General features: G+C 37.7%; 16 protein-coding genes across 23 annotated transcripts in view; 7 read left to right on the top strand and 9 right to left on the bottom strand.

The window, feature by feature from the left end:
• The window catches only part of LOC140892078 (pentatricopeptide repeat-containing protein At1g62350), a 2,398-nt gene extending 1,802 nt beyond the window's left edge, over positions 1–596 (bottom strand). Inside the window, exon 1 of the mRNA XM_073300823.1 lies at positions 453–596. The gene's annotated coding sequence lies outside the window, so the exon portion shown is untranslated. The remainder of the gene's footprint in view (positions 1–452) is intronic.
• A 21,613-nt stretch (positions 597–22,209) lies between these two features.
• LOC140892737 (splicing factor 3B subunit 6-like protein) lies at positions 22,210–23,024 on the top strand. The gene has a single exon (XM_073301710.1). It carries the CDS (start codon positions 22,278–22,280, stop codon positions 22,659–22,661), a length of 384 nt encoding a protein of 127 aa, XP_073157811.1. The 5' UTR covers positions 22,210–22,277; the 3' UTR covers positions 22,662–23,024.
• Positions 23,025–26,662: 3,638 nt separating this feature from the next.
• Positions 26,663–28,256, top strand: LOC140892253 (rust resistance kinase Lr10-like). Its single transcript, XM_073301090.1, has 2 exons — positions 26,663–27,183; positions 27,264–28,256. The coding sequence occupies exons 1-2, from the start codon at positions 26,697–26,699 to the stop codon at positions 28,022–28,024; spliced, it is 1,248 nt and encodes a 415-aa protein (XP_073157191.1). The 5' UTR covers positions 26,663–26,696; the 3' UTR covers positions 28,025–28,256.
• A 1,707-nt stretch (positions 28,257–29,963) lies between these two features.
• On the bottom strand, positions 29,964–43,275 carry LOC140887222 (uncharacterized). 3 transcript variants are annotated; one of them, XM_073294331.1, is made up of 19 exons: positions 42,836–43,275; positions 42,329–42,460; positions 41,849–41,920; positions 40,464–40,534; positions 40,250–40,349; positions 40,081–40,176; positions 38,788–38,914; positions 37,839–37,972; positions 37,696–37,755; positions 37,305–37,540; positions 36,112–36,541; positions 33,932–34,255; positions 33,252–33,830; positions 33,002–33,175; positions 32,421–32,651; positions 32,055–32,338; positions 31,189–31,464; positions 30,427–30,549; positions 29,964–30,208 (listed from the first exon to the last, which is right to left on the bottom strand). In XM_073294331.1, exons 1-19 carry the CDS (start codon positions 42,983–42,985, stop codon positions 30,076–30,078), a joined length of 3,732 nt encoding a protein of 1,243 aa, XP_073150432.1. In that variant the 5' UTR covers positions 42,986–43,275; the 3' UTR covers positions 29,964–30,075. The 3 variants fall into 3 exon arrangements, 2 of the variants coding, with proteins under 2 accessions (XP_073150432.1, XP_073150433.1); XR_012151766.1 differs by having other exon boundaries at positions 29,979–30,208; positions 30,427–30,541; XM_073294332.1 differs by lacking the exons at positions 29,964–30,208; positions 30,427–30,549 and having other exon boundaries at positions 31,237–31,429.
• Positions 43,276–61,615: 18,340 nt separating this feature from the next.
• Positions 61,616–67,006, top strand: LOC140886848 (protein transport protein SEC23 A). 2 transcript variants are annotated; one of them, XM_073293730.1, is made up of 6 exons: positions 61,618–61,835; positions 62,101–62,755; positions 63,095–64,915; positions 66,058–66,174; positions 66,245–66,316; positions 66,459–67,006. In XM_073293730.1, exons 2-6 carry the CDS (start codon positions 62,270–62,272, stop codon positions 66,594–66,596), a joined length of 2,634 nt encoding a protein of 877 aa, XP_073149831.1. In that variant the 5' UTR covers positions 61,618–61,835; positions 62,101–62,269; the 3' UTR covers positions 66,597–67,006. The 2 variants fall into 2 exon arrangements, 1 of the variants encoding a protein (XP_073149831.1); XR_012151712.1 differs by lacking the exon at positions 66,459–67,006 and having other exon boundaries at positions 61,616–61,835; positions 63,095–64,911.
• A 1,329-nt stretch (positions 67,007–68,335) lies between these two features.
• LOC140893634 (protein translocase subunit SecA, chloroplastic) lies at positions 68,336–77,478 on the top strand. The gene is made up of 20 exons (XM_073302719.1): positions 68,336–68,882; positions 69,137–69,209; positions 69,443–69,649; positions 70,222–70,325; positions 70,438–70,617; positions 70,834–71,052; positions 72,339–72,452; positions 72,565–72,678; positions 72,946–73,113; positions 73,206–73,381; positions 73,783–73,849; positions 73,922–74,068; positions 74,202–74,297; positions 75,145–75,213; positions 75,330–75,431; positions 75,508–75,759; positions 75,846–75,913; positions 76,213–76,330; positions 76,497–76,736; positions 76,874–77,478. The coding sequence occupies exons 1-20, from the start codon at positions 68,463–68,465 to the stop codon at positions 76,985–76,987; spliced, it is 3,048 nt and encodes a 1,015-aa protein (XP_073158820.1). The 5' UTR covers positions 68,336–68,462; the 3' UTR covers positions 76,988–77,478.
• Positions 77,217–80,231, bottom strand: LOC140893635 (protein S-acyltransferase 18). The gene is made up of 9 exons (XM_073302720.1): positions 80,102–80,231; positions 79,808–79,921; positions 79,375–79,710; positions 79,225–79,293; positions 79,079–79,150; positions 78,863–78,991; positions 78,705–78,785; positions 78,387–78,563; positions 77,217–78,301 (listed from the first exon to the last, which is right to left on the bottom strand). Exons 1-9 carry the CDS (start codon positions 80,165–80,167, stop codon positions 77,774–77,776), a joined length of 1,572 nt encoding a protein of 523 aa, XP_073158821.1. The 5' UTR covers positions 80,168–80,231; the 3' UTR covers positions 77,217–77,773.
• A 1,177-nt stretch (positions 80,232–81,408) lies between these two features.
• Positions 81,409–85,110, top strand: LOC140890399 (L-cysteine desulfhydrase-like). The gene is made up of 2 exons (XM_073298162.1): positions 81,409–82,896; positions 84,792–85,110. The coding sequence occupies exon 1, from the start codon at positions 81,500–81,502 to the stop codon at positions 82,838–82,840; it is 1,341 nt and encodes a 446-aa protein (XP_073154263.1). The 5' UTR covers positions 81,409–81,499; the 3' UTR covers positions 82,841–82,896; positions 84,792–85,110.
• A 915-nt stretch (positions 85,111–86,025) lies between these two features.
• Positions 86,026–90,437, bottom strand: LOC140887285 (uncharacterized). The gene is made up of 7 exons (XM_073294445.1): positions 90,069–90,437; positions 89,496–89,798; positions 88,608–88,816; positions 88,471–88,519; positions 88,277–88,366; positions 88,115–88,177; positions 86,026–87,918 (listed from the first exon to the last, which is right to left on the bottom strand). Exons 1-7 carry the CDS (start codon positions 90,234–90,236, stop codon positions 86,290–86,292), a joined length of 2,511 nt encoding a protein of 836 aa, XP_073150546.1. The 5' UTR covers positions 90,237–90,437; the 3' UTR covers positions 86,026–86,289.
• An 8,862-nt stretch (positions 90,438–99,299) lies between these two features.
• On the top strand, positions 99,300–99,887 carry LOC140888842 (uncharacterized). Its single transcript, XM_073296547.1, has one exon. It carries the CDS (start codon positions 99,300–99,302, stop codon positions 99,885–99,887), a length of 588 nt encoding a protein of 195 aa, XP_073152648.1.
• Positions 99,888–99,955: 68 nt separating this feature from the next.
• LOC140887349 (uncharacterized) lies at positions 99,956–103,005 on the bottom strand. Of its 2 annotated transcripts, none has more exons than XM_073294554.1 (9): positions 102,571–103,005; positions 102,064–102,097; positions 101,715–101,942; positions 101,093–101,182; positions 100,900–100,965; positions 100,670–100,761; positions 100,545–100,592; positions 100,291–100,456; positions 99,956–100,195 (listed from the first exon to the last, which is right to left on the bottom strand). In XM_073294554.1, the coding sequence occupies exons 1-8, from the start codon at positions 102,870–102,872 to the stop codon at positions 100,339–100,341; spliced, it is 978 nt and encodes a 325-aa protein (XP_073150655.1). In that variant the 5' UTR covers positions 102,873–103,005; the 3' UTR covers positions 99,956–100,195; positions 100,291–100,338. The 2 variants fall into 2 exon arrangements, with proteins under 2 accessions (XP_073150655.1, XP_073150653.1); XM_073294552.1 differs by having other exon boundaries at positions 100,349–100,456.
• Positions 103,006–104,817: 1,812 nt separating this feature from the next.
• On the bottom strand, positions 104,818–107,314 carry LOC140887350 (short-chain dehydrogenase reductase 3b-like). Its single transcript, XM_073294555.1, has 3 exons — positions 107,217–107,314; positions 105,903–105,942; positions 104,818–105,816 (listed from the first exon to the last, which is right to left on the bottom strand). Exons 2-3 carry the CDS (start codon positions 105,914–105,916, stop codon positions 105,051–105,053), a joined length of 780 nt encoding a protein of 259 aa, XP_073150656.1. The 5' UTR covers positions 105,917–105,942; positions 107,217–107,314; the 3' UTR covers positions 104,818–105,050.
• On the bottom strand, positions 105,696–110,861 carry LOC140887351 (peptidyl-prolyl cis-trans isomerase FKBP16-3, chloroplastic). Of its 4 annotated transcripts, XR_012151805.1 has the most exons (9): positions 110,759–110,861; positions 109,647–109,695; positions 109,326–109,576; positions 108,568–108,651; positions 107,878–107,927; positions 107,706–107,754; positions 107,497–107,571; positions 107,217–107,408; positions 105,696–105,816 (listed from the first exon to the last, which is right to left on the bottom strand). XR_012151805.1 is itself a non-coding variant. In XM_073294556.1 (8 exons), the coding sequence occupies exons 2-8, from the start codon at positions 109,675–109,677 to the stop codon at positions 107,292–107,294; spliced, it is 657 nt and encodes a 218-aa protein (XP_073150657.1). In that variant the 5' UTR covers positions 109,678–109,695; positions 110,759–110,861; the 3' UTR covers positions 105,951–107,291. The 4 variants fall into 4 exon arrangements, 3 of the variants coding, with proteins under 3 accessions (XP_073150657.1, XP_073150658.1, XP_073150659.1); XM_073294556.1 differs by lacking the exon at positions 105,696–105,816 and having other exon boundaries at positions 105,951–107,408; XM_073294557.1 differs by lacking the exon at positions 105,696–105,816 and having other exon boundaries at positions 105,951–107,408; positions 109,647–109,722; positions 110,759–110,843.
• Positions 110,862–112,269: 1,408 nt separating this feature from the next.
• Positions 112,270–115,005, top strand: LOC140886738 (uncharacterized). The gene is made up of 7 exons (XM_073293503.1): positions 112,270–112,583; positions 112,656–112,755; positions 112,850–112,945; positions 113,048–113,100; positions 113,671–113,719; positions 114,075–114,122; positions 114,656–115,005. Exons 1-7 carry the CDS (start codon positions 112,366–112,368, stop codon positions 114,737–114,739), a joined length of 648 nt encoding a protein of 215 aa, XP_073149604.1. The 5' UTR covers positions 112,270–112,365; the 3' UTR covers positions 114,740–115,005.
• A 104-nt stretch (positions 115,006–115,109) lies between these two features.
• On the bottom strand, positions 115,110–117,652 carry LOC140886737 (26S proteasome non-ATPase regulatory subunit 11 homolog). Its single transcript, XM_073293502.1, has 2 exons — positions 117,519–117,652; positions 115,110–116,666 (listed from the first exon to the last, which is right to left on the bottom strand). Exon 2 carries the CDS (start codon positions 116,638–116,640, stop codon positions 115,372–115,374), a length of 1,269 nt encoding a protein of 422 aa, XP_073149603.1. The 5' UTR covers positions 116,641–116,666; positions 117,519–117,652; the 3' UTR covers positions 115,110–115,371.
• Positions 117,653–118,640: 988 nt separating this feature from the next.
• Positions 118,641–122,617, bottom strand: LOC140886085 (boron transporter 1-like). The gene is made up of 12 exons (XM_073292587.1): positions 122,286–122,617; positions 122,120–122,202; positions 121,743–121,935; positions 121,519–121,657; positions 121,267–121,432; positions 120,990–121,156; positions 120,723–120,896; positions 120,523–120,618; positions 120,279–120,416; positions 119,870–120,189; positions 119,499–119,766; positions 118,641–119,418 (listed from the first exon to the last, which is right to left on the bottom strand). The coding sequence occupies exons 1-12, from the start codon at positions 122,387–122,389 to the stop codon at positions 119,092–119,094; spliced, it is 2,175 nt and encodes a 724-aa protein (XP_073148688.1). The 5' UTR covers positions 122,390–122,617; the 3' UTR covers positions 118,641–119,091.
• Positions 122,618–140,947: the final 18,330 nt, after the last annotated feature.

Below are 140,947 nucleotides of genomic sequence, written 5' to 3'. Positions count from 1 at the left end.
TCTCATATTGTTTCCATTTCAAAAATTAATAACTTTAAATTTAAATGAACCAAAGAACAACTTTTAAGCGTTTAACTGCGAAACTCTTACTTTAGTACTAATCCACTAAACACTCGCATGATACACCATATTCCCACATTCCATAATCAAAATTTAGTAATCCCAGAATATACTTGCCCTCAAATCATCCTTTCAAAAAGCTCAATCATTTCGTCCACTCTAAAACACAACTTCAAGAAATCAGTAACGATTCTTGAAGTATTTCAGAAATTTGTAATCTCCAATAAAAACTTAAATACTATTCTGTATTAATTAGTTTACAAAACAAATGTTTGACTTAAACAAATTAACACCTAGGATACAAAATACAAACCCTAAATATTCACAAACATCATACCGATTATTAAAAAGATGAAAACCATACAAGCCACAACTGAGGATTTGCAACTTACTTGTGATTTGCAAGAGTGGAATCACAATCAATTGTTGTAGATCAAGATGAGCCAGAATGGGGAACTGCAATTTTGGAGTGAAAATGCCGAAATGGAGAAAAGAATTTAGAGAAGGGAGGGAAATTAGAGACGACGTTTTGGCAAAGGTCCTGTTTACGTATTGTTCAATTATCTTTTATTTACGAAATTTTAATATAAACGAGGAAAAATCGTGCGTTGCACGTGACTAATACACATTAGTATGTGAGCTTTTTTTAAAAAATTATTGGGCTTAGCCGCCTTACATAAATTTTTGCCATTAGTCTTTTGAATTTGTTTAGCCCACTAAAACATGTCATGCTCGTAAAATTTTTCAAATCGATATCTCTCATCTCCCACGCTAAAAATTTGTCGCTGCTTATTTCCGATGAAACGCCACTCAGCCATCAAATCTCATAATTTATTTATGGTTTTTGTTTTCCACCTTCATTTGATCTTATTTTAATATTTTTTGTTGTTACTTCAACAACTGAATGATCATTCTCTGTAATGAAACTACTTAAAACTTATATTCGAAATAAGATGAAAGAAGAGTTCTTGGCAAATTCTATGATTATGTATATTGAAAGAGAATTTACTACAAAGATAAACACTGATTCAATTGATAAATTATATTCTATGAAAAATCGCAGGACACATCTTCAGTAGTTTTATCTCGTTCAATGTTACAATGCAATATTTTGTAGTTATTAACATTAAATGTGTAAATGTTTATTATATTTTGATTTTTAAGTATTTAAGTCAGCCCAATGTCAATTAAATTTATGGTTGTGTCCCTGAATGCACAAAGCAAACTGACGAAAATAAGTAAATTTTTCGGAAAGGATCATTCATATAACACTACTAATGTCAAAATAAACAAGTATTTTTGGAAAGAAATAATGTTTTATTATGTGTTTTTTTCCATCAAACCCGTGAAGTATTATGTACCTATCATATGAAATATTAGGATTATTTTCCTCAATCCAAGTAACAACAACTTAATTGGTCTGTTGTAGGATTATTGTAGCTTCACTGATCTACTCTAGTATTCTTGCATATTTAAAGTGTTGCATCTTCAATTGAGAAAAAAATCATGCATTCGATGCAACAATTCAGCATATGGATTTTTTTCATGAAACCCATCAATATATTCATAATATCTTCACAAATATCAGCATTGTCAAATACGATCATCCTATTAGCCAATTCATTGTTTAAATCCCAAAAATACTATTGAAAATTAGACGTTTTTCCTTCATAATACTCTAAATGTATAAATTCCACGTTTTGAAGAAGCAAGATTTGTATCCATTTTAACACCAAAATAAGTGAATGAAAATATGATGTTAAATACTTTGATTCTTTTCCAAAAATCACCAGCTTGTTCAGATTGTTGGGCAGTAAATAGGACAAATAATTCATGTGGAATGGTTGTGGCTGCCAACCTGATTTCACCATTATCAAAAGAGAACGTGGGGCTCTCAAACTCAAACTTTTTTGCCCCGCAGTGATGACATATGATGATTGAATTTATTTCACGTAATGATATTGTTCTTACATGTTATGTGCAATGGGGAAAATATAATTATATGCTAATTCCAGAAAGCAAAAAAATGTATAAAAATATTTCGTAGGAAATTTATGAGGACATAAATGACTAATAATTATTTCTTTGACCTTGATATTTTACAATTATGAGTGACATGACATTATCTTGCTCTTTTCCTTTTTTTTTTCTTTGCTGTAATGCATCCTTAATCTGTTGAGGGCGTGATTGGATAAGCGGATTTGAATGTTTGGACACTGGCTTGTCCTTTTCTTAAGTATTTGCTGTAAATATTTTCTATAAATAATTATCATAGTTAGTAGCATGCATGAAATTTAAAACACGGTGTAATTGGTAAGTCTACGACATATGAAACTTATCTTAAAAATATACCTTGGGGCATTTTTTTTCTATGCATGTAATCAACAGGCACATGCTCAGGCGTAGAGGTACCATCATCGGACAATACTTTTTTGATAAAATAAATAAAAAAACGAGCTGCATGTTAGGCATATATTGTAGCATATAACATTTATAATAAAAAAAAATAAAGAGATATTAGACGTTTTCCGGCACATTACAAATTAAACATGCACAACCAAAATGGAACTGTATAGAAATGTTAGAACGAGTGTAACTAATTTTTTTCCCTGAAATATTTTTTAGGAGCTAAAGTATAAAATGATAATAAGAAAATTAAGATAAGTGATTTATCATTTATATTTACAATATAACATCTATGACAATGGAGTGCAATGATGAAACGAAATTTGTAGAACCTGTTTGAGTTCGGACCTTTTGTTTTCTCAGAAGTGTCGTCAGTCCATTTTTTGCATTTAGAGGCACTTTCTGCAAATTTTTCTAATATTAAAACAGTTGATGACATCAATTAAAAAATCCGAGGTAATTAATTATTTGTCGAGCTGTGAGATTCATAATAGTTTACAATGAGAAATATACCTTGGGAGGTAATATTTGATGGCATATTATCGATAGATTTGGAATGACCACCTTTGAATAACAATCTGTTGGTAAAAAATAACTTTAAAATATTATATCGTATCAGAATACCGACGATAATAAAACAAGAGGAAATTGATACCCTTTTGATAGATAAATAAAGGAAAATGAAATGCATGTTAACATATATTAACAATAACAATAGTGAAAAATGATGAGGTGATAGATGTTTCTAGCCATTATAAACTTGCACGGGGAAACTGGAACTTTATAGAAAAGTTAAAAGGGTTGTAACCAAATTTATTTATTTGTTCATGAAATGATTTTGAGAAGTTAAAGTACAAAATGATATATAAGAAATAAGGAGATAAATCTTAGCAAATATCATTTTTTTTAACAACATTACAATTGATGACAATAGACAGCACAATGATGAAATGAAATTTGAAAAATTTGCTTGAGTTGGAACCTCTTTCTTTTCTTGCTTGACTCAGATGCGTTCTCATACCATTTTTTGACTTTTTAGGCACTTGTTGTGGGTGTCTCTAATATTAAGACAGTGGACAACATCAAATAGGAAGTGTGAGGCAACTAATAATTTATTTAAGCGAGGTTCATAATAGGTTGTGAAGAAAAATATACCTTTCGAGGTAGAATCTGATGACATATTTTTGACAGCTTTACAACTACTACTTTCAAATAACAGTCTGTTGATTAGAAAAATAAATCAAAATTTTGTATCGTATTAAAATAACGACTGTCATAAATAACAGGAAATTGATATATTTGAACCCATTAGGAACTTTGTTATACGATTGAGTATAGAAATGCAAAATGCTACAATGAGAAATGATAATCGGAATCTGTAAGGCCCGAGATTATTTAATTTTAATCCGAGAATATTTAATTTGGGAATATTTAGAGTTTAGAATTAAATTCTAATATTCTTAAATGACTAAGGATTGAAATTGAATTAAATCACTTTTCCGGAGACTGAATTGCAAATAGCTAAAAGTTCAGGGACTAAACTGCAATTTAGCCATATATATCTTAATTTCCACTTGATTTATATCTTATTACACGTGAAAGCCATCAAAATTAAAGGGAATAGGCAGAAGACTCGGCTGAACCATCTTCAACACCATTTTTGATCCGAAAAAGCTTCGATAACTCGCGCTCCGGTTGTCAGAAATTCCAGATAAATATATATCTGCGATCACAGCTCCGAGACCTTCGATTTGGTACATGTTTTATTCACATATCTCAGATTTTATTTTTATGTGAAAGATGGAAAATTATGATTTTATCATATATGCGTATATCAGCTGTACCGATCGTGTATTCGCAGACGGTTCGGAAAAAGACTGTCGTTCGGATTTTATATGAATTTGGGAAGAATAATTCGAACACTACCATGTTTGATTGATACTGATTTTTATGGTAATGAGATGATATGTTAGAGATTATAAGTTATCTGGATTGTTGGATTGATTTGGATATTGTTTGGATTGCCGGTTTTAGCCGTTATGCCGTCGATTTGCAAAATATCAAGACTTTGATATTGTTGATTGAACGAAGCATGGTTTGAATGGCATCTGATCTTGTTAGTTATTCGATATGTAATTTATCAGCTTTCTATCGAAGTTGCCGAACTCGAGATCTCCGAGTCAAACCGAGAAGGATTTGAAGCAAGATTTGAAGTACTTTCAGACGTGACATAGAAAGGTATAAATGACAGCAAATCCAGATGGGATAGAACGCTTGAAATAGCTTTCATTTCAAGTATTCTCATGTCAATCACATACTTGTTTCTTTATATTTCTTATGTGATTATTTGTTTGTACTGCTTTGTTTGCTTATATGCTTAGTTGTTCAAGATGTGTTTTATAGCTTTTAATGCATACAGCTTATATTGCATTCATCTTGAACTCCAGCCTTAATAGCACAGAGGGCAACCATCGCCTAGAGTGCAGATGACGTTTGGAGAGCTGTAGTGAGTGGCATGGACTGTAAATTTATTTCTAGAGTCAGCTTGACTCATGGCACAGAATATGGATTTATGTTCAGAGCCAGAAGACTCACTATAGTTGTATCAAAGTCAGAGGACTAAAATACTTGATGCCGCCTCGAATGGGAGTATCGGTGGTTTGATAGTTATTTTATTTCTCGGGATCCCAAAGAACTAAGTTTTATTGATATCAGCTTGATAGCCTTCCTTTGCCATTTGCATTGCATTCACGTTTATTATCTCGCGTTTAAAGTTGTTTATACTGGAATTTTATTCTCACCGGAGTTATCCGACTATTGCTTTGTTTTGTATGTGTGCATGGCAATAGGTGGGGCAGGAGCTAGTCAAAAAAGACAATGATAGCTCGAGATTGAGGCATAGCAAGTGAGGACACGGGCTTAAGTAGCACGACTTGTACTTTATGTTGTTGAACCATGCTAGAAGTGATACAAGAACTTTGTATATTATGGCTTGAATACATGCTAGTTTATGTTTATTATGTTTAGAAGCTTGTAAGACGTTATAAGATAGCATGTATTTGATTTTGTAGCATGTATAAAAGATTATGACTTGTTTATCCATTCTTTGGCAGCAGATTTTTGATAGCATATTCCCCGATCGAGCGAGACCCTGCCTTTAAAAAAAATTTTTTTTTTTAGCTCTTGTTTCTTTAATTCTTTTAAGTACTTGTTTAATTGTTAATTACAATAAATTTCCCTAAGATAAGATTAGCAACCCGGGTCCCCACAAAATCTGAGATAATTCAAACACTAAATGCGAGTTTGTAAAATGTTGTGTCATATCTTTTGAGTGAGACTATTGTGGTTGTTTGGCCCATGATGAATTTGGATTTTCATTCAATTTGATGGGAAAATAGGGTTTATGAAGCTTGAGAACCTGAACAATATAGCATGATATTTTTCAATCGAAGGAAAAATGATTGCATCTCATATCTATCATTTATTAAGAGATATTATCTTAACTATGTCGTTCTAATTTCTAATACTAATTACTACTAATATTAAATATTATAACTTAATATATGTTTTGATTTTTAAAAACAATTTATTTAAAATATATATCTTTCATAATAATATATATTTATTTAAAATATATATCATTCATAATATATTTTGTTTATTTAAAATATATATATAATTAATAATATATTTTATTCATAATAAGATATTTATTTAAAATATATATCATTCATAATATATTTTATTCATTTAAAATATATAATTAATAATATATTTTATTCATTTAATTATTTATTAATTATTGATAATTAATAATAAATTGAGATAAGATATATCATCTTAATTAACTATTTCGTTGTTAATATTATCAAATAATTAATTTATTCATGTATCAATTATAATATATTCTATTTTATTTATTGAGTGAATTAGAAGAACACAACCGATTATAGAGAAACTTAGCTTTTAATAAGCCTAAACTACCTTAATTCATTATATATAAAAACGAACGAACTCTGAGATAATTATTCGAATTATATTTATTTGCAATTTGGTAATTTATAATGGTGGGATGAGAAGTGTGATTAAGGTGGTTAGTTTTAATTTGGACCAATCCGTGAATTTTGGTGAGGGAATGAAATGGAAATGTATCCCTGTGTGAATGAGAGCAACAATGACAAACATTGTTTATGCGAATTGATTAAATGTGGAGACGGTACCTGTATGCCGTAGGAGTAAGGAGTAGGAATTCGGTTATCTTCAATCTTCATGTGGGGGGTGCTTGTATTTTTTGTGGGAGGAAATAGTAGAAGTGAATGTGTTTGTCTGTGAGTTTGTTTTTGAAGAAAATATATTAAGGGTGAAAATGTAAATTAACAATTGTGAAATGTGAAATTTATTCACACATTTAAATAGAATAGAAGATAGATTAAATTTGAACTTTTTTTTTAAAACTAAATTTTAACTTAAGAACCGCATAAAGTGGGGCAATTTCTAAATATATCCCTGTATCTTTTCCATTTTCCGTATTATATCTCTTTCACCTTTCATGTTCCAAATATATCTCTGATTCATTAAATAGTTTCTTGAATTTATCCTTAAAACTAAATAATGTCCATTCTACCCTTTATTTTCCTATGTAAAATTTAAAGGTTTAATCTCATCATGCTTCCGTCAGTAAATTAAAGCAGAATACCTCTTTGACCACACTGTTGCCGGGTTATGTCCACCGGGTTTTACAGGTTGTTCCTCACAACCAAACCACGCGATCGCAACCGATGGTTCCTGACACTGACTCCTTCAGCATCAGCTAGCACATCCCTATTTCGTTTCCTACCTTATGGCGTATAATAAAAGCTTAATTTTTTAAATAAAATAACATGATAGAGAAGAGCTTCGAAAACTTATTCAGACAACATGTTATTACTTAAATTAACCTCCTTTGAAGAGGATGAGATAACTTGTTTAGCTATCCATAGTAGCCTTGTTCTTGAAATACATAAAAGTAAAAACTTAATACAATAGAAAGAGAAATATTACAATGTTTTATTTGTAAGAAAACTGAAGGAAATGATCGATGTCTTCAGCTTACTTAAAATCTTGTATTTATAGCCAAAGTTCCACTCGTTTCACCGAGAAACTTTAGGGAATCTTACAGCTGTCTTAAATTTTTTATGCCATTATTGATGACATCTTTTGCTAGTGGGAGTCATATGCCCGATGACATCTTCTACTAGTGGAGGAGTCACATGCTTAACTTTTTCTTTTGGATTTATTTTCCTCACATGCCTTCTTTATTGTTGTCGGGGCATCTTTTGCTTTTGCAGTGGCCCCCTGGGAAAACGTGGTTTTGGTGGTCCCTGTCCACCTTTGCTTGTCTCGGAAAAATCTTTTCGATCCGTTCGGGGTTTGAAGGTTTTTCCGAATTCTGGCTCCTTCTGGTTTGGACATTCTGGGCAGATATTCTCTGACCATCTTCCGATATGAGTCATGTTACAAAATTTTCGGCGAGTTTCTTTACTCCCCGGCAGCTTGTTGTTCCATAAAAAGTTCTTCTTCTTTTCGAAAAGTTCTTCCGCAAAAGCGGTAGTTTTTCCTGTCATTGTGTTTAACAGGAATGATCCGTTCACAGAATTTTGATAAAATTTGAACGGAAACTTGACCTTATCCATCTCGGTGAGACAAACCCAAATACCCCATGCCCTTCTGGTTGAAATTTCATTTTCTCCAAAGGTGGACACCAATGGTATTTCTTCAGATATAGGATCCTTGATAAATATTTGATTATTCATATCAGGTCTCCTTAGCTTGATGAAATGAAAGGGCTCGTGTGATCCTTTCCCTGTTTGTTCTGGAGCTGTACTAAAGAAGTATAACTCAAGCACATCTCCTCTGGACAAATGATCATTATTTGCCCATGTTTCTTGGACTGCTTCCTGAATCCATTTTGGTAGTTGTGATATTTCCTGGAAGCCTGGTGAAGTTGTATAAACTGAGGCTAGAGCCCCAAATTCATACCATAGCTTTACATCCTTAGGATTGACATTGTTTTTTAGCCAAACCCTTGGATATATTCCTGCAACATCAACCCTGCAAGTGATCGGGTTGATTTCACTTCTTGTACTTAATTTCTCCCATCTTTGTTGATAAACCTGAAATGGAGAAATTATAGTTGGGTTAGTATCAATCTTAGATTTGCCCTTGTCAGTGTGGGGTCTAAGATTGATCTCTTCCTCTTTTACCTCAGAGGCGGAGGGTTGACTTGATGAGTTATCCTCATCAATTGTTGCTTTATCTAGATCATCAAAAGCTGATGATAGATTAGCTCTTGTTTCTTGAGTATTAGAATCCTCAACATATTGTTTTACAACCGGTGGCTGTATTTCTTGTTTTTGAGAAACCAGTGGTTTTTCTATGGCATGCATAATTGGCCTTTGAATAGCAGCTCATAGTTGAGTTTGAGCTTGCATACATCCTGTGATTCGATTGGATACTTTGATCCGATCAGCTTGTTGTAACCTGCCGCCATATCGGCACTTATGACAAGCTGGTTGAACTCGGTTTGAAGCAACCCAAGGTGTTCCCTGAGATGCCTCTGCATTTTCATGATGGAATCTACGTCACTGCCTTCCATCTGTTGTTAAGAAATCTGCAAGAATATTTTCATGAGATTTAATAATAATAATATCAAAAATATAATTTTGACATAAAGCTTGTCATCTTAATAACCTAGCCTTCTCAGGTTTAGATTCAATCTTATTCCTTAGGAAAGCTTTTACCTGAGTGTTATCAACCTTCAAAGTGAATTTTTTAGCAAGTAAAAATAATGGCCATTTTTCGAAAGCCCTTTTAACTGCATAAAATTCTTTTTCGTTGATATGCCATCTGATAGCCTCAGATTCTGAAAAAAAGACCGCTACAGTATCTGCATGGTATTTCTCCATCCGGAGTGATCTTAGTAAGAACTGTTGCCCACCATTCGTCACTGGCATATGTAAATAACACCAGATCATCTTCATCCACGGGTATAGCCATTTTTGGGAGATTCTTACATATCTCCTTTAATTGGTTCACCCCTTTAGTATGTTCATCGGTCCATATAAACCTTGCATCCTTTTTTAACAAAGGACTAAACACCTTTCTATACATTGCCAGATTGTTTATGAATATCCCTGCAAAATTAACTACTCCTAGAAAACTTTGGAGTTATTTTACATCTTTGAGTTTATCTGAAAAATTCTTTACCTTTTCCACAATATGGGGTTGTAGAATTATTCCAGTTTCATCAATCTCAATTCCAAGGAATTCAATTTTTCTTGTTGCTATGACTGCTTTTTTTTCAGATAAAACCAGTCCTTCTTGTGTACAAATTTTAGAGAAAATCTCTAAATGTTTAATATGTTCATCTATGTTTTTTGATGCTATAAGAATATCATCAATATAAACAAACATGAAGTTGAAATAATCTTTAAAAAGATTATCCATCTTTCTTTGAAATATTTGGGGTGCATTAGCCAATCCCATAGGCATAACTTCCCAGATATAATGTCCTTGTGGTGTAGAGAAGGCTGTGAATTTCTTACTGCCTTCTTCCATTCGAATCTGGTAAAATCCAGACTTACAATCAAATTTTGAGAACACTCTAGCATTTCGTACACAGCTAATTAGATGTTCTCTACTGGGTATGAAATACTCATCAAACTCCAGGATTTTATTAATACCTTGGTAGTTAATAACTAACCTGGGTTTTCCTCTTTTTATTTCACCATGATTTCTGACCAGAAAACCTGGGCTGCTATATGGTGAAACTCCTTATTTGATTAGACCAAGGTCCAAATGTTCTTTGATAATCATTCTCATATCCCTTTGATTTGTTATGTTCATTGGGATAGGCTTATATCTGACGAATTCATACTCTTTGTCTTCCTTTAGAGTAAGACTGGCTTTGAGTTGATTTTTATCCCACCATGCCAAAGGATGCTCGTTGTAACTTTCTTTGAGCCTCTTTTTGACATCTTCAAGGGATACCTTATTTTCTAACTCTATATCTCTGTGATTTAGAGTTACTTTGAGAAACTCTATATCCTCTGTTTGGAGTTCTTGTTCTGTTGTTATTTTCAACATGGTTTCTCCAAACCTTCTTGGATCTTTCATTTTTGGGTGAAAAAGTTGTCCTTTATCACCACGCTGGCTGCAAAATATTATCGGTATTTGTCGATAAAAAGCAACCTTGAGTCGTTGAATGATAATTTTATGATCACAAATTATAGTGAACATAAGTCTTCTTGACTCATTGTCTTGTGTGTACTTCTTAAACATTTGTAAGAAATTATTTCCTAACATGATATCAGCTCCTGTATCATGAAAATAAATTGGTGGTGTCTTTACCTTGTACCAAGGTGTTTGACCTGCTCCTCCTATAAGGATCTCTGCTTGTTTTATTCCTTTGCAAAGAATTAAAATTCTTCGAGAGAAATCTCGTCCAGCAATTTTTGGCAATTCTTCTTCACATTCTTCAGGGAAGACTCCTCTTTTTGTTGTACAAATTCCTGCTCCCGAGTCAATATAAGCTGCAAAGTATTCAACCTTATATTGTTCATACAACATCCCTATTGGAATGTATATGGATAAAGGACTTGTCATTTTTTAAAGGGATTACTAAATGGCCCCGCCATTTTTAACAGACTGTGTTGTAACTCAGTAATCCGATTAAGACTATTCACCTTTAGTTTTCCTAATGCCTCAGAAGGTAGAGTGTAGCGACCCTACCCGGATCCACTACCTAATCAGAGTGATTAGCGCAAGCAACAATAATTAAAGCGTTAAATATCGGATAATTCCAAAGTACAACAAATCCAATTGGCAGAATACAACTGACGATAGAAACATTGTATAATTCTTTATACAACCAAATCGAAATTAGGGTATCAGAATCCCTAACAAACTACCTCTGTACGGTAGCAACCTCAACCCTGCTGGGAACCACCGGGACCGTCCAGCCTCAGATCTGACTCGCCACAAGGTGTCCCAAAACACGAAACATAAAGGGCGTGAGCGACTACGCTCAATACGAAAGCAATGATATAAATACAAATATGAGCATGCACATGACTTTAAAAATCAGGGTTAAATCACTTTACTCATGGCGCCTGGAATACACAGTACCGGGCAAGAGAGCGACTCCGCGTGGTACTCGTATATTCCCAAGACACGAATCCTCAGGAAGAATCGCCTCGACTGATGGAAACTGTCATGACTCACATCATACCCGATGCAGTCTCCGTAAAAACATATGCATGTGCTAAAAACAGTAAAACATAGCCAATACAGCACATACATCATGCATCACACACATATGTATAAATATCATGCCGGCTATCTCGGTCAGTACTTACGTACCTCTAACACTGCAGGTCAACTCCTAGCACACCCGTCTAGGTCCAAAGCCTACCAGTCTGCTCTACTGCGTCTACACATGCAAAAGTCCATGCATCACTATAAATGCTCTAAAAGCCTTAACTAAGCTATTTCATACTCCTAAATATTTTTAGGAAGCCAAATTATACATTCGTCCTTCGTCAGCCCGCTGGTGTAGAATCGCCTCAAAACTTAGGCACACCTCCGCTACGACGCCGGGATCGCTAGGCAACTTCCGGATTCCCAATAGGGTGCCTAGAACTCCGTAGATCTAAGTAAGAAGGTTCGAAAACCAGAGGAAAGGAGGGGAAATCGGTGCACAGAATTAGGGCTCGGACCCCTTATTTATAGACGGCGATCGAAACGTCCGATCCCTCATCGGAACGTCCGATCATGAATGGAGCGTCCGATCGCGAACGGAACGTCCGATGTCACCTCACGTGCGTAAGCAGTGACGTCATCTTGCTGACGTCGGTGATGACTCCAGCCCTATCCAGATCGGAACGTCCGATCCTCCAACGGAACGTCCGATCCCGATCGGAGCTTTCGATCTGTGCTTCGGAGCTTCCGATCCACTTCGGATAATTTTAGGCAAAATTTAGTAATTAATTTCTTTAATTACCTTGATTAATTGCGGGTCACTACATTCTCCCCCACTTAAGAAATTTCGTCCTCGAAATTACATTTTAAGGAAAACATAGTACGCAAAAAATCAATGCTCTTATTATAACTGAACAATATACATTCGATACAACAGAGTACAAAATCTTAAAACAACTCGGGGTGCTCGGCTAACATCCGACTCTCCAACTCCCAAGTAGCTTCCTCTGTACCTCTGCGTTGCCACTGTACCATAACCAATGGTATTCACTTGTTACGAAGTACCTTGTCCTTCCTGTCAAGAATCCGCAGGAGTTTCTCCACTTACGATAGATCCCAATCTACCTTTACCTCGGTCGGATGCAAAATATGCGACTCGTCCGCCACATACTGCCTCAACAAGGACACGTGGAACACATCGTGGATCTCCGAAAGATTTGGTGGCAAGGCTAAACGATAAGCCACGTCTCCAACTTTCTCGAGAATCTCGAAAGGACCAATAAATCTTGGTGACAACTTACCCTTGAGACCGAACCTCATCACCTTCCGGAAAGGTGATACACGCAAGAATACATACTCTCCTTCTTCAAAATGAAGTGGCATGCGGTGAGTGTTCGCATAGCTAGCCTATCGATCCTGGGATGCCTTAATCCTGCGTCGGATCAATTCTACTGCATCAGTCATCTGCTGAATCATCTGAGGACCCTCCACCTGCCGCTCACCAACCTCGTCCCAAAACAAAGGTGTACGACAACGACGTCCATAAAGAGCCTCAAATGGTGCCATGCCAATGCTGCTATGGTAGCTATTGTTATAAGCGAACTCCACCAATGGCAAATGATCGTGCCATGCTGGGCCAAAATCCATTACGGTAGCTCGAAGCATGTCCTCGAGAGTACGGATAGTCCTCTTCGATTGTCCATCAGTCTCTGGATGATACGCTGTGCTCAAACTCAAAGTGGTACCAAGAGCATGCTGAAAACTCCCCCAAAATCTTGAGGTAAAATGAGGATCTCTGTAGCTCACAATACTCAGTGGAATACCATGCAAACGGACAATTTCTTGCACATACAGCCGTGCCATCCTGTCGAAGGTGAAATCCCAATTATATGGTAAGAAATGCGCGGATTTCGACAATCGGTCAACAACAACCCAAATCGCGTCGCAATTCCTGGAAGACATAGGCAAGTGGGTGACAAAGTCCATCGTCACATGCTCCCACTTTCACTCAGGAATATCGAGATTGTGAAGTAGACCTCCGGGTTGACGATACTCTGCCTTGACCTGCTGACACACAAGGCATCGGGACACAAACTGATAAACGCTGCGCTTCATTCCTTTCCACCAAAATCGAGTACGTAGATCCTTGTACATCTTCATGCTGCCAGGATGTACTGAGAACCTACTATGATGAGCTTGCGATAAGATCTCGTCTCTAAGTGTGGAATCATCAGGCACAACCACACGGCCAGAAAGACACAACAAACCATCTGCCTGAAAATGAAAACCAGCTGAATTTTCACCCTTAGTGAATCGGGCTAATCTCTGCATCTTGGGATCAACACCCTGTGCCTAACGAATACGTCTATACAAGGCTGGCTCGGCAAGCACAGACGCAACACGAACTCCCTGTGGTTCCTTCTTATGACGGAAAGTGAAACCCAAGGAACAACACTCTTCGACCATTCGAGACACTGCACTGGTACGAAGGGAACTCAAATAAATCTTCTGACTAAGCACATCAGCAATCGGATTAGAAGATCCTGAATGGTAATTGATTTCGCAATCATAGTCTTTCAGCAAGTCCATTCAATAGCGTTGTCGCATGTTCAACTCTGCCTGAGTGAATAGGTACTTCAAACTCTTATGATCAGTAAAAATCTGGAATCGTTCACCGTACAAATAATGACGCCATATCTTCAGAGCAAAGACAATGGCTGCAAGCTCTAGATCATGTACGGGATAATTCCCCTCGTGAGTCTTTAGTTGCCTGGAGGCATAGGCAATCACATGCCCATTTTGAGTCAACACACACCCCAAACCTTGAAGAGAAGCATCGGTGTGGACTACGAAACCACCAGATCCAGTCGGCAAGGATAGTACTGGAGCAGTCGTCAATCGACGTCTCAACTCACGAAAACTGTCTTCGCACGCGGAAGACCACTCAAAAGAAACATCCTTTCGCGTCAACTGTGTCAAAGGCCTGGCTATCTGAGAGAAATTCTCCACGAATCGACGGTAGTATCCGGCCAAACCCAAGAAACTACGAATCTCAGATGCTGTCGTCGGGCGCGACCAATTAAGAATAGCCTCTGTCTTGCTAGGATTCACTGATACTCCATCTCTAGAAATGACATGACCAAGGAACACAACTCGGTCAATCCGGAAGTCACACTTGCTGAGCTTAGCATACAACTGATGCTCTCGCAAGGTCTGTAAAACAGTATGAAGATGAAAGACATGCTCATCCATGCTACGAGAATACACAAGGATGTCATCGATAAACACTACAACGAACTTATCCAAGAGCTCTCGAAAAACCCTGTTCATCAAATCCATGAAAACAGCTGGAGCATTCGTCAGACCAAATGGCATCACTAAGAACTCATAGTGCCCATATCGAGTACGAAATGTTGTCTTCGAAACATCCTCGTCTCTAACTCGCAACTGATGATACCCAGAACGCAAGTCGATCTTTGAATAGACAGAAGTACCCTGCAATTGATCAAACAGATCGTCAATCCGCGGGAGAGGATACTTGTTCTTTACTGTCACTTTGTTCAACTGACGATAGTCAATGCACAAACGCATCGAACCATCCTTCTTATTGACGAATAGAATCGGGGCTCCCCAAGGTGAAACACTGGGTCGAATGTAGCCCTTATCAAGAAGATCCTGCAACTGCTGCTGCAACTCTCGCATCTCAGATGGAGCTAATCGGTACGGTGCTCGAGAAATCGGCGCTGTCCCTGGCAACAAGTCAATGCCAAACTCGATCTCTCGCACAGGTGGTAACCCTGGAATCTCGTCGGGAAACACATCCGGGAACTCACTGACTACTGGTATCTCCTCCATGTCCGGACCCTCTAAGGATGCATCAATCGCATAGATCAGGTAGCCTTCCCTGCCAGACTCTAAAGCACGTCGGGCTTTCAGAGCAGAAACCACTGGCATCGGGGGTCGCGCTCCCTCACCATAGATATACCAAGCATCCTCAGCCTCGGGGCGAAACTGGACAATTCTTTGGTAGCAATCCACTACCTCTTGATACGAAGTCAGAAGATCAATCCCGATGATACCATCAAAGTCATCCATCGCTAAAACCATCAGGTTAGAGCTCAACAGATGTCCCTCAAATCCCAAAATACAACCCAAAACAAGACGCTTAGCTAAGACTTCCTGACCCATCGGAGTCAAAACCGCTAACAAGACGTCTAAGAAAACAAAAGGTAATCTATGCCTCTTAACAAACCGAGCTGATATGAATGAATGCGTAGCACCGGTATCGATCAAAAGATAAGCAGGAAAACCGCACAAACTAAAAGTACCTGCAATCATGTTCTCACTGTCTGCCTGAGTCTGCTCCTGGTTCAGCGCAAACACCTGCCCCTGAGCACGCGGGTGCGATGATTGTCCTCTCGAAGAAGACTGAGAATGATGTCGCTGCGATGGCTGCGACTGCTGACGCTGACGCTGCTGCGGCGAAGGCTGCTGCGGATACTGCGGTGACTGATAGATAGTGGTCTGAGAACCACCAGCACTCCCCGAACCACTCACTGTACCGGTCAAAGTGGGACAATCTCTCTTCATGTGACCCTCCTGGCCGCACTGAAAACAAACACCAGTAATATGAGGACACGGTCCTGGGTGATGCTTCCGTTTGCACTGACGACAACGTCGTGAATCACCAAAACGATGAACACCGCCAGATCCGGAAGAAGAAGAAGAAGTACCACCCTGTCTCTTAAAAGACTGGGCCCTTAGACCCAAAGAGCTAGATGGTTTGGATGCAGAAGATCCGAAAGTCCTGTTCCTCTGCAGACTGTCCTCTGCCTGGTGACAATTGTTCACCAAATTCTCGAAGTTCCTCTCTCTGCCCACGACAACCAACTGATGAATGTCAGGGTTAAGGCCTTGAAGAAATAGATCGTGCATCGTCTCTGAGCTACACGCAATATGGGGACTGAAAGAAAAAAGCTCAAAGAATTTCTGCTGGTACTCATCAATGGTCATAGTACCCTGTCGCAAACTCAGCAACTCGCTCGCCTTCGTCTGACGCAAAGCTGGAGGAAAGTAATGCTTCTCGAAGGAAGACTTAAACTCAGCCTAAGTAGCGGTACCCCTGGCGGCAATAAACGGAGTAGAAGTAGCTCTCCACCACCTCTTCGCATTTCCCTCTAGAACAAAAGCTAAAGTCTCCATCTTCTGGGCTTCAGTACACTGTTACTCCCGAAAAAAACTCTCCATACGCTCCAACCAGTCCTCAGCAACTGCAGGAGCCTCGCCACCTACCAATGGCTTAGGAGCCATCTGAAGAAAACGGTTCATACTAAAATGCCTATGATCTTCATGATGATGTCTATGGTGATGTCTCCTTGGTGGATCACCCCAACGACCACCGCTAGCCTGAATCTCGTAATCATCATCTGCCATCTGTCAATAACAACAGACAACTCTTAAAATCCGCTTTACTAATTCCCAGTTGCAATGCGCTCTGATACCAATAAATGTAGCGACCCTACCCGGATCCACTACCTAATCAGAGTGATTAGCGCAAGCAATAATAATTAAAGCGTTAAATAGCGGATAATTCCAAAGTACAACAAATCCAATCGGCAGAATACAACCGACGATAGAAACATTGTATAATTCTTTATACAACCAAATCGAAATTAGGGTATCAGAATCCCTAACAAACTACCTCTGTACGGTAGCAACCTTAACCCTGCTGGGAACCACCGGGACCGTCCAGCCTCAGACCTGACTCGCCACAAGGTGTCCCAAAACACGAAACATTAAGGGCGTGAGCGACTACGCTCAATACGGAAGCAATGATATAAATACAAATATGCGCATGCACATGACTTTAAAAATCAGGGTTAAATCACTTTACTCATGGCGCCTGGAATACACAGTACCGGGCAAGAGAGCGACTCCGCGTGGTACTCGTATATTCCCAAGACACGAATCCTCAGGAAGAATCGCCTCGACTGATGAAAACTGTCATGACTCACATCATACCCGATGCAGTCTTCGTAAAAACATATGCATGTGCTAAAAACAGTAAAACATAGCCAATACAGCACATACATCATGCATCACACACATATGTATAAATATCATGTCGGCTATCTCGGTCAGTACTTACGTACCTCTAACACTGCAGGTCAACTCCTAGCACACCCGTCTAGGTCCAAAGCCTACCAGTCTGCTCTACTGCGTCTACACATGCAAAAGTCCATGCATCACTATAAACGCTCTAAAAGCCTTAACTAAGCTATTTCATACTCCTAAATATTTTTAGGAAGCCAAATTATACCTTCGTCCGTCGTCAGCCCGCTGGTGTAGAATTGCCTCAAAACTTAGGCACACCTCCGCTACGACGCCGGGATCGCTAGGCAACTTCCGGATTCCCAATAAGATGCTTAGAACTCCGTAGATCTAAGTAAGAAGGTTCGAAAACCAGAGGAAAGGAGGGAAAATCGGTGCACAGAATGAGGGCTCGGACCCTTTATTTATAGACGGTGATCGGAACGTCCGATCCCTCATCGGAACGTCTGATCGCGAACGGAGCGTCCGATCGTGACATCAAAAAGTCCGATGTCACCTCACGTGCGTAAGCAGTGACGTCATCTTGCTGACGTCGGTGATGACGCCAGCCCTATCCAGATCGGAACGTCCGATCCTCCAACGGAACGTCCGATCCTGATCGGAGCTTCCGATATGTGCTTCGGAGCTTCCGATCCACTTCGGATAATTTTAGGCAAAATTTAGTAATTAATTTCCTTAATTACCTTGATTAATTGCGGGTCACTACATAGAGTATGGTTACTCATTTCCACTTTTTCAATGCGTTCTAGTAAATCATGTTCATGACTTACTAATTTCAACAATTGTTTCTTCCTCTGTTTGTAAACAGAGTTTTCGAATCTGATTAAGGGATTGTTCCTTATCCAATTCTCTTGATTTTTCATCTCGTAGAATTCTTATTGAATCCTCCAAGTCTTTTCTTTTGCCATAAACTCTATTCCTTTTTCAAGGCGTTTTCATGGTTTATGGTCCTCCAGAAACTCTAGGCCAAGAATGAACTAACCCACTTCTTTTCCTGGAATTCCACAGATTTGAACTTCCAATTCTCCAATATTTATTAATCTTTGGTAAGTTCCTGTTACCTGCTGCTCTAAATAGTAAATCGAGTTACAAGGAAATTGGTTCCTGTGACTTGTAATTTCGTTGACTTCTTTCCATCCTTCTAGAGATCTAAGTTTTCCTATTATTGAAAACTCCTTTTCTTCTGGTGGAATTTTCTGAATAGGAGATTTTTTCCACCTTCGACTTGTCATTCGGTCACCTTGGAAAGATAACCTTTGGGGTTCTATTTTTAGATCTCTGTATAGAACCGGTTTATCTTATATTTGAATGTCTGTTTCCTAAATTAAAGAAAACTCGATTCTTTCCGAGTATATTGCTTGAGCAACTTTTCCAAAGATTTCTGGAATTTCAATAAACTCATTTCTAATAAATAATTCAGAATGGTGCGTATTATCTCTGTCAGCTAAATTGTAGGCTATTCTTGGATAAATAACTCCTACAATTTTTCCTGCACATAGATTTCCTGAGATCGTACCCAGAACAGCATCTTGGATATTCCCCATTCTTTTATCACATATCACGATATCTATGGGTGAATCTATTCCTTCTTTAAAAGTTGTCTTGATCATTATTTGGATTGCTCCAATATGAATCCAAGACATCGTTTTTGCTACCTCACTTTTCAGCTTTTGCAATTCCTCTCTTACTTCTTCAAAAGGAATTAACTGCATCTCTATTTGATTACTTGTTAACTCCATCGGGATTGCTATTTTCCTTCTGGATAATTTGTAAATCAAATGATGTCTTCTTTGTCTTAGCCCTAGGTTGCCTAAGACTCTCTCTACTTGTCTTGCCGAAAATCCTTGGTACTTCTGTAATGTTGGATTTTCTCTAATAATCCTTTGGACCATATTATGAGATATCGTGGTTTGACTAAAAAATCCAGCCAAACTCTCATGTGTTTCGTGTCGAAACACTTCTTTTTTATTCTGATTCTGATTCTGATTCATCTTCAGATTCATCTTGGCTAAACAATATCTCTTCTTCGTATATACTTTCATATGAGGGGATATCTTCAAATTGATATACTTGGACTAGATCTTGAAAGAATACCGCATCATCCATATCTGGTGTTGCTTCAAAGAGTTTTAACTCCCTTTTTCTCGTTTTCTGGACAGTTTGTAGATGATAGGGTATATATGTCCTCTTGCTCCACATGTCCAGCAGTTGCAATCCTTGAAACTTTCACTTGCTCTCGTATGAGTTCTTCTGAAAGTTCTTCTAGATGGTGTTTTTCCCCTGCCTTGTGATGAGTTTGTTGCTGGGGATGTTCTTGTAGGTCCACTTCTTCTACCTGATCTATAAGATCTGGCCTTTTTTTTGGACCAAAATATTCTTGGTTTCCAAGAACTTTTCATTCTTTTATTGTAGGGATTATTTCTGAATTTCTTCCTTTTAAATCCCTGTGATTTATTCCCTATAACCGTAGGGAGATCATTTTCTCTACAACATAGAGGAGTATGCTTGTTAATACCCCTTGTTTTCTTGTAATTCTTCTGTAAAGCTGTCATATGACACCATTCCGCCAATTTTCTTTTCAAAAAAGAGGCGCGTCTTGCCAAGTATCAAGATTATCTGGAACGTATTCTTTTATCAGCATTTCTCTCCAAGTGCTTGACATTTTTGCGAAAAATAGCTGAATGACTACATTTTCTTCAACTCCCGAATTTCATCTGTATTTGGTGAATAATATAATATATTCATCAACTAAACAGATATCATGTAACTCGAGGCTATACAGAGCTTGAGTATATCTTCTCTTTTTCTCTGTATCTTGATTATTGAAATAGTCTACCCCTATGAATTGTGCTTTAAAAAGGGTGGCCATTCTTCCTCCAATCTCGCTAAGTGATTCTCCTGCTAAGATTGATTCCTTGGTTTCTGGCATGGTCATTTCCCAAGCTATCTTGACAGATCCCATTAGACTCATTTCCAGAAGTTTGATAAATCCTTCTTTATTGAGATCTAAAGTTTCTGCTGTTATTCTCATGGCTGATGTCTAATCATCTATGAGATATTCTCTGTTTTTGAAGTCCAGAACATCCAGGTTTAACATAACCCCATAAGGATGTATCGGGTCTAAAACGGTTTTTCCATAAGGAGTTTGATGTATTGGTATATTACTCCTTCTTGATCTGGTTCCTGCTGGATGTGAATTTTCTCCAACATGGAACTCACTATGTGGTTCTTCTGTTTTAACCACATATCTCGGGGGATTCCCTATGGGTTGTTCACCCTTAGAAGAATTCATTTTTAGATCTAATACTTTAAGATTCGAAAAATAATCCGTAAGATCTTGTAGATCCTCGATCTTTCTAAAGTAGTCATCAGATAGTGTTTTTCTCTGATACTGTATTTATAAGATTAATCATCAATTCATCATCAGTTAAAGGTTTTTGAACCATTTTGGTTTTACCTTTCTGATGTAACAGAGGTTCGGTACCAAACGAGAGTGGTAACCTTCCTCCTATATTTCCCTTTCTAGAACCAGAAATATGTTCAAGATTTATAATTTTAGTTTGAAAATCCTTTAGAGTTACAAGAATTTCTTCTTTTTTTTTAAGGATTTCTCCAATCTGCCGAGGTATTTCATACAACTGATTACTGTAATATTGTACCGTCTTTTGAATTTCTCTAAGATCTCCGGAGAGTTTAGAGGAATCTGGTGTGATCTCTAGAAATTGAGAATTAGAAATCATATTTCTTAATCTCTTCAGAGAGTATAAAAGACCTAAGTTTCTTTAAGTTATGTTGTAAAGAATCTATTTTAAATAGATTCACTTGTTTATAAATGAAATCCTTCTGGTTCAAACTCTCGTTTGAATCCATGGTTTGTTGAAAATCTCTTCCTAAAAAAAAAAAGTATGATTTAATGAATAATATAAAGTCTGAATAAAACTACCTAGGCTCTGATACCATTTTTCTAAGCCTAGAGGAAATATTAATTATAATTGTTAGAATAAGAGTATTATAGACAATTTTTAGTTTGAGGGATATATTAAGGAAATTATTTGTTAAATAAGGGACATAATTAGGAACGAATAAAATGTTAGTATATTTTTGGAAATATTAATAAGCTTTAAAGACGTATTTGAGTTTTATCCCGCATAAAGTCGCATTGCTGCTCTATATGAAATGAGATGTCTAATTGTTAATTGTAATCGAGTGGAAAATTTATAATTTTTTTGGTAATTCCCACAAAATCTGATTACTGATTATTATTTTTTAAAAAAAATTACATTTTGCAAAGGTTACAAAAAAAGTAAAAAAAAAAAACTGTGTCTTCAGGGAGTTTTTAGTAATTTCACATATAAATTGCAAACGTATTAATAAATCGCCGCCTCGAGTGCCGTAGCAGTAAAAATCCCCTCCCAAAAATCCCCAAATTGAAGGCGGAGCCCTATTCCTCCAATCAAAGGCGAATGGCAGCAATTAGCCTCCGGAAGGGCAACACGCGCCTCCCGCCGGAAGTGAACCGTGTTCTCTACGTACGCAATTTACCCTTCAACATAACGAGCGAGGAGATGTACGACATCTTTGGGAAGTACGGCGCCATAAGGCAAATCCGCGTCGGGACCAACAAGGATACTCGCGGCACTGCTTTTGTGGTTTACGAGGATATCTACGATGCAAAAACCGCCGTCGACCACTTGTCGGGGTTCAACGTGGCGAACAGGTATTTGATTGTGTTGTACTACCAGCAGGCGAAGATGGGCAAGAAGTTTGACCAGAAGAAGAAGGAGGAAGAGATTCAGAAGCTGCAGGAAAAGTACGGTATCGGCACTCCTGCTTCCAAAGATAAGTAGTTTGTTGAGGCGGAGCTGATTTTGAATTTGGTGTATTTGTCTCTTTGGCAAGAAAAAGGAGGTTGTTGAAATGGGATTTCCTTTTATGGTACGGATTTCTGTCGCGTAGAAATATGAATTTAATGTATTTTTGAAGCAGAAATGTGGACATGTTTTTTTTTCCTAGTTAAATATTGTCTGCTTATCCTTATCCTTATGATTGAAGTGGAACAAGTAGTTTGGGTCGTAGAAATGGTGTGGCTGCGTGAAATTTTTGAACCAGGATAGAAAGATTGTCAAAGTATTTTCCTTTTGATCAAGGGAAATATCTGATACTATTATCAGATAAAGATGAATAAAACTGCCAAGATTTGCTACTATTGAAAAATATGATAAGAAAAGGATGAGTGTATATACCAAGATTTGTGTTGTTCCCTTGTTATTATAGTTGGTACTCGGTAGGCAATTCTTCTTTCTGCTAGAAGTTAAACTTGGAGCTTTTTTTTTTACGTTTTATATCAATAATCTAATCCTAGATCTATGTTAGCCTTCGTTAATCTGGTGAATCTACTGACCCACAGAGGCTCTGGAACCTAACAACTCAAAAACCTATCTATTTTCTACTCGCTTCCGAAATTGTTTATACATGTAGTTGAGTAAATTTGCTGGTGCCATTATGCTACGGACTGAACTTGGGATTTACCCACGTGCTGTACTACTAGAGCAGAAAATAATACTTGTATGGAGTTTTCATTTTCTTTTCTATTCTCATAGTTGTCACTTAGGCAGGTAAGTGCCAGAGGAATTGTGTGATGGGTTGACATGTTTTCACTTTGCTTATGAAACGCAATTAGTAGTCCAATTTTTATTATAAGAGAGAGGGAACTCTATGACCATAATTTTCAGAAACTGTAGTAATCGTTAATGTTTAACAAGAATTTAGTCATATATAGGCCTTGATATGTAGGAAGTATCTTTAGGCATTTACCTCCAAATTCTAGAAGCTAAAAGATATCAGTATCAACAATTAAGATTTATTCCTTGGAGTCGTGTCTAGAGCGGATTAATTGTGCTTTACCATCTTGGTTTTCTGCTACTGTAGCCCGTGTTTGATGAGTTGCTTCTAAATTTCTAATAGATGGATTTAATATATAAAAAAGAAGAAGATAAATTCACTAAAAAAACAATTAAGATAAAGCCTAGTAAACTAACATAGTGCTAGTATCCGCATTCAAGTTGTGCCATTTCGTCCTACAAAGAAGTCATTGTAAATACACTAAACATAGCTAATATCTTTTTTCATGTTTTTCCCTTTACTGCTACAAAGAAGTTATTGTAACTTGTGTAAGTACAGAATGACAATCACCTCTTTGTTTCGGAGCGAAATCATTCAGTGAAGAGACCATCTCTTTGTTCCTTAGGATTTGCTCCTGCATTTGGGTTGTGTATGGATGCACATCTCGATGTTCATATGCTTAAAATATGAAAAGCACAGTTGTGGGTGGAATCATGATCTCAAAATTATTGAGAGGAAAATTAGAAAGATTATATTATACGTTAGGTAAATTTTGGGTTTTGTTGACACGACGGTTGATGTTGTAGGCTTGTCGTTGGATATTGTTGAGTGCTGACACGGTGTTGAGCATTGTTGATGTGTCCGCTATTAGTAGGGGTGGATCTAGGATATCAAGTTCGGGGAAGGTGGGGACGACGGACGAAACTACCAATTTTCAGTAGGGGCCGCCAATTTTGTTCTTTAAACTTGTGGTCATTTAATTGTTTTAAAAAAACACTTTTTATGTCGAATTTAAAGTTTTTTTTCAAACATAAAAAATTATAGCTTAAAAAACATTTTTTAAAAAATGTTTATGAAATCAAAACGTACTTAATGTAAGTTTGAGCAACTTGCGTCCTGTTTTTTTCCAGTTTATTTTTATTGTTGGAAAAAATGGTTCCTTATCCATCTCGAAATCGATAAATTGCGTGAACGACATTGGATATGATCAGGCAAAGAGATTCACAATTTCAGATAAAATAATTGCTAGTGATATGTCGTGTGGTAGTGCAAAAACCATGTAGAATTTCATTTTTTGTAGACCGAATTAAAATTATTGGAATCAGCCCGCTTTATTTCATTTTTTTTTTTCATTTTTATCATAGAAAAACTACAAATTTTATTAGAAAAAAATATACGGATAAAATTGTATATACTATTCATGAAAATTATGATATTGTTGAAAACTTTCTAAAATTAATTCGTTGTGTTTTCAAATTTTGAACGCACGTGTCACTGAAAACATATACGGATAAAAAGTTTTGTGCTCAAAATTTGGAAACACAAGAATTTATTTATGTTCAAGATTCAATAACACAAGGAGTTAATAATTTTTTTTTTCACAAATGACTTTTAACATTGTCTATATGTCACGAATATATGATTATCCCTATCCCTAGAATATATCCAAGATACCGTTTGGAAGATATTTCCTTGTCGTGGAATACGCGACAATGACTTTAGCGGCAATGACTTTAACTTAGACAAGTCCAAACGAATGAACGATTTGGAGACAGGAAGCTGGTTGGAATTTAAGGAGATCCCCATTTGACATATTCAATTTAACAAGCGGAATATCCAAGTTGATAGAGTTGAAGTAGGTGAATTTTTGATCAGAGGTCAGAAGTTTGATTTCATCTATCAATATTTTTTTGGATTAGTTTGTCACACAGAACTTGCCTAGTGTAGATTTCCTGGTTAACATAGTTTGCACTCGGTTATTCAGTGCACGTCAAAAGTAGCGAACGTTGATTCTCACGTCATAAAAAAAAAAAAAAACTTACAATTGAATATCGAACCTAAAGTTTCACATCAAATTTAAAAATATAAGATGAGTATTTTAATATCATTAGCTTCTGACTATAACAATATTGAATTTTCTTTTAATAAAAAATCATAGTTTAAATTTCCAATGAAATTCAGGAGATCGCCATTTGATATATTCAAATAAACAACTTACAATTGAATATCGAACCTACGCCACGTTATTTTTAAAATGCAAATAATTTTTTACATTAAAAATATAAAAAAAAAAACCCTGAACTTTAGTATGCCCCCTCGTGCACAGAAAAGATTTCGATTGAATTTATGAATTTTGTTCTGTTATTACTAGAACATATATAGAATAAAAGGATATTTTAAAAAAGTATTATTGAATGGAGTTTAAGAATAATATCGACTTATATATTCTTGAATTCAAATTCGAACCCATTTTTTCGGGATCGTTTGGAACTTAATTTCTATTAAAGTCTAAAGTTGCAAATGACATATTTTATTGTGTCACATATACAACGAAATTTGTAAAACATATTTTACAACACAAAAAATTCAATACAAGAATTTAATTTATCAAAATCTCACAATATATTAAATACAAAATATCACGATAAAATAACAAAATCTCAAAAATATTATTATTATTATAAATATAATATTATACACGAACATTTTTTAATTTCATTCTGCAACTATATTTATTTTTTTTGACAATTATATATATTCATATTTACATTCCTTAATTTAAATACTGTGGAAGTCACTTGCTTCATTTCCATAATAAGGCCCATTTCATTCGTGAAATAAAAATAATGACAAATATGTACATTATTTATTTTCAAGCTGTAACTTTCTCTCGCTTTGACATTTCCTTTAAATTCTTTTCACAAGTTATCTACAAACATTTTTAAATTTATTGTATTATAATTTTTTTTTAAAAATATTGTATTATAAATTTTGAATTTTTTTAATGACGTAGATTCTAAATAATTTAAGCAAGTATACGTACATAACGCGTATGAGAAATATATTAAATGAAACGATCGAAAATTCAAAGTCCACCGTAACTGTCTCACGTGCACGGGTCTCGACTATTGTCACGTGATTGATTGCCAATGTGTGTGTATTTAGATACGCAGCCGCACAAAAAAAATGCGTCTCTTATTATTCTTTCTTTAACTATTGTATCATCCGTGTCTTCGCACAATATTGAGATACTATCCGTCATGTATTCACCACCATTTTATTACACCGAAATAACATCATATATGTTTTCACCACCACCATCAGATAATTCTGGGGAAGTAAAAGCTGTAGGTGTTGTTGTGACCTTTATGGTTCTGGCAGTGATAGTGGCAATCTCCTTGTATTGCGCCAAGAAAATGAAGAGAGGAATAGTATCAGAAATACAAGCAGCCATCGTCCCACCTCCGCCTATAAATCACGTGATCCAAGTTTGGGAGGTGGATGCACCAACAATGGAGAAGTTTTTCCGAGAATTGGCGGAGGAGAAACCGGTTCGTTTCACGGCTCAGCAACTCTGTAGCTTCACAAGCAACTATTCCATAGTTTTGGGGAGTGGTGGTTTTGGAAAAGTGTATAAAGGAGAGTTCCCTAATGGAGTAAAGATTGCAGTCAAAGTCCTCAACAGCGGTGGCCCCAACAAGAGCATCGAGCGTTGGGACTATTGGGAAGACTCATCACATACACTTGGTGAGGCTGTACGGTTTCTGCTACGATCAGTTTATGAGTGCCCTTGTGTATGAATTCATGGAGAATGGATCTTTGGACAGGCATTTGTTTGGCAACAATCAAGAATTGGAATGGGGGAAGCTGCAAGAAATCGCAGTTGGAACGGCTAAAGGGATCGCGTATTTACACGAAGAATGTCAGCAGAGGATCATTCATTATGACATCAAGCCTGGAAACGTGCTTCTTGATGGGAATTTCTCCCAAGGTTGCAGATTTTGGGCTGGCAAAGCTTTGTAACAGAGAAGATACTCACGTTACTATCACGGGATACAGGGGAACTCCGGGGTACTTAGCACCCGAGTTTATGCTCAAGAATTTCCCTATAACGTATAAATGTGATGTTTATAGCTTCGGAATCCTGCCTTTCGAGATAGTTGGGAGGAGAAAAAACACCAGAGTGGGGGATTCAGGGGAAAGAATGGATTGGTTCCCGAAGCATGTGTGGGAGGAATATGAGAAAGGTGAACTGCTTGCACTGTTAGAAAAGAGCGGAATCCAAGAGAAGGACATGACCAGAGCTGAGAAAACGGCTATGGTGGCGCTGTGGTGCGTTCAAGATTCGCCAGAGGTGAGGCCGCCGATGAGTGGTGTGGTGAAAATGTTGGAAGGTGGAGTGGAAATTATGCCACCACCTAAACCATTTCATTACCTATTCTCAGTCGGGAGTACTAATGTTCTCAAGCCACCGATGGATTCTGGAAGTGGTTCGGGTTTCACATCGAGTGAAGGAACTAATTCTTATTGGTACAAGGACACCACTCCAATTATGGCAAAATATGAGATAACATTTGCCTCATCTTGAATTGTAGAACTAAGAAGTAGAAAGCTCGGCAATTGTAGACACCAGTAATTGAAATCCTATTTTGTGGTGTATAATATAAATGTACATTTTGATTGAGAAAATTTGTGTACAAAGGATGTAAAGAGTGATCATAATTCATACACCTCTTGTTTTCCCAGTTTTCTACCTTATTGTTGTTGTTGTTATTAGATTGGACAACTATAGAAATGAAATAACTGTATTTTTACCCTTTTTTTTTTTGAACTCCTCTTTCCTCTAATTCTTACACAATATAAAACAAGAGTTCTTCAATTGAAGGCATAGAAAAGGTGAGCAGTTTCTTCCCTGTACTTCTCAGGTTGCGTCTATGTTAATTTTGCGGTCATTCATCCTCAACTTAGATTATGGCTATTTGGAGAACATGTATCAACTTCATAACATAAAATGTCATCTGGATGGATATGGGTTTTTCAGATACCGGGTCGATACTAGATTGGAACATTATCATTTTTAAACTTTGTTTTGGCTGCATAACAGACAAGTTTTTCACAAGCATGTAAACAAGTTGGTCTGCTCGAATGTTTTTTTCGAGTGCATACATATGAACAACTAGTTCATGTGATTGATGATATAAAACCCCCCCAAGTATTATTTCTTAATTCAATTTTGCAAATGACTTGCAAGATTATTAAATGGTCAAATGAACTTCATATTCATAAAAGTTGTTTTAAAATAACCCGACTAATTCCTATCGGAATTTGAACTTCTGTTGTAATATTTTTTTATTTGTCATTACAATATTTGTGCTATTGGTTCACTCAAAACAATTAAATGATAGTGGGAACTCTCTGTGGATATCTCATGTTCGCATGATGAAGCATGCTTTGCAGCTAACTGTGCATCTTTACCTGAGGGTAACTAAATTACAGAAATTTAAAATCTAGTTTTATGCATCATTATGAACAGTGGCCTTATGAAGCAGCGGCAGTAGCTTTTGAGGCTATTCCAATAACTTTGGCTCAGAACTGTGGTGTCAATGTGATTAGGACTATGACTGCCTTACAAGGAAAGGTGAAATTTCCTTTAATTATATCCTGCATTCTCGAATCTGGGAAGAAGATATTTGTATGTCGTGTTACTTATTTGTTTTTATCCTTTTAGCATGCAAATGGGTGAGAATGCGTGGATTGGAATAGATGGAAATACTGGTGATGTTGCTGACATGAAAGAGCGGAAGGTGTGAATTTTGAGAATAACCTTCCCTTGATGTTCATCTTATCAAATATTTTCCAATTATAAATTCATTTTGATGGTATACTGTATGTTCTCAGAAATGGGATTCCTACACTGTGAAGGCACAAGCATTTAAGACAGCCATTGAAGCCGCTTGCATGCTTTTCAGAATCGACGACATGGTTAGTGGGATCAAGAAGAAGCAGGTTCCAGGAGCTGGCCAGGCTCCATCAAAGCCGAAAATCGAGGAAGAGGGTGGATGCGGACAATGAGCAGATGATTCCTGAGTAAGAGTAAATGCCAGCTTAGCATTGTAGGATTCTGTGTTTTGTTATTAACTGGTGTTGTTGCAAGTGGATTTTCTTTCGGCCCTTTAATCAAGTTTTTTTTTTTATTTGAATCCAAAAGATTTTGGGGGGCTTTATTCCATTTCTGGATGGAATTTTGACCAGTCTATCGGTCCTTTTTCCGTTGGAATTTTAGAGGGTCAAGAATTTGGAGGGTTAAAGCCCCAATGATATTGGTACAAACGCATCTGACCTCTGAAACAATAGATGCATCCAAAGAACGTTTAAGTATGTTTATGAACGAACAGCCTTAACAATAAAGAGCATGCCCTTAGTTCTTACACACTCGTAAAAAGCAACTTTATTTAATTCTTGGGATCCGACGACACAAAATAATAAGCAAATGTATACAATTTTACTCAAACAACGATGCATCAAAATTCCTAAAAATAAAATATTCATAAATATTATTTATTTTTAGTAAGATTGAAGTTTACATTAAACTAGACTAGCCGTCTTTTCTATTACGAATAACTTATGAACACTTTATAATCATCTGTCGATCCTAAGGTTATTACAAAGATGCCCGAGTTCAGGCCTTGAATCCATCCAAGCAGTGAATCCCGTATCTCTTGTAGATGTGCTGTGGATATAGGATCTAAACGCGATCAAGAAGAAGTATCGCCTATAAAACAATCAGAGAGAGTTTGTCAGACTAGTTCGGGATCCAATCACAATTTACAGTCGATTCAGCTTCAAGCATATGATATCGAGATTTTAAAAACCAATGCAAGTGTAAGACATAATACGAGATCAAGCAGTGAAAAACATCTCCGGGAGCTGATTAAATATCATATGAACTTTTGAACTACGGGCAATGATAATCTGGAAAATGAGACCAACCTTAGGGCCTTAACACCCATATCCATGAGGTGTGCTCGTTGTTCATCACTATCAATCGAAAGTTTTTCAAGTTCCTTGCAGTAGTACAATATATCGTCTCTCAAATGTCCTGCCCCTGCACACCTTTAAAGGGAGGAAAGAACTTAAACCAAAAGAGGAATATATATATATATATATATATATATATATATATATATTTTATATGTAGGAAACAAGAAACCACAAGAAGAATAATAACAATGATGAATCTGTAAATTTGTAGGATAGCTACCGAAACTAAATATCATGGTTGTACTTGTTCACCTCCAACAAAATGTTGACCTCTTTTCTAGGCGACCATAAGTGTCTCCTACACTTAAGAAATTTTCAATTTGGCAATGACTTGGCTAATCAACCAACATTCACTACCTTCTACCCACCCTTCCCATTTAGCATCCACACCTATGGAGATTTGCATACTGTGGTAATTCCTAATCGGTATCTATATTTTCAACAAAAATAAATGCCAATATACACACCAACAGGATTCAAAAATGATAATCTAGCTGCTATAGTTTGCAAATATGTCATTACATCTCCATCAGAATGCCAACCCATCTTCTGTACACCATCTTCTAGGATAGTAAATGAGGTTGTAGAAAGGGAGGATGCATCACATATTGATTAAACATATGTTACTACCAGTAGCGTTGCAAGCATAAAATCATCTTCTCAACACACCTAATAATTACATCTCTTGTATATGCAATAACGATCACGTACCTATCTATAACCGAGTCGACATCAGCCTTGCTCTCAGGGCCACGAACAAGAACCCTAATTAGGCTGAGGATGTCCCTATAGTCGCCCATTTTCCGTGCTGCATCATCAGAACTCACATTTTCTTCAACTGAAGTCTGGGGGTATGAACTTTCGATCAATGAACGCGGTACAAGTGATGTTGACATCGCTGCTTCGAGTCTAATACAAATGATGGCCATGGCATACGCAACCCCTCCAAACCCTGTGTGTGAAATGAAAAGATAAGACCCTGCAGTGCTGTTAAGGAAAACAAAAAGGAACAGTTAAAATTGGCTTTAGTGTCCCCGATTATTATCTAGAACAAAAAGGAACAGTTAGCTTTAGTGTCCCAGATTATTATCAAGATGTCAGTGTCAGATGAAAGAAGGGATGTCTGTCGTGTGCAAATTTCAGAACCAGTTGGTCATTTTAACAAATTTTGTGTACATGAACTATGAAGAATTTCAGACGTAGCTAAAATGAAAATAGTTTATGCAACATCAAAAGCTGTTGAAATATAATAGGTGGTTAACGAGAGCAAAATAGTATAGAGGCTTGGGTACAAAACAAATAACCAACTTTTAACATGATTTTCCCAATTTCGAATCATTAAGTAGCTATATCATTGAAGTAACGCTTGGCCATAATTTTACCAATCTGAATATCTTAAACATCAACGAAAATGAAAGTTTCACCTGGCAAAAAATTAATTGACAACTGTCTATAAAATGCCTAAAGTTAGTATAGATATGGATAAAAAAAATCCAGAACACAACCAAGTGCATCTAACAAAAAGAATTATTTGACAGTAAAAAAAGAGTACATGTTAGTCTAGATTTATGACTTACTCATCCATACAATATTGAATAGAGTCCACCTCTGAAGCTAGAGCTTCTCTCTCTCTAGTTAACGGGATCCTCCTATACGAGATATTGTACCTTTCATGCGCCAGAGCTGCATATACCTCAGCAGGAGTCTTCACATCACCAACAAAAATATTCTCCCAATACCCTATGACACTGGCCTGTTCTAATGCAGGGTTATATTCTTCACGGTGTAAAAGCATCCGACCACCAGAACGTCTAATCTCAGATATGATATCCTCTTTCAAGCGTGCCTCTAGGTGTTCCACCTGTGAAATAAGACAGTATTTAGTATGTGTAACTTCATCAACCATTTTATATTTTGAACGATACTTTGAATTGATGGCATACCACTGAACCTGTAATTCCTATGTGTTTGAGAGTATCGAGAGGCTTATCTAATTCCCTAAGTACAAAAGGAGTATTGTTCATATAAACCACAGCTTCTTCCCGTAAATCAATCAAAATCACTTTCTGAGGAGCAGTTCCTTCCGCTGCGGGCTTTGCGCTTAAATAGACTAACATCTCTTTTGCACCTGTAATCGTTGGGGTTGCCATGCTGTACACAGGAAATCCTTCAACCTTAAAAAATACAGAAGTCTGGATTCAGATATCCTTCTCATGTTAAGTTGTTGATGCAGAAAATCATCTCATGGTTGATAGCGACTGGCCTACATATTGCTAAATTTGGAATGAAAAAGGTTATACGCAGCATTCACTTCATTGGTTTATCAATCTTCCAAATAAAGTATTTACTTGTTTGGCAATTCTAACATCCCTATGACCTAAATATTTTTTTATCCAAGGCCATCCCAGCACACAAACCTATTGTGCACATGCTGCACGATCACCTGAACCTGGTATAAATAAGATGGCTCACTCTATGTGTTATAAGACTTCCGGTTCATTGTGTAAAAGAAACATCTAGGTACCTTGTGGACATGTCGTGATCCACGGATTTGTATGTGGCTCGATGTCCTTTGTCCAGGAAAGAAATACATTTTAAGAATAGAACCTTTCCCCAAAACAGAACCATTTCGATCCTTCACAATTGCTTCCATGACAGCATCTCCATGTTGAGATTCATAAGGAGCTCTCAACTCCTCCTACATTCAAAAGTAACATATATCGGAAGGTAGAGAAAAACATAAAACATTCAGATAATTCGGGTGAAAAGATTACAGGAACAGAAAAGAACCGCCCAGGCCTCAGTCTGATTGACCATTTCATTGCTTGAACCTCTGGTCTTTGATGTAACCAACTCTTAAAGGTTATTCTTGGCTTTCCATCTTCGCAAAATCCATCAAATGCTTCACTTCCTATGTATGCTGAAAATGCAATTAACCGAAAATAACGCTCCAAGTACTCAGCACCGCGATTTAGTGCCACCTTTCTTTCTCTTGGTTCCACATGTTGCTGATTAAATAACTTTCTGTATTGTAAGACGGCTTGCCGTATGTTCTGCAAAACCGAACACTGATCGATTATAACATCTAAAGCTTTTCGGCATTCCACCCCATTATCAAATAATCTTGTGATCTTCCACAAAAATAGGATGTCATTTATCCCAAATGCGGAAGTTGAATCTTCCATTGTATGAGTTCCTGCAGAAAGGCAATTCTGACTTCCATCATCACAGTGATAGCTCAACTCCCTGTTTGATGGTTCATCAACTGATACCCTCATTGGCCTTCCATTACTGATCCGGAGTTTCAGAAGGCAAGCAATTACGGTGCCTGTTGTCGTCCTTCCAATCCCCATCTGTAGAAACTCACTCCATAAGAAGGGTAAATTGTACAAGTGGATAAAAAATTTATTTACAAGCCAAATGAAAAATCAAAGACCAGTCCATGATGTTGAACCTGACAGTTAAATACGAAAGCAGTATCATTGGAAGCAGATAGGATATTCCTGGTCAAGGTGTCAAAGTCGGAACTTTTTGGAGCTTTTCCATCAGTTATGGGAACACGAGCATATTTCACAGGGAAACCAGCGTCTTCAAGGCACCTAAATACCTCCCGTGGGGTCTGAACAACATGCAAGCTCACATATTCCCAAGAATCAAATATTTGTCCATCATCCGTTTCGTGGATAACCATTATCGTGCCTTGGTACCTTTCAGCTTCTCGTAAAATATCATCTTTTAGACGAGCTTCCATTCTTTCTACTCTTTCACAATCTATCCCCTGGATACAAGTATAATAGCACGTTTATTTCTCGAAAATATAATTGATAATATTGATTCAAATGATAGTTGAAGCATATAGAGTACTATTGTTCCATACCATGGAGGTGAAAAATTAGAAGAAACATTGCAGAAAAAATTTTAATTGAAGATGGAGAGTTTTTTTTGCTCAGATTCATCATTCATTGAGGCAAAAATGGCTCCCATAGACTTTTAAGATTATCGATAAAGAATATTTTTCCCATTAAAGCAGTTGTGAGATCCAGGATTCTCTCGCAACAAAACTCAAAACCAAAAGATCAAGAGATTTTCTTTAGTGAGCCTCAAATTTTATTTTATTTTTTATATAATTACAATAGGCGGACAAGTGATCCGCTAACAACAAAAGTCTAATCATGACTTTACTCATATCAACGATTGACAAAAGCCCAATAAATTTGAGATTAATACATTCTCAAACTCTACATGAGACCAATCCAAGTAGAAATTCAAATTTTGAACTTTTTCCAGCACTCGTCAATCGGACTCTTCAATGTTGTCGAAAATTCTTCTATTCCTCACTGTTGATAAATTAGGCACTTATTTTGTATAATCCCGTTTTAATGATTATACAAAATAAGTGCCTAATTTATCTACAATCTCCTACCACACAGACCAACATATGCCATGAAGGACTACCATCCAGTGAGCCTCAAACTCAAAAAAACATGAACCTTAATGATCAGCCCATCAATCGCCCCATAATGGGATCCATTACTTGGGATCATAATAATGCTAGTGTTAGTAGATGCCTGGTGTAACAGCCACTAGACCAGATCTAATGTTTGCTCCAAGGTTTAGACAAGCTTAAGTCAGTTGAATTTTGAAGCCCAAAAAAAAAGTGTCCTTGGATACTTGAAGGGACAAGAATCTTCATACTCGGTTTAACCCACAACAAAATGGAAAAATGATTGGATTTGTGGATACTGAACAGGGACCTCGGAGCACTTTTTCGTTCACTTCTGGAGTTTTTCTTAGAATTCTATTAAGTAAAATATTGCTCAGTAAACAGCTGAGATAGACTACATTTCTGGAACAGCAGCAGTGAATCAAGCAATTTGGATCAGGAAGTTGCTTGTTGAGGTGGAACAAAAACAATTGGAGCCTACAGTGATCCGTTGTGATAATAAGTCTCCGATTTTTATTGCTAATAATCCTATTCTGCATGGAAAAACGAAGCCTTTCAACATTAAGTACCATTTTGTTGGAGAAGCAGAAAATAATGGTCAAGGTAGCATGATTCATTGCATGTCAGAGGAACAAATCATGGACATTTCTTCGAAGAATTGCCAAAGCCAAGTTTGAAGATTCAAGATCTTAGGTCAGTGCTAGCAGTTTCACACTAAAATCTCGAGGAGTGTTGGAGTTTGCGAGTTTTTGCTCATATCCATTGAGTCACAAAATGACCCCCATAGATTTTAGCAACCACAAAATCCATCAATAAATTGTTTATGTAGGTAAAAAAATGTCTCTTATTTTATCATCAGGTCTTTCAAAAGCTTTCTAGGTTATATTTTCAGTAGATTATTTTCTTTGTCAAAACTTGCATGTTGAAATTTTTCAATGAAGTATCTCAACTTTTCAGGAAAATATTTTTTTCCCTTCAGCAAGACCCTTGTTTCAAGAATCACATAATTTGTTTTTCACAAACTTGAATACATATATCAAGTATTCAGCTATAACACCTTCTCAGATCATCTTTGACAACCAAAAAAGGAAGATCAAATTTCAAGTTGAATGTCGAGTTACTAGATTGGGCTGACATGCATGGGCATCATAAAACTTGATAATCAAAAGTCATAGAGCATGATGGCATACCGTGTACTCCAGCATATTTTTATATGGCCTCTCAACTTCACGAAGTACAAATGGTTTTCCATTAATGTATATAACAGGCTCTTCCCTCATATTGTGCCAAAATACTGGACGGCCACCTTTTGCACTTCCAACTTTTTGAATCACTGATCTAATTCCGTCCACAGTCGGATTAGCGACGCCATAAACTGGAAATCCAGGAATTCCTCTATAATTGGGAGCACCGTCCACTCTTTCTGGTAAACAAGGATGTTGACAGCCAGGACAGTGGTCACTTTTAAGAACAGTTTGACTTCCAAGAACCTCTCCATTTCTTAAAGCAGCCACGTGGCTCATGTCAAGCTGTTGGCCACTGACATGTTCTGTATTCTTTGCTGGCGATGGTTTCACATTAGCATAACCAAGTGCCCCCATTGGATCTCTCCTCAACAATCTGAAGATGGCATCGCGTGGTTTGTTGTTAACAAGAATCATATTGTGGTTTACACTCGCATTGTCAGCACAACATGACGCGACGGTGGCATTTACATAAAAAAAGGAATTAAAGTTATGTGATGACAATGAAATAGATATGCATGCAGAAACTTGGATATTCGCCAAATAAACAAATATATAAACTATCATCAACTCAGGTCAGGTGGCTCAACAAAGCTTATCCCATACTCATTTAGAATTGGCTAGAGGAAACATCATTGTAAATAATTTTTGATTCATTTCACTAATTTTATAGCGGTCGAGAAGAGAAGAATTGGTTTGACTGGAGAGTGTTAGGTTATCTCCCCTCTAGAGAAGATACACTCCATAAAAAATTAAATGGGTGAGTAGTTATCCAAGCCCACAACCCACTAATAGATATAATCTAAATGTATTTGCTAACAATTCATTAGGCAAATACAAATCAAAGTTTCATACTGGCATCGACAACATAGTCCAGGTGACAGAATAATTTGTTTTTAACAACACATCAAATGGTCAAAATGATATGAAGTACATCTGTTCAGAAGAGAAAATTATAACAGATTAAGAATTTGCCTGTCTCTCATATTGCCGTCAACTTTGTCTTAATGCTGTATCATTTCAAACTAGCATGATTACTTCATAAATGGAAATTGATGAGTACCACCACCACAGCCTCTCAAGTTTACATGATGGAACGAGTTTTGACATATTGTTATTCAAAAGAACTTTGTAATTACCTGCGAAGTACACTATAAAGTTCTGGTCTAGCTCTCATCCACATAGAGAAACTACATCGACCTGGGGAAGAAGGATGGAGAGCCTCTCTTTCTGTATGGAGATAAACAGCAAAACAAATAAGGAAATAATATCTCTCCAAGTACTCCACAAAAAATGAAAGGGATGCTTCCCTCTTCATTTCATCATCTTGATGCAAAATGCTATTTCGGTACCCAGCAATAGCTTCCCGCAAATTCTGTAACAAGAACCAAGATACGCAAATTCCAATAGAAACGTTGATTGCAAAGGAAAATAATTAAAATTAATCTAAAGAGGCATTAAATGATCTCAAATATTATTAATAACACAAATGGAAACAATTCTCATACAAAAAACATCAATACCTCATACCTGCATAGAAGCACATTTATCTATGACTTTATCGACTTGTCTTTTACCTTCAACGCCGCCCTTAAAAAAATTAAGTAATCAATATAAATTGACACATATTATTCTTTAGAACTATGGGGGTTGGAACATGATTCTCTCTGTACCTCTAAAACCCTTATGAGGCTTCTAATAACCGCATATTCTCCTCGACGGATTGACTCCGCTGAATTTGGTAAATCATCAGTGATTCTAGAAGAGCAATCAGAAATTTTTCCCATGGAAAGGGTTCTCTGAATACCTATTGTATGAATATACATCAAGACATACCGTTAACATTAAATAAGAAAAACAGACAGATAAAAGATTCGATTGTCCAGTAAAGAAGGTATTAATAGACAACAAGGGTTTTAAGTCAAGAAGTCTCCAGTAGATGAAGCAGGAATTCCAAGACAAGACCCGAGACAACAAAAAAATCATAGGAATTAACATTGAGAGAATTCAACAAGTCATACAAGTTGTGGGAGATCAAGTGCACTCTGTGTTCACATGTTAGTAGCCAAATGAATTCCATATTGAGGAACAAAGTAGTATGTTATGACATTACCGATATTAGTAAGGCCAGGAATTTTTTTCCATATCGAGGATAGTCAAATTAAGCAAGGGTTTGGTTCCTACATAAGTACATTTATGGGGATCTCAATTTTGTTACCAGAGTGGACCATTTAGTTCTTTCAGTTTGTCAGGAAGCAAAGAAAACTTTCTAAATGAGTAACCTATTTACTCCAGATTTTTAGTTATCACGCCTTGAGAAGGCACTACGCAACTTACTTTATCCAGATGCTGTACGTCAAGTAACAGGTAGGATAGCTGTCACAGAAATAAATTCATGGAAGGGAGCAAATGGGCGAAGATTTGTAGAATGCATAAAAAAAACAAAAAACAAAAAAATCAAGAAGCTAACTGAACTAAGCAAAAGTAGCATTGACAAGAACAAATAGAATTAAAATATAATTTTCATTCCTTTCTATATGTACCTCGGTGACAAGAAAAGGAAAACTGGAAACATATGGGAACATAAATTAAAACAAACCAGGCCATGTTAGAAAAATGAACCTGAAGCTCCAATTCGATTAATATAAATTAGCGTAGCAATCACCATCCCAGTGGTCGTCCGTCCACGGCCCATCTGGCAATTAAATACAACCTCCGTCCTTACATTAGCTTGAGAAATTTTGTGCACCTAAAAAGGTAAAGAATGTAAGGACAGCACGATATTGACATCCAATTGCTGGTTATGGCACCAAATTCATCACCACATTTAGAAATAGAATGAACCGTCTAAAAAAACACGACCTAAAATACCTTGGAAGTTCAACACATTTCAATCTATCAAAATCCACATCTTTAAGAACAGCATAACCATCCAATAAATGAGGGGTGATCGTTACTGGTTGTTGCTCTACATGGTAGGGGTACAACATATCAACTGTTTGGTGCAAATCTCATAACAAACGGCATCAACTTCACATAAACCACACTATATGATATCTAACCCTGTTTTATGACTTTATCAGTTGCCTGATGGTAGAAATCAAGAGGTAAGCAGACACGGGATCTAAATTCCGTTTGATGAAGTTGACTCCCATAACTTTTTTAGAATCTCCTATCAAATAGTGACACTATGCTTCAGGTGTCTAAGTCTTAAAATTGGCATGCAAACTATCCCAAATTGGCAAATTTGATATATGTGAATGCGTGAATAGATATTATAAACGCTTTCATGGGATCGCAATTTTCGATAAATTAAAGTGACTTTACTGTTGCTTCTTTATGAAATCAGATTCTCAAACAATTTGCTTTGTGATCTTCTAAAAGATTAAACACACGAGTACATACATCCAACAAACCAGAAAAATATAATGGAGCAAAGAGTATGTGTCTTAAGAGAGAAGACTGAATCTTCTTCATGTGGATTAAGAATGCTGTCAGAAATCTCATGACAGTGGATCTTAATGTCTTTATGTCCCTCAATTTTCATGAAATACATTAGACTACCATCACGTAATAGATAGTGGAGCTAAGACCCACAATTTTCATGAAATACATGCCATTCGAGTGTACGGTCAAGTGCTCAGGTATGAACATTTGATCCACTTTTTTGGACTTGATTTTTATCTGATTTCAGTTGCATTTGTGTTGGTTCAAGGCCAAATCACACTGATGGTTCACTTGCCTCATATATGACATATGACTGGATAAAAGAAGTCAACACGGCAGTTAATAAAGATCCAATGATGTCAACATACGGATAGAGCATACTGAACTGTATATATTATTCAAAGGGTGCAATTGATTATCTGAATACACGACGAAAACAATTACTATAACTAAAATATGAAGACTAACCAGCATATCAAAATCCTGCTCTTTAGGTGATTTTTCATCCGTTACAGGAACACGTTCATAGAAAACAAGGTACTGGTGTGTCAATTCCTCGTACACCTAGCTTAGAGAATAATAGTAGCATAAGCAAATACTTTATAGTTCTTGATATTTTATGAGCTAGAATGCAGACCTCAAGTGGTGTTTTGACTGAATCATGTGAAACTGGCTCCCACTGGTCCACCATCTGACCATCTGGTAGCTCATCAGTTACAAGGATCTTATTTCCATATCTGTTGATTCACGTGAAAATAAAGTCATAAAAGCACGGGTGGTGACCATAAGAAAGGTAAAAAGATTAATGTGATGTCAATCTAGAAGTGTCATCGAAAAGGTTGATGGAATACCTGGTGGCTTCTATGAAAACATCTTCTTTCAAACGATCTTCCATTTGCTCAACCCTGAGCCTGTTAATACCCTACTTTTATATAAAAAAGATAGTGACGAACAGCCTAGACTATGGGAATTGAATCAACTTGGATAACTAAAGAAAACATTGATAAAAGCCAAGAATTTACCAACAACCACTTAAGCTTAGAAACAGAGAGTCGTGTGGGAACGGGAACACGTAAGAATGGAAATAGAAACTTTGTCAGTTCACAATTGCTACAAAACCACAATGAAGTATAGGCCACGTGTTTAATTCCCATTAATTGCAACTTCATGCAACTATTTGGATGATGATTTTTTAGAAACAATAATTACCCCCACCGATATAATGATCAACACATAGTCCTTAGCCTATTGTTAAGTTTAAAGCATCTGAGTTACACTACAGCTGCAATTTATAATTTTGGTGGAGCGGCGAGAACCAAGTCCTACAATTTAGGCAGGGGTGGTGTGGCATATGGCTGATTGAATGAGCTGGTGTAGGGGTAGGATTCACATAATCATCAAGGCAAACAGGATATACAGGGAAAATTCAGGAAGGCAAATAAATTGACGCTTTGACTGAATTTACAGCTGGCAAAATTACAAATAAGTATTAGATGAAGTGATACCAAAGTAGATTCCAGCTTTAAGAGTGTAAAACAATTCCCCTAAAAGATTTTTTATATCATAATAATAAATGCTACACTCTATGTAAATTTTGTCACTAAATAGCGAATGCATCTTTTTTTAAACTGATTTCACCATAAGAGCTGCTAATGCCTTCTCTATATTTAGTTAAAACTTAGTTGATGCCTCCCTCTTGAGAGGCTAGAGATACACCTAAAGACTATCAAGCACATGATGGGAAGCTTCAGATGAGTACCAGAAGTCAGAACAGATAAGAAGAATCAAACAAAAAGATCCAAGGCAGGATACGTAGAATATCATCACAAAAGCATAAGGCGAAAATTACATCCTACTGTGTAAGGTCAACTGTAGGAAACAAGTAGATAGAGATCTTAAGATTCTTAACCACAGCCACATCCCTGTGAACCAAAAAATATCCCATCAAAACCCTAAACAAAATAAATCATACCCAAATAGACATTTACATAGAAAGATCCGATCCCGTCCTCAGTTCCTTCTTGCTAATGATAACATAAAATTACATTAGCATGGAAAGTAAAAAATTGTGGTTTCCATTTGAAGAAGTTTTAGGTCCTAAAATCCTTCTTCCATTTCCAGAAGAAAAAAGGCAAGGAAAAAAAATGACCAATCCATTATAGCTAGTAAAAACAGCAAAATTTCAGAATATAAATTCCCGCAAGGGTCAGGTAATTATTTCAGTTGCATTACCCACCGTATACTCAAGATTTGAAAAGGGCTGCTCCACGTCGCGCAGAACAAAAGGCCGACTGTTAACGTAAATCACCTGTTCCGTTACACCAGAAAATGAGGTGGTAAGGTCCATGCAAATCTTTCAGAAAATTCCAACAAAAAGATTAATTTTACGACTTTATTACTACTAACAAAAGGAAGATAAATGAAAAACGAAACCAAGGGCATGGAGACAACGGCTTAGCACTTATAATTTATGTTAAATGTTCCCGAAACAAAGACAGATATTGTTTCTATATGTCCCAGAAGGTGGTTTTGGGGTAGACGTCGTTCCTATGAAAAAATGTTTGATGTGGCAATGAATCACGTCGAAGTGATCACAAACTAATGTAGCTGGGAGAAAAGTTACACAGGCATGAATCATGATTCATGTTCTGTTGAATCAATTACACACTGACACAAATATATAATTACAGCTGATTGATTAGATCTGAAACTTTACCGGTTCCTCACGAAGGTTTATCCAAAGTACACTACATTGGTCTCCATTCATTTGGGCTCCAATGTGAGTGAGAACATTGCGGATGCCGTCAATTGTAGGAATAGCAACTCCATGAACAGGTAATGAGCTTGCCTACGACAAGGTTGAGGCACGAGGAATTGAGTCAAGAAACTTGTGTCAGAAATCTCTATAATGTTCGGATAATATCATGTTGAACTTGAAGAATCCAAACACCCACAAAACAAGAGTAGAGAAAGATACAACAGAGCTAAATGAAAGGCAAGACAGAGAAATCATTCAAAAAGGGATAGGAGATTGCCAAGAAGTAGGAGATTGGTAGCTTGTAAACCCGATGAAAAAAACTCAATCTTCAACTCACAAACACACGGAATCATCTAAAGAAATGAAGGGACAAGTACAAAACCAAGAACAACATTGCGCCCTTTTTTGTAGGAGAAGCAAAGAACAAGAATTTAGGTAGGTAAACATTGTCACGGAAACACAAACCTTTCGGTAATTGGGTGCACCGTCGATATGGGGAAACAATCTCTTGTTGTGGCAGCCAGGAAAATGATCGCTCTTGAGAATGGTCTTCTTACCCAGCACCGATCCATCCCTCTGTTTGATGACCTGCTCCGGCTCCTTGGGAATCGACATTTCCTCGACCTCCAAGAAGCAACACGAAATCCAGCAGCAAAATTCCCACTATGCGCGATCTCCAGGGACAGAAGAGCGAAGAAGCGAATCTAGGAAGAAGCAAAATTGGGGATTGGTGGCTGCTGCAGATGCCGTGAGCAGCATTGCGAGTGTGCCCCGTGGAGATAGCTCTCGTCTACCTGTCGTGCTGGAACACTGCCACAGAATCTCAATTCGTACCGTATATGCCTTTTTCTATTCATTCATTCCTCGGATGACCAGTCTGCCCGCCGGCATTTCCATTTCATTTCCCCTCCACTCACAGCTTCCCTTCTTAATAAAACCAATTTCCTGTTCAATTTCCTTCCAAAAAAAAAACAATTTCTTTTTTTCTTTTTTCTTTTTTTTAATAAAAACCAGCTTATAACTTTATTTCGGATCAATGTGGTTTTTTTTTCCAACCCATATTATGAAAAAATCGATTTTATTAGTATTTGGAAGAATTTCCAAAAAGCAACTCTCGGTTTCTACTTAACAAAATTTCATAAATTTTCAAAATTTCATTAAAAAAAAGCAATCTCATAAATTTTTAAAATTTTATTTAAAAAAAAAAAAAGCAATCGCATTTTATGACAAAATATTTCAAAATCCCAATTAAGCAAATATATACGAATCCAAAAATACAAATTTTTCTCGGGTTCAGGGACAATTTTATTTTATCATTTTTTTTTAGAATTGAGGACAAACCACGTAGCAAAAAGTTTGAAATAAAATTTGTTTTAAAAAAACAAAAGAAGTCGGGAGAACAAAATTCATATTACATCTCTTTCTATTTTATTAAGCATGAGACTCTTTTAAAATGGTACGTTGGTATGTCAAAAACAAAATTTCAAAATTTAAACTCATACAAACTGCTTTATTAACTTATCCCACATTTTCCTTACTTTTTCACGTATTATTCAACCGCTTTGAATGCAATTTTCTTTCCCCCATATTCCCAGTTCCCACCTCACCTTTCACCGGTCTCTCAAATGCTTCTTCCAAAAGAGCGCTTCCCCATATGGTTTCAGAATCTCAATTGCTCTCACTTCCAACACTAATTACCTCTAAAGCATAGTTCCACAATTAATGCAAATTTTATGCAGCCAGCGCCATAATCAGTGAAAACAATAGACTGAATAATGGCACCAATGGATTCTACTGGAACGGAACAAGGTATGTGATCTATTTTTAAGTAGTATATTTTTTAGTTGTTGATTTGTGATTTGAATTCTGAAATTTAAATCTCTTTTCTCAAGTATTAATTTTGAAAACCGCTATGGTGTGTCGAGGTGTTAAAACGAAGACGTTCAATATGATTGATTGTCTTTCTGTCAGAGATGGAGTTTTGGGCTTCACCATCACATCATTTTTTACGAAGAACATGAGGTACAAATTTTCATCCGAATCAGAGACGAAGCTTGTCATTACTTATTTATGGTCTTAGTTTACCTCATCATAGTATGCTTGATTAGTTACATCCTACATTTCACATTTTTTTTTGGTTTTCCAATGAGTAACGATGATTAATGACTTCTGAATCTATGACATTTCGTGCACTCAAATTCATTTCTTACAAAGAGATCCTATTGGATTTTATGAATGTGTCTTATTTGTTTTCAAAAAAAAATTCCATGAAAATTTTATTTTCACAACTAAAAATATATATTTTTTTACTTTTCTGGTGCATGAAGACAAACATCGAGATCGAAGGTTGTGGCCAAATGTATCGAATGTTGTATGATATGCTCTCGATAATTATTTTTTATGTATAATTAAACATATGGAACAATTAGACAACATTGTTTTTTTATATACTCTTTCATTTAATGTTATTTTTTTTATGAACGTTTCATTTTTTAGTTCTCACATTTTTATGTATGATATACTCAAACGTTACTTTTTATGTTTTACACATTCATAAATATTTATTATCATGTGAAATAATTTTATTTCATATAGGATTTTGACATTTATGATTTTTGCTTTCGATTTCTGTTTATACATGGAAGTTATTTAACTTCTACCTTCATTCTTTTTAGTTTTGATTGATGTCACAAAGTCGAATTGTTTAGAAAAATATTATATATTAATTTCAATTGCATGTTAATAGTCTTTATTTTCGATGTATTTGTTTTAAGCTTAAATGGTTTTAATCCAAACTTTTATCATCATTTTTATCATCATTATTGTCAGGACACTAGAGAATGAAATTTAATGGACGACATCATCATCTGCATGTTTGGGACCTTGAATGATTTTCTTGAAGAAGATTGCCAAATCCCATAATTTGCTACCTGGATTTGAGGTAATCTTTATCGAAATTTTAAAATCAAGATTCAAAATGTTGCATTTTTATGTTTCAAAGGTTGAAGCTGCAAACGTTTTTGTTGTAAAATGTATAATATATATATATATATATACAAAAAGTAATTGGCATACATTTTACATCAAATTGTTGCTTGTTATGTTTGTCATTTACAAACTAATTGTTCGATATAATATGTTAATAGGAAACCAAATTTATATTTTCAATGATTTTCGAGATTAAATAATCTATTACATTGTTTTACAGTTAGAAAAATTATTGTATACACCTCTTTTAGTAGGATAGAAAAAAAAATTCATTTACATCTCATTCATTTTATATATATAATATTATTATAATTAAAGAAAGTAATTTATTAAAATAAAACATATATGCACGACAACATATCATATCTATATATAATATATTACACACGCAACGCGTGTGCGTTTTTTGCTAGTACTATTTATAAAGGTTCAACCTCTCTTATTAACCAATTGATACGTATAAACACACCACTGTGAAAATGTAAAAAACACAACTGTTTTCTCAAAACCTCTGAAAGTTTTCTCCACATAAACTTCTCCTCTCTCACTCTTCCATTATTGACTGAAATTTCACAATATTCTTATTCTTTAAAAAGATGATTTGATAATTATAATATCAACATTATACACGCATCGCATGTGCTCTTTTGCTAGTTTTTTATAATTACTAAATACCTGTTTGTCTCAATTTTTAGGTTTATTAGTTGTTTCATCAATATCCCAAAGATAAGCTCCATTACGTAGTCATGCAAATAATAAGTTCATCAATCACTCTTAAAAAAAATAAATAAACAAAATAAAGAATAATAATAATAATAATAATAATAATAATAATATTTACAAGTTTCACTGATAAAAAAAATTAATAACAATAATAATAACTAGCAAAAAACGTAAACGCGTTGCGTGTGTAATATATTATATATAGATATTATATGTTGTCGTGTATATATGTTTTATTTTAATAAATTACTTTCTTTAGTTATTGATGTCCCGGTAAGCCAGGGGGCCCGGGACACGAATGACCCAGACTGGTAGGGCTGTATTAAGGTAGCCCAGTAGCCTCAGGAGCCCAGAAAACCAGGTTTGCAGGACTTATTTAAGGCCCGTGTTTTAGGGGCATGATCCCCACGATTATCACCAACCCTAGCTTTTCGGGTTCATCGTACGTGACAGGCAAACATGGGCAACTACCACACCCACGATCCAGATCGTGGCCACTACCCTGGAATTGCGGGGTGACACTCTCACTCCAAGGCCTTTAAATATCTGGTCACAGATATTGGTAGAGGTATGTTCACTTAAAGTTCAAAAGCACTATATTCATTTTTCCTAAAAAGCCCACTCTATTTTTAAGTCTAACTTAAGCATCGGAGTGGCCCCGCCGGAACTTCCTCCGGCGTCCCACTAACGTGCTTTTTATCCCCTTATTTGGTGTGCAGTTCATCTCGATTAAGGAAGGGCAGTCCATATATCACTTTCATTAGCCCGGTTTCCACATCAGGCCCACAACACTACCCTGATAGCCCGGGCCCTGGTTTTACCGACCATCATCATTGGCGCCGTCTGTGGGAAGCTTGTTCTATAGACGTAGATATGGCTTCTCATGATCAAACATTACCTGGAGACCATCAGCCAGGACGGAATATTACCATTCCCTTGGAGCAGTTAGAATCATTTGTCCAAGATGTGGTACGGAAGTCGTTGATAGCTGCAAAGCAACCACAATCAAAGGACATAACGGTGGAGGAAGAAGGAAATCAGGGTAATCCAAACCCTATTGCCCAGGTTCAAGAAGGAGAAGAAGAAAAAAGCTCTTGGATGCATTCAATACAGCCGTCCATGGCAGATGAGTTGCATGAGCTCAAGAGAAAGGTACAGAAATTGGAGGAGGGGGGGTTCCCAAATGGCTTGCCCCATCAAAATTCTGGGTTGCCCTTTTTCACAGGAGGTGATAGAGGAACCCTTGCCACTAAATTACAAGTCGGCTAAAATCCGGGAATACGATGGGAGTACAGACCCAGAGGAGCACCTGGCTCGGTTTGAAAATGTAGCCATGCTACATTGCTATGGAGATAAGATCAAATGCAAAGTCTTCCTAACCACTTTGGTGGATTCTGCCCAAAGATGGTTTGAGAAGTTGGAGCCCCAGAGTGTTCAATCATTTGCCAAGTTCAAGCAAGTGTTTTTGCAGCACTTTGGCAGTAGCAAGAGGTATAGGAAAACTGCCTATAGCCTTTTTGAAGCAAAGCAGTCAGGAGAGGAGTCTTTACGAACCTACATCAAAAGGTTTAACAAAATTGCTTTGGAGGTCCCGACTTGTGCCCAGGAGACCAAGATCACGGCTTTCACTCAAGGTCTTCGAGAGGGGGAATTTTTCAAATCACTGGTGAAAAAAGCACCCCGGACCTTCGAAGATTTGCTGGCTCGGGCTGAAAAATACATTAACATGGAGGAAGCTCAGAGGCAGAAAAAGAAAGTGGCCCGGCGGGAGGGAGGCCGGGAACAAGGGAGAAGTAGGGACAACCATGATCCCATGGGGCGATTGTCCCGGTATGCTCCGTACCGAGGAACCCGAGATAAGGCTGTTCATATGTGTGAAGAAAGGGTCGACACGCAGACCCCTGTTTCTAAGGAGAAGCTCTGGAAGTACTGTGCACTTCATCAAGAGTGCACTCATGACACCAGTGAGTGTCGAACTCTGCAGCAAAGACACCAACTGCCTATGCTAGAGATGGTAGGCCGGTCCCAAAAAAGCCTCGAAGCGTGCCTTGGTTTCGGGGGTCACAGGCGTCGATTCCTCCCCGGGATGCCACCAGCTCTCGGGAAAAAGGAAAACAAGAAATGGATCATGCAAAAAAAGACAAAACATCGGGAGATGGGCCGGCCAAAGGTATCATTAACATGATATCGGGAGGATCTACGGATGGAGATTCCAACCGGGCTAGGAAGGCCTGGAGTCGGAGGGAAAGCTTAGAGGTGGAGGAAGGAAGGCAGGGGGCGGGGCCAATCATTACATTTGGACCCCAAGACCTGGAGGGAGTAAACTTACCCCATAATGACGCCTTGCTTATACAAGCTCGGATCGCCAATTATGATGTTCGAAGGGTGTTCGTTGACTCGGGAAGCTCAGTGAATGTCCTTTTTCAAGAAGCATTCGAGCAGATGGATTTGCAGGGGTATGAGTTGAGCCCGGTAAAAACCGCCTTATATGGTTTTGCCGGGCACACTGTCCAACCCCAAGGGGAAATGTTGCTGCCTATCACCTTGGGATCAGGAGATGAGAAGAGGACGGTCATGACAAGATTCACATTAGTGGAAGCACCTTCTTCCTATAATGTCATCTTGGGTAGGCCGGCTATGAACTCTTTCAAAGCCGTAGCCTCAGCTTACCATCAAAAGATCAAGTTCCCAGTAGGAGATAAAGTCGGAGAAGTTCGAGGAGATCAGCCTTCCTCCCGAAAATGCTATGCTGAGACAGTGAAGATAGATTACAAGAGGGCAAAACAGAATGGAAAGGTAGGAGCCTTGGGGGGAAGAGAAGTCTGTTCGGTGGAGGAATCTAAAAGCAAGTATGAAGAGGTAGAGATGGAACCCGGGCAAACAGGGAAGTCTGTTAAGATAGCTCGGGATGTAGATGCATGGTTGATGGAAGCATTGAGAGGCTGCCTCATCCAGAATAAAGATGTGTTCGCCTGGGCTCAGGGTGATTTGGTGGGAGTTTCATCCCGGGTGGCGGAACACAAATTAAACATCAGCCCAGGTTCCCGACCTGTTATACAAAAGAAGAGGCATTTTGGGGCCGAGAAGGATAAGGTGATAGCGGAGCAGGTTCAAGAGCTACTGCGGGCCGGGCACATTAAGGAAATACAATTTCCTACTTGGTTGTCCAACGTAGTGCTAGTACCAAAGGCCACGGGGAAGTGGAGAATGTGTGTGGATTTCCGGGATTTAAATAAAGCTTGTCCCAAAGATTGTTACCCTCTGCCCCGAATTGACCAGTTGGTGGACTCTACATCCGGGTGTGAGTTGCTGAGCTTCATGGATGCATACCAGGGCTATCATCAAATTCCTTTAGCCCTGGAAGATCAAGACAAAGTCAGCTTTGTTACCTCGGGAGGTACTTTCTGCTACGTAGTGATGCCATTTGGTTTGAAGAATGCAGGAGCTACGTATCAGCGGATGATGGACAGAGTGTTCCGGGAACAGGTGGGCCAAAATGTGGAGGTATATGTGGATGATATATTGGTGAAGTCTAGTACCCGGGATAGTTTCTTACCCGACTTGGAGGAAACTTTTGCGACAGTTCGGCGATATGGGATCAAATTGAACCCGGCTAAGTGTATGTTTGGGGTGAAAAGTGGCAAGTTTCTGGGGTTCATGGTCACTGAACGGGGGATAGAAGTCAACTCTGAAAAAGTGAAGCTGTTGCGGGAAATGCCTTCACCAACATCTATTAAAGAGGTACAGCGATTAACCGGCCGGATTACAGCCCTGGCCCGGTTTATAGCTCGATCAGCTCATCGCAGCTATCATTTTTTCCAAGTGTTGCGAAAAGCCCAGAGGTTCGGCTGGACTGAGCAATGCGAGCAGGCCTTTCAGGAGTTGAAGGAGCATCTGTCTAGCTTGCCTATCTTGGTTAAACCGGAACCAGGGGAACGATTGTGGATATATCTATCCACTATAGAAAAGGCGGTCAACACTGTCTTGATAAAAGAGGAAAAGGGAGATCAGAGGCCTGTGTACTACGTCAGCCATGCTTTGAAGGGGGCGGAAGTTAGATATACGGAAATTGAGAAGATGGCCTTGGCTCTAGTAATAACGGTCCGGAAATTGAGACCTTATTTCTTGTCTCACCCGGTAACTGTTCTTACTAATAGCCTCCTGGGGCGTATTATGACTCATCCAGATGCCTCGGGTCGGTGAAATTAGGAGAATATGATATTGAGTACCAGCCACGTAAGGCCATCAAAGCCCAGGCTTTGTCAGATTTTTTGACAGAGGTGGCCGTTTTTGGCCGAGAAAAAGTGTGGAGGGTTTTTGTAGATGGAGCAAGTGGTGCTGGAGGCAGTGGTGTGGGGATCATCCTGATCTCACCGGCCCAAGAGAAGATTGAGATAGCCGTGAAGCTAGACTTCCAGGCCTCCAACAACGAAGCTGAATACGAGGCTGTGATAGCGGGGATGCAACGAGCCCGGGATGTCGGGGTAAGTCATATCATAATTTATTCTGACTCTCAGTTGGTTGTTCAACAAGTAAACAAAGCCTTCTGTACTCGAGAGGAGAAATTGATAAAATATTGTAAGATGATTGAAGAGCTCGGGGCCAGTTTCGACACTTGGAGTATAGAGCAGATACCCCGGGAAAGAAATATGGAAGCAGACGCCTTGGCTAAGAAAGCGGCCGCGGGGGAAGGTGATTGTAGTGAATCCCTTCTGCAAAGGGAAACGGTGGCTGCCATAGAAGCCGGGGAACCGGTCCTCCAAGTAAACACATGGAAAGCTCCGATTGTCAAGTACCTAACTCAGGGGAGCCTCCCGGAGGACAAAGGACGAGCCTGGATCATACGAAGACAAGCAGCCAGGTTTGCTATCTTGGGAGGAAGCCTGTATAGGCGTTCCTACCAGGGCCCTTTGCTCAAATGTTTGGAGGAAGGAGAAACCGAATATGTCTTGCGGGAAGTGCACGAGGGATGTTGTGGAAACCATGGAGGGTCTATGAGTCTGGTCCGAAGGGTGTTGCTGTCAGGATATTGGTGGCCAACTATGCAGGCAGACGCATATAAGATTTCCCGGTCTTGTGAAGGATGTCAGAGGTTTGAAATTATACAACATAGCCCGGCAAGCAACTTGACTCCGATATGGGCATACTGCCCCTTTGATCAATGGGGTCTGGACATAGTGGGCCCTTTTCCACTAGCCCGGGCACAGAAGAAGTTCTTGTTGGTAGCTGTGGATTATTTTTCCAAGTGGGTGGAGGCAGAGCCTTTGGCGAAAATTACAGAGGCCAAGGTGATGAAGTTTTTATGGAAAAGTATAGTATGTCGATTTGGGCTACCAAGAAAGCTGGTCTCGGATAATGGCAGGCAATTTCAGGGCCAAAAATTGGCAGACTGGTGTGCTGAGATGGGCATCAAGCAGGTTTTCACCTCGGTCGCTTATCCTCAAGCTAATGGCCAAACAGAGGTAACCAATCGTACTATTATTCGGTCTTTACAGGCGCGATTGCATGGAATGGGGAAAGATTGGGTTGAAGATATCCCGAGTGTGTTATGGGCCTATCGCACCACTCCACACACTGCAACACAAGAATCACCTTTTAGCCTGGTATATGGGTCGGAGGCTATTTTGCCTGTAGAGATTGGACAGCCTTCAGCTCGGATTAAAGCATATGAGGACACAGACGAAGGAGCCCGGGCACAAGAATTGGATCTCATTGAAGAGCGAAGAGAGAAGGAGGCTCGTAGAATGGAGGCCTACAGAGCTCGGGTGATGAGAGCCTATAATCAGAAGGTCCGGCCTCGGGAATTCCAAGAGGGAGAATTTGTGTTGAAAAGAGTTAATCCAGCAGGGGAAGTAGGGAAGCTAGATGCCCGATGGGAGGGACCATATAAGCTGATCAGAAAAGTCGGTGCCAATACTTGGTACCTACAAGATGGCCAGGGACGCCCCCTCAAGCGACCGTGGAATGCTTTACATTTGAAGAAGTATTTTGTGTAATGCTTTGTATTTAATGTTTTATTAATGAAGAAGTTTTATCATGAAAGAAGGCTTGGCATTATATAAGCCCGGGAGGTTCCAGGCCCCGGCACCCATCATAAGCCCAAGGCATATATAAGCCCTTGGCATTATATAAGCCCGGGAGGTTCCAGGCCCCGGCACCCATCATAAGCCCAAGACATATATAAGCCCTTGACATTATATAAGCCCGGGAGGTTCCAGGCCCCGGCACCCATCATAAGCCCAAGGCATATATAAGCCCTTGGCATTATATAAGCCCGGGAGGTTCCAGGCCCCGGCACCCATCATAAGCCCAAGGCATATATAAGCCCTTGGCATTATATAAGCCCGGGAGGTTCCAGGCCCCGGCACCCATCATAAGCCCAAGGCATATATAAGCCCTTGGCATTATATAAGCCCGGGAGGTTCCAGCCCCGGCACCCATCATAAGCCCAAGGCATATATAGGCCCTTGGCAATATATAAGCCCGGGAGGTTCCAGGCCCCGGCACCCATCGTAAGCCCAAGGCATATATAAGCCCTTGGCATTACCTACTCTTTTATTTATATATATCAGGCATTACATAATGAATGACAAGAATAGAGGAGTTCCATTGACAACAGAATATAAGAGGAGGGGCTCTTGCGGCCCAATTACAAATAATAATTCAAAGGGCGGGGCTATTAGAGGGACCGGCATCGGCAGTTGTCTGACTCGGGGCAGCCCTCGCATTTTCAGCTCCTTGGGTGGCGGGGAGGGAGTCGATGGCCTTATCCAAGTCGGGAAAATCTCTCTTGTCAGCAGACCATAGGCCAGCTTCCTCGAATTGATCTCGGCATTTGTAAAATCCGACCTGGAAAAAGGTGTACGATCTGTCCACCACTGCCTCTTGAAACTCAGCAGAAGATAGGAAGGTTGCTTTGAGCTCTTCCTCTGACTTCAGGCGAGTTTCCAGAGCTGACACTGCTTTCTCCGCTTTATCCCTTGCGCTAGCTGCTTCCACTTGAGCCTCTGCAGCCCGGTTTTCTGCTGCCCTCAACTCACCCGTAGTGGTGGCTAGAGCATCTCGAGCCTGCCCTAGATCAGCTTCAGAGCGGGCACGATCCAGCTGAGCAGAGTGAAGATTTTGCTCGGTCGCCTCCAGGGCTGAATGGAGACTAGACGCCACTTGATCATGACTTTGTTGTGCCATCATCAAGTCTTGTTCCAGCTTTTTGATCAACTCCGCGGCAGCCCGAGATTTCTCAGCCTCTACGTGTGCCCGATCAGTCTCAACCCGACCAAATTTGGTCGCATCTTCATAGCTGTCCACCAGCATATGCAATCCCTGAAAGCAGAGGTGTTAGAAATAGAAAACATGACACGTTCAAGACTAGGAGAAGTCAACTTACGGATATAACCCGGTTGGTGCCCTCGAAATACTTCACGGTTGGGTTTTGGTTGTAGAGGTGGAGATGCTCCGCCGAAGTCAAGAGGTCCTTCAGCATCCGCACTCCCCGGCCAGAGGCCCCGGCTTGGAATATATTTTCCCTTGCACCAAAGGGACTAGATCCCTGGGCAGCCTGGTAAAAGGGGGCCAATGGGGGGAAGGAGGGAGAGGAAGGAGCCACCTCTTCTGGGTCACTGAGAATGACCATTTCTGGCTCCTCCAGGGTTTTCCTCTTCCGCGTCAAAGGTGAGGAAGGACCGGCAGCAGCAGGAGCCGGCTCATTCGTCCACCCTGCCTCCACAGATGGAAGTGGCAGGGGTATGGCAGAAGGTGAAGGAGCGACGACCTCGGAGATGACAACTGCAGTGGCAGCTTCCTCACCTAGGCCTTGTTGAGCCCTGCGTTCCTCCGCTAGCTGAAGAACTCGGGCTTTTCTCGCTGCCTCTGCAGCCCTGGCTTCTTCCTTTTCCCGGGCAGCTGCCTTCTCGGCTGCCCGTTTCTGAGCAAAGGCCTGCTTCATCAGTCGAGATTTTTTCTTCTTAGGCGGGGCGGGGGATGCTGCGCAAAAATGATAAAAATCGGTACATTACAAACAGCATATAAGAGACGCAAATATATGGTAACAGTAAAGCATACCAGCGACTGGGGCCGACTTATCATATGCATCAATAATCCGGTCAACCGGATCAGTTACCCGGGCACCCAGCCCGTAATCATTCAAACTTTTTTTTCTCCAGGAGAGGGGCTGAAGGAAACTTCTGGTTTTCCACTAGCTCTTGGGTTCGGAGGTAGGGTTCCTCCAACTTATAATTTTTAGGGAGCTCGGGTTGAGGAGGAAGGGTCGTCAAGAATTGGGTAGGTCTGGTTCGGGCACCAGGGAGTTGAATATAAAAGAATCTCTCTTTCCATCCCTTCCACGAGGACGGGGTATCCTCTAGAAACCGGGCATTCTGCCGGGCATTCAAAGAGAAAGTCATCTCCGTGAAACGGCAGGCATAATAGTAGTGAAAGATGAGAGGGGTGATGACTAAGTTGTTCGCTTTAAAAAGAACATAAGTGGCAGCCATCATGCGGAAGGCATTGGGATGAAATTGGTTCAAGGGAACCTTGTAAAAAGAAGCAATTTTATAATAAAAGGGATGAATAGGGAAACGAAGCCCGTTCCTGAGCTGTTCCCTGAAGAAGATATAGAACCCCTCGGGCGGCTGGTCAGCCCGACCTAGGGGCCCCGGAATTTTAATCGAGTACGCCGGGGGAATGTTACCCATAAGCTTAAGCTCCTCTATGGATTCTGGGCGGAGGGTACTGGTAACGTGGGAGAACCAGGGACCTTCGGGGTTTGGTTTGGGCAAAGGAAGGAGAGGCCCAGACTCGGATACTTTAGCCTTACCCTTGTCCTTAGAAGGCCCGATTTTAGCCTTTTTCGGACGAGAGGAGGAGGGAGCTACTGTGGATCGAACATGGGAGGTGACAGGAGGGGGAGAATCGTGGCGTAAGGCCTCGGATTCTATATCAGAGGAGCCACGAACGTGGCCACCAGAAGTTGAAGATGTGGAATTCGACATGTTCAAAGGACAAGGAAACTTTACGGTAAGATAGATAGAAAACTTACAGAAGAAGGCAAGCTTGTTACGCGGAGTCGCCGGAGCTGGAGAAGTTTGGTAGCAGGGAGGGAATACGCGAATAGGGGAGGTAAAGAAGCAGTGGAGAAAGGGGGTTTTATAGGCGAAGAGCTTTAATGCTGGCCGTCGATGAAACGATGATCGAAGGGTACGGATGATCTTGGGAAGTTGAACCGGGCAGCGTAATGATGACGCGGGCAGTCGAAAGGACAGGTAACGGCTTCTGACACCTGCCCGTCTTTTCAAAATTCTAGGGTTAACGTCAGCCCTACAATTTTTGGACATTACTGGACGATACACCTACAAGGCCGGGGTATCAAACCTTTGAACAGCCAGGGGCAGAACTGTAAGTCGGGACAGCGAGTAAGACTCTAGCCCCACTATTTTTTGGGCTGAGTAGTGATGTCCCGGCAAGACAGGGGACCAGGGCCGCATATGCCCTGGGAAACGGGGGCATAAACAGTCAGGGATTACAGGGTTGTATTAAAGCAAGGGTGGCGGAACCGTAAGTCGGGACAGCGATTAAGAATCTAGCCCGACTATTTTTGGGCTGAGTAGTGATGTCCCGGCAAGACAGGGGAGCAGGGCCGCATATGCCCTGGGAAACAGGGGCATAAACAGTCAGGGATTATAGGGTTGTATTAAAGCAAGGGTGGCGGAACCGTAAGTCGGGACAGCGATTAAGACTCTAGCCCGACTATTTTTGGGATGAGTAGTGATGTCCTGGTAAGCCAGGGGGCCCGGGACACGAATGACCCAGACTGGTAGGGCTGTATTAAGGTAGCCCAGTAGCCTCAGGAGCCCGGAAAATCAGGTTTGCAGGACTTATTTAAGGCCCGTGTTTTAGGGGCATGATCCCCACGATTATCACCAACCCTAGCTTTTCGGGTTCATCGTACGTGACAGGCAAACATGGGCAACTACCACACCCACGATCCAGATCGTGGCCACTACCCTGGAATTGCGGGGTGACACTCTCACTCCAAGGCCTTTAAATATCTGGTCACAGATATTGGTAGAGGTATGTTCACTTAAAGTTCAAAAGCACTATATTCATTTTTCCTAAAAAGCCTACTCTATTTCTAAGTCTAACTTAAGCATCGGAGTGGCCCTGCCGGAACTTCCTCCGGCGTCCCACTAACGTGCTTTTTATCCCCTTCTTTGGTGTGCAGTTCATCTCGATTAAGGAAGGGCAGTCCATATATCACTTTCATTAGCCCGGTTTCCACATCAGGCCCACAACACTACCCTGATAGCCCGGGCCCTGGTTTTACCGACCATCATCAGTTATAATTATATTATATATATAAAATGAATGAGATGTAAATGAAATTTTTTTCTATCCTACTAAAAGAGGTGTATACAATAATTTTTCTAACTGTAAAACAATGTAATAGATTATTTAATCTCGAAAATCATTGAACATATAAATTTGATTTTCCTATTAACATATTATATCGAACAATTAGTTTGTAAATGACAAACATAACAAACAACAATTTGATGTAAAATGTATGCCAAGTACTTTTTGTATATATATATATTTTATACAGTTAACAACAAAAACGTCTGCAGCTTCAACCTTTGAAACATAAAAATGCAACATTTTGAATCTTGATTTTAAAATTTTGATAAAGATAACCTCAAATCCAGGTAGCAAATTATGGGATTTGACAATCTTCTTCAAGAAAATCGTTCAAGGTCCCATACATGCATATGATGATGTCGTCCGTTAAATTTCATTCTCTGGTGTCCTGACAATAATGATGATAAAAATGATGATAAAAGTTTCGATTAAAACCATTTAAGCTTAAAACAAATACATCGAAAATAAAGACTATTAACATGCAATTGAAATTAATATATAATCTTCTTCTAAACAATTCGACTTTGTGACATCAAAACTAAAAAGAATGAAGGTAGAAGTTAAATAACTTCCATATATAAACAGAAATCGAAAGCAAAAATCATAAATGTCAAAATCCTATATGAAATAAAATTATTTCACATGATAATAAATATTTATGAATGTGTAAAACATAAAAAGTAACGTTTGAGTATATCATACATAAAAATGTGAGAACTAAAAAATGAAACGTTCATAAAAAAAATAACATTACATGAAAGAGTATATAAGAAAACATTGTTGTCTAATTGTTCCATATGTTTAATTATACATAAAAAGTAACCATCGAGCATATCATACAACATTCGATACATTTTGCCACAACCTTCGATCTCGATGTTTGTCTTCATGCACCAGAAAAGTAAAAAATATATTTGTTTAGTTGTGAAAAAAAAAAATTCATCTGAAAACAAAAAAGACACGTTCATAAAATCCAATAAGATCTCTTTGTAAGAAATGAATTTGAGTGCACGAAATGTCATAGATTCAAAAGTCATTAATCATCGTTACTCCTTGGAAAACCAAAAAAAATGTGAAAAATGTAGGATGTAACTAATCAAACATACTATGATGAGGCAAACTAAGACCATAAATAAGTAATGGCAAGCTTCGTCTCCGATTCGGATGAAAATTTGTAACTCATGTCTTCGTAAAAAATGATGTGATGGTGAAGCCCAAAACTCCATCTTTGACAAAAAGACAATCAATCATATTGAACGTTTTCGTTTTAACACCTCAACACACCATAGCGGTTTCCAAAATTAATACTTGAGAAAAAAAATTTAAATTTCAGAATTCAAATCACAAATCAACAACTAAAAAATATGCTACTTAAAAATAGATCACATACCTTGTTCCGTTCCAGTAGAATCCATTGGTGCTATTATTCAGTCTATTGTTTTCACTGATTATGGCGCTTGATGCATAAAATTTGCATTAATTGTGGAACTATGCTTTAGAGGTAATTAGTGTTGGAAGTGAGAGCAATTGAGATTCTGAAACCAGATGGGGAAGCGCTCTTTCGGAAGAGGCATTTGAGAGACCGATGAAAGGTGAGGTGGGAACTGGGAAGATGTGGGAAAGAAAACTGCATTCAAAGCGGTTGAATAATACATGAAGAAGTAAGAAAAATGTGGATAAGTTGATAAAGCAGTTTGTATGAGTTTAAATTTTGAAATTTTGTTTTTGACATACCAACGTACCATTTTAAAAGAGTCTCATGCTTAATAGAATAGAAAAAGATAGAAAGAGATTTATAAAAAATTAATTTGAATTGATCGTGTGTTTTAAATAATTTATTTTTTAAATGATCCTTTTGGATATTGTAAAGAAGTTTTCGTTTGGGTGAAGCAAAAAATCAGGTATTTTTATAATAAACGAATGTAAGTTAATAAGAGTTAAATTTTGAATGTTTAAATAAAAATTGATTTTAAACTTAATTTTTTATTAAAAAAATGACAGTGATATTATTCACATATCTGAATTTGGGTGCTGACACCATCGACCATGTGTTTATATAATTATTATTTATTTTTAATATATTTTATAATTTATATAATTATAATAGTAACGTTTGAACATTTGTATGAGATTGATATTAAAAAAAAATGCAATCTTTGGTACAAATGTACGAAATATGTTTTTTTTAATGTATAGACACGCAAATGAAAAAAAAAATATATTGAACAAAAATTGAAAAATAAATCCTTGTAATAAAAAATTTATAGTCTTGAATCGATTAGGATAATCGGAAGTGGTTTAGGTGTGTCTCCATTATCATAACACCAAGTGTATATTTAAATAGTGTTTGCAACCTCTAAAAATAAGTGATTTAGATAGTGTTTGTAACTTTTAAAAATAAGAGATTGGTAATCTCTAGTTTTGGACGAATTTGGGACCAATTATAGCAACCTCAACTCATTTTTAAGTTGTGTTTGCAACCTCCAAAAATAAGTGGTTAGTTAATCACTTATTAATCATTTATTTTTAGAGGTTGCAAATACAACCTAAAAATGAGATGAGGTTGCTATAATTGGTTTCCAAATTCGTCTAAAACTAGAGACTTTAGTATGACAAAGTGCAAATTAGCGATGATTTTTTCAATATTACCATTAATTTGATGGAAAATTTCATTTTATTGGGGAACATTGCTAAGAGCATGCACATCTGGTGAGGAGGATGTGCAATGCTCGCTCGTGTAATTTTATCGTCCCTCTCGCACACAGATGTTATTGTGTGCAATGACATGGATGTGGATCCATGCAGAGAGTCTCCGCATGGTGAAGCCAACTTTTTATTAAAAAAATTGAGCTATCATATTTTTTTGTCATTATTGAAAATATATACATATATGAATGGATATGATGATCGGGCAGTTGCTCTAGATCGACCACAATCTTTAAAAATAGTATACCAAATAATTTTAAATAAAAAATTAATGAAATAGAAAAATATATCATCTATTTTAATATGAAATTTATCAACGGTCATATTTTTAAAATCCAAGCATACTCCTCGAATCTTTTTTACGTAATAACAACATTTTCAAATTTAATTCAAGAAAAAAAAAACTCTATATTTCTTCATCTTCTATTTCATTGTAAATCCAATCTTGAAATTGAGTCCATTGACACATATTAATCTTAATACCTCTTCATCCCCCTTTTTTTTTTCTTTCTACTTTCACTTTATGTGCAAATGTTGAGCTTTGTTTTCAACCAAACTCAATTATTCCACATTATCATACAAGTATTTTCCTACTTTTGAAACCAAGTCTCCTTAACCCATAAATAAATCAAAGCGATGACAGAGGTGAAAGCATCACAAACAAATATAAAAGCATCACAAAGGCATGGTGCATTACCTCCATCAATCAGATATTTGATAGTGATAATAGTTTATGGGGATTGGTTAGAATAAATTATTAAACACAACGATCGAGTTACCAAAGCATGAGACAATATGCAATAACATTTCACAAATATTACGAGACGAGTGTTCGTTGTCCAAAACAAAACAAGTATACTTGAAACACTGAGCCAAACCATAACATCATCTGAAATCAAGGTATTCATTTTAAAATATCTTATTTTAATTGAGAAAATCCAAATAATGCTTAGTTTTTTTTTTTTTTAATTTCAATATGTCAAAGCTCGATCAATGTTTGTGCAATATTATGAGGATTACATGATTCGATAAAAAATCTTATCAATGCGAGAAAACAACTATAATCGAATATATGATCGTTTGAAAATTTTAAAAAACTTTCGACGAATGCTACCATGAATCTAAAAAAATACCGAGAGGGAATCATCTCAACTGTTTTCACTACACCATTCGATACAAACACAAAGGAATATGATATGTAGGAAACAAGCAAAACCATTGTACCAATGGAAAGCAAGACCTTCAAAAAGGTTGCGAGATAAAATTAATTGAAAGATGCAAATACCATGAATCTAAAAAAATACCGAGAGGGAATCATCTCAACTCTTTTCACTACACCATTCGATACAAACACAAAGGAATATGATATGTAGGAAATAAGCAAAACCATTGTACCAATGGAAAGCAAGGCCTTCAAAAAGGTTGCGAAATAAAATTAATTGAAAGATGCAAATATGATAGATATGTTCAAAAGCATGTATTAAATAGATACGAAAGGACGATGCACTTTATATATAGAAAAAAAAAATTTACGCAAAAATGGCTCAAAATATGAAAAAAAATGATAACATTGGATGAGGAAGCAGGAAAAAATGGAAATGTAGAAGAAAATAAAACAACAAACAAATATGTTAACATCGTTATTAATAACAAATTTTTCGTCAAAATTCAATCAGAAATTTATTTATTATGTATTAATTGGATTATACATAAACATATTATTTCATTTTACAATTTTAATTATATATCATTTTTTATTTATTATAATTATATGTAATTTAACAATATTATTGACATCAACAATCTTCATTTAATAACCGATTGAGTAATATTCTTACATAACATCAAATGATCCAATTTTAATTTAAATATGTGAGATCCACATATTTTCATGAACTTTGCATATCCAAAATAATTTTGGGTAATTGGATCTTACATTAGGATACTATCCTTATGTAAAGATGTGAGACTGGTCAACCCAACCCCGCCAAATTACGGTCGTTTGGCGGGCCAAAATAGGGCAACCCAACATCCCGACGAGCTGAAAATCCTCATACCGCAACCAACCCAACCCTAGGTGGATTGCTTGGGTCGGCCAACTGGTTTGTTCACAAAAAATGAAAATAATAATAATTATAATTAAATTTCATAAATATTAATATAGAATATTAATAAAATTTTTAATTATTGATTTCAAACTCATACATTTTATAAAAAAAAACAATAAAAAAAATTCACAACATTCAATAAAGAATGCACATAAATTCTTAATATAATTTTTTTTTTAATTTTTTTTTTTATCCAGGGTCGCCTCGGCTTGTGAGGGACCGATTCGATGAATTTAAACCAAATTGACGTATACAAATATACAATTTTCCCCCAATTAACCCAAATTTCCCACGATGGCGCCGGCGTGGATTGTGTGTCGTATCAACCACCAATCAATAACGCAGCCATTGCCAGCTTGTACGTGAGAGCTCCACGCGCCAACAACCTCCCGTGGCACACACGCGCACAAGAACCCCAGTTGATGCACATGATTTTAGATCCCAGCACCCAACCCGACATAAATGAATTATCTGATCGAATTGTGGCGAGGGGATCTCTTGTTCTTTCAATGTATTCGCGAATCGAGGTATGCCTGTTTCGATTTGAATGTTGAAAATATCTTCCTGTTTCAGCTGCCCCTCCCTGTCTGAATTACCTATCAGTTTCGCTGTTTACTACTCTTACCCAGATTCAACAGCTGATCGCTAGTCGAACAGTTTTCAATCTGGGATTGACCGTGGCAATTCTTGTTTCTTTTTCTTTTTCTTTTTCCTTGGTAGAATATTTAAGTATTGGCTGATGTTAAGATTGTCTGAAGAATCGTTCCTTGTAAAATTTGAATTGTGTTTCAGTGAATCCCTATTGCTGCTGATTTTCCTCGGTGCGGAGGTTGGTTGGGTGAGGTGAATATTCTTAGATGCCAGAAACGAGAAATTGTAAGTTTTGATTGGTTTTGGGGGTGGTGCATGTGCTCGACTTAAAGGCCGCGAGAGATTAGTTTGATTTAGTACCCTTTTTTTGATGGCCAATAAACACCAACCTTCCCCTGTTACCATTTCTACTGACCCGGCCACACCATCTCCCCTCCAAGTTCCTGATACAAGATTTAGTGCCCCCTCCTTTACCTCACCCTCGTCATGGTCTTCACCGCAAGGACCAACGTTTCCTCCTCCTCCTTTGGCACATATAAACCAGGCTCCTTCTCCATCAACAAGGCCTCCTAGATTATTGTCTCCAGCAAATGGAGTTCGAACCGGAAGCCCTCTCCCTCATATGAGCACTCCACCTGGTCCTCCTGTGTTTTCGTCTCCGCTCCAGCCAGCTGCAGTTCCATTTAAAACTTCTCCTGCAACTCCTCAGCCCATTGCTTATTCTTCTGGTTCATCTTTTCCATCTTCTTCCCCTCCTCATTTCTCAAATGGATCAGCTGAGTTGCAGCATCAAATTTCTGATGTCACGGAGGAGCGTGATATGGAGTTTCCAAATGTTCTATTCTCAGCCAACAAGGTATTTTTTGTTTTTGTTCTACCATGCTCGAGAAAGTATTGCTTTCCACTGCGCGTATTGAATTTGTTATTTTGCAGATAAAATTTTTATAAGAAACTATAGTGTTTTATCGTGTATTTGATGAATTCCTATTGAACTGGAGTTTTTGAAACTGTTATAAATCTATTAATAAGGGCAGACCTGTTCTCTGTCGTGTTTCGCCCATACCACTTCACCTTTAGTTATGGAAGAATAATTTGAACGGGACTCTTATTTCAAACTATTGTTATAATATTCAATACTGTGTTATCTGTTTGAATTAATCCGCTTCTTTTCCCCCTTGTCATTTTGATCCTCCAGGTACTCAAGCCGAAGAAGCTAGCCAATGTGCCTAGTTTAGGATTTGGGGCATTAATTTCTCCTGGCAGGGAGGTTTCACCAGGTCCTCAAATAATACAACGCGATCCCCATCGATGCCACAGCTGTGGATCTTATGCAAATATTTACTGCAACATCTTACTTGAATCAGGCCAGTGGCAATGTGTAATTTGCCGGAATCTGAATGGAAGTGAAGGGGAATACATAGCTCAAACCAAAGAAGAACTCCGAAATTTGCCCGAACTATCTTCCCCTCTCGTGGATTACGTGCAGACAGGGAACAAGAGACCTGGTTATATTCCAGTGTCTGAATCTAGAACATCAGCCCCTGTAGTTCTAGTTATAGATGAGTGCTTAGATGAACAACACTTGCAGCATCTTCAGAGCTCTCTGCACGCATTTGTAGATTCCTTGCCACCTACTACAAGACTTGGAATTGTGCTTTATGGCCGCTCAGTTTCAGTGTATGATTTCTCTGAAGAATCCATGGCATCTGCTGATGTACTTCCTGGTGGCAAATCACCTAGTGAGGATGCTTTGAGAGCACTGATATATGGGACTGGAATATACTTATCACCGATTCATGCTTCTCTTCCCATTGCGCATGCCATTTTTTCATCATTGAGGGCATATAACTTGAACTTGCCTGAAGCTTCTAGAGATCGTTGCTTAGGTACTGCAGTGGAGGTTGCCCTGGCTATAATTCAAGGGCCATCAGCTGAAGTGTCAAGAGGTGTTATTAAAAGGCCCGGTGGAAGTAGCAGGATAATTGTGTGTGCTGGTGGACCAAGTACTTATGGCCCTGGTTCAGTTCCTCATTCTCTTGGTCATCCAAACTACGCATATATGGAGAAAGTAGCATTGAAGTGGATGGAGAATCTAGGTTCTGAAGCTTATCGTCGCAATACCGTGGTTGACATTCTATGTGCTGGAACATGTCCGGTACGAGTTCCTGTTTTTCTACCTCTCGCAAAATCTTCTGGAGGCATTCTGATTCTCCATGATGACTTTGGAGAGGCATTTGGTGTGAATTTGCAGAGGGCAGCTATTCGGGCTGCTGGTTCTCATGGATTATTAGAGATTCGTTGTTCGGATGATATTTTTGTCAGTCAAGTGGTAGGCCCTGGCAAGGAGGCACACAATGATAACCATGAATCATTTAAGAATGACAGTAGTCTTGCTATAAAAATGCTGAGTGTTGAAGACACACAAACTTTTGCAGTATACATGGAGACTGGCAGAGATATAAAGAGTGATTTTGTCTATTTCCAGTTTATGATTCAGTATTCAAATGTTTATCAAGCTGAGATCTCCAGAGTGATTACGATTAGGCTCCCTGCCGTGGATAGTGTTTCAGCATATCTAGATAGTGTTCAAGATGAAGTGGCTGCTGTTCTTACCGGAAAAAGAACTCTCTTGCTAGCGAAAAACTTAAACGATGCTCTTGGTATGCGAGTAACACTTGACGAGAGAATTAAAGACGTTGCAAGTAAATTTGGTTCCCAAGTGCCAAAGTCAAAATTTCATCGATACCCCAAAGAAATCGCATTATTACCAGAACACTTGTTCCATCTTAGGAGAGGTCCTCTACTCGGAAGTATACTTGGTCACGAAGATGAGTGGTCTGTTTACCGATATTTGTTCCTCAATGCATCTTTTGATCTATCACTTCGCATGTTGGCACCTCGATGCCTTATGCATCGGGACGGTGGAACCTTTGAGGAGTTACCAGCTTACGATCTTGCTATGCAGTCTGATTCTGCAGTCGTTCTTGATCATGGGACAGATATTTTCATTTGGTTGGTACGCATATCTGTCTACCTTTTCTTTACTAAATTACTTTTGGTGTATCAAACCTTCAATTGAATTCAATATCCAGTGGATGTTCTTGGTTTGCAATACTCCAGGGAATTTTGTCACATTTCGTCAGTTCTTCAGTCACTCGTATATATATATATATATCTTTTATTTTTACAGTCTTCGGTAGTTGCGTCATATGTTCTTTGATTCCGACTTCTAAAACTCTTATGCTTTTGAGTAAGTAATATATCCGAAATTACAGTTCTGACTTTGCATGTTTTGACGGATGTTAAGAATAGACTTAATTGGAGGAACAAAAACAATATTCCTACTTTTCTTAAACCTCACCTACATTTGCTGCTCTCATGACGATGTCTCGAATAAGTTTATATATCTTATATCTGATTTCTTTCCTTCATGACATGAATGTTTCTGATGTTGTTTTTGCCATTGTGAACGGATAAACTAACTTTTTTCTTGTTATCAACATGAGATCAAGCTCTTTGCATCGGATGGACTTGTTAGCCTCATAGTGAAATTGTACATACTGTCTAATAATTGCATTACCTGAACATAGTTGAATACAGACAAATCAACCTCTGTCTGGCTCATAAATATTTTTTCCTTCACTGGAATTTTTTCCGTGATAGTAAATTGATGAACCGTTCACGGTTCTCCGTTCTTGAACCTTTTCAAGTTTCAACATTCTGACAGTAATTTTATGTTGTAGACTTGTAACAACAGTGAGAATTTTGGTTAGATTAGGCATGGAGGCTGTTTCTGTATTTTGAACATCAAACATACACAAGTGTATTAAATATTGAATTTTCATTGGTGATACTGTGCAAGATTTTGCTTAATTTATGTGGCAGCTAGATCAGAACTGGTGTGCCATATAAATGTGTTCAATATGACTTCAGGGAAACAGCATTTGATTTCAATAATTAGTTACAGCTACTAGCAAATTCGAACCCTTTGTTCTTGTCTACCAATTGGGAGAGAGGAGGGATCAAGGAGAGTTAATACAATATCGGTCCTTCATTTTTTTTTCATTCCCATGGAAATCAATATGGGTGCTTTATCTTATTTATTTTATTTTTAGCATATTTTTTCATAGACCTTTCTCATCATTAGGTAATATGCAGGGTGCTGAGCTAGCTGCACAGGAAGGAAAAAGTGCAGCAGCTTTGGCGGCATGTAGGACATTGGCTGAAGAGCTTACTGAGATGAGGTTTCCTGCTCCAAGGATTCTTGCATTCAAGGTAGAAATAATACCCTTTTTTGAAAAATGACAATGATAAATTTGCGCTGAATACTTATGTTAAACAACAGGAAGGGAGCTCCCAGGCTCGATACTTCGTCTCTCGGCTGATACCAGCCCACAAAGACCCACCTTACGAACAGGTTGGTGATGTCAATTTGGTCTTGAATATCTGCCACTTGATGTATGCTCTGTAGTTATAGTCCATCCAATAGTGGTAACTTTATCATTGCTGCCCGCCACATTGTGAGTAACTTGCCTGCTCTAATTCATTTGTGGATACAGGAAGCAAGATTTCCTCAGCTTCGCACTTTGACTGCGGAACAGCGGACAAAGCTGAAAAGTAGTTTTATTCACTTTGATGATCCAAGCTTCTGCGAGTGGATGCGGAATCTTAAAGTATTGCCACCAGAACCAAGCTGAGAAACTAGTCGCGTAGGAGAGTCATCATCATATCATACTTTTCGAGTCTCCATGTTCTGTCTTGGCCTTCGCTGTGTCATTTCATCAGTTCCTTTGCATGATGACAGATGCTCATTCTTAGTAGACTTTGATGTTTTTTTCACTCTTTATGACGAACACAAATGGAAGCTGCTCTTCTTGTATATATATTTTCCGATATCGACCGCCGGATGACACAACAACTATGGATCCCGGATTCTATTATAACGACTCTCAGTGGCACTTTCTAATTTTGGGGTACTTTCATTGAATATTGTATTTTTTTTTCCAAAATATAACAAGATTTGGATCCTCTGCATTGTGCACTGGAGATGATTTTTTTTTTTCCTGTCACCTATTGAATATCATCTTGTTGGGACCATAATTTTCAATCTCTTGTTATTTTGTTTTTGGTTTGTTTCAAAGGATTGCCATGGTGAGTTGTGGTTATTTCTGGCTATGTTTTAGACTCATTAATATTTTTATTGCCATATTAAAAATCATGTTTACAAAAATTAATAGGTTAATTATATATGTCGAAGGTAGTGTTTGGAAGAATTTTTAAAAAGAAATCTCAGTTTTTTTTTTTAACACAATTTCATAAAATTTTAAAATTTTGTTAATTTTATAAAATTTCAAAATTCTATCAAGAAAAAACTGAGAAATTTTTTTAGAAGTTCTTTCAAATTCTTTCTAAAGACTTCCGATATTGTTTTTACAAAAATATCTTATTATCATAAAGCTCAAATTGTAATAATTGAAGATATAATTATCTTAAAATTTCTAAATGAAGTCAATATAGGTATTAAATATATATAGGTATTAAAATGAAAGAAAAGTAGATAATATAGAAAAGAGTAGGAAATGTCAAATGCGTAGTGTAAAATTCTTTTGTAAAATATGGATGAATTATAAAATTTTGCTCCCAAAAAAATTTGTCTTCATCTTATCCAATCCAATCCAATCTATACAAATGTACCTGAGAAAATAAATGTTTTTTTTTTCCGGATGAGAGAGGTGACATCAGTAAATTATTTAGAAAAATAAATATTATATATTTAGGTTGAAACGAGTGCTAAAATAAATAATATTGAGATAAGTAATATATTTTAATAAAAATAAATAAAAAATGATAGTTAATATAGTATTAGATTTGATTGATAGATTATATTATGTTTGATTTGATTGATTAAATTTTATATAAAAATAATAAATTATTATTTTGACTTTTTAACAATTAATAAAATATGAATATTATTATTTATGAAGGATAATGTAGTAATTTAAATTTAATGATTTGATTGATGTAGGATAAATAATTAATAATATGATTGATGTAAGGTAAATAACTAATAGAAATATAAATAATTAATATGACAAAAAAAACGTAAAATGAAATAAGTTAAATTATACATAAATTAATAATATAACAAATCAAACAATACCTAAAAAAAAAAAAACTAAGGAAGAAGGTTCCTACCACTGATCCCTACATCCAATAACATAAATCATTTGCATTTGACTCGCGTGAAATGGAGTTTCGATCAATCATTTTAAAAATAAATAATTTTCTCAACAATGGAGCTAGGGAGAGATTAGAGTTTGTATCATAAATGACTTTAAATTTAAAAAAAATTAGCATGTGATTAACGAGTCTAATGACCAATCAGCCCGTGAATATGGTTATTAGTTTATTAATAGCATTTCCATATAATAAGGTAACGTGTCTTATCAGTTATCCCGCAGCCACTGCCACGCCAACGATTCCTCGATTCTCAGCCTCTCACGCATTTGCTCATCGGAATCCACCAGCCAATTCTGGGACTGGGCGGGAAGCAAGTACAAGGGATGGCAATCGCACGGCCAGTTGAATCGCCGGTGGTGGCAGCCGGACATCGCTTCTTGGTCACCTTCACTGGTCTTTCTTCCAACTCCACGCTCTGCAAGAGGAGCAGTTGGCTTGGAAACAACCCAATCACATTGACGGGAGGAGGTGGAGGAAGAAGAGCTGTAGTAAGAGAAAGAAGAAGTCCATGTCCCAGGCGGGGCCCCGTCACGACGGCGGCATTGGGTGGCCTGTTGGGCGGGATTTTCGGGACTGGCACAGACACCGGCGAGGCCACCCGGCAGCAGTACGCGAGCACTGTGGCACTTATCAATGAGATGGAGGCCCAAATTTCGTCTCTTTCTGATTCTCAATTGAGGGAGAGGACCTCCGTCTTGCAACTACGAGCACGCCGCGGTGATTCTTTGGACTCCCTCTTACCTGTACGTACAATAATTGATCATCCTTAGCATGCTCGTTTTGTCAAAGAAGAATAGAAGCTGGTTTTGATTGAACAACCCCGCACCTCATTCCTTACTCACCCATAAATATGATGCTTCGCTTATTCTTTTACTGTTTCCTCATCTTGAGTGCAGTTAGTTCTTCTGGAAAATGAGAATTCTTATGGTATTATCAGTCGTTGTTTAGTGGCCACGCTAGTTGTTCTTTTGGGATTCAATAGTTTGTATTCCTGCAGGAAGCATTTTCAGTAGTGAGAGAGGCTTCCAAAAGGGTTCTAGGCCTCCGTCCCTTCGACGTACAGCTGATAGGTTGGTTCTTTAATTTGAATCTTATTCGTGAATGAATTCCTTTTCTTGTTGATGGAAGAAATCCAAATTTGTAATTACAGCTTTATCCCTCACACATCAGCCGTCTTGCTTTGAATGAATGTTGGAAGGAGGGATAAGGAGTCCTGGGAATTTGGATTTTTTCACTTTTCTGCAACACAGGTTTTCAATTCGCTTTACCTATGGAATCTTCTGTTTATTCTTATGTTGCACAGGTGGAATGGTTCTTCACAAAGGAGAAATAGCTGAAATGAAAACAGGAGAAGGAAAGACACTTGTTGCTATATTGCCTGCCTTTTTAAATGCATTGGCTGGGAAAGGCGTACACGTCGTTACCGTCAATGACTATTTAGCTCGACGAGATTGTGAATGGGTTGGTCAAGTTCCACGCTTTCTTGGATTGAAGATTGGCCTAATCCAACGTACGTTTTACTCTAAACTTGCTATCCTCACTTGTTGGGAGTCTCTTTCATTCAAATTCAAGCCTGTGTCCATAGTTCCAGGACATCAATGAACATTCTTCTCAAAGTACCATCATTTAGTTTTCTTTTGAATTTAAAAGTCTAAACTTTTGTTTGCTCCTGTTGTAGGTGGCAAAAAACTACATATATTCTTTTAACATTCCTTAACTTGACATTCTCTTTCTATTACTAAAACTACTCGTTCTTTCAACATTCCTTAACCGGAGATTCTACATCTCCTTCCTTTTCTCGTCTTATGTGGGCATATATTGGTCAGATGTGCTAACGAGCTGACTTACCTGGAAAAATGACATAGCATTAATTATTCTCTCTTGTTTTTTCACATCCTTTTAAAGTTGCTCGATTTTTCTTTATGTTCCGTTCCTCTAATTCACTATAATGTTGTGCTGATATCTTTTAAATTTCAAAATTTTTTGAGTGTTTATTGGATCTGATTTATATGTGTTGATCTGCAGTATGGTTCTTAAGAAGAATGAAACTTCTATTTTCTGACATCATTTAATTTTTGGCAGAAAATATGACCAGCGAACAGAGGAGGGAAAACTACTTATGTGACATCACATATGTTACGAATAGTGAGCTGGGATTTGATTTCTTGAGAGATAACCTTGCCTCGGAATGTGATAGTTTTCTTTTTAAGTTTCTATGTCATTTCCAGTGCTTTTATATCTCGAACAGTCGAACTTGATGTATGTTTTTTCTGAAATGACCCCCTTTTGATCATACAGAGTGTTGATGAACTTGTCTTGAGAGGTTTCAATTACTGTGTCATTGACGAGGTAGATTCTATCCTCATTGATGAAGCAAGGACTCCTCTTATCATATCTGGATCTGCTGAAAAACCCAGTGACCGTTACTATAAATCTGCTAAAATAGCCACCGTATTTGAGCGAGATATTCATTACACTGTAAGGTCTTAGGTTCTTTCTCCTTGTAATTAGGATATTCTTACTCAAAAGATGATGAAATAAACTTTTTTGTTGCATTGAGTGTGCAACTCCCTTCCCAAATCCTTAAATTTAAGTTTAGTTAAGTTGACCATACTTTGGACAGTGCGCTGTTTATTCCGAAAGGCAACATAACATCTTTTTTCTTTTTCGCTAAATTATTGTGGCTTGGTGCAGGTTGATGAGAAACAAAAAAATGTTTTACTTACAGAACAAGGTTATGCAGATGCAGAAGAAATTCTGGATGTAAAAGATTTATATGATCCAAGAGAGCAGTGGGCATCATACATATTGAATGCAATCAAAGCCAAGGAACTTTTTCTTAGAGACGTGAACTATATAATCAGAGGGAAGGAAGTTCTTATAGTGGATGAGTTTACTGGTCGAGTAATGCAGGTATACTTATTATTATATCAAGTGCTCGGAGGACCAAGTGAAAGAAGAAACATGAGTGTATTTTCATTTATCACACAATGATTATTCCCCTCTAATACCGTCTCTCTCTCTCTCTCTCTCTCTCTCTTTATGATTTCATTTTTAGTGGCTTGCTTATGCTTATTATATTAGATTTGGGCCTGTATGACAAATGTGCAACCACATTAAAATCTTCAAGTTTGATAATTCATTGTTATACGTGAAACTTGGTGGCTCCCTATGAATAGGGTTTTTCCATCCCCTCTTTAGTTTCAATATGAGGATCTCTTATTAGTTGATACTATTTCCTTTTCTCTGTCCAGAGGTACATGCATCACACATGTTTCACGTTTTATTTGATACAAAGTTAAAAAAAATAACATTAAAGGGATCATGTTCATTTTTGTGTATATATCATTTTGTTAACCATTTTCTTTTAGTAAATGATCCAAGAGGCGGAGTCAAATCATGTATACTTCTCTTGTATCACCATACATGCTTCTTCATGAGTAATAGTGAACATTTGTAAACTTATTTGTTTGTTTTGATTCTCGATGGTACTGTACAAGAATACGACAATAAGAATAAAATATTGAAAAGTATAGTAAAAGATTATTGTTAGGAAAGTCAATCAAGTCCAAGTTTCCAACATCTCTCATGGAAATTTATATGGGAATTTCTGCGACTACTCATTTGCTTTGAATAAGCTATTAAAATGGTCATCAAATAAATCCTCAAACCTAAATGTACAAATCAAAGATATTTTCAACATTAATCATGGAACAATGCTCTGAACCAATATTATAAGTTCAAAAAGTACAATATTTGGAATAATTTGTAAAATTGCTAAGTTTTTAACTTCTTGGTTACTACAATGATTTTAATGCTAAATTGTTTTACTTGTTAGTGTAAAATTGTGAAACTTTTAAACCTCTTTTATAAGTACAATATTTGGAATAATTTGTAAAGTTGCTAAGTTTTTAACTTCTTGGTTACTACAATAATTTTAATGCTAAATTGTTTTACTTGTTAGTGTAAATTTTTTTGAAACTTTTTAACCTCTTATTCATGACTCGTATCTACAGCCATTAGTTTACCCAAGTAAAATTGGCGATCTTGAAACTCTTATTTAACTTTTAATATATTGATATAATTGTTTTGTTTTTTTTCAATATTGTAGAAAGATAATTAGTCTTTTCACAATCTGAAGAAACAATTTTAAGATTCTTCTCATACATCAACATGAATTAGTTTTAAATTTCTGATAGGGGAGACGCTGGAGTGATGGACTTCATCAAGCAGTTGAAGCAAAAGAAGGACTGCCTATACAAAACGAAACAGTGACCTTGGCTTCTATCAGCTACCAAAACTTCTTTCTACAGGTTAGTGAATCCTCTTGAAAAACAGATGTGCATTATGATCTATCAGTCAATTGTGGGGTTACTCTTTTCCATGCTGGAAGATTTTGATATTTGATTTCAACGATTGATTTAGTTTCCAAAACTTTGTGGGATGACTGGCACGGCTGCCACTGAAAGCGCAGAGTTTGAGAGCATATACAAGCTCAAAGTGACAATTGTTCCTACAAACAAACCCATGATCAGAAAGGTCCTTTTCTTAAATCTTGCCATCCCCTTGGAATAATGATCCTTCTAAGTTTACTTTATTTAAAAAGCTTGAACACGTATTGAGTGGCAAACAAGTGAAAATGTTGGTGCATATCTCTACAACAAGAATTTCTGGATGATATAATGGAATTTATGATAGTTGAACTTTGCTGAAGGTTCACTGTTCTTATTATTATATTTAGGTTAGTCTTATGTCTTAGAACTCCCTCTAACTTTTACTCTTTCCCCATGCCTTCGTACCTCAAAGGATGAGTCAGACGTAGTGTTTAGGGCAACTACAGGAAAGTGGCAGGCAGTCATAGTAGAGATATCTCGGATGAACAAAGCAGGTAGGCCCGTGCTTGTTGGAACAACTAGTGTTGAGCAAAGTGATGCCTTATCTGCACAACTTCGTGAATCTGGAATCCCCCACGAGGTGACTATTTAATATGGCGTGTTCTTCTAATCTTTACCTGTTAATTTTATTTCTCTCGGGAAACTTTCTGAAGTTGGTGTATGTCTTTAAAGGTTCTGAATGCAAAACCTGAAAACGTGGAAAGAGAAGCGGAAATTGTCGCTCAGAGTGGTAGACTAGGCGCAGTTACAATCGCAACAAATATGGCTGGTCGTGGGACTGACATAATCCTTGGTGGTAATGCAGAATTTATGGCAAGGTTGAAGTTACGTGAGATGCTGATGCCAAGGTATCTTTGCAGTCTCAACCTTATGCAGTACTCAGGTTCGAAAAATTAGTCTGAGGTGTTTTGCATCAGTGTGCCTTTTGGGAGTTTTATTGCTATAACACTGTCTCGTCTGAGGTGATTTGCAAGTATACCATGTTTGGGGATTGACAAAGCCTTATCATGGTCAAAGAAATAATCAGAACCCTCAAATCGTGCCATATAAGGCATTTTAGAAATAATTTTAGGATTGGTTGAAATTAATATATCCAAAATTAATTTTGGAACATCGTGTCATATCTGAAACAAAATCTTTTAATGCATCCACATTGAGAGGTGTAATCTTGATGTCAGGAGAAGGAAATTTTAAGCATCTTTAAGATGTTGACTCATCTTTTTGTATGTACGTTTTCATAATCGAACAGAGTTGTAAAGCCTGCTGAAGGAGGTTTTGTGTCAGTTAAGAAACCTTCTCTGAAGAAAACATGGAAGGTTGGTGTTTGCTTGATTTCTTTTCACCTAGCCTTTTTTCTCTTATGCATCATCAAAACCTTGATGCCCCAGGTGAATGAGAGTCTATTTCCATGCACGCTATCCAAAGAGAGCTCTAAACTGGCCGAGGAGGCTGTACAGTTGGCAGTCACAAAATGGGGTCAGAGGTCATTGACCGAGCTCGAAGCTGAAGAGCGATTGTCATATTCTTGTGAAAAGGTGATTATTTTTAGTTTGCTAAGCTCCTCTCCCCTGAAAATTAAATTTTAAAGCTGGAGGTTAGATTGGGCTTGAGCATATTATGAAATACACACTTCGAAACTAATAATAATTCTAATGCTTGAATGTCTAGGGTCCTGTTCAGGATGAAGTCATTTCAAAGCTCCGCATTGCTTTTCTTGACATTGTTCGGGAGTACAAGGTTTACACCGAAGAAGAGAGGGAGAAGGTAATGGTTCTCAGTATATTCATTTCTTATGTAAAGTGAAGGCCATTATTCTTAATAGATCCTCTAAAGGGTGAAGAATCAGAACAGAAACAGAAACAGAAGTTCAGAATATATATTCCTACCACTAGTTCACAATTATCAGTGCAGTAGTTTTTCAGAAGTTCAGTCATTTAACATCAATATAAACTTGCTGGAACAGAAACTTATTCATGATATTTGCTGAAAACCGAAATCCCACTTACAAGAAGTCTACGTGAAGTAGCAGAGACGTTTTTACTTTTTATATGATGGGATTTTGTTATTTTTCTGAAAATTTAGGTAAAAAGTTACAAAAACCACTTTTCAAAATAATTTCTTATTGCTTTTATATGTCTTGAATGGTGATTTCACGTTTAATAATCTTAAAAGCATGCTTCCGATATTTTTGTGTATATTTGATTTATTTGACTATTTTTGTGCTCATGCAACCCAAGAGAACACCATCTGGATCCAACAACTAAGATGGGGATATTCAATCTGCCTGATCGAATTTGTAATTAATATGCATAAATGATGGACATCAGCATGAGAAACCGTTAACAAAATGGAGTACAAGATTCAGCCAATTAAAATAAAAAAAATAAAAAAAATGCATAACATGATGAATGATATGACTTCATTCACTTAAAACCTATATTTTCAAACTACAAGCTGCTTTCCACTCTACTGTATGCTTAGCGTAAGCAAATGCTTAAGTTTCTCAGCTGGTAACCATGAATCATGAACAGAAATAACCTTTACAATCCTGGGAAAACTTTATTTTCCCTCCAACCATGTTGTAATGGAATTTTCCTGTTCTGGTGATCAGGTTGTGTCAGCGGGTGGACTTCATGTTGTGGGTACAGAGCGCCATGAGTCACGCCGAATCGACAATCAGGTGTGGCTCTTTCATTATGATTTCAGTCATGGTGACAAATTGCCACAAACTTTTGTGCTAATTTTAACTTATTTGTCTAATTTGGCTTCTACTTTATCTTGTTATTTGTTGTGCAGCTGCGTGGCCGTAGTGGCCGACAAGGAGACCCTGGAAGTTCCCGGTTTTTTCTTAGTCTTGAAGACAACATCTTTCGCATATTTGGTGGAGATAGAATTCAGGTTCTTTTGTCTTCAAGATTTATCACCATTGACCCGGATACTGTTGTGAAGAGTTTGACACTATTCTAATATATAGGGTTTGATGAGAGCTTTTAGAGTTGAAGATTTACCAATTGAATCCAAGATGCTGACAAAAGCACTGGATGAAGCTCAGAGAAAAGTGGAAAATTACTTTTTTGACATTAGAAAACAATTGTTTGAATATGACGAGGTTTTGAACAGTCAAAGAGATCGGGTATACACTGAGAGAAGAAGAGCCTTAGAGTCTGATGATCTCCAATTTCTCCTTGTTGAATATGCTGAACTAACGATGGACGATATACTGGAGGTGATTAACTGTTTAACTTTGATTTGACTTTTGCCTTCTATAAAATTCAACCAGCGGCTGTAACTTTTATGTTAATAATTTCCTAGGCAAATATTGATTCTGATGCTCCAAGAGAGACCTGGAATTTTGAGAAGCTTACTGCGAAACTTCAACAGTAAGAAGCTTCATACTACAGATATGCGAGAGTATTTCTAATTTGTACGCATAACTTTGAAATTTTAATCTCACCCACTTGCTCTGACAAGAGTAATTCTTTACCTATTTTCCTGATCAGTTACTGCCTGTCGTAGCCTGGTTTCATATTTGTTGAGCTAATACTTTATTATAAAAATAAATTCACAAGGTATTAATCACCAAGGGAAAACTTTTTCGATATTGCTTGTGGTTTGTTTCTTTGTTCAGGAATATTTAGCAGAACTATTGTTACTTGACTTGTTTGTATTTCATTTGTAGATATTGCTATCTTTTGAATGATTTGACCCCTGATTTACTCGGATCTAAATGCTCTAATTATGATGAATTAAAAGAATATCTTCACATTCGTGGACGTGAAGCATACATGCAGAAACGGGTAAGTAATTTGCACTTTCACTTTGTGTGAGTTTGTTTGTTTGTTTTTTTTGGTTTTTTTTTTTTTGCATTTATGCACACCAGGTTGAATAGGTGTACTGGCCAAATATAAACATATGTTATTGAATTATTGGTTATGGATCATTATTTCTTTCTATATATGCCAGGAAATAGTGGAGAATGAAGCTCCTGGTTTGATGAAAGAAGCAGAAAAGTTCCTTATATTGTCCAACATAGATCGCTTATGGAAGGAGCATTTGCAAGCACTCAAATTTGTTCAGCAGGCTGTAGGTTTGCGGGGATATGCGCAGAGAGATCCACTTATTGAGTACAAACTTGAGGGCTACAATCTTTTCATAGAGATGATGGCACGTATAAGAAGAAATGTTATATATGCTATTTACCAGGTATAGAGTTGTACTCTACTTTGTTTAATCTTCATATTTTTTTTTTGCGTGAGATTGTGATTCAATCTCCCATCGACTTGAATTTCAATCTCTATTTCTGCACTTGCTGAAACGATGTTGTCACGTGTTTTCCCCAGTTCCAGCCAGTCTTGGTGAAGCAGAAAGACGAACAACGTTTGGAAGGTGTTAAATCTGATTCTAATGATCGTGATGATGCAAATCCAGTCGTCACTTCCATGCCCTCTTCATGATATTTGGGTCAAGTCGGGGCAATCGAATTAATACCACATCTGTGGACCAATGAATGGGAGTAGCCCTTCTTCTGGAAGGGTAAGCTGTACCATTTGGTGGTAAGGTGGTCAATTGTGGATTGTGACAGGAGCTGTATCAATGCGGTAAATGGGATTTAAAAATCAATGAAAGGAAACACCATATCTTCTGCTTTAGTTGTTGTCCAGGCGGCAGATTTGTTGTCTTGAGGGACTCGACTGGGGAGGCAAGTGAGGTCAAGACCACCTGTCTTTAGGAAAAGAATTGTTTTTACTCTGGGCCTCTGGCTTCAACATGAACCTGAATGCCTCCTGTATACCCTCGTATTATTTCATTATGCTAAAGATAATCTGAGATACTAAATTGTTTTTAAACTTTATAAGAATGTTTCATTCGTCTTTTTGTCTGTAATAGGAGGTTGAATGTCACTTGGAACATAAATGTTAAAACTGCTGTAGACTTGGTTATATCAGTTCTCAGGATAAATTGTCAGAATATGCTCGGATACTTTTGTTTAAAAATCTATTAATTTCTTTGCCCAAAAAAATGAATAAATAAATTTCTGAGTGTTCTCTTCACTTGTAGCATGCACAAGAAGGCGTTCTTCTAAAACGCCTGATATACATGCATATATATCAAAGACATAATTTAAAGTGATTTCATCAGTATCTTCCACATAAAATAGAATAAGGAGCAAGAATAAAAACTAGATTTTCTCCGAGGCTGAGAGTAAAAATTATGTTCGTAAGTAATGTTTGCTTCCCCTGTCATCTGGGAGAAGCCTCGCTACCATCACTCCTTAAAACTGAGCATAAGACCTGCCTGGATATGTAGTTCTCCATTTCTCTGGAGACTTGAGTCAACTTCAGATCAAAACCGCCTCTATAATTGTGCTTTGGTGATGGTCCGCCAGCACCACCAGAACCTGGCTGCTGTGTTGGGGAGCATGAAAGTCGTTTTCTTGGACTTGAAAACTGTCTGGGTGAATTTAAAAACCTTCCTTTTGAAACGAGAGGCAGAGGCATCAGGCTTAACAATCCAGCATCTTTAGTATCTGCTTTCACAAGTGGTCCACTTTTTGTTTCTAGAGGCAAAGGCTTCAGTGAATCACTTTCAAACATCTGCTTGTGTTTCACTTGTCTTTCCCTTGCCTTGTCTGCTGCATGTATAGCTTTATCTCGACTCAGTTTTATTAGTTTCCATGGGTCAATGCTTGCATGGAAACCTTTCTTTTTGTTCAAGATGGACAATGATTCTGGTTCATCCTCAACCTTTATGGACAATTTTTGTGGGTTCTGGAAATCATGCCAAAAGCATATATTCCATCTTATTAAATCCATTATGTGATGGCAAAAGATGAATACTACCTACTAAATGTACCTGGTTTATCCTTCCGCCTTTGCATATAATTCGTGATAGAAATGAAGGCTTCTCAGGTGAATCGTAGTCAATACTCTCATCGGAAGAAAAGTCTGAATCTGAATCTTCAAACGACTCAAGTTCTACTAATTGGTTCTCTTCTTTCATTGCCAGAATGTATTCGTAAGTTGATATTCCCTGTCAAGAATGGCGCCATTAATCTTGAATTATCATCTATCCAATTACTTTATCATGGAACAGTATTAAAATAAAGGAATATGACCAAATCTGTTACAAGTTTTCTTTTTAGTTGTACAAGGATGCATATTGCTGCTGTACCTTTCTGATTAGAACCAGATGGAAGAAAAAGAGTTGTCCCAACGCAATCGTGCTATAAGCCGTTACCAGAACCAATAAAATCTGTAATTCAACAACTGAGAGAGTTAAAAACTTGAGGAGGTGTGAGATGTCAAAAAGTAATACTATGAGAAAATTACTGAAGCTGCAGCAAGAACTCCTCTAGGGAAGTTCTCATAGTGTCTTCTCTTTAACTCTTGTTCCATCCCTTTGCTATCAGAAAAGCACCTGACAAACACCGCAATCGCAGTTCCCCCTTCTACGGTAAGCTGCAGCAGCATAACTAGCACATCATCTCAAGAATATTAATGGATCGAGTGAAATGATTAGCTCTTGATCAGGAAAGTTAAACTAACCATTATCAAGACAAAGATCATCAAAAGAATGAAGGTCGAGTAATTCTTTTTCCCAACACAATTGTTCAGCCACTGAAACAGCCCAAATGAGAAAATTGCTAATGTATCAATAATGGGGTAAAGAAAGTAAGGTAACTGTCTGATACCCTGCAGTGGTGATCGAATCCTTCGACACACCGGTTGCAAGTTCTGCAATGTTTGCTGTACTTGTTAACCTGCTCGAGAGAAATGGGAACAATGACCGAGCATTAGTTTGAAGTTTTTTCAACATCTTGCAAAAACTTAACTTATATCACCTCGAAATCACAGAGGGAGCAAAATGAGATATCTTCGTCTTTGGGATTGGGTGGAAAAGAATCATCCTTGAGAACAAGGGGAAATGGGATTAGAGGTTCCAATTGGATGCTAGCTTTGCAAGGATCCACATACTTCCTTCTAATGCAAGTCTTCATGATCTTGCGCTCCATTCTTCTGAAGAATCTCACGCAAATCTTTCTGAAGACATACCCATAATTCAGCTCTTGGAACCCAGAAAAATTGCCCTTTCTTTTCTTCTTTCTGAATTTAAATCTGCTCTTGTCGCTAGGATCAATGGCCGCACACCTCAGAAACAGAAGAGCAACAGAAACTACCTGCACATATATTATATGCAAGAAAAGAGCATATCACCATACTATATCAAACACTGTCCTTCAATCCTCGGACAAGCGGAAAGAATATCTGATTTACCGCCACGGAGAAAATAGTTATAACGGTGATCTCCGCAATTCTGCTGCTCAGGAAAAGGCCCAGAAAGCAGTAAAAAGCTGCGACTAGGAAACAGAAAACCGCCATTCCCACGAGCTGGAATACATTTCAAGAATCAAAACCCAGCTCAAGAAAAACCAGAAATGTCACACGCATCTCAAAAACCGGAACAAAAAAAGAGTTCGGTAGCTAAAACTAACTGATAATGATGAATTGAGGAGATGCGATCTATGCCAAATAGCTAAAAATTAGAAGTAGAATCATTAGTTGCAGAACCTGTAAAGGGTGGAGTGGGCGTTGCCAGCCATGGCGTCTGGGTGCATCGGAGGAGACGAGTGACATGGAGATGGACTGCTGGTGCAGCTGAAATCTTGATTCTGCTTATTTAGTTTCAGCCCAACGGTCGAATGTTCATTTGAATTTCAAAACCACAACTTCACAAGTGCATTATATCCTATAATTTTTTTTTTTTAACATTTTATTTTATTTTGTTTTGTTGTCTCGATAAGTCAAAATAAACATGCATATTAGTTTGTAGGATTTAATTATACGATGTTATTAGGCAAAAGGGTTAATGAAGTTATCCCTCTTCATACAATGTTGATACAAATTGTTTAGTTTCCTATTTGTTGGGATTCTCGTTTATTTTTTACCATTTTAAGTTGGATTTTAACCATTATTAAATGTATCAGAATCCCCCACTCAGATATTTTCATCAAATTCAAATCCACTTTAAAATGCAATCCTCGTTAGTGCAAATATTTAGCAGAATGCAAAATTTGTTTTTAAGCTATCATATTAAACGTCTTGTCTATGCTATCCCATTCGGGTAGTGCCTGATTGAGGATCCAACAGCCCAAATTTTTTTGTATTTGAGATGTTCACGCGAACATCTCAAATGCAAAAAAAAAAAAAAAAAAAAAAAGCCGTTGAATGCAGCACATGAGCCCATATTAAAGTCAAACCATTATTATTTATTAATATCGACGAGAAACAATATTTTTTTGATGTTAAGTATTTTTTTTTGACGATGTAAGTATTTGAACATAAACCATAATTGAATATAAGATCTTAAGTCATCCAAGAACAATAATGAAGTTTAAAATTTTATAAAAGATCCTATAATGGATACGAATGTGAAGATTTAAGATTACAATTTTTTGTATTATATTACAATTTTATAATATAATAAAATAATATTATATTATGAAAGGATTTTTTTTGATAATGTAGTAAATATTCGATAATAAGATCTCATAAGCGTCCAACACAACGAATTTCAATATTTTTTTTTAGAGTACAACTTTTATGATTGATCCTGTATGAATGTTAAGGTTTAAGATTAAAATTTTTTTAAATTAAGATTACAAATTTGTGAAATGATATTATATTATTATATTCAATAATTCGAATGCCGGCAAAAAAATCAATATCAATAATCACTAATCAATAAAAATATTCGTCTCCAATCAAAGAAAGAGAGTGGCCTAAAATCGCGCTTGTTATATCAAACAAAAAGGAAATCGCGCTTTTCTAACAACGCTTTTTTTCGCTGTTGGGTATAAGATAGATTAGAAACAGACCCAAGGGGTAATGGTGATGTTGGGGGTTTCTTTCCCAAATTGATTGTAATCGGTAATCTCGCCGGCTACAAACCCTAGCCTCCCAATCAACATGGAGCTCGAAACCAATGGCGATGGAAACCACGTCTCCAAGAAGCCAAAACTCGCCTTGATATCCGAAGCTGAAATTCGGGAGGAGTTCGCCCATCACCAGCCGGGCATCGCTAGGATCAACAACGGCAGCTTCGGCAGCTGCCCCGCCTCCATCATCGCCGCTCAGAAGCTCTGGCAGCTCCGATTCCTCCGCCAACCGGATGATTTCTTTTTCAACCATCTTCAGCGTCAAATCACCCGCTCTCGCTCAATCGTCAAGGAGCTTGTAAATGCGGACCACGTCGATGAAATCTCCATCGTCGACAATGCCACTACTGCTGCTGCCATTGTTCTCCAGCATGTTGGATGGGCTTTTGCGGATGGGAGATTCCAGAAGGGAGACGCTGTTGTCATGCTCCACTGCGCTTTCCAGGCTGTAAAGAAGTCGATTGAGGCGTATGTCACTCGGGCTGGCGGTTCTGTAATCGTAGTTCACTTGCCTTTCCCTGTGAATTCCAATGAAGAAATTATTGCCGAGTTTCGGAAAGGCTTGGCTAGAGGTAAGGCAAACGGCAGGACAGTTAGGCTAGCGATTATAGATCATATAACTTCAATGCCCTGTGTTGTCATTCCCGCTCGTGAATTGGTTAAGATTTGTAGGGAGGAGGGTGTTGAACGCGTGTTTGTGGACGCTGCTCATGCTATTGGCAGTGTTCATGTTGATGTCAAGGAAATCGGAGCCGATTTTTATGTTAGCAATTTGCATAAATGGTTTTTCTGTCCTCCTTCCGTTTCATTTTTATACTGCCGAAATTCACCCATATCGCACGATTTACATCACCCTGTGGTTTCACATGAATATGGGAATGGATTGGCTATAGAGAGCTCATGGATTGGAACTAGAGACTACAGCTCTCAACTTGTAATTCCTGAAGCATTAGATTTCATTAATAGGTTTCAAGGTGGCCTCATGGGAATTCAGAAGCATAATCACGACAAAGTAGTGGAAATGGGTGAAATGTTGGCTAAGGCTTGGGGAACAAATCTTGGTTCACCTCCAGAGATGTGCCCCGGCATGGTGATGGTTGGATTGCCTTCAGGATTGGGTATTTTGTGTGACGATGATGCATTGAAGTTAAGGACACACTTGAGAGATCATTTCGGAGTTGAAGTCCCCATATATTTTCAGGCTCCAAGAGATGGGCAGATTGGATCCACGGATGTGAATGGTTGTCTAACAGGTTATGCTCGTATTTCTCATCAAGTGTACAATACTGTTGATGATTATATCAGGTTACGTGATGCAATCAATCAGCTTCTCCATGATGGAGTTACTTGCAAGAAGCTTCGGATAGAATGAAGTGGTGTGAACTCATTTTACACATTTCTTGTGGTCCCGTGAATACAAATCAGTAGGTTAGTCTCTCTTCAATTTTTTTGGTCGTGTTGATTGTTCCTTGCAAAAGTAGTGAAACCATAAGAGCATTATATTTTATATGTTTCATGGCACATAGCTGCTGTTGTCATCACGGAAATTCAAGATCACTTGTGCTGATTCATTTTCACTGATAATCTAGGACCCATGTTAGTGCTCTATGATTAGGATATATTTAAATGTATTTTAAAAAAATTAAAATAAATTTGCACGGTTTGGACTTTCCATGTTCCCAAGTCCCGACCTTAACGCATCCTCACGGGATGTGGCTACCACGCCATTGTGTTATTTTTTCCTTCCGGAATCTGCATGAGCTTATTATCATGTATGGGAAAATTCAATCTTAAATTTATGGGATATGTTGTCTTTCGTAAGTATACATCTCTCTTTATGTATGAAATTTTTTTCTTGTTCAACAAAAATCCAATAACAAGAACAGTTGAAATTGTCTGAAGGAACACCCTCGATGCCATTGCTAATTTAATGACAGCTTAGTCAAGAGAAGTATTCTTGTTGGTATCATGCTTAGGAAATCAAGTAGGGGTGTCAGTCATGTCATGTTACTTGAAGTTTTGATCTGTGAGGATATTCTTTTAAAAGTCTAGGACCCTAGGTACACTTGTACTTTTATAAATCTGATTTTTCTTAATCGATATGAGTTTCAGTTTTATATTAAATTTTTTTTGTGAAATATACTCGACCCCCATTTTTGTGCTTTGCCGGCCTATTTATTTATTTAAACTACGCATTCAGAAATCATCTTCCAATTCGCTTCTGTATTCTTCTGTTGCCTTGTAGCCGGTAGCAGTTGTAAAACTATTTTGATGGCTTTTTTGTCCTATGATGAACACAATTTTGTGACCACATTAGAAATTTTAGGAAGATCTACCCCTCTTGTAGTTCATCACGTGTAGGAGTCCAAATAGTACTTGGGAAAAATCAGCTGGTGAAATCAAAACACTTTTTTGAAAAATGGATGGATTTTAAAATCTCTCCCAGCGCAAAGCTTGATGACAATTTTTTACAATGCTTCTAAATTTTTTTTGTTCGTCAACAATATAATGCCCTCAGTTTTTAAACCTCGTCCTTCCTAATTTATGTTCTGTAATATGTTTCTCGTGGCCTAGTATTCCACTTTTCCACCCCAAATGCCTATTGGATGCATGTTGGTAATTCCCCGTAATTTGATTCCATAATTATCGAAAGGACAAGATGTTTTCTTCATCCGTTTTTAAATTAATTGAGACCTTTTTTAACGGTATGCTTTGAGAATATGAAATCGAGACCGAGTGTCTCTGTTGTTATTCTCATGCACGACAATACCTAATACTCTAGTAGTGCTATGAAGCTGTTGATGCCCTACGATGATAACTGTAGAGAGCGTGAGACCTGAGACCTTGTTGAGGCATTTCGACTGCGTTCATGATTAATCTAGGGGAGCTTCATTATGTTATCGCACAAACGGCATTCTTCTTTAAAATGAGCTTATTGAACCTGGAGGAATCTATGGATTTAATCTTGTTGCCTCTCTTTGGATATAAATTGTTCGCATAATCATTGGAAACCTAAGGAGGCATTACCTTCACTATCTCCATCTTCTTTTATCCAAATTTAGCATCTGGGAGTAAATCCAATTACGCAGGAAGCCGGGAATGAAAAGACAGTTTGCGAAAATTCTTTGTGGTGGTTGTAAATGGAATGTTCTGTTGATACACTCTTATTTTTTGTTCTCTTACTATATCTCCGTCTCACGTGCTACTTTTGAGTGTCGTGGGAATATGGTTTGAAATCACTTGAAAGCTATGTATTTTAAACAATTCGAGGTGCTTAGCATTAACAAGGTGTGATTGATTGCAATCTTTTGTTTAATTTGTAGCTATTTGAAGAGAAGAGTGGAGAGTATTACGGAAAATAAATTGCGGCGGAAAGCGTTCTTAACCCGATTTGTCCTGAAGAATGATGAATTTTGGAGGACGCAGCTGAACAGCCAAACTAAGCATGGACAAAAGAAATCCTTGAGGTTTCTCCTTTTATCAACGGAACTTCTAGTTTCGAGTCATATCTTTCTGTTCTAGTCGTGGCAGTAAATTTGTAGAGACCCTCATTTTCCTTTTCTCCCCATGCCAGCTTTTAGATGTCCCTATTTTCTTGAAGGTGATGCATGGATAATATGAAAATCTTCTTTCAACATACAAGCACATCTTTCACTAAAAAATAAAAAATAAAAATAAATACAAGCACATCTTAAACGCAAGACACCTTTAGTGATCTCGAGTGGGCTTGAGTCATTTGTTGACTTACTACGTTCTATTTCTATCGACTTATTTGGACCAGGTATTAAACTAAAAGAAGTGAAGTAAATAAATCCAACACGAATTGAGAATTCAATGACTTATTCAACACTTGAAATTTACGTTCTTCTCCCAACACCTCACTCAAATCTAGCTCAACTTCCCTTGGTTGAATTTATGAATAAAGTTTGTTATTTAGGTATGTTTTTCAATTAACGTATTGATCATTCTCATTAAAGAATTCAGTCGCTAAAATTTAAAAAGCTTAGGTTTTCAATCAGCGGTAATCCAATTATGGTACGTAAATTGGTCGTAATCCAGTTACCCCCCCCCCCCCCCCCCCAAAAAAAAAAAACACATACCATGTAATCTATGATATAAGTTATTTTCAACCATTAACTTGTGCAAGTCACATAGCTTCCCGGGAAAATTTTCCTACGCCAGGTGATTGGAAGAACTTATCTACTCTCAAGTCTTACCAGGAAAACCAGCCATCCCGAAATAAATGGGGGTCGGGTCATCGCGAATCAGACCCAGCATCCTACATCCAAATGACTAATCTTTTTGTAGCATCCATATCAAGTATGCATATTTTTGTGTTCTTTTACAACCTCAAATCTTTTTTTCCCCAAATGTAACGGTCAAAGGGTTATAATTCCTCCTAATATACCAAAAACCCATGTAATCCAAAAATCCCGAGGCCACAGTCCAAGCAATCAAACTTACTGCGACCAAATTGGATGCTAAGATTCTAGAATGCAACATAATTGCTCAAAGAACGACAACCAAACATAAGCCATCGAAAAATACAAACAGTAATAATAATTAAAAAGGGAATTGACATTCTTTCTTTTTAGCACGCCAAAGCAGCACCCACGTTCCACAATACCTTCTCAACAATTTGCTTCAACCAAAAATTTTAATAAATGACCCCTTAGCCATATCGACACTTAGGCAAAAGCCACCCTTCCCCAAAGCATGTATATATACATATATATACTTCTCTAACACCCAAGTAACGCAAAATAAGAAGGCAGTACAGCTTGGAGCAAAGTCAAAAGCACTCACTGCCTCTTTCGTGACTCATTTTTTAGGTTCTCTGGAGGTCATCATCACAAGCTTCTGGCCTCCACCATTCCGCCACACACCACGGGCAGGCAGACTTTCCATATTTGGGCCGCTTGAAGCAGCAGAATCCCTTACATTTGGACCAGGATCCGGATCATTATCAGCACATTTAAGATCCAAGAGTGCTTCAACAGAGCCATCACCAAGGCGGACTCTGTGAAACTTGGAAGTTTTCTTCTTTTGCTTACTTTTCACATCACCAGCACCTGACTTCTGATTAGCTTCAACCACAGAAGAGTCACTTTTTGATTTTGTGGACTCGCCAGGTCCACTCGATTCTAACCGTGAATACTCAACCACAGCCTTTGATTTGCCACGGTCAGATCGATACCCATCCTTCGATAACACAGGCACCGTTTCTTCTGAAGGTTTGTAGTTGGACTGTAATTCGTTGACAGTGCTTATAATCTTATCGGCTAAACTGTTTTTAGCAACACTATTTCCAGAATCTACAGATTTACCTTTACCTTTCTTAGAGTCCTTACTATTCTTTAAGTGGATGCCATTGTTCCAACCACTACCTTTTGGAGCACTCTCTACCAGATTAACATGATAGGCTTCAATCAGCGATTTCTGCTTCTGAGGATTCGGAAGAAGACTAGCTAACTCAGGAACAAGATGAGACAAACCAAACTGCACAGCATGCGCAAGATATGTCTCAGCGTCCATTGAACCTTGACGATATTCACCAGAAATCTCTCTGAAGGTAATGAATTTTTCTTCATCAAACCCGAAAGCCAAACGAATTTTCTCCACTAGGGATTTGTTTGCTGTTTGAACATCTTTTACCTTGTCCACAGAATGGTCGCTTGAAGGAGAGTCGCGAGTCTGTGCTACAGAAACTCGAGGAATATCACCAGATGACGATTCCAGAGAGCCTTGCTCAGAAAGATTAGAGGCCGACAAAGAGTGACGGATACGACTAGTGCTTCCGGACATCCTTGATGAAATCGAAGAAGCAGTTGACGATGAGTCAGTAACCAACGATGGACGAGACTGAGCTGAAATTGAACGTCCAGGTGGGGCATGCCCAATTTCTATTGTGGGTCTACTCAGTCCAGGACCAGACGCCGATCCAGAAACACCATTGATTGAGGGCCAAGCGTGAAGACTGCTGATTTCTGGCTGAGCAAATGTACGACTACTTCCTGGCCAAGCAGGATTGGGAGCTGAAGACGAGGCATTTTTTTTCCGGTTACTCTGATGACGGAGCAGTGCCGCCATAGTTCTTTTAGGTTGAGTATCAGAATGGGAATTCTGTTGACTACTTCCAGGATTCACACGAAGAGGAGGAAAGGAAACTTCTCCGAGTGTTGCGCCAGTTGAATTATGAGATAATGCCTGCAGATATCTTGAAGGTGTCTCAGAAACAGTGGTTGTTAAAGACTCCAAAGGTGGAACAAGTGTCTCAGCATCAGCACATTCTCCATGATCAGTAGCAGTTGGTGCTGTATTTGCTGTTTCAAGACTTGCTTGGATAGCCAAAGAAAGTTGATTATCAGAAAGATCTCGTTGAAATGTACGCCCTCTTCCGCGACGATGATCTTGTTCACTACTTCGTTGATACCGAAAACTGGTGGGTATCTATACAGAATAAAACATTAGCGCACATAATATGTGCTCCTGGAAACATATAACAAGCATCCGAACGGAATAAATTGCATTTACATGCAAAAGCAAGTCCTCCAAAATAGAGAGCAGATGGGATAAGACAAAAACAAAACGAAAAATTGAAGCCACACACTGATTAATTTTGTTATGGTTTCGAGGAGATACATGCCTGAAGAGCAGCACTGCGCTTTGAACGAGACATACGTCCTCCATGCTCCAAAGTATTGTGCCTCTGCAACATAACCCAAAAGGCCAAATCAAAGTAAGAATGAAGCAGTTACATTCCATATAAAGCGCAACTTCCCTCACAGCATATGCCCAACTAGCTGACCTTCAATTCAGCTTCAGATTGGAAGACGATGAATTTTTTGCCAAGACAATCCTCATCCTCACATAGAAAATGATCACGGCGAAAGTGGATCTGAAAATTTTAGGCATTCCAAATACTTTACTAAAAAGTTTTTAAAAAATGCAATGGTGAATGGACTACAGATACTAGCACTAGCAGAACACTGATGCTCTAACCTCCAAATCATCATAGTTTTTGTAGTACTCATACTGTCCTGGATGCTGCCTGCACATGTCCGTTTATCACATTTACCATTCAATTAGTGGAGAACACCAATTTCAACATATATTGCAAGTAAAACTATATAAAATACCTTTGGCATATGTGACAAATATAGTGTTCTGTAGACATATGCGTATAGAGCTCGTTATCCCCATAAAATGGTGTTGTGCAAAATTCACACCGAGGATGTCCCATGAAACCTCCCCTTTCACTTTCGGTTCCATCCACCTCAGAGTCCCCTGTGTTTGTGTGTTGAGTGAGTTGAGACCTTGTGTATAACTTTTGTTCGCAAATGAAGACCTGAGAATCAAAATACAGCTTTCTCAGTTCTTGCAATTTGTAACCATGATAAGTGATTAATTCCCCACCATGAATGCAATCAGCAGTCATTACTACAATAAGTCCAAGTATGAGAGAAGATGATTTATTAATTCTCTATGTCCTATCATGAAATCATTCACTTAGGTACTTCACATTATCTGGGTCCAAATTATATATTAAAATATCATATATATATATATATATATGTTAAAAAATGCAGCAGTCACAGGCCAAAACCATATGTTAAATGTTAGGTCTTGAAGCTGTTTATATTTTGCACATAAAGCAACAAAATGCATCTCAGAAAGAAGTAAGCCAAGTATTAACGAGATAATTTGCAATTCTATAGAATTCTTACGTAACTAATGAATTTTTCTTTCATGTCAATATATTTCGCAGGTATGAGTCTCTGAGGGTTCAACTAATTAACATAAATATCAATCAGCAGACATCTGATATTATATTTAGTACATCCAATTCCAACTTCATCCTTAATTTGTGAATTATACCTGAGCCTTAGTAAGACACAGTCTGAACAAAACACATTCATAACAGTCGTATATATCAACACTTAACATAGGATGCTATTCTACAAGAAACATTGAACTAACAAAAGAGCTAGATATATGAACAAAATATCCAGGAAAACAAGCATCACCTTTCTTCCTTCCAAGCACAAGCTGCACATCATCAACCTATGTTTATGAAACAAATGAGCCTTTAGCTGCTCAATGTTTCTAAACTCTGCTTTTCTCCTGGACCCATCATCAGGACGTTCCTCCATTTTATCACACACTCCACATGAAAGTCTGCACATGGCCTTGATCATCTTGTAATGACCCGAATCATCAAAAAATGACTGTGTATCTTCGTGATACCAAAATTTGTCAACCCTGCCTTCTTTTGCTTTGGGAGGAAACAATGAAAAATCACTGATCGTATTCGTATAAATTCCCAACGCCTTACAGCAGATGAACAACGCCACAGAAAAAAAAGACAAAAGAAAAGAAAACCATTTAGTTCGATGCAGAAATAGAGAAAAATAACATCTGAAATTCTGAACCGGGGCCAAACTTTTCAGTTTCTAACAGGGTGAAGGGAAACGACCAAAATCAATTTGCAACCAATCCATTGAGCAGGAACTAACTATGCCTCAAAAACCCCCTTACATAACCAAGCCAAACAACTCAATCTTAATCTTAAAGAAATAAAAGCCTTATCAGATAGATACCTTGGTTACAAAGACGACGCTGGACTCAGTCTTGCAAATACAGCAGCGACGATCATCGCAGATGAACCGTAGGCGAGCCACGCAAGTGGAACACACATCCTTGTGACCACAAGCACCGTAAGCCACCCACTCCAAGCTCTCCGCACACACCGCACAGCTATCGTCCATTGCCAACGGATTGGAATCGGATGACAATCAAAGGGTAGTGTTATATATATTCTATATGGCGTAAGAAATCGACTCCAACAAATAATCAGGAGTGGAAACGGCAAATTTCGTTTACGATTCGACGATTCGTTGGTATTGTTAGGGTTTGTGCAATAGAGGAACAGATGTTGTGCGCCTCCAAATTTATAGTGCACCAGTAATCCTCGTCCCCTTGCATCGCACGTTGTGTTCGGTAATTATTACGAAGTAAATTTTATGTTAATTAATATTAATATATTTTCATATAAATGTTTAAATTAAAAATCACATAATTTTTTTAAAAAATATTTAATAATTAAATAAAATAATTATTTGAATAATATTGCCATCATTTTCAAAAATTTACGGTGGAACTATTACTGTTACTAGTAACAATTGTGCACTGCATATTAAATTTTTTGATGTTAAACATTTTTGTTGTGAAAATCTATAAAATATATATTAAAGTTTAAAATAGTTTTTTAGATTTTTTTTTTATGTCAGGAGGATGATATGATTATTCAACGTTTCAGAAATATGGATAAAAGATTAATTAGTATATATATATATATTAGAATCTGAAAGTGTGTGTGTGTTTTTTTTTTTTTTTTTTTGAAGAGAAGAATCTGAAAGTTATAATTATTATTATATAGAAATTTGTTAAAATAGGTTTTAAATTATATATACATAAAATATTATGATCCTAAATAGCATAGTATAACGTATTACTAATACATTGGATTATAGTACATAAAATCATCAAGAAATGCTCTTAAGGGGGTGTACTTGGTGGAGTAAGTGAACTCATGACGAGAGGTCAGTATCTTAAAAATAATGGAGGTTGGGATTTGGATGTGGTGAAGGATTTGTTCTCGGAGAGAGTGTAGTGACCCTGCATGGTATCATCTACTAACTGGCAACTAATAGCATGCATTAAACTTAATACAGCAAAATAACTTAACAGAGTAAAACGTGCGGAAACATAACCATAAATTACATATCAGCTTAGTATAAAAGTGTCAAGCTTATTCATCAGTAATGATACAATCATATCGAAATACTTAAAAGTAAACATTATACAGCTATATCGAATCCTGCTGTATAATTAACTTCTCAAGGCCTGCTCCCTAATCTTGCCTTGAACCTCCAGCTTCGTCCATCCTGCGACCTGCCCCATGGAATAGGGTGTCCAAGATAACAACTAGGACGTGAGCGCTAACGCCCAGTATATAAACATGAGTACACGTATAAATATGATGCATGCAACATGATGACTGGTAAAGGGTCATCTGAAAAGTCATGCTCAGTACCGGCGCCACATGAGTGCTGCCACCGCACAGATCAACCTCTGGGTGCAACCACACTCGTCAAGTATACCAGAGTAGTCAGACATAAATGTCCCCGCCGTCGCGGTACTCTCAGTGACAGACTATCGAGTATAGAGCTGAGCGACTCTATAATCAGGTATATCAAGGTATAGGCTCAACGTGTATATGCACATGACATATGAATATAGAAAGCGGTAAATCATATATCATGCCATATAATAATGCCAAATAAATGCAACATATAAACATGTATACTCGCTGGCAATCTCAGTCAATGTGTACGTACCTCTAGGCTAGTTCAAGTATATTAGGATCCTAGGTTCCAAGCCTATATTCAAAAGTTCACCGTATCACTACATAAATTCTATAAGCCTTAACTAAGCTAATAAGTACTCCCAAAACTTAAATAGATTCCCGGACCATACCTTCGTCCGTAGATAGCCCTTTGGAGTCGCTAGTCCCGGATGACTATAACCACTCCTTGGTTATTCAAAAACCTCTATTATAACCGATAGGGCCCTCAAGTGTATATCTCACACTATATAACTGAAGAAGGAACCTCGGGAATTCGTATTTCAAAATGAAATCGAATGAGCCCTATTTATAGGAAAAGTTTCGGACGGGTTCGGGCCTTCCAAACCTGAGTTCGGATCGTCCGATCCAACTCACTGTCTGCATGCGAGACACGTCGAGTTCAGATCGTCCAATCTCTACTTCGGGTCATCCGAAGTGCTCTAAGTTCGACACTTGTCAAAATTCATTGCTGAGTAATCCTGCCTACTTGGCACAAACAAGTTCGGGCCGTCCGAACTTGAGTTCGGATCGTTCGAACCAGCCTTAACTCCGAAGTCAACAAGCTCATCTTCGGAGCCCCCGGTGGTCAAGTTCGGGCCGTCCGAAGTCCTCTTCGGATCGTCCGAACTGGCTCAGACAATGAAATTTCATTTCTTGCTTCTGAAGTCCGATTAAATCCCGGAATTGGTTAATTACTAACCCTTAATCATGTTTAACATATTATTATCTTAAAATGAGTTCTGGGTTACTACATTCTCCCCACCTTTAGATATTTCGTCCACGAAATAACATCTAAAGACAAATCAAGATAACAATATGAAATATCAAACCACGTTTTATTACAACAACTGTAATTACAACTACATGGTAATCAAAAATACAAAGCAAACAACTCAGGATATTTTGCTTGCATACGACTTTCAGTTTTCCAAGTTGCTTCTTCAACGCCTCGGCGCTGCCACTGTACCATCACAAGTGGTATAGTCTTTTTCCGAAGAACTTTCTCGTTTCTGTCTAAGATACGGATTGGTCGTTCAACAAAAGATAGATCTGGCTCTAGCTGAATATCAGTAGACTGAATCACATGAGATTCATCAGCTATATACTGTCGAAGTAACGACACATGAAAAACATTATGTATACTGGAAAGATTTGGCGGTAAAGCCAAACGATATGCAACATCTCCGATCTTTTCCAGTATCTGGAAAGGCCCAATGAAACGAAGAGACAACTTGACTTTCACGCCGAATCTCATCACCTTCCTGAAAGGTGATACTCGTAGAAACACATATTCATTAGGCTCAAACTGAAGTGGCCTGCGACGAATATTAGCATAACTGGCTTGTCTATCTTGAGCAACTTTGATCCTATGCTTGATCAAATCTATCTTGTCTACAATCTGCTACACTAATTCAGGACCCTCGACTTGTCGTTCCCCGACTTCATCCCAGAATAACGGAGTACGACACCGTCGACCGTACAATGCCTCGAAAGGTGCCATATCAATACTACGATGATAACTATTATTTTAGGCAAATTCGATCAAAGGTAACTGATCCTGCCAAGATAAGCCAAAGTTCATGATAGAAGAACGTAGCATATCCTCCAATGTACGAATCGTCCGCTCTGACTGTCCGTCAGTCTCCGGATGATATGCAGTGCTCAAACTCAGAGTGGTACCCAACGCCTCCTGAAAACTACCCCAAAAACGTGAGGTAAATCGCGGGTCTCTATCACTGACTATGCTCACTGGAATCCCATGCAATCGCACTATCTCCTGGATGTATAAACGTGCCATGCGATTATAAGAATACTCCCGGTTGTAAGAAATAAAGTGTGCTGATTTCGTCAAACGGTCAACAACGACCCAGATAGCATCACACTGACGTGAAGTCATAGGTAAGTGGGTAACAAAATCCATAGTTACGTGCTCCCACTTCCATTCGGGAATCTCAAGATTCTGCAATAATCCACCTGATCGTCGGTGTTCAGCCTTGACCTGTTGACAAACCAAACATCTTGAAACAAATTGATACACACTCCGCTTCATCCCTTTCCACCAGAATCTAGTTCGCAAGTCTTTGTATATTTTCATGCTTCCAGGATGAACTGATAATCGACTCCTGTGAGCTTGAGATAGAATATCGTTCCTGAGCTCTGCAACATTAGGTACAACCACTCGATTAGATAAGCACAATAAACCATCTGCCTGAAAATGAAATCCAGATGTATTAACTCCATTGGCCAAACGTGCCAAACGCTGAGTCTTAACATCAGATATCTGAGCATCTCTGATCCGAGAATACAATGCTGGCTCAGACAAAATAGTATACAATCGAATCACATTTCTCCCTTTCTTGTGCTTGAGCGTAAAACTCAATGAACAACACTCTTGAATCATATGAGATACTTCACTAGTCTGAAGTGCAGAAAGTCTCACCTGCCGACTCAAGGCATCAACAGTAAGATTAACAGAACCTGGATGATATTTGATTTCACAATCATAATCCTTCAGAAGATCCATCCAGCGTCTCTGTCGCATATTCAACTCCTCCTGAGTGAATAAATACTTCAAACTCTTGTGATCCATGAATATCTCAAATTTTTCGCCATAAAGATAATGCCTCCAAATCTTGAGTGCAAATACAATGGCGGCTAACTCGAGGTCATGTACTAGATAATTACTCTCATGCATCTTCAACTGTCGAGAAGCATAGGCAATAACATGCCCATGCTGTGTCAGAACACATCTTAACCCCTGACCAGAGGCATCAATATAGACAACATAACCTCCTGATCCAAAAGGTAGAGCTAGCACAGGTGCAGTAGTAAGACGTCCACGCAGCTCGTGAAATGACTCCTCACAATCCGAGGACCATATGAAGGCAACATCTTTTCGTGTAAGTTATGTCAAAGGTCTGGCCAACTGTGCAAAATTCTCGATGAACCGACGGTAATATCCAGCTAGACCCAAGAAACTACGAATCTCAGCAACCGTCGTCGGACGAGACCAGTTCAGCACTGCCTCTATCTTACTAGGATCAACAGATATCCCTTCATTAGAAATCACATGATCGAGAAACACTACCCGATCAAGCCAGAATTCACACTTGCTCAATTTCGCATACAACTGCTTATCTCGTAACGTCTGTAAAACAATCCTCAAATGCTGTGCATGCTCATCCTTGTCATGAGAATAGACAAGAATATCATCAATGAAGACGATGACAAATCAATCCTGATATTCTCGAAATACCTGATTCATCAGATTCATAAAGACTGCCGGTGCATTCGTCAAACCAAATGGCATAACCAAAAATTCATAATGCCCGTATCTGGTCCTAAAAGCAGTCGTAGAAATATCTGAGTCTCGTACCCGCATCTGATGGTATCCAGATCTCAGATCTATCTTGGAGTAAACAGAAGTACCATGTAGTTGATCGAATAGATCATCAATCCGCGGCAAAGGATACTTATTCTTGATGGTGACACGATTCAACTGCCTGTAATCAATACACAATCGCATCGATCCATCTTTCTTCTTGACGAACAAAACAGGTGCTCCCCACGGAGAAACACTCGGACGAATATATCCCTTATCAAGCAGATCCTGTAACTGCTGTTTCAATTCCCTCATCTCTGATGGTGCTAGACGATAAGGCGCTCGGGATATAGGCGTTGTTCCTGGTACTAAATCAATACCAAATTCAACCTCTCGCACCGGAGGAAAACCAGGAATCTCATCAGGGAATACATCAGGAAACTCACTGACTACTGGTAACTGATCAATACCCGTACTACTCATGGACATATCAACTGCATAGATAAGGTAGCCCTCCCCATCTGACTCCAAGACATGACATGCCTTCAGAGCCGAAACAAGTGGCATCGGAGGTCGCGCACCCTCACCATAAAAATACCAGCTATCACCCTTAGCAGGATGAAACTGTATCAGACGCTGATAACAATCCACAGTAGCGTGATACAAAGTCAGCATATCTATTCCCAAAATACAGTCAAAATCTGTCATCGCTAATATCATCAAATTAGCCGATAACGTATTACCCTCAAACTCTAGAAGACAACCCATCACTAGATGCTTAGTTACTATCTCCTGCTCCAGCGGAGTAGATACAACTAAATACATATCTAATGATACATAAGGTAATCTATGTCTCTTAACAAAACGACTAGAAATAAAGGAATGCGATGCTCCAGTATCAATTAAAACAAGTGCAGGAATACCACATAACAGAAAGGTACCTGCCAACATGCGATCGCTTCCCTAGTAGCCTGTTCTTGAGACAGAGCAAATACCTACCCTTGAGTCTGGGGACGGTAACCAGAAGAACTCTGTGGTGCTGGCTGCTGTCGTGGAAAAATAGAAGCCTGAGATCCAACCTGTGATCCCGATCCACTAGCAGAACCCATGCGCTGAGGACAATCTCTCCGCAGATATCCCTCCTGACCGCAAATATAACAAGCACCAGTAGCTCTTCGACATGAAGCTGCAGGATGCTTTCCTCCACAATGGCTACAAAACTCCTTCTTCTTCTTCTTCTTCTTCTTCTTCTTCTTCTTCTTCTTCTTCTTCTTCTTCTTCCCGAAACGGAACATACCTTGTGAACCACGAGATTCAGATGAAGTAGTAGGAGTAGAAGAAGACGTAGGTCCAGATTGCACAACAGATTGAGCTCTAGGCTCAAATGATCCACTAAGCTGTGTTGGCATCAACAACTGTGCATGCCTGTTGCTGGTCTCCACAAGACGGCTACGGTTCACCAAAGTCTCATAAGATACTGAGTCATCACAGACAACAACATGTGAGTAGATATCTTGGTTCAGGCCTTGTAGAAAGAGATCATACTTCGATGCATCACTCTCATTAATATGAGGACTGAAAGGTAGCAGATCAAGAAATCGTTGCTGATATTGATCAATAGTCATTGATCCTTGCCTCAGAGTAAGCAACTCCATCGATCGTGCTTGGCGAACAGCTGGAGGAAAATACAGTTTCTGGAACTGCTGACAGAAATCTCCCCAAATCAACTGTCCTCTCTCAGTACGTGCCTGAGCAGCTTTGACATCCCACCAAAAACGTGCTCAATCCTCTAGAACAAATTCTAGAACTTCCAATTTCTGATCCTCAGTACAATCGAAAGCACGAAAAGTACTCTCGAGTTTAAACATCCAACTTCTTGCTTGTTCAGGATTCTCGCCTCCCACCAAAGGTTTCGGTCCTACTTGCATGGATTTATTGATAGAGTAGCGACGTCTACCCTCATGATGACGATGTTGATCATCATGATGGCGGTGATGACGATGATGATGACCACCTCCCTGGCCAACACTACCGTGACTCTCGTCAGCCATATCCTGAACAGAATTGCACATTAAAATCCCAAATGCGCAAGAATTACTCAAAACTAATTCTAAATCCCAAGTACTAGTCCCAAAATCTAAGCATGCTCTGATACCAAAAATGTAGTGACCCTGCATGGTATCACCTACTAACTGACAACTAATAGAATGCATTAAACTTAATACAGCAAAATAACTTAACAGAGTAAAACGTGCGAAAACATAATTATAAATTACATATCAGCTTAGTATAAAAGTGTCAAGCTTATTCATCAGTAATGATACAATCATATCGAAATACTTAAAAGTAAACATTATACAGCTATATCGAATCCTGCTGTATAATTAACTCCTCAAGGCCTGCTCCCTAATCCTGCCTTGAACCCCCAGCTCCGTCCATCCTGCGACCTGCCCCATGGAATAGGGTGTCCAAGATAACAACTAGGACGTGAGCGCTAACGCCCAGTACATAAACATGAGTACACGTATAAATATGATGCATGCAACATGATAACTAGTAAAAGGTCATCTGAAAAGTCATGCTCAGTACCGGCGCCACATGAGTGCTGCCACCGCACAGATCAACCTCTGGGTGCAACCACACTCGTCAAGTATACCAGAGTAGTCAGACATAAATGTCCCCGCCGTCGCGGTACTCTCAGTGACAGACTATCGAGTATAGAGATGAGCGACTCTATAATCAGGTATATCAAGGTATAGGCTCAACGTGTATATGCACATGACATATGAATATAGAAAGCGGTAAATCATATATCATGCCATATAATAATGCCAAATAAATGCAACATGTAAACATGTATACTCGCTGACAATCTCAGTCAATGTGTACGTACCTCTAGGCTAGTTCAAGTATAGTAGGATCCTAGGTTCCAAGCCTATATTCAAAAGTTCACCGTATCACTACATAAATTCTATAAGCCTTAACTAAGCTAATAAGTACTCCCAAAACTTAAATAGATTCCCGGATCATACCTTCGTCCGTAGATAGTCCTTTGGAGTCGCTAGTCCCGGATGACTATAACCACTCCTTGGTTATTTCAGAACCTCTATTATAACCGATAGAGCCCTCAAGTGTATATCTCACACTATATAACTGAAAAAGGAACCTCGAGAATTCGTATTTCAAAATGAAATCGAATGAGCCCTATTTATAGGAAAAGTTTCGGACGAGTTCGGGCCCTCCGAACCTGAGTTCGGATCGTCCGATCCAACTCACTGTCTGCATGCGAGACATGTCAAGTTTGGATCGTCCGATCTCTACTTCGGGTCGTTCGAAGTGCTCTAAGTCCGACACTTGTCAAAATTCATTGCTGAGTAATCCTGCCTACTTGGCATAAACAAGTTCGGGCCGTCCGAACTTGAGTTCGTATCGTCCGAACCAGCCTTAACTCCGAAGTCGACAAGCTCACCTTCGGAGCCCCCTGTGGTCAAGTTCGAGCCGTCCGAAGTCCTCTTCGGATCGTCCGAACTGGCTCAGACAATGAAATTTCATTTCTTGCTTCTGAAGTCCGATTAAATCCCGAAATTGGTTAATTACTAACCCTTAATCATGTTTAACATATTATTATCTTAAAATGAGTTCTGGGTTACTACAAAGAGACAAGGAGCTCATCTTATCTATTCCTTTTATGCCAAGTGCCAACACGAGAAAGGAGAGAAATGGAGCTTAAGAGTGGATACACGATGAGTTTGAATGCCGGAGGTTTGATTCATAATACAGATGGTATCAATTGGAAGAATTTTTGGAAGTTGAATGTGCCGGCTAAGATCAAAAACTTCTTATGGAGAACTTTTTCTTCTTGTTTGCCAACTTTGAAGAATTTACAGATTCGTAGGGTGGTTGTGGCCGAGTGGTGCCCATTGTGCCATAATGAACCAGAGGGACGAGTTTCATGCTCTTGTATCTTGTCCGTTTGCAAGAAATGTTTGGGGTCTATCTCCTGTTGGTAGTTATATCTCAGAGTTACATTCTTTGCCACAATGGTGGAGCCGTTTGAATAATCAAGGTGAGAAAAAAGTAATCGAATTAACAGCAATTATTATGTGGTGTGTTTGGCAAAATCGAAACGACGTGGTTTGGAATAGTAGGTGCAAGATCGCTACTGTTGTTTTTCAATCAGCTCTCGATATTCAATCTCAATGGATTAAGGCTAAGCAAGATTCTGCCGGTCATTCTCTTGTTAAAACTCAGCTTGGGTTTCCAAGTTGGAAGAGGCCTCCAGAAAATGTTTTGAAATGTAATGTCGAAGCTGCTGTGTTCGAGAGCTCTTCTCATATTGGCTATGGTTGCATTGTCCGTAATTCAGATGATGTAGTGATAGACGCAACTTATGGTACCTTAATGAGACGGTTTAACCCAACGACTGCTGAAGCTTTGAGTATCAAAGAAGCCCTTAGTTGGCTGAAAAGCGTAGACTGTTCGCAGATCATAGTTGAATCCGATGCTCTTCTAGTCATTAAAGCACTGAACAATTCGGAGCCAGATTCTTCTAGTTTAAGCTTAATAGTTGAAGATTGTAAAATCCTAGCTAGGGATTTCTCATCTTGTCATTTTGTGTTTGTTTTTAGATCACGAATCAAACGGCCTATGCTTTGGCTAGAGAAGCTATTTCTAGGTCTGGCCTGTTAAGAAGGGCTAGTCCCTCTCCTAATTTAGTTTCCTTTGTAATATGTCCGGATTTGGTTTAATATTGTATGTCTGTTTTAAAATAAAAATTTATTCATTAGGTAATAATATCCAGAGATATATTAGGAAAGAACATGGACATATATTAGTATGGTCAGAGTTTTTGCTGCAGTAAGGGCAGTATCCTAATGCTTACATATATACAACACATGCTTACACAAATACATGTAAAAGTGAACACACCCAGTTGGCGGAGGCTTTCCCTTGCAGCCCCAGACATCATTCAACTATTCTTCTTCTCTGTGGAAACCCTGCCATGTGAATGAATACCAGCAATTTCAGAATTTTTTTGTCTTCCCTCCTTTATTTTATTAATCTACATACAAGTATAAAACCTTCCACATACATTTTTTAAATTAATGGAAAAAAAATATTCTGCTTCGAAAATCTTGAACTAGTTCGACCTAACGAATGTGCGGGTGAACATTCTTGAGAGAGCAGCATGTTTTGCTTTCACCAGCAATACATATAACCCATAGCAGGGAACATGAGCCAGCGCCAAACCCAGATACCTGAAAGATACATGTAGCTATATTAGATCGATGATGTGTAGAGCTTGTGTTTCATGATGGTAGGGAACCGAGTAGAGCGAAATTCAACCACATAGGTGCCCACGGGGTCGACAGTTCAAGGAAAGGGTAAGGCCACCTGTGTAAACACAAAATCTGATAAGACAGATGATTTTATGATGTTTTATTTGCTCGAAATTCATTAAAAAAAATTACCATGTAAAGCAACAAGCATGTAAAACCCATTGGAAAACAACATAAATACAGCTCCACAGCAGAAAATAAATGAGTCCGAGCCAGGGACATGGCTGAAAAATGGAGGATTCAGTTGGAAATATTAGCTTGAAACAAGAAAGGTAACCACTGAAGCTATGCACAATGGTTAGAGTTGATTCGAAGTAGCATGGAGATAGGAGAGGGGGTCATAGTGCAACGCTGAACCTTACCATGCGATTGAGAGCGGACTCGATGAGAAGAAAAACAGCATTTACAGAATGCATGCATCCAATCAACTGCCACATAATGTTAGAATATGAACTCGCTCTTATATTTCTTTTAGATTATAAATAATTGATACTAGAACCAAACCAACAGCTAAAGTCTGAAAACTAAGGAATCAACTGAAGGACGAATACTGACCAGGGTGAGCTGAAAACTTTCACCCGTCATAAATGGGAGCAGAAGACACCAAAAGACAATATCTGTCAACATAACAGCGCCTGCACAGATCTGTTTCAAAGCAAATATCCAAAGATAGCACATACCTTAAGAAACGAAAGGCAACAAAAAGAAAAATAAACAGTTCAGCTTTTGTTCCATTCAACACTGCCATATGCTTCTACTGATGAAGATGACTGGAAATGAAGGACTAAGGACTGCTGCCGAACAATTAAATACTTTCATAATAGATAGAATTTGGCCAGTGAGACAGTTATGCATCGGTAGTCTACAAATTAGAAGAACAGAGTGGTTGCAAAATCTGGTCTCTTTTGTTTCCAAAATTTTTTTAAAAAAATCTGGCCTCTTTTCCCTCTCTTTCATATTTCAATCTATTTCTTTTTCAAACCATTCAAAGTCTTTGGACAGAACTTTGAGATATTCCTGCCTATAGCTAAATTTTGTCCATTACTTTTACTGTCTGTGCGCACATAACTTGTGATAATTCCAATTAAGATATGATCATTTTGGCAACAAAACCAATCAAACAAGCATATCACATCAACATTTGAGAAAGAAATCTACGGATATTGAATAGACTGACCTGATAAATAATGTACATAATATTTTCAATTGATCCAACTTGCTGCTCCTGATATGCAACTTGGTTGTGATGAACTTCTTGCTTGGTAAAGCCTCCAACAGGATTCTCTGTAGCCGTAGTTGTTTCGTACATAATGTCTTCCGAACCCTTCTTGAGAAATTTATCAGTCTCCCCACTCTGGGTTCTTGAGTCAGTCCGACATCCCCAAACAGAAACAAGTGTAGCAAGCTACACTTGAACAAGTTGTTGCTCAGAAATGTCCACATCCAAAAATAAATACCAAGGAATGCTTCGTGCACAGATTACAGAAACTTGAGATGATTAAATAAGGAGTATGAATGCTACATACCGCAAAGTAGACCATCACCAATGCAAAAGTCCATCTGGAAATCAAAGCAAGCATCCAAAAAATCAGATGGTATTTAAATTGTCGAGCTACATTAATAATAAAACAGCGGAAAGCTTAGAAACGGATGGACTATGGGCCATGGACATGTGTTATATGGTAACAATACTAATATGACATAGCATGATATACAACCGAGACTATATTATAGTTGAATCTATCCCCATTTACATTAATGAAAACAGTTGTTTTCAAGATGTTTTCATCATTGAAGGAAATGTACAGGCATACAGCATGATATTCCCACTACTCAACGATTTTCAAGTAACACCGAACACATCAATGTCTTTTATTTGAAAACTAATCCAACATTGATCATATCTACATCTAAATAGTAATTATGCATTGCAGACCCAAAATCACATTCACACCTAACAAAATGCGTACATTTCCACACGGCGACTGGATGAGTAGGCAAAAATCAAGAGAGTACATAGCAAAGAAACGTACTGGGTGTAGAAAAAGAAGACAAAGAACCCAAAGGCAGCAACAGTTTGAAAGAGCAAGAAAGCCATAGCAGCAAAGGCGAAAGCACGGTAGAAGAGAAGGAATCGGGGGTGGAGGCTGGTCCAGCATGTGGCCCACAAATCGGCAGGCTTCAGGCGATTAGTACTCCTATTCCGGAGGAGGAAGATGACCGCCATTGTTGTGGGCAAGATCAAGATAAGAGCACACACCAGTACTTGCCACTGCAACCAATACTCCAATCCCAGAAGGCTTGAATTCGAGCTGGCTCCAACAGAACCCTCCATTTTTTCTCCACTTTCCTTCGATTGAAGAACTGGGAATTCTTTGGTTCCTCAACTGGAATCAAAATTTAGATATATCACACGCCAAAATCTTGTACTCGAGGATCATTGGATGATGATAATAGGTCGACCTTGGTTGGTAGCCGGCCGGCAAAAGTATTTAGTAATAAATAAATAAACTACGCCAAAAATGAACATTCCTGATTATTATTTTTTAAAAAAACAAACAACCAAATCATTGATAATGATAAGTATTATTACAAAACAGATTTAAATAAGATAAAATAAAATTCGGAGTCTCGCTCCAAATCGTGGAACTAACATAATAACGTGACACTTTTGTTAAAACATAAGTATATTCGTTCGCTTGTCGTCGAGCAAAATCTATGAAAAAATCCTGCTCACTTCTGATAATATCCTTACATTTGTGCACAATAGAAGTAAACTCAGAAACAACAACATACTCTGCATTGATTGCGTCCACTACTCCCTTCGCATCCATCTCAAAAAATACTTTCCTGATTATTAAAAAAAGTGTATTTTCCAGAAAAAAAAAAGGTGTATATTTCCCTACGAAAACACAATAGAATGAAAATTAAAACTCAAAATTACATTAAAAAAAAAGAGTTTCTGATGTAAAGAATATATTTGTGTTAGAATTAATATATACTCGTCTGTAAGACACATGCGTTGCATAAACATATATTATATTAGTTTTTTTAATAATTTTTAAATCATATATAATTAATTTTAATAAAAAAATGTAAATATATAAATTATTTATAAGTATATTAAGTATATATTAAATAATTTATATTATTTAGACTTTGATTGAAAAACTAGAGGATGAGAAGGTTGGAGTGAGAAAGCCACTGAGAATAAAAATGGTAGATTTCAACGAGACAATGTCAGCATAAGATATATGTATTTATCATGTGTGAATCTAGTGACGTGGACGTTTCACATGAAAACATTCAACAACCCACTAGAAGTCTAGGGTGCTTAAAGTATTTTATGTTTGACACGAGTAAAAATTATATATGATCCACCAAATATATTTCACCTCACGTATTTGGACTAAATATGAGATCTCACAAAATGCATGGACCCCATGTTCAATGCATGATGTTTACACTAGGCAAAAATCATGCGGTATAACATAACATTTATTCTAGACGGGAACAATTCGCATGAAAACATTTGACAATTCATGAGAAGGGTGCTAGAAGTATTTCCGCTCAAGTTAGAATATTAAATCAAGATAATCGAGAATCTTTTGATAAATAAGACATTCTTTCTAAAAAAACAAATGATATTTAACTTGTTCTACATCTATGAATAATTGTTTTCAAGCAAACTGGATAGAGTCTGGATTCCATTGCTAAGCACTTGCGATTAGAAAGAGCGGTGCCTTAAATACACACGCCAGTTCAGAGAAGTGCCTCATTAGGAGACCATTAAAACAATACGGTGTAGCTGCTATTTTAGTGTTTTGCACGAATAGCGCACGTCATTATCAAGAAACTATAGCGCAAATAACGTGCGTTATAACGCAAATAACGTGCGATATAGCGCTATTTGTTGTATAACGTGTGTTTTTTGTGCAAAAACTAAAGGATCATAATTGACATATTTTGACTAAAATTAAAAGGTCAAACAAGAAAGGTTGGGTCTTGTTAATATGGAAAATAAATATTTGGATGTTGAAACTATATTTTGGCATCTAACGGTCAATTATTATGATTTCATGGCTAGCTAATTATTTTACTTATTTACATGTATATAAGTATTTTTCTATTTTTGTAATTAAATAAATTAAATAATTGATGTGCACGAATAACTTGCGTTATACACTACGCTATTTACGATATGCTTTGACAGGAGAACAACGCTACAGGCTAACAATATGCTTTTTAAAACACCGAACGTGATATATAGTATTCTTCATCGTCTCATTACTTAACATATAACTCATCTGATATCAACTATCGGATTTCGGAGGACGTATCAATAATGATCGGACCCTAATAAACTTTCGCCAAACTAAAAAATAACATGATTTAAGATCACATATTACATATATCTAAAAATATTAATTGGTGTTGCAAGCGTTGACTCATTCAATGCACCGGGTTAAGTTTGCTCCAAACTAAATTCACAATGATGATATCAGAAAGAAGATCAATAGCTGTGGCTGACCACCGAAAACCCGCCGTCGACCGCCAAATTTTGCCCGCTAACGTAAGCCGACTCGTCGGAAGCTAGAAACAACGCCGCCTCCGCCACATGCTCTGCCTTCAAAACAATTCCCTTCAAGTTGGCCGTCTTGCAGCTGTTTTCTTCCACTTCATCGGGTTTCAGGCCGAATGCGTTGCACGTGAGCGGCGTCGCCACCCCGTAGGGAGATATACAGTTGACCCTTATCCCATATGCACCAAGCTCGCTGCAGGCACCCTTAACCAGACCCACCACAGCATGTTTCGATGCCGAATAAGCGTGCGGGCCGGCGCCTCCCAGGCAGGCTGCAATGCTGGCCGTGCAGATGATGGAGCCCTTGATCTTTCTATCCACCATGGCTCGGGCAGCATGCTTTATACTCGAGGCGATGCCACGCACATTCGTCGCCATGACATCATCCAATCCTTGAATATCAAGGTCGAGTATGCTCGTGAGGGGTCCAATGATCCCAGCATTGCTGAACATGACATCAAGGCTGTCATATGTTTCGAGGGTGTAGCTGATGGTCTCAGCCACTTGTTTTTCATCTCGTACATCGCAGCGGCGGTAGCTCACTTTATTCGAGTTGATGGAGGAAACGAGCAGGCTCCCTAATTCATCTTGCACGTCGGCCACCACGACGGCCGCCCCCTGCTCCGCGAACAACCGTACCGCGGCCTCACCGATGCCGCTCGCGCCGCCCGTGATCACGGCCACTTTACCCTCCAACCTATATGAATGATCATATATAAATAACTATATATATAATTTCTAAATATGTTACATGATCGAAAATTAAGGAGTCGGTGTGCTCACCTTAGCTTTGACATACCCAACCAAGATTTGTGAAATGAAGCTGCCAATTTAGGTTGGTTCAATAACTTGAATGCCAAATTAAATATATATAGACTACTTTAATATATAATAGAGTAACACAGCGCAGATCCACTTATACGCCGTGTTAAAAGGTATTTGAATATTATAGTATTAGACTTTAATTAATTAGAAGACATGGCCCGGGTTGAATGCACCTCTGTATTTATATTCATCTAGGGACCAAGACAGAAGTTAATTAAATGGGAAATAAAATATAATTATCAACTAATAAAAACGTATAATTTTATTTTAATTTTTAGTTAAAAAATGAATTGAATGGTATATTTAAAATATAATAATATATATATATACACACACATATTTACTACCTTTTCAATTAGTAGGGGTATAGATTTCAATGCTCGAGATAATTGACGTGTCTGCCACCATTCATTGATAATAACGTGATTGATATATATGCGGGACGGAAATTAACTTTTAAGACATACAATGTCAAAAACGAATTATTAATGAAGCTATTGATTCCACACAGTGTATTGTAGAGTTGTCAAATTGAGTTAGAATCAATCGAATTGACCCCCTCATCAATTGAGGATTAGTAACTAGTTGTGAATAACTCCTATGTCAAATATATAACTAAAAATGTGTAGATGAGTTGAGTTAATTTCTCAACTTGCTCAAATGATGGGTCGGCCTAACACATTAGTCTGTTTTGACAAATGTACACACACGGTGTAATTTGGTAGGTTTGAATAGGTCGTTTTTACTTGGATATCCTCAAAGCCCTACATCTGCTATATGACATTCTCTCTTTTATGTCTTTTATTTATCAGTCCGTTTTTACAACATTGTCTATTTAAAATAAACTGACTAAGAACAAAATACGATTCATTGGACAGTTACTATGAAGTAAATTCTCTCATTGTGTCTTTTATTAGTCATTTTTTACACTATCTCTATTATTTTGCTAATCTAATTGCTGCATTTCCTTTATTTTCTTTCTGAAATCATCTCTAGGTTTCTGGTAAGTTAATGACTAAATCACCATTTAAATCTATCTTAAGATTCTAGAGCTTAAATGAACAATCCAAGTGGAAGCCATACTTGAATTCATCTTTTGTTTCTTTGTATAGAAGGATTAGTTATAATAAATAAATAAAATAAAAAAATAAAGAAAGACAGACAGACAGAATTTCAGCAGCTCGTCTGGGTTATAATGCATCCGGGTTGTACATGCAATTGAATGTGAAGTTAAAAAAATAAAACATCAATTAGAGAAAGCACGCTAGGAACCTTTCTCAGCATCTTCCAAGTCGTGGTAGTGTGATGGATCGACGAAGACGAAAAATGGATCCCTTCTGTACGTCTTTATTCGTCATCCTCAAGGCCTGGAATGTACTCCAAACTAACATCGAAGACAACTGGACTGTTTGCAGCCACTCTTGGCCTACCTGGAGCTGAGTTGAGTCCTTTGGGAAAGGCTAACTGATCATACAACAGAGATGTATGTTATACGGTCTCATAGATTTATTGTATCTGATTATATCAAAATGATGGATTTTATTGTGCTTACTGGTCCCGGAATGTAGATACGACGTTTTCCTCCTGCTTTCATGCTCAGAATCCCTTCGTCAAGTCCTTTGATTACCTGCCCGTGGGCATTTCAGGTTTCTTTTAGCAATGGGCATGTTGAATACACACACACACGCACACACATAGAACTGGATCATAGTTAACTCATCTCTAAGTTGCAAATGAAAGTGAAAATCCTTGGCATCTCACCTGACCAGACCCAACACGGAAAATGTAAAGCTGGCCTTTCTCCAGAGAACTAGAAATTCAAATAACAAGAGATCAATAGGGATAATTACGTCATCTACTGTGATGGCAAAGTACCTAGAGATGCTACAGTATTAATAGAGAGTGAGAAACAAGTTGCACGCGACACAATTACCTGTCGAATATTTGGCCCGATGGAACCATGGCAACATAGTTTGCTGCAACCTATAATAAAATGGATATGTTACTGTTAGTACAAGTAGAAATAATCACTGTAATTAATATTACATCGCTGAGCATTTCTTTTACTCATTATTTAATATTTGATTTGTTAAACAATATACACACTTATAAAAATAACATTGCTGGTGGATGTGAAAATTGATTTTCTTAACAGCTTCTCCGGCATTAAGTATGAAAACAATCATCAAGATAAAATTAATATATACATGAAATTTTGGCATCATTATATATTAAACTCATCATAGTAACCTTCACTACAATGTAATCTGTATTAATTGGTAATTTGTTTTTCCTATACTGGTGACTTTAAAGGATTTATTGCATGCATTCCTACAAAAGGTACTCGCAAATGAATAGCTGAAGAATGAATCAGAAATCATATTGGCGATTAAAAAATTCAACCCCATTCATATTTTATTAACAAAATGATTATGGAATATAATTAGAAATAAGGAAGGAGCATGCTTCAATGTGTAAATGAGGGCATAAATGCATAATTCGTAACTTGATGAAATTACAAGTAAGAGCAAAAAAATTTAACCTACACTACCCAGTTCTAATGACATTTCTCTATTTTCGCTTGTCTTGATATACTCTGAAAGCTAGGGCACTAGGTACAAACCTGGAATCCCACGGGAGGACTAGGTCCTCCGCCAACTTTAATATCCTTGTACTGCAAACCAGACTCGGTAGTTACCATAGGTACCTTTGATCACATAAATTTCTGAAGTCAGGCAAGTGTATGATGTAAAATCCATTAATTGATACTTAAGTTTCTGTTCTTCAAGAATGGTATGAATGCAAATATATATTGATAAAGACACTAAAAACATATTTGGTAGGCTATGCCTTAGAATCTTCAAGGGAAGCATTATGAAAATGAGTCCTGTTGATCTAGCACTTGAGACTTTGATAACAATTAGAAACAAGACGATAGATTTTTATATCAAGCCAAGTTTGCGTAAAGAAGAATATTCCTGTTGTTACAGGAAGCACAAGTTTGAAATTGCATTCAAGCACATAAGCTTAGGTTATCGGAATGAAACTAAACATCATGGAAATTTGATTTGACAATAAATAAATCAAATCAGTATCATTTTAACATTATGATTGTCAAGAAATTTAGTTGGCACATATAACTTTGTTTCAGCATATTCAATGGAACAACAAATTGGCGTACCCGTGAGAGAAGAGAGTTCCATCCATAAGGCAATAACCTAGTGACTATTGTTTCGGATAGAAATTTTGATCATGAAGAAAAATTTGTCAAAAGTCAAATTAACCGTCAAAGTATGCAGAATCATTAATTATAATTATCAGACTATGAAACAATAACAGGGTAGTACAAAATTTGAGGGAACAAAAGTAATCTCACCATACATTTTCAAGCTCTTTTTCACATGTATCATCACATAACTTTGGTTTCTCCTCTGGGGGCAATCCAGCAGCTTCAGCAACACTCAAACCAACGACAAGGTTTAGAAGTCCAAAACCACTAATACTAATCAAATGTCGGCGTTTGATGAAGGGACAATTGTCCTGATTCTCAAATGATTGCCTTCTAGAACCCTCGATTTGAATTTTGGGTACTCTTAGATGATTCGCAGATAAATTTTTTGCCATAGTAGGACCTGAATAAAAGCAGGTCAAGAGAATGTCTAAAAACATGGTATAGCATCACAGAAAAAGAGAAAATGTTACCGAGCGGAAGAAGCAAAGAAACGGAAGCCATTTCCTTTTTCTGACTGAACTGCAGATTGAGAATGACAAGAGGAGTCTGTTATAAGCCGTTTGAATACTAAATCAGAACTCTAGTTTTGAGCAATGAAGTGCATAACACATATGCATCAAAATCCATCATTATGAAATTTTTGCAAAATAATGTCGAAGCAAGGAGTGTACGCCCATGTGATCTTTAGCTTAATTGTGAATACTAAATCAGAACTCTTGAGCAATATCAAAATCTATTTACAAGCTATTTCCATTAGATACTAACCCCCAACATATACTAAAAGTACTAGTTCCAACCCTTCAATCTTCCTACCATTACTAGATCTCATGCTAAGGTATTTCTACCAACTTTTAATCAATAAATTCAATAAAAACAGCTCCTCGCCTATAGTGTTCTATTAAACACTAAAATCTACACTTCAAAATTTGTCTAAATTAGCCAACTCCGAGTCTACAATCAAGTTTAATATACGGGAGACAGATCCATATGTAGTTTCCATACCTACATTTCCCTGTAGGCACAAATATACACAAAGTGAGTCAAAACACAATTTGAAAATTTTGAAACGATTTATATGTATATACACACATAGACACCAACTGATCTACCACAAGAGGGCATTTCAGATTTCTCTATCCATGACTCGTATGATTCCATTCACAATCTCCTTTTTTTACTCCCCTAAACAAGACAGCCCCTTTTACACATGTTCTTGTACATAAAATAGTGTGAGCCTTTCAAACAAATGGAACAAATTGATATAACCAACCGAAATATGATTCATTAACGAAATATGTTTCATTAGACTTTTAGCATTGACAAGTCCGCTGTTTTAGAAACTAAAATAAATTACAATCTGCAATTCAGCACACTGGTGTACATAAACATACTAAGCTTATTCCAAACTAATGGTTTCAACTCCAAACCTCATGACAGCAGTCACCCATTAAATTACTTCTTTTTTTCCCCTGCTTAAACTATGATTCAGTGTATCAGATTCCTCCCATTATACTTCAAGCTCATTAAATCCTATAATAAAATCCAAAACCGACACTGCAAGAACTGGGACAAATGTACTAACCTTAATTACGATGGCAGGAGACACTAAATAGGCGAGCTAGAGCGACGGTGCGGGAATGATTGGCTGGTGGGTATTCCTTCTCCCTATCTACTTTCTAAGTTTATATATGTATGTACATGTATATACACACACACATATATATATATATATATATATATATATATTTTTTATTTTCCCACGAGAATTTCCAAACTCCCAAATGGGCCTAATATGCCCGGCCTAAAGTTTATTTAAAGCCCATTTTTGTTTTGTTTTGTTTTGTTTTGTATTTGAAAGCAGCCCACTATGTTTGCTTGTTCGTTATTATTATTGTTTTTTTGAGAATATTTGTCCGTATTTATAACTTGTCGGCAATGAACTAAACATTATTTATTTTCTATATTATATTCATATAGATAACCATAAAAATATATATTATATAAAATTCTAACTATAAATTTTAATGAATTTTCATCTTATCACGAGTTTTGCTACGTTAAACCTTCAAATAAAAACTACTACAAGGTTTGTTTATTTATATAACATAATAAATAAAACACAAAATTCTTGTTAGACGATCTCACGAGTCATTTTCGTGAGAAATATCATTTATTTAAGTCATCCATGAAAAAATATTACTCTTTAGGCAAAACTATTATAAAACGGTGTCACTGGTCAATTTTATGAAAGGAGTCTCCTATTTGGGTTAATCATGAAAAATATTACTTTTTTATAACAAAATTATTATTTATTATTATAAATATGGCTGGGTTAACCCGTTTCATGGATAAACCGTCTTACAAGAGACCTAGCCTAACTAAAAATGAGTAAATGTCTTGTGAGACAGATCAACCCTACCTATTTTTACAATAAAAAATAATATTTTTAGCATAAAATTTGATATTTTTTCATGGATGACAAAAATAATAGATTCGTCTCACGAAATTAATTCTAAAACAGTCTCACGAGATTGAGAATAAAAATATATCAAAAGAATAAATACCGATTTATTAACCGTTTCTATTATTGCTGCAATTTTTTCAGATTATAGTATTTCATAAAAAAAATTGGTTCTCTCAATTTTAATAATTATCACGAAATTAGTCATTTTATTTATAAATTGTCTTATGTGTGTATTTTTTTTAGTTGGGTGAGAGATTTTTTATAATTGAGTATCGAATTCATTGAAAACTTTTAAATTTAAAATCTTAGTGTCAAATGAACTATATGTCATCGCATCGTCGCGTCGTCATTACGTGTGCTTTCAATTACATTAACAAAGTTAATTTTTTTTAAAAAAAAGAAAATTCAAGAAAAAGAAAGTTTAGTTTGATCTTTATTTAATAAAATAAATTTGTTTTGTTGGAACTTGAAAGTTGAAAGCATGGAAGAGCACAATTTTTTCACAAAACTAGATTTTAAAAAAATTAATTTTGCCTTTAAAAAAAATTTATTTTTGATATTTTTGATTTGTTTTTTTTGGTTTTATTATATATATATTTTTGTATACAAAAAAAATTAAAAAAGGCTATAAAGTCGTGGTGAAAAACGATTGGTTGTGTTGAGTCGTCTTCCTCCTTCCGCCTTCTGCCACTCTTTCAATTCTAATTTTGCTGTAACAAAAACAAATGTCTGCCGGAGCAGCTTCCACCGCCGTCGTTTCCTTAATCAACCGCACAATATCCCACCCAGATAGCTTCCCGCTGCTTCCCTCCTTCTTATCCTCCTCCACCACCGCCAGCCTCCTCCGCCACCGCCTCAACACGAATCTTGTCCCCAGAAGGACATGTTACTTCAAATTCCCCCGCCGACACTTATTTACCGTCATGGAATGGCAGGATTCCACGTAATCTGATTTCATTCAGCAAGTTCATTTGCTTTCTTCTCTGTTCGGTCACATTTACTGATTCCAATGCAGGGTGAAGATGGATGTCGATGTGCCCATTTCGGTTGCTTACAGATGTTACTCTGACCGTGAAGCCATTTCTCAGTGGATGCCCTTCATTTCATCTGTAAAGGTCGGCAAATCGTGATTAGATTTTCAGTTCCACCGAACGGTGAAGTACCTTAATTTGCTTTTGTAAGGAATTTGACATCTCACACTGTTCTTAGATTCTGGATGATAAACCTGATCTATCACGATGGTCACTGAAGTATAAAGCATTTGGTCAAGATATACAATACTCTTGGGTGGCTCGAAATTTGCAGGTAACTGCTAAAGTGATTATGGAGATATATTACACCATATCTTTTACTTTCCTCATTGCAAGTTAAGTACCCACCAAATTTTTTTGTTGTTGACTGATGCAGCCTATACCAAATCAGAAAATCCACTGGAGATCACTGGAGGGTCTTCCTAATAGGTAACAGAAATTTTAAGAGAAACAAATCATGTATGAAAAGTGCAGCAGGCTGAACTTTGCATTTGTCTCAAGATTGTGTTTTTTTATTATTTTGAACAGTAAATAATCTGAGTGTGAACATTACTATCGAATGCCAGAGCCGGGATTCATTAAACGATCTGTAATGCTTTTGAAATTCACTACATCTTCCAGTTTGCCAGTAAGTCATGGAGTTTGGCATAGAGATTGGGTTTTTAATCTTGAGAAATCTGTTAATTGAAGTTTCCTATACTTCCACAACTCTCTGCGACAGAGAACTTATTTTACAGCAAACGTATAGTCAGCTGAATTTGTGCTAGGTACTTATCAGTGTCTTGTGTAAACTTTAAAAGGGAACAATATACTTAATTATGATCATGCCATTGGTTTTTATTCAATGCTTTCTTTTTTATTGTTTCGAACAAGATGGCAAAATATTTAGGAAATGAATTATAAATGGCACACCTTCAAATGAGAGCTATAGGAAACTTTTAGTTTGCTTTGTTAATCTTGATAATTCGGGACACTAAGTTTAGCATACAAATGTTGCAGGGGAGCCGTAAGGTTTTTTCCTAAGGGTGCTGATTCATGTGTGGTTGAAGTACGTATTAACTTTATCTTTCCTGCTCTAAATTTGTTTGTTTCATGTGACATGCTTCTCAATCATTTTCTGATTGCCTTTTTCACTTCATAAGGTGCATTTTTTTTAAATCTATATGCAATGAGATAGTATCTTGATCATCCATAAAATATTTACAGAATGTTCATGTGTAGAAATTAAGTGAAAAATTCATATTAGTAGAGCCAGTTCTAAATTTAACAGATCTGTTCAGGATACCAGGAATATGACAAATTATCACATTTAGACTTCTTATTTGTTTTTGCAGAACACAATGAGATATAATGGAGTTTGAATTTCTGAATCTGTTATTACAGTAAATTTTTGTGTGTTTCAGCTTACTGTTTCATATGAAGTTCCTCAACTGCTGACCCCAGTGGCATCTGTAAGTATTACCTTTTTTAGCGGATAAGCATCTGTTGAAAACTTGTCTCCCAAAAGCTCAAGTTCATTGGAATTGTGCGATCACTAGTTTTATACTTTTGCATGCCCATCCCTACGCGTGTAAGCTTGAGACCAGGGAAATATATGCTCTGCATTTATATCTAAGGCATATACATGAAAGTTGATAAGGCATTAGGAACAAAAACCAGCGAACACCAACATAAAAACATGGATTATGCTCTCCAGCGGTTTATAACCTATGATATCCTGACTCTAAATGCCATATCAAAATAATTTTTTTCATATAATTATTGGTCGTCTCACCTCTATGAGCTCGAGCTTTTGGGAATATTTGTTTCAGAAAAACAATTGAATGTGCAAATAACCAAAATGAAGAGATGTTATGATTGTGATGATATCATCATATACTATGGAAGTAATCGTGCCAGTGTCATTGGGAATTAATATCTATTTTAAATTGTTACTCGAAAAATTGTCATACTATAATCCAACATGCTGATTATGGTTGTTTAGGCGCTGCGACCTTTTCTGGAGAGCTTGCTGTTGCGTGGTTTGGAAGGGTTCGCAAAGTTTGCTAAAAGTTACCAGCAGAAATAGTGTCCTGAGATTGATTGAGTTTTTACCCTTGCATGCATTTATTAAGCAACATGAATTGTAAGTGACGTACATGTTAAATTGATAATAAAGGCTTGTCAAATTCAGGAGGTCAAGGATTCTTAAGAAGCAAAATCCCACATACATTTCATTCCAACGGCCTTGGATAGTCCTCATTATCTAATGTTCAAATCGGATGCTTTGAATTCATCAGTCCAACACAAACCCTCATTTGGTCAGTTGAATATTTGATTGCTAATTTGGCAATTTGCTATATCTCGAACTAGTTTTATGGGCGACCATAATTATGCACTTGGACATGGTTTCATATTTTTCAATAAATTCTATTTTTGATTAATAAGTCGTCAATATAATTCTTCTACATACATGCTATAAATCATCACAAGGCTATCAACACACGAAATAAATCGAATGAATAATCAAGCATGACTTGCGGTCAACAGCTCAATATGCCCTATACATGGCGAATTGGTCAGTCAGTACACAAACAATACAGATAGAGATAAAACATTAGGAAGATGATGGCAAAAGAAATTCAAAAAGAAGTCGGTTCTGTCTCAAAATGCCGCAAAAGAAATTGGTACCTAGAAATTTAAAGTTCCTTGATGTGATTTTCATGTCATTATTTTAGCAGATCTCATATAAAGGCTATCCACAACCTTTCCCATATTTGAAATGGTTTCGAGCGTTGCGGGATAGATTGCATCAGTCTTGGGATCGTCAAATATGATTAGACATCCAGCACCTTGGTCTAGAGTTCCCGCAAATTTCTTGTCCAGAATCATCTGAGATAGTTTCTTTTCCACATGGTGGGATGGGAGCTCAATCAACTCTGCAATATGTGCAATCTCGACTCTTGAAAAGGGCTCAATCAACCTGCAAAGATTTTGCTCCAACAGAGTGTCATAAAGGGACGAAAGGTGCCTGTGAACAATTGGGTCTTCGTCCAACTGAGTCTTGAAATTCTGAAGCGCGGTTTCAAAGAGCTTGAGTGAGCGTTTTGAATGCGCATCAGCAACAGCTCTCATTGCATCAAGTTCTGGTCCTTGGTATTGTAAACCTACTTTAGGGGATGATATGATTCCTGCTACATCATCAGCCTGGTTAACCATAATTTTGCATAGTAACATGTACTTGAGACTGAATATGGCCTGGCGATCTTCAAGGGCATTAAATGCTTCAAATGCTTCAAAGAAGTAACTGTAAGCAGTTTTGTAGTCCTTTTCCTCAGCGTGGAGAATCCCACTCTGCAAATCTATAGTACCCTGTTGAGCTGGAGGCACATATATAGCATTGGCGGCTGTCCTAGCAGCTGTAAGTGCAGCCTTGGCTTTGGGAAGGTTCCGCAGAGAGAAATGAAGTTTGCTTTCGAGCAAGTCAATTTCTACAAGCAGTAGCTTGTCATCTAATCTTCTGACCTCCTTAATAAGACCTGAAAGGAGATTCAATGCTTCAGAAAATTCCTTATTGTCCATCAGGAGGGCTGCAAGCCTTGCCTCAATTCGCTGCCGGAGAAAAGTTCGTTTTTCAGCACGTGTCCATTGTACTATTTCTTTGCAAAGTGTGATCTGAAGATCAGATGTACCAGGGATTTTAGCAACCGCGTCAACAATAACACGGACAATCTTTGCAGTCTTTGCCTTCGGAATCAAAGAAAAGAATGGACGTAGCTTGGTGAGGAGGTCTTGAAGTTCAGCTGCTCGACCCTCTTGTCTAAGAAGATCTGAGAGATTGGTGATGGTCTGTTCCTTTATCCGTAAGGCTTCAGAAGAAGATGAGGGGTTTTCAAGAATCTGGTACAGAATGGAGATTGCCTCAGATGGAGTCTTGGCTTCAGTAGCCTGAATGAGTGAATCAGTAGTGGCAGGAAGATATGAAGACATGATCACGACTCACAGATTTCGAAGCTCTGAAAATGTTGACTCATTAGAACAACCAATATATAATTAATACAAAGGTGATGTATATATCTGCAAACACGAGTTGATTGCAACCCCAGAAAGTAAAAACAATAACTGAATATTTGTGACGACAGGCAAGTATATCCGTTGGTAAAAATCAATTGACAAAAAACACCATCAGTAACAGCACTACATCGAAGCAAAAAGTAGAATTATATACCGAAAATATCAATGGATTATAGAATAAACTTGTTTCGCAGGAACCACCTCTCCACGTTAGAGAATGCGAGATAGAAGAACAAATAGCACTAATGCAATCAAGTACTCATACTTGTAGTGTCAATTTCCAAAATGCAAAAAAGAGGGTGGTTGTGACTTGTGAGAGAATCCATGAAATTAATTGACTTTCTTGTATAACGATAAAGAAATGATGGGCATTTTTCACCGGCTGGCGGCTGCTAAATCCGTAGCCACTAAACACTAAATAGTTAACATCTTTTCCGCGAATTTGCAGTGCAGGCCATGACGCTAGATTCATGTTTCCTTACATAGGATTCCGTTTAGATTCTGGTGTTTGAATACTTATTTTGCCACATGCCTAGACTAAAACTTGGTAAACAAGTCGTCATCAGTTCTATATTTTCCAATCATCAAGCCTTTGATATTTGTGAAAGTTGAATATCTTTGTATTACCCAGCTCACGATATTTCAAGGTTGCTAAAAGGAAACAGATACGAGAGAATAGATTACGATTAACAATAACAACCAAAATTGAAAAACCCTAATTGTTTGGACGCACGAATCTAAGCATAACCTATGCACCAGAAGTATCAAACGAGAAGAATTCATGGAGAAATTACCTAAAAACATCAACAGATTCGTGATAATTGAGCGATCGGGGAGCACGAGCCGGCTGAAGGCTTCGACAGAAAATGATGCTAGGGCGGACGGAAATGCAATTTCTGCGCGATTTTGTTTTTGGGGTGTATTTTTTAATATATAATAACTTGTGTCCTCTTTTCAAAAATAAAAAATAATTAAATATAACATTTCCTAGACAACAAGCGAAATGTGGCGCCATGGGCCATGGCGGCTCATACGTGTTTCTCAGAGAAAGTCGTGAAATTTTTCACTAATTATTTTGTATAAAATGTAAAGGAAAAAAAATAATAAAATTTGTACATTATAGATTTATGATAATATAAATATTTTTTAGTGAAAGTTATGAAATAAATTATTAATTAATTTGTATAAAATTTAAATGGTGTACTTAATAATTAAGAATTTTATTGATTTTTTTTTATAAATATTTATTTATGAAATGAAAATTTTAATTAGTTATAAAAAAAATTTGGGTTGGTCCGTCTATAAATATTTATAAAAAAAATCAATAAAATTCTTAATTATTAAGTAAACCATTTAAATTTTGTATTTATGAAATGAAAATTTTAATTAGTTATAAAAAAAATTTGGGTTGGTCCGTCTATAAATATTTATTTATAAAATAAAAATTTTAATTAATTATAAAAAAAAATTGGGTTGGTCCGTCTAATTCGTAACCCAACTTACAATAAATTAAAAAAAAAAGTAATATACTGCGTATAAATGTAATTTTACTTTCATGTAGGTGTAATTATATTAACAATCAGTAAGCTCTCCATTTTGACATTCTTGGTGCACTAACTTTATTTATTTCGAAATTTTATTTCTCTTTTACTATAATGTTGAATGAAAGCCAAAAACAGCAACAAGATCTGGTGCAGCAACAATATTTCTCTCTACATTTTTCAGTTTGCAAGTAAGCCATCATGGAGTTTTGAAAACGAACAATATACTTGTGAGTTGTGACCATGCCTTTCAATTATTTTCAATGCTTTCTTCTTTAATATTGTTTCGAACAAGATGGCAAAATATTTAGAAAATGGAATTATAAATGGCAAAACTTCGAATGAGAGCTATAGGAAACTCTGAGTTTGCTTTGTTAATCTTGATATTTCAAGAAACTCATAACTTTAGCATACATATTTTGCAGGGGACTAATCTTGATACCCAATGATTTCTTCGAAAATTCCTTTCCATTTCAACCATTGAGTGATCGGCTTATCGCACGCGGCGGCTTTTCCATTAATCTTTGTATTCAAAGTTAGATTTGATTCTCACCTCTGAAAGTGCTGTGTACTGTACACGTGGATCCATGATTAATATGTCAATTCTTGATCTTGCATGCTCTGTGCAGTAGAAATGGCTGTTGTTGCCACCAATGAACATATCAGCATGATGTTTATTTTACAGGTTGGATCATTAACTGGTGAAGGAGTTTCAAGTGCAAGATTTACACATGAAAGAAGTTAAAAGATAATGAGAAAACAAAACACAAGAAAGAATATATTGCATGCATATGTATTTGGTTTTGCACTAACAACTTGTACCAAGTTATTTTGTGGTGGAGTTGCGAGGACTAATCCCCAAATTAGATGGACCAACTTGATCTCCTCCGCCACTTCTTGGACTAAAAGATCCTTTCCCAGTAACACTTAACTGGTGATCTCCTCTTAGTTCGCTAAGCCGCGAACTATACGCTGCTCTCTCGGTGGACCAGCGTGGGCTCGGAGTCGTGAGATTAGGCTCTTTCCCAGGGGTTGCCGACGAGCTAGTCACTTTTGGACTGGAAATATGCCTCACCTCGCCTCTACTTCTTGTAATAATTCCATCCAATATCTCCCCACCTTGATCAGCAAACGAAACTCTACCTTCTCCTTCCTGCATTCATTATAATGTTTCATTTTTTGTAAAATTAACATCAGAGTGTTATTGTTGGGAAAACAAACGAAAGGTGTTACCGGTGGAAGGCTGAATGGTATAGCCGGCGCCTCTTCGTATTCTGCAGCATCTAAATCTTGAAGATGTGCACCTTTGAAAAACTTTGGTAACATGTATTGTCTCACCGGAACCAGAAGCATGATCAGAAGTGGGAATAGGACTCCGGCAATCGGAACCCATGTAATACCAAAACAAAGGAGCAAATATGTTGTCTGGAATACTGTGAATGCTGCGATTGTCTTGAAAGGCACAGTTTCCACAAAGGTGGCATGATAGTCTTCCAAAACTCTGCCACAACACATAAACAATATATATATGTATTCAGTGGTTTTAAGAACAAGTAATTGGCTCTGAAAAAGGAAGTAATAAAATGTTTGAATCAATGTATTACTTGTATCTTCTGCTTGGGGCAGTGAAAAGCAGCAAAATCCTTTCCCAGAACTGGTTACCGGGTAAGCTTTCGATGGCCATGAAAGCGAAATACCCCCAGAGAACAGAGGTTGGGATCATTCTCAAGGCTGGCATGGCAGCAACGCATCCTCCCACCATAATGGCTTGAAGCAAATTGCTCACACGCTGTTCTTTCACCTCCACAGGCAGCAAATCGTCGATCTCCTTTTCGACATCAAATACTGTTTCATCCACTGGAGCATCGAAGCTTCCCATGCTCGACGCTAACTGGACTGTTGATTCTTTCAACTCCTTTAGACCCTGTTCCAACAGTTTTCTTAATTGTTCGTGTGCATGGAATTCAAGATCAGCTAGGATTTACACAAACAAGAAGATAAATAGTTGCATACTCTATGTGATGGCTCTTGGTAGATGAGAGGAGTCTGTATCTGTCGATAAGCTTCTTGCATGTTCCCATACAACTGTCCCAAGCTCGAGTTTGTTTTCATACTTTGGCGTGCCGTATCAACGAGCCGATTCCTGAGCAACTGCGTTAGTTCGCGAGCAAAATCTTCAGTACAAGGGAATTTATGGATACATGGTATTTGCTCTCTAAGGATTTCACAGTCAAAACAAAAAGGCAACATCTTTCACCTGGTGTTTAAGAGTGGCCAGAGCTTTTGTATGCATTGGGGACTGTGGGATTACACCATTTGATGGTGGGATTCCAAGGAGACCGCACACTAAAGTCTGCCAACACAACAACAGATCATATTGGCATCTTATATAGTTTCAAGAAACAAATACAGCTGAAGAAGCATGCAAAATATCAAACGAGTCACCCAAATACATACCAGAAATCCAAGAAGCAGTAAATCATAATGGAAAGAAGACGGTTTCCTCAGATTGAACTCTTTCTGCTGAGCCAACTGAGACGCTACACTGTGGTCAAAATAGTATAGGACTGCGATCATCGTTGCCGGTATAAAGGCTCCAAGTATGTAGAGAATGGGTACGTTCAGCATATCCTGTTAAATTTGACAGCAAATCATCATGTTGCACAACGAAAAAGAAACCATTCTACGACCAAGAATTTACGAACAAGCAAGGCCAGTGCATGCCTTCATCACTGTCCAGTTCCCGTAGGCCCCCGGTGACCATGGATTTGGGCTCATGAGACGTCGTGGAATCCCTTTCGGTACTGTCGAAGCAGGCATGTAGGATACCGCTGTCCACACCAAGACCATCAATGGCACCCCATAATCTGCGATAAGGCTCCGAAGCCAACCTACAAGGAAATAACATAAAATTTTATGAATGATATATGCAATTGCTATAGAAGTTTAAAAAATTATGTTCCCTTGTTTATGTTCAAAAAGATCCATCTCTGATCCTCACCGGACCCATATCGCCATGACCGTGCTTTTCGGCTTCTTAATGCAGTCAATAGCAGACCAAATGACAGAACCAACGCGAACATGCCATTCGCAAATCTCCACGATGGTATATATTCTGTAAGCCCCGCATCTTCCCTTTTCGGTATGCGGAACTCCTCCACCAGTCCCTTTTACACAAATCATCACAAGGTCAGCTTAATGTTTTTGTTTGATTTATATATACTGATGATTCCATACAAATTAGTTTTCTTACTTTCACGGCTTGCTGCATGAAAAGCATGGCAATAAGCATTCCGAACAGTTCCCCTGCCACACGGGTGAACCTGTTGATAATGGAGCAAGCTCCCAAAATAGCCAGCAAAAACAACAAAGCTGCAGTCCAAACACAAACCCTGAAAAAGTTTCGTGTTACATGATATACATTGAAATCGAACAAGCACACAAAACATCGATCAAATGAAACCGAATCAGGCTAACCATCCAGTCCATGCAAGAAAGAGTTCTGGACCCAAATCCGGCCTTTGCTTGACAAATGCGAACATGAAGGTGTACATTAAGACAGTAGGCTCAGCAACTCCTAAAATCAGCAAAGGTTGCCCTCCAATAATGGAGTGTACAATTCCACAAAATGCAGTGGATGCCAAAGTCTGAACCGCCGTCAAAATCCCATCTGCAGTTCGTTGGAATAAAGTTAATAACACACGGATATTACAAGTAACACTAGCTATAGTCAGCTAACACAAAAGTCCAAAAATATCTCAAGGGTGTCGGCACATTTGCCCTTCATTGTGAAGCAATTTCACAAACACACACAAATCAAGAAAATGAATAAAAACACACATTTTGGTACCAACCTGTATTCCTCTCAAGTTGTTCGCCAAAGGAAATCACCGGTATGGCCGAAGCGAAAAATATATAGGTGGTGGGAGCCAGCACCCTGAAATGATACATACAGCAACACTATCAGATCACACACAAAATGCATCAGAAAATCAAACGAATAAGCAGATATGAACAAACCTGAAGCCAGCCTTGAATCCACCAGTCCAATCTTGCTTGTAACAGAGCAGCCTCCCTCGAACATCATTCTTAATCCCACGAAAAGGCACAAAAGTCTCTTCCATGCTGATTCCTACAATGGGTTATTTTCAAGATTTCTGCTTTCCTATCCAACCAAACTCTGCCGCATTGCCTTTGAAATAAAACTCAAGAATCAATCCAAGCAGCAAAGAGTGATGAATTGCATACTGATGAGGAATCTGCTGGGAACCGCTGCCTGTACTATATATGAATTAAAAGTAAGTAGATTCCCAGTGAAGTGGGGCAGAAATTAACGCAGATGTAATGTAGTAAGCATTGAAACAAGCGATGATTATTATATAGAGTTTACAGACTAGTCAGTGGTTGTCCATTGTATAGAGAGAGACAGGGGGTGAGGCAAGAATGCGGGTCAAAAGGGATATTCGGAAGGCGCCACATTGCATTCAATAGTAAAAGACAGTTCAACACAAGCTGGCGGGGGCTGTGATTTGCAGCATTTCATTCATGGCCAATGATTCTTGTAGTGTTCATTATCTATTAATTGGTTCTCCTAAAAGTTTATCTAACGATATATAATAAATTCGTGTATTTTTTCAAGTATAAGAGCATCGTCTCGAAGGTATGTATGATCGAATAAATCATGTTAACGTTTGTGTTTGTGGTTTTTTCCTAACATGGTAACATAGTCTTTTAATGAATGATTTCTATATGCATGTTTATTAATGTCATTTGTGTGTGTAGAGTGGAGAAATGGTTAAAATTGGAAAAGAAAGAAACAAAAGACGAGTGAGTTTGAACTTTGGAGTTATTAGAGTAACATATATAGTGTTTTTATTAGAGTTGGATTTGATTATATATAGTATGCACATAAAATTTTATGAATCACAAAAAAATTTATGGGCCCGGTTCTTATTTGATTCACGAATGATTTTTTAGTCATTTTGATTGATCTTCACCGCGATTCTTAATCAGTTACGTACAAACTTCACAAATCAACATAAAATATTTTACGCAAATATATTTATAATTCAAATGTACATTTTTTTTTTCCAAATCAAATGTAGTTAAACTAAAATTTAAAATGTGGAAAAAAACATTACAAAATTTATGATAAAAATTATTACAAGAAATAGAATAGAATAAGAACAAAATTATTAATTATAAAAAAATTAATTATTTATTACTAAATGAAATCGCCGTAATCCGAAGGTATCTACTAGCCCAGCCATATCTGTCTGATTTGTGACATTTCTTTATTTAAGACAATTATTTTATTCTTGTTAATTTACTTTAGGGGAGTAAGTTGGTAGAAAAGACTTTACTTTAAGGAAGTTGGAATTACGAGAAGCATATACTTGCAAGCTCGATAGTCAATTATAACTTTCTCTAAATTGGGTGTGGATACTGTAGTCATGAACTCCAGGCTTAAACACATATTTGATATTTTGATGTCAAATGAGCTACACGTCATCGATAATTATAAGCAACTCTTTTAGCATAAAAGTCTCGTATACATACGAAATGAGCTTTTATGCTACTCAATTTGTGATACTGTAGTAACAGGGCCTTCCAAGGGCTACCAGTACATGAAAGGACATTGAGAATTGCTAGTCCAGAAAAAATATTCGTTCAAATTGTCACGCCCCGAAATCGGGCCTAGTTGACATCGGTATTGTTTAACAATTTAATATTGAAACAACAAGCCTCATAGTACAAGTCTTGCCAAAAACCAGTCTATTTCATAAACAATAACTGTTTTTACAGAGAACAAAACACAAGTGCAACAATGTGGAAACGAAACTGAAATTTAAAGTAAAAATATTTCTTCAACTTGAACTGATTCATCATCACCAACCTCAGAACTTATTATATTCTTCGTCATCTAACTCATCTTCATTCTTATCTGGGGAGCAAAGTAAGGGGGTGAGTGTTTTGGAAAATACTCAGCAAGTGGGGGCCGATCGAGCACGATAAACACCAAAATATATTTACATGTACTCATGTATATTTTATAATCTCGAAACAAAATAAGCATGCTGAATTCGAACAAATACGAAGCAAATATTGCACTGTTAATTATCTCATTTTCCGTGGTTCTACTGATCAGTCCCCTATATGTTACTCCTCTAAGGGACGAGGCCAAAGGAACGGTTATTATAACCCACCGCATCAGGGCCATATCAAATCAAATCAAATCAAATCGTCGGAAATTCCTTAACCATTTCTAAATCGACTCTTAACAGTGCATCTCAAATATTTTCAAATAATTCTAACATGCTTCAAATAATATCACGAATAGCCAACAAATAATATATATCAAAGTGAAACGAATATTATCATGCCGATCGAATTTTCAAAAGTATAAGTATTTATTTTATAAAACTTAACTCACACACAAAAATAAATATAAGTATAGAAACTTATATTACACAAAAGAAAGGTAGAAGCCCACTTACACGGAAAATTTTGTTGAATCGATAACTGATATAAAATTCTTCTAAAAGCTTCATCTACTCTTTGCCAAGCCAACTCTTTGATGCCACAAGAACTTAACTCTTAGAAGAAATATGCATATCTTCCATATAATTTATCTCTCTTTATTTTTATGAATATTATGGATTGAAATGAGAATGTGACTAGTGTAGTATATTTATACTAAAATTTCAAGCAACTCAAAAGGTCACATTAAATGTAAGGAATTGAATTTGGTTTGGTGGGTAGTAACTTGAGAGGGGAAACATGGGTTAATGGGTAGGAATTTGATAAGTCATGGTGGTTTATGACAAATAGTAAGTATGGTATAATGATTGATTTAAAGACTAGTTAATAATTTTTAACACATGACAAATAAATTATCTATATTGACAATTTGGACACAAAAATGGATTTTATGAACTTTATAATGGATAAAGATATGTATACTTGAACGTGTGTTTTCATGGTTGAGAATTTTAAAAGACAATCAATTGAGGCATTAAGCCTAATTAATAATCAAACAATAATTATATAAAATAATTAGATATAATGTCACTCTTAAAATTTTAAACATTAATAATTCCACCTCAACATGACAATTAAGATAAATCATTATTTTGAAAATAATACTAGTCAATAAAAATAATAAGTTTTCTTTACATGTAAAATAATAAGTATAATATGAGAACCGAGATTTAGCCAAAACAATTGAAATTAGAAATCTTAGTTTTTATTTCACTAGTAGGTACAAAAATATATTTAAATATATTTTCTTTATTATACCATGAATTTGGTCACGGGTATCACACAAATAATTATATATTTTTTAAAAAAATTGACATTAGATTCTTAAAATTTTATTTGACACAAAATAATTGGAAATTATAGTCATGCTAATATAAGGATATAGTACCTTATATGCTAAATCCAATTGTTCAAAAATTGATTTGGACTTGTGAGATCCATAAAAATATATGGACTCCACATAAAAAATTAAATTAAAATTGAATAACAAGATCTTATATTAAAACTGATACATTTTGGCACACGTTGCAAGCACAGACTAAATTTAATATAAATGCAATATATATCTATTATCTATTACATTACATTACATTACATTACATAAATATATGAGTTTTAATTGTGAATTTACATGTCTACCCTTTTCTATTAATACTACATAATTAATGTGTTTTTTCAATTATCTATTTATGTGTCTCTTCAACTAATTAAGTAATTCATTTAAAAAATTATATAATGCACTTTTTAAAATAAAAAAATTAAAATTTTGTACATCTACTATTTCTTATTTGGCCTTGTTTTGATATGCACTGTTTCAAATAAAAAATGATAATCTATTAGATATATAAATATGTGAGTTTAATTGTGAATTGTGAATTTACATGCCTACTCTTTTCAATTAATACTACATAATTAATGTGTTTTTTCAATTATCTATTTATGTGTCTCTTCAACTAATTAAGTAATTTATTTAAAAAATTATATCATGCACTTCTTAAAATAAAAAAAATTAAAATTTTGTGCATCTACTATTTATTATTTGGCCTTGTTTTGTTTAATTTCTCTATTATATATCTCTAATATCTAATCTAATACTATAACTATAAATATATGAGTTTCATTTGAGACCAATTTATTTTATCCTTATCTAATATAATAATATAATCTATACTACAACTATAAATACATGAGTTTGATTTGTAACTAATTTTAACCTCTTATTTATTTGTGGTTGTGAATTTACATGTCTATCCTTTTCTATTAATACTACATAATTAATGTGTTTTTTCAATTATCTATTTATGTGTCTCTTCAACTAATAAGTAATTCATTTAAAAAATTATATCATGTACTTTTTAAAATAAAAAAAAATAAAATTTTGTACATCTATTATTTATTATTTGGCCTTGTTTTTATTTGATATGCATTGTTTCAAATAAAAAATGATAATTTTGTGCATCTACTATTTATTATTTGGTTTTTTTATTATTTTATTTAATTTCTCTATTATATATCTCTAATATCTAATCTAATACTATAATCTATACTATAACTATAAATATATGAGTTTTATTTGTGACCAATTTTACCCTTGTCTAATATAATAATATAATCTATACTACAACTATAAATATATGAGTTTGATTTGTAACTAATTTTACCCTCTTATTTATTTGTGGTTGTGAATTTACATGCCTATCCTTTTCTATTAATACTACATAATTAATGTGTTTTTTCAATTATCTATTTATGTGTCTCTTCAACTAATTAAGTAATTCATTTAAAAAGTTATATCATGCATTTTTTAAAATAAAAAAATTAAAATTTTGTGCATCTACTATTTATTATTTGACCTTTTTTTTATTTGATATGCACTGTTTCAAATAAAAATTGATAATTTTGTGCACCTACTATTTATTATTTGGTTTTTTTATTATTTTATTTAATTTCTCTACTATATATCTCTAATATATAATCTAATACTATAATCTATACTATAACTATAAATATATGAATTTCATTTGTGACCAATTTTACCCTTATCTACTATTTATTATTTGGCCTTTTTTTATTTGATATGCACGGTTTCAAATAAAAAATGATAATTTTGTGCACCTACTATTTATTATTTAGTTTTTTATTATTTTACATAAATATATGAGTTTTAATTGTGAATTTACATGTCTACCCTTTTGTTGAATCCGACATTTTGGTGATAACAAACAACAACTCATTGTATAGGAATGTGCTGCCAATCTTTTGTATTTCAGGAATCTACTACAACTCCTACCGCAACCGTCTAAACCCTTCAAGTTATCTACTGGAAGCTTGTCAACCGCCTTTGTCTCTCGACCGGTTGCAGTCACAAGCCTATCGACTGGTTATTCAAACCAGCAGAGGATAAATCTATCTACCGGTAGAATGCCAACTGCTTATCAAGATATCTCAAGACAAATACTTGAGACAAGACGTTCATTGCAAGATCTTTTATCAAAAGCAGAACCGGCGTATCAGAAGATCTGTTGACTCTTGCATCGAGACAACATGTTGCACTAAAATGGCAAAAACGCAGAATGACTACAGATAAAGCATTCGACCGTTTATACCAGTTTTGGACCCTGGAAGTTGTCTGCATTTAAAGAAGTGTACGATCTTCATGCAGAATCATCAATGCATTTATGAAGCATTAAATGTGCATTCAATGCAGCATCAGAACGTTCAAAATAAAGACGTTGATGATTGACCTATATAAAGGGAAGATTGCTCAAGAAGTGACAAGAAGACAAGCAACACGAAAAATCTCAATCAACTCAATCACTTGAATACTATCAGAAGTCCTCATCTGATATACTGAAGCAATACTTGAGCACACTTACAAGATCATTCACTTGCTGCTCAAATAAACCCTCGCCTACAGTTTACATATCTGATCTTCAAGGATCATCCTAGGGTTTCCAAGCCTCTCGACCGCTCTGCAGTTTGAGAAGCTCAACCGGACTGTATTCATTATTGAAGAGACTTGAAGCTACTCTGAAAGCTTCCACCAGTCTGATAAGAACTGAGAATCTTATCTGTGTAAATCTAGGAGTTTCGGATTAGGCATTGGATAAGTCCTAAGTCTGAAGTGGGTGTATTGCAAGACGTTGTAATAACCAAAGTCTTCTAGTAAATTCCTTCCTAAGTGGAAGAAGGGGAGACGTAGAAGGATTAAGCCTTCGAACTTCCATAAATCGTGCCTTAGTCTTTACTGCATATTTATCTTATATATTGCTCATACATCGTGTTATAACTTGCCTTTGCATCACTAAAACCTCTGAACTATTTCCGCACTATTTAAGTTGTTCAAACCGTTTTAGAAGTTGAGAAAACAGATTAAGTGAACTAAACTTCACTTGATCATTTTGAAAAGAAAGAAAATAAGTTTCAGAGTGTATTCACCCCCCTCTACCCTCTGAACCGATCCCAATAAGTGGTATCAGAGCGGGTTCCTTTCTCAACTGCTGATCTAAAGTTTTAAAATCATGACTTCTTTCAACAAAATTCCTATGTTTTCTAAAGAAGATTATGATGACTGGAAAATTCGCATGCAGGCACATCTTGCAGCACAGGACGATGATATGCTATATGTCATAACAGACGGTCCTATCAAAATCATGAAGGTCAACCCAGCTCTAACCGTTGGTGCAGGACAAATGATTGAGAAACCAAGAGCTGAGTGGACTACTGAGGACAAAAAGAAGGCCAATCTTGACAATGTGGCCCGGGACATCCTATACAAAACACTGGACAAGAACATGTTCAGCAAAATCAAGTCATGCTCCACAGCAAAGGAGATTTGGGAGAATCTCACTCAGCTGTGTGAAGGAAATGACCAGACCAAGGAAAACAAGCTCACCATGGCCATTCAAAAATATGACAATGCCAAAATGAAGCCAGGGGAAACCATGGCTGAATTTGATGAACGGTTCAGTAGTATCATTTGTGATCTTATTGCTTTAGGAAAAACTTATACTAACCGTGAAATTGCTGTGAAGGTTATGAGAGCTTTGCCCAAAGAATGGGAGATCAAGACAGTGGCCATGAGGGAGTCAAAAGACTTAAGCAAGGTTGAACTGCATGATCTCTTTGCAGATCTCAAAGCCTACGAGTTCGAGCTCAACATGAGGACAGAAGATGAACCATCTACCTCTCAACCAACCAAGGCCTTAACCTCAACGGTGATGCGTCCACCGGTCGAGGAAGCTCCAAAGAGATCAGCTGAGCAAATCAGCAACGAAGCCATGACACTCTTTGTCAAGAAATTTGGTAGATTTATGCGTAAAAACAATTCTAAATTTAAAAATTATCATAAATCGAACCATACAGACGATGGTCCTACTTGTTTTAACTGTGGCAAGCCAGGCCACTTCATTGCAGATTGCACCAAGCCTAAGAGCAATGATCAGAAGCAATTCTTCGAAAGAAGAAGGGGCAAGGAGGACAAGAGGACGTTTAGAAAAGGAAGAGACCAAAGGGTTCTAGTAGCAGACGAAAGTAAAAGCAAGTGGGCTGAGTCTGACTCTGACAACCCCAATACCGGAAGCTCTTCAGATGACATCGATGATGAAAATGTGGAATGCCTTATGGCTGACATCGAAGAAGAAGCTGAGGAGGTATTTGACTTTGGTTCACCTGAATTTACTCACAGTGATCTAGTTACTGCTTTACACAAAATGGCTAATGAATACAAAGCATTATCCAAGGAATTCGAGGAGGTAAAGGCAGAAAGAGCTGACCTAAAAGATAAGTCAAGCGAATCAAGCTGCATGCAACGAAAAGAGCTTGATGGTCTTAAGGTCAAGCTAAGTCTGCTGGCTACTGAGAATGACACCTTGAAAAGAGTGTTCCAAGCAACCTTGACTGAGAACAAAAAACTACTTGAAACAATTAAGGCTTGGAATAAATCTTCTGTAACCATTGACAAGATTCAAGAAATCCAAAGACCGGCACATGACAAAACCGGTCTAGGGTTTGGAACAAATGAACAGTCTATGAAATCTTGTATTCAGTCAAGCCTGGACAAAGGCAATCTTAACAAAATAAGATTTGTCAGGTCCAGCACGATATATGAACATGAAAAGTGCAGCTTTGACAAAAATCAGAAAGTATCTAACGAACGAAGCTCTAAGCATAGAGGGCTGGGATATGTGGATCCCCAGATCTCTAATCAAAGAGGAACTTGGATTAAACCAAAACCTAATGAAAGAAGAAAGGGAAACCAATCTAATTTCAAAAGGCCATGTAATGAGTCTAACTACTCTAAGAGAATATGGTCAAAGGAGAAGCCTTACCAGTACTTTAATTGCAGGCCAGTTCAAAAGAGGTACATGCTAACTGATAAAGATAAAAAAGGCAAGCAGCATACAGCAACCTCACAAGCACACACATTTACTGCTTATCGACCGCACAGATTTCTGGACACACACACGGGCAAACCTGTAAGGGTGTTCCAGGTGTGGGTCCCGAAAGGGCTAATCCGACCTGGACCCTACTAGATATGGGTACCAAAAGTTTTTCACTTTTTGCAGGTACTAAAAGTCCAAACGGGCGAGAAGACCACTTCTATCAAGGACACTACCTGGTACTTAGATAATGGTTGCTCACGGCACATGACAGGGAATCCAGAACTTCTAACAGAAGTTGTGCTGTGCAAAGGACCAAAGATCAGCTTTGGAGACAACTCCAAAGGTAAAACCGTGGGTAAGGGTAAGATTATCCATGGTAACATCATTATTAAAGATGTGTTGCTTGTTGACAAACTGTGCTATAATTTGATAAGTATTAGTCAACTATGTGACAATGATCATTCGGTCGAGTTTCACAAACACACTTGCATCATCAAAAATGACAAAGGTGAGACTCTTATGACCGGTGTAAGAGACCTAAACACCTACAAGGTAAACTGGTCTTGCTCACATATTTCTTCACCTACTTGTCTTACTGCTCATCATGATAAACATTGGTTGTGGCATAAGCGGTTAAATCATCTAAATTTTAAGTCCATTTCTAACTTGAGGAAGCATGATTTGGTTTCTGGTCTGCCTGAAGGAGATTTTATGAAAGACAAAGTTTGTCCTGCTTGTCAACTAGGAAAGCAGGTGAGAGCAACCTTTAAAAATAAAGGGTGTATGTCTTCTTTCAAATGCTTAGATTTACTTCACATGGACCTATTTGGTCCTATACCAGTAAGAAGCATAGGGGGAATGAGATATGCTCTTGTTGTTATAGATGACTTTTCTCGATTTACTTGGGTCATCTTTCTCTCTTCAAAAGATCAAACTGCACCTCACCTGATTAAGCTTTTTAAACGCTTGCAAAATGAACAATCTACTGTGATAGATAGAATCAGGAGTGATAGAGGGACTGAATTTTTAAACACCACTCTTATGACTTATCTAGATGATCAGGAAATCAAGCATGAGTTGTCAGCTGCTAGATCCCCACAGCAAAATGGGGTGGCTGAAAGAAGGAATGTGTTTTTTCAATTATCTAACTGATTTTACCCTCTTATTTATTTGTGGTTGTGAATTTATATGCCTACCTTTTCTATTAATACTACATAATTAATGTGTTTTTTTAATTATCTATTTATGTGTCTCTTCAACTAATTAAGTAATTCATTTAAAAAATTATATCATGCACTTTTTAAAATAAAAAAAATTAAAATTTTGTGCATCTACTATTTATTATTTGGCCTTTTTTTATTTGATATGAACTGTTTCAAATAAAAAATGATAATTTTGTGCACCTACTATTTATTATTTGGTTTTTTATTATTTTATTTAATTTCTCTACTATATATCTCTAATATATAATCTAATACTATAATCTATACTATAACTATAAATATATGAATTTCATTTGTGACCAATTTTACCCTTATCTAATATAATAATATAATCTATACTACAACTAAAAATATATGAGTTTGATTTGTAACTAATTTTACCCTCTTATTTATTTGTGGTTCGTAAGGTTGTTTATGTCATTTTTTTTCACAAACTTAATAGAGTCATTTATACTATAAATAACTCTACCAAATTTCATAACCTTATAGTTTTAATGTTTAGTGAAAAATGATATTTTTAGGAAAATTAAGAGCTAATTTTTTTATTATTTGATGTAAAGTGAAAGGTTTATTGATTGATGCATGGTAATTGGATCCGTGTGTTTTCATTTATTTATTTTGGTAATGTGTGTTAATTATTATATTCGACTACCCAGTTTAATTTTTATGAAATTAATGTTTTTTCACTTTTCATAAATATAAATAAATTTTGATTTCATCTTCGTGTTTTTGATTTTATTTCAATATGAAGGATATAAAGGCGTCTAAATTTTTTCGATTTGTTTTCCATATTTTAATTTTTTTTAAAAAAATAATTTTACGTGTAATTTTTTGCTAATAGCCACAAGTAGAATAAAAAATTAGAAAATAAAAAAAAATTCCAAAAGTGCCTTTAAATATGTCAGTAAATGTCATTTTTTTAGTTTCTTTCCAATGAAACTGTGTATTGAAACATGTAGATTATAAATGCACTTTTGTAAATTTGTCTAAGTTTATTTGCACTAAAATTTGATTAGTTGATTTATTTTCAATTTTATTTATATATTTTATTCTTTTATCTATAATTTATTTGTGGTTCATAAGGTTGTTGTGTCATTTAATTTTATGTACTAATTAATATAGTCATTAATAGTATATTTAACTCTACCAATTTTGATAACCTTGTAGTTTGAGTGCTTAGTAGAAAATGATATTCCTAATAAAAAAATAAGATCTAATTTTTTTTAATTATTTGATGTATAATGGAAGGATTATTGATTGATGCATTCGAAGCGTGTGTTTGCATTTAATTATTTCGATAATGTGTGTTAATTATTATGACCGACTATCCATTTTTTGTGAAATTAATGTATTTTTTTGTTTCCTTCTCATTTTCCTAAATATAAATATATTTGTCATTCATTTTCTTGTATTTGATTTTTTACTTCGATATTAATGATATAAAGACGTCTACATTTTTTGTTTGGCTTCTAGATTTTTCTGTTTTTCAACCTTTACATATAATTTTTTCCTAATAGCCACAAGTAGAATAAAAAGATTAAAAAAAATAAAAATACTTAAAAAAATCCACAAGTGCTGTAGTAGCCCGTACCCTAATTGAGTAATTAAAGGATTAATGCTAATTAAATAAATTGGGGATTGGACGGATCGGAAGCTCCGAAGGGACGATCGGAAGCTCCGATCGGGATCGGAAGCTCCGATGAGGATCGGAGGCACCGATGATATTACGTCATCCATGACATGTGGCTGGATCGGAAGCTCCGATCAGGATCGGACGTTCCGATCACCCCTATCCGGAGTCATCAAGTGATATTTTGACACGTGGCAGATCAGGATCTTCGGAAGCTCCGATGGCAGGATCGGACGTTCCGATCAGGGATCGGAAGTTCCGATCGTTGTCTATAAATAGAAGGCCGAGACTTCATTTCTCCTTGCCAATTCCGGATTTCCTCTCTATTTCTAGTCATATTCGAGTTGTTCTAGCCTTCCTAGGCTTGAACCGGGAGTCGTCTAGACGTTCGGTAGTCGTAGCGGAGTTGTGCCCAAGTTCTGGAGGCATCGACATCAAAGGGCTAACGACGGACGAAGGTATAGCTTTTGCTTCCTATAAATATTTAGGAGTATGCAATAGCTTAGTTAAGGCTTTTAGAGCACTTTAATGATAGTAGTATCATTTGGCAGTGTAGAGCAGACTATAGGCGTGGACCTAGAGTTGGTAGAGCTTGCACTGTTTTGAGGTACGAAAGTACTGTTCGAGATATCCTGACTGAGTATGCATGTATTATGTGACTGCATGATTTATATGCCATGATATTATGCTGCATTCATTTGTATCTTGCTGTATCTCCTTCGAGATGTCTGTAGTAGGGTTGTACCCTATCCTGTTAGTGGATGGACTTCCATCGATTTGGGTCCGGCGTTTCCACGGTTATCTCGGTATGGGAGCCACCTCCTGAAGCGACGGCACAGCGTGCTACATACCAGGGCCCGGTCTGTCTCTGTTATCTGATCCTTGACCTCGAGTCTATAGGGAGTTCACTTTGCATGCATGTATACTCATACTCTCGCACTGAGCGTTTTATGCTCACGTCTCGTACTCTGTATTTTCTGGACACCCTATTCCATGGGGCAGGTTTGCGATTGGACGAGGAGGGTGGATCCAGGAGGGGCTAGTCAGTGGTTGGCCAGCTGGAGCTTCGTCTAGGTTTTATTACTGTTGTTTGGGTTTATACAGCTATTCGATTTGGTTGTATAATATTGGATAATTACAGATTCCTTTACTTGGGATTGTATAATGTTATTGGTTTTCGCAGTTCTATTCTGATATCTGTTTTATTAAGTTAATTGCATGCCTAAGTTCTGTTTAGTAGGTGATCAGGGTAAGGGTCACTACATTTATGGTATCAGAGCATGCAAAAGATTTCTTGGGATTTAGTCTCATCTTGAGGTATTTTTGTAGATGTCAAATCGTGACGACCAGAGTTCTCATGGCAGTGTTGGTGGGCGTTGGGGTGATGCCGACCGGGAGCCTCGTCGAGAACGGCGTCATCGTCATCATGACGACGAGCGTTTCACTGTGCGTCGATTCTTAGCTATGGGTCCTAAGCCCTTAGTTGGAGGTGAGTCTCCGGAGGATGCGGAGAACTGGTTAGACCGCATGGAGACGACTTTTCAGACTTTCCAATGCACCGATGAGCAGAAGGTGGAGACCCTTGGCTATCTTCTGGATGGGCGTGCGCGCAGGTGGTGGAGGTTTACTTCTGCACCTTTTCTTGCGGCGAGAGGAGTGGCCACCTGGGCCGAGTTTCGCACAGCTTTCCAAAAGCAGTATTTTCCTCCTGCACTCCGACAGTCGAAGGCAGGCGAGCTACTGAGTCTGCGACAGGGAGCCATGTCTATCGATGAGTATCAGCAGAGGTTCTTTGATCTGCTATCCTATTGCCCCGAGATTGCTGATAGCTCAGAGATGAAGTATAATCTGTTTCTTCAGGGCCTTAACCCTGAGATCCATGACCGTGTGGCGGTTGGCAACGACATGTCCTACGAGGGTTTGGTGAGCCGTTGTCATTAGGCAGAGGACAGCATTCGGCGGAACAGGTCTTTCTCTCAGTCGAGACATGCTAGTTCTTTGGGTCCCCGTGCCCAAACTTTCAAGAAGTCTGGATCTTCTTCTTCCTCTGGTTCTGGAGGTATTGTCCGTTATGGTAAGAAGGACAAGTGTGATCACTGTGGGAAGAACCATCCATCCGACAAGTGCCGTAGAGCTTTTGGAGCTTGTTTCCGTTGTGGAGAGACTGGTCATATCCGGAGAGATTGTCCAATGTCTGGGGGAGGTGGTTCTGGTTCTGGTTCAGGATCGGGTTCTCAGGCTACCGTACAGCAGAGGTCGCAGGGACAGTCTGCTGGGAGTTCTCATTTGAGGCCACGAGCTTCTGGCCAGGTGTTTGCCCTGAGACATGATCAGGCTGTGGAGGAGAATGAGAAAGTCATCGCAGGTACATTTATGCTTTATGGTATACCTGCTCTTGTACTTATTGACACTGGTGCATCTCATTCCTTCATTTCTGCACGTTTTGTTAAGAGGCATAAGTTACCATGCAATGCACTAGACGTAGTGATGTCTGTTTCTACTCCGACGGGCCAATCTGCTTTGGCTAAGCGTCTAATGATGGGTTGTCCTTTAGAGTTCGAAGGGAACGTTCTGTTAGCGAATCTCATGGTCCTGGCGATGGACGACTTTGATTGCATTCTGGGGATAGATATGTTGACTACCTATCGAGCTTCAGTGGACTGCTATCAGAGATTAGTACGCTTTCATCCGGAGGGGAGTGAGAGCTGGTTTTTCTATGGTGAGGGAGCGCGACCCCCGATGCCTTTGGTATCAGCTTTGAGAGCCTGTCGAGCTCTAGAGTCTGGCGGGGAAGGCTACCTTATCTATGCAGTTGATTTGTCCGCTGAGAGTATTGGGATAGAGAGAATTCCTGTTGTGGATGAATTTCCAGATGTGTTTCCTGATGAGATTCCGGGTTTTCCTCCTGCTAGGGAAGTCGAGTTTGGCATAGAGTTGATGCCGGGTACTTCGCCTATTTCTAGAGCACCGTATCGTCTGGCTCCGTCAGAGATGCGTGAGTTAAAGAATCAGCTACAGGATCTTTTGGACAAGGGGTACATTCGTCCTAGTGTATCTCCTTGGGGAGCTCCTGTTCTCTTCGTGAAGAAGAAGGATGGGTCGATGCGGCTGTGCATTGACTATCGGCAGCTGAATCGAGTCACTGTGAAGAACAAGTATCCGTTGCCTCGTGTTGATGACTTGTTTGACCAGCTGCAGGGCACATCAGTTTACTCCAAGATTGACTTAAGATCTGGGTATCATCAGTTGAGAGTCCGTGATCAAGACGTAGCCAAGACTGCATTCCGTACTCGCTATGGGCATTACGAGTTCCTAGTGATGCCATTTGGTTTGACTAATGCGCCGGCTATATTCATGGATTTGATGAACCGTGTCTTCAGGGAGTACTTGGACAAGTTTGTCGTGGTCTTCATTGACGACATCTTGGTTTATTCGCGTAATACGGAAGAACATGTTTCTCACTTGCGGTTGGTACTACAGACTCTTCGAGATGAGCAGTTATACGCCAAGCTGAGCAAGTGTGAGTTCTGGATGGATAGAGTGGTCTTTCTTGGCCATATCATATCCAGGGAAGGGATTTCTGTTGATCCAAGAAAGATTGAAGCGGTACTTAATTGGTCGCGTCCGACGACGGTTGCTGAGATCCGTAGTTTTCTGGGTCTAGCAGGGTATTATCGTCGCTTCATTCTGAACTTCTCTCAGTTAGCTCGACCGTTGACGCAGATTACCCGCAAGGGTGTGGATTTTGAGTGATCCTCCGAGTGTGAGGAGAATTTCCGTGAGCTTCGACGGCGGTTGACTTCTGCGCCGGTTTTAGCATTACCGTCAGGATCTGGAGGGTATGTAGTTTACACGGATGCTTCTCTTCAGGGGTTAGGTTGTGTCCTGACTCAGAATGGGCATGTGATCGCATACGCTTCTAGACAGCTGAAGCTTCACGAGGACAACTACCCAGTCCATGATTTGGAGTTAGCAGCCATTGTGTTCGCTTTGAAGATCTGGCGTCATTATCTTTATGGCGAGAAATTTGAGATCTTCACCGACCATAAGAGTCTCAAGTATTTGTTCACTCAGGCAGAATTGAACATGAGACAGAGACGTTGGATGGACTTGCTTAAGGACTATGATTGCGAGATTAAGTACCATCCGGGAGCTGCTAATCTCACCGCTGATGCTTTGAGTCGCAAGGTGCGACTATCCGCACTTCAGACTTGTTCGATGTCTAGTGCGATCAGTGACTGTTGTACTTCAGGTTATACCTTCAAGCATAAGAAAGGTATGCAGAGTATCCAGATGTTTGCGATATTATCTGAGCCAGCCTTGTATTCGCGGATCCGAGATGCTCAGATGTCTGATTCAAAGACCCAGCGTTTAGCTCGTCTAGCTAACGAGGGTAGCTCGTCTGGATTTCATTATCAGTCAGATGGCTTTCTGTGTTTGTCTGGTAGGCTTGTGATTCCACAGGATGAAGAGTTGCGAGAGGAGATTTTATCTCAGGCACATCGCACTAAGTTGAGTATTCATCCTGGGAGCAACAAGATGTACAAGGACCTACGTACTCGTTTCTGGTGGAAGGGAATGAAACGCAGTGTTTATCAGTTTGTTTCGAGATGTTTGGTGTGTCAACAGGTCAAGGCAGAGCACCGACGACCTGGAGGATTGCTTCACAGTCTGCCTATTCTTGAATGGAAATGGGAGTTTATCACTATGGACTTTGTGACCCATTTGCCGGTATCCCCGAGGAACTGTGATGCTATCTGGGTTGTGGTGGACCGACTCACCAAGTCAGCGCATTTCATTGCCTATAGCCGAGAGTACTCTGTGGATCGCATGGCACGGATGTACATTCAGGAGATCGTCCGACTTCATGGAGTGCCTATGAGCATTGTCAGCGATCGGGACCCCAGGTTTACTTCTAGATTCTGGGGGAGTGTTCAGCGTGCGATGGGTACTACTCTCAGTTTGAGTACAGCCTATCATCCGGAGACTGATGGTCAGTCAGAGCGCACTATCCGTACGTTAGAGGATATGCTTAGAGCGTGCGTCTTGGATTTTGGTTCAGCCTGGCAGGATCATTTGCCGTTGATCGAGTTCGCTTACAACAACAGCTATCACACTAGTATTGGGATGGCACCTTTTGAAGCGTTGTATGGGCGACATTGTCGTACTCCACTCTTCTGGGAAGAAGTGGGGGAGAGACAGGCTGAAGGACCGGAGTTTATCCAGCAGGCGATAGACATTGTTGATCAGATCAAGAAACGGATTAAGACTGCACAGGATCGTCAGGCCAGTTATGCTAATATCAGGCGTAGGCCCTTGCAGTTCAAGGTCGGGGAGAAAGTGTTTCTGAGAGTGTCACCTTTCCGCAAGATTATCAGATTTGGCCTTAAGGGCAAGTTGTCTCCCAGATTTATCGGTCCGTTTGAGGTCTTGGAGAGCATTGGCAATTTGGCTTATCGACTAGCTTTGCCACCGCATCTATCCAGTATTCACGACGTGTTCCACGTATCTCTGTTGCGACGGTATGTGGCGGATGAATCTCATATTCTGCAGCGGTCTGAGGTTCAGGTAGACAAGGATTTGACTTATGTTGAGAAACCTCTTCGCATCCTTGATTATAAGGATAAGGTTTTACGGAACAAAGTTATTCCTTTGGTTTTAGTTCAGTGGCAGCGCCGAGGCACTGAGGAAGCTACTTGGGAGCTTGAGGACAGGATGCGTAAAGACCATCCTGAGTTGTTTTGATTTCATTCTTTAAGTTGTATTCAGTTGCAAACTCTGTAAACGTTTGATTGAATAAAGAATGTTTCTGATTTCTGTATTTGCATTCGGTACTTAAGATCTGATTTCGAGGACGAAATATCTTAAGTAGGGGAGAATGTAGTAGCCCGTACCCTAATTGAGTAATTAAAGGATTAATGCTAATTAAATAAATTGGGGATTGGACGGATCGGAAGCTCCGAAGGGACGATCGGAAGCTCCGATCGGGATCGGAAGCTCCGATGAGGATCGGAGGCACCGATGATATTACGTCATCCATGACGTGTGGCTGGATCGGAAGCTCCGATCAGGATCGGACGTTCCGATCACCCCTATCCGGAGTCATCAAGTGATATTTTGACACGTGGCAGATCAGGATCTTCGGAAGCTCCGATGGCAGGATCGGACGTTCCGATCAGGGATCGGAAGTTCCGATCGTTGTCTATAAATAGAAGGCCGAGACTTCATTTCTCCTTGCCAATTCCGGATTTCCTCTCTATTTCTAGTCATATTCGAGTTGTTCTAGCCTTCCTAGGCTTGAACCGGGAGTCGTCTAGACGTTCGGTAGTCGTAGCGGAGTTGTGCCCAAGTTCTGGAGGCATCGACATCAAAGGGCTAACGACGGACGAAGGTATAGCTTTTGCTTCCTATAAATATTTAGGAGTATGCAATAGCTTAGTTAAGGCTTTTAGAGCACTTTAATGATAGTAGTATCATTTGGCAGTGTAGAGCATACTATAGGCGTGGACCTAGAGTTGGTAGAGCTTGCACTGTTTTGAGGTACGAAAGTACTGTTCGAGATATCCTGACTGAGTATGCATGTATTATGTGACTGCATGATTTATATGCCATGATATTATGCTGCATTCATTTGCATCTTGCTGTATCTCCTTCGAGATGTCTGTAGTAGGGTTGTACCCTATCCTGTTAGTGGATGGACTTCCATCGATTTGGGTCCGGCGTTTCCACGGTTATCTCGGTATGGGAGCCACCTCCTGAAGCGATGGCACAGCGTGCTACATACCAGGGCCCGGTCTGTCTCTGTTATCTGATCCTTGACCTCGAGTCTATAGGGAGTTCACTTTGCATGCATGTATACTCATACTCTCGCACTGAGCGTTTTATGCTCACGTCTCGTACTCTGTATTTTTTGGACACCCTATTCCATGGGGCAGGTTTGCGATTGGACGATGAGGGTGGATCCAGGAGGGGCTAGTCACTTTGAATTTAATGTAGACTATATATAATATAATATTAAATATAGGAATTTTTTTTACATGTGACTTTTGATTTTTTTTTTCTTAAAACACATATTATATTTTTTGTTTTAAAATATGTGTTTTTATTACACATATTTATTTAATTGATCATATATATCATGAGAAATTTTATTTCCCATGAAATTAATTTTCATCAATATTAATTTACAGAAGAATCATTGTGACATAAAATTAATATTTCTATTATGTAACTCTAAAAAATAGAGAAATGTTTTAAATCATTGCAAATTTCGCACAAACATGAGTGATATTGAATTTAATAACAATTTTAGGGTTTTTATTTAACATTAATACGATCATTTTTTTAATTAAGAAATTTTTTCGAGGCATAGAGCTTGAGTTGTTGTGCAGTTTAAAAGATTTG

The sequence above is a fragment of the Henckelia pumila genome, chromosome 3, assembly GCF_033568475.1.
Source record: "Henckelia pumila isolate YLH828 chromosome 3, ASM3356847v2, whole genome shotgun sequence".
NCBI classification, from domain to species: Eukaryota; Viridiplantae; Streptophyta; class Magnoliopsida; order Lamiales; family Gesneriaceae; genus Henckelia; species Henckelia pumila.
This window is presented reverse-complemented; position numbering and strand designations above follow the sequence as displayed.

Excerpts from the sequence above, each read along its gene's own strand:
- LOC140886738 (XM_073293503.1), top strand. The coding sequence starts at position 112,366 with ATGTCTGCCGGAGCAGCTTCCACCGCCGTCGTTTCCTTAATCAACCGC. Across the intron at positions 112,946-113,047 it reads GGGTGGCTCGAAATTTGCAG|CCTATACCAAATCAGAAAAT; the intron begins GTAACTGCTAAA and ends TGACTGATGCAG. Across the intron at positions 114,123-114,655 it reads TGCTGACCCCAGTGGCATCT|GCGCTGCGACCTTTTCTGGA; the intron begins GTAAGTATTACC and ends ATGGTTGTTTAG.
- LOC140893635 (XM_073302720.1), bottom strand. The coding sequence starts at position 80,167 with ATGTCACTCGTCTCCTCCGATGCACCCAGACGCCATGGCTGGCAACGC. Across the intron at positions 79,294-79,374 it reads GCTCCCTCTGTGATTTCGAG|GTTAACAAGTACAGCAAACA; the intron begins GTGATATAAGTT and ends TCTCTCGAGCAG. Across the intron at positions 78,564-78,704 it reads ATCTGGTTCTAATCAGAAAG|GGAATATCAACTTACGAATA; the intron begins GTACAGCAGCAA and ends CATTCTTGACAG.
- LOC140890399 (XM_073298162.1), top strand. The coding sequence starts at position 81,500 with ATGGAGCTCGAAACCAATGGCGATGGAAACCACGTCTCCAAGAAGCCA.
- LOC140887285 (XM_073294445.1), bottom strand. The coding sequence starts at position 90,236 with ATGGACGATAGCTGTGCGGTGTGTGCGGAGAGCTTGGAGTGGGTGGCT. Across the intron at positions 89,799-90,068 it reads GCGTCGTCTTTGTAACCAAG|GCGTTGGGAATTTATACGAA; the intron begins GTATCTATCTGA and ends ATCTGCTGTAAG. Across the intron at positions 87,919-88,114 it reads AGCGCAGTGCTGCTCTTCAG|ATACCCACCAGTTTTCGGTA; the intron begins GCATGTATCTCC and ends TATTCTGTATAG.
- LOC140887351 (XM_073294556.1), bottom strand. The coding sequence starts at position 109,677 with ATGGCTTCCGTTTCTTTGCTTCTTCCGCTCG. Across the intron at positions 108,652-109,325 it reads GTGAAAAAGAGCTTGAAAAT|GTACCTATGGTAACTACCGA; the intron begins GTATGGTGAGAT and ends ATGTGATCAAAG. Across the intron at positions 107,572-107,705 it reads TCCGTGTTGGGTCTGGTCAG|GTAATCAAAGGACTTGACGA; the intron begins GTGAGATGCCAA and ends GCCCACGGGCAG.
- LOC140886737 (XM_073293502.1), bottom strand. The coding sequence starts at position 116,640 with ATGTCTTCATATCTTCCTGCCACTACTGATTCACTCATTCAGGCTACT.
- LOC140886848 (XM_073293730.1), top strand. The coding sequence starts at position 62,270 with ATGGCCAATAAACACCAACCTTCCCCTGTTACCATTTCTACTGACCCG. Across the intron at positions 66,175-66,244 it reads CAAGGATTCTTGCATTCAAG|GAAGGGAGCTCCCAGGCTCG; the intron begins GTAGAAATAATA and ends GTTAAACAACAG. Across the intron at positions 66,317-66,458 it reads AAGACCCACCTTACGAACAG|GAAGCAAGATTTCCTCAGCT; the intron begins GTTGGTGATGTC and ends TTGTGGATACAG.
- LOC140893634 (XM_073302719.1), top strand. The coding sequence starts at position 68,463 with ATGGCAATCGCACGGCCAGTTGAATCGCCGGTGGTGGCAGCCGGACAT. Across the intron at positions 70,326-70,437 it reads TGAGAGATAACCTTGCCTCG|AGTGTTGATGAACTTGTCTT; the intron begins GAATGTGATAGT and ends TTGATCATACAG. Across the intron at positions 76,737-76,873 it reads TTATATATGCTATTTACCAG|TTCCAGCCAGTCTTGGTGAA; the intron begins GTATAGAGTTGT and ends TGTTTTCCCCAG.
- LOC140892737 (XM_073301710.1), top strand. The coding sequence starts at position 22,278 with ATGGCAGCAATTAGCCTCCGGAAGGGCAACACGCGCCTCCCGCCGGAA.
- LOC140888842 (XM_073296547.1), top strand. The coding sequence starts at position 99,300 with ATGTGGTGTGTTTGGCAAAATCGAAACGACGTGGTTTGGAATAGTAGG.
- LOC140886085 (XM_073292587.1), bottom strand. The coding sequence starts at position 122,389 with ATGGAAGAGACTTTTGTGCCTTTTCGTGGGATTAAGAATGATGTTCGA. Across the intron at positions 121,157-121,266 it reads GTCATGGCGATATGGGTCCG|GTTGGCTTCGGAGCCTTATC; the intron begins GTGAGGATCAGA and ends ATTTCCTTGTAG. Across the intron at positions 119,767-119,869 it reads GCCCCAAGCAGAAGATACAA|AGTTTTGGAAGACTATCATG; the intron begins GTAATACATTGA and ends GTGTTGTGGCAG.
- LOC140887222 (XM_073294331.1), bottom strand. The coding sequence starts at position 42,985 with ATGTCGATTCCCAAGGAGCCGGAGCAGGTCATCAAACAGAGGGATGGA. Across the intron at positions 41,921-42,328 it reads TAAACCTTCGTGAGGAACCG|GTGATTTACGTTAACAGTCG; the intron begins GTAAAGTTTCAG and ends GTAACGGAACAG. Across the intron at positions 37,973-38,787 it reads TAATCGAATTGGAGCTTCAG|GTATTCAGAGAACCCTTTCC; the intron begins GTTCATTTTTCT and ends TTCATACAATAG.
- LOC140887349 (XM_073294552.1), bottom strand. The coding sequence starts at position 102,872 with ATGGAGGGTTCTGTTGGAGCCAGCTCGAATTCAAGCCTTCTGGGATTG. Across the intron at positions 102,098-102,570 it reads GTCTTCTTTTTCTACACCCA|ATGGACTTTTGCATTGGTGA; the intron begins GTACGTTTCTTT and ends TTTGATTTCCAG. Across the intron at positions 100,196-100,348 it reads TTCACCCGCACATTCGTTAG|GGTTTCCACAGAGAAGAAGA; the intron begins GTCGAACTAGTT and ends TTCACATGGCAG.
- LOC140892253 (XM_073301090.1), top strand. The coding sequence starts at position 26,697 with ATGTATTCACCACCATTTTATTACACCGAAATAACATCATATATGTTT. Across the intron at positions 27,184-27,263 it reads AGACTCATCACATACACTTG|GCATTTGTTTGGCAACAATC; the intron begins GTGAGGCTGTAC and ends ATCTTTGGACAG.